The 121,896-nt window shown below is 38.9% G+C and overlaps 2 protein-coding genes and 1 long non-coding RNA gene across 4 annotated transcripts; 1 reads left to right on the top strand and 2 right to left on the bottom strand.

Moving 5' to 3' along the window:
• Positions 1-3,377: 3,377 nt before the first annotated feature.
• Positions 3,378-43,114, bottom strand: Atg14 (autophagy related 14). The gene is made up of 10 exons (XM_027929714.2): positions 42,864-43,114; positions 29,576-29,638; positions 27,148-27,190; positions 21,901-21,982; positions 18,154-18,391; positions 14,596-14,825; positions 13,327-13,444; positions 11,885-11,975; positions 11,717-11,802; positions 3,378-6,114 (listed from the first exon to the last, which is right to left on the bottom strand). The coding sequence occupies exons 1-10, from the start codon at positions 43,082-43,084 to the stop codon at positions 5,808-5,810; spliced, it is 1,479 nt and encodes a 492-aa protein (XP_027785515.2). The 5' UTR covers positions 43,085-43,114; the 3' UTR covers positions 3,378-5,807.
• Positions 43,115-43,155: 41 nt separating this feature from the next.
• LOC114088029 (uncharacterized) lies at positions 43,156-65,552 on the top strand. Of its 2 annotated transcripts, none has more exons than XR_011706650.1 (5): positions 43,156-43,341; positions 48,640-48,686; positions 52,379-52,446; positions 64,093-64,193; positions 65,238-65,552. It is a non-coding gene; the product is annotated as an uncharacterized lncRNA (long non-coding RNA). The 2 variants fall into 2 exon arrangements; XR_011706651.1 differs by having other exon boundaries at positions 52,375-52,446.
• On the bottom strand, positions 45,106-66,086 carry Tbpl2 (TATA-box binding protein like 2). Its single transcript, XM_027929582.2, has 7 exons — positions 66,012-66,086; positions 63,812-64,257; positions 63,167-63,254; positions 61,107-61,198; positions 57,716-57,883; positions 54,511-54,605; positions 45,106-45,182 (listed from the first exon to the last, which is right to left on the bottom strand). The coding sequence occupies exons 1-7, from the start codon at positions 66,060-66,062 to the stop codon at positions 45,106-45,108; spliced, it is 1,017 nt and encodes a 338-aa protein (XP_027785383.1). The 5' UTR covers positions 66,063-66,086.
• Positions 66,087-121,896: the final 55,810 nt, after the last annotated feature.

Below are 121,896 nucleotides of genomic sequence, written 5' to 3'. Positions count from 1 at the left end.
CCCCTGTCCAGCAGATGAGAGCAGAGACACAAGGAATGTGTGAATTAGAAAGGAACAAAAGCTTAAGATTAAAGTTTGCTTTTTCAGGCTTTTGTCAAAGTAATCCTTACAGTTACTGCCTAAGCCTGGAGCCCCTGTGTTTAGGAGGTACCTTGTTGAGAGCCACAGCTGAAGCGGCCCCAGCAAACTTCCAGCTGATTGGCTCCTCTGCGGTGTCATTGGGCTGTTTCCCCGCCCTTTCAGACCATGGAGCTGCTCATTGGGGGATTCTTTGGCTCTGCCCACTCGACCCAGCCAATCGGCCTCAAGGGCGGGAAGAGCCGGTGGTGGCAGTTGGGCTCTGAGGGAATTCCTGAAGAGCTAGCATGGTGCAGCCTGTGCATTCTAAAAATAAAGTTCTTTCCTGCTTGATAAGTGGCTCCTGAATTGTGCCCAGCCAGACCTCCTTCTGAGATCCACCCCATACGTCCACTCACCATGGTGGACCAGTTGTCTTCCAGAACTCTGTGCATATAGACCATCACATGCCCCTCCTATATATCACTGCATATGAACCTCTGACCACTGCACTGACGAAACCACTAGTTTGTACCACTACCCTCAGCGCCTCATGTGGTACACCCTCTGTAAAATGTCTGCATGCCTTGTTAGTGACGCTCTTAATGTGAGGGGTATTGGCAGGTTTGTGCTGTTCAGAGCAAAACTATTAATTTTCAATCTAGGATGAGAAGCCTGAGGTGAGGGACAGAGGGGGTCTTGGGTGATCTTCCTCTGTTCATCGCTGGTCACATGGGAGCATTTTGTATATAGGGAAGCTCCCATAACACCCATGGGTGAGGGGAGGAGTGGTTCTTTAACAGTCATTGTCAAGCATTTGGTATAATCTAGGCTCTGTTATTGCCAAAAGCTGCAGGCTGATGGTTATGGCATGACCTCAGGGGTCTATCCTAAGCTTTTCCCAGCCACCATTGTAACGGACTTGTCACCACCTTGTACCAAATCTCTTCTTTCTGTACACTGCAGTTGGCAACAATAAGAGCTAGTTATTTAAGCCAAATATCAGTTACTATGTTGTGTTTAAATGTATTTTCTACTGCACAGTGTCAGGCACCGGTGGAATCAGATCCTTTCTAGCCCCATCTTTCCTTTGGATTCATTGTTAAGCTAGTGTTGCAATCTCTTCTGAGTTGGTGGAAGTACCTGTGCTGGAAAGGTGCAGTCCCTTTTGACATGCTCACTATGAAGTTTGTGGTCATAGCTGATGTTTGCACAAGTTCATGGGAAGAGCAAACATTGTGGTTATGCACCCTGGGTGATGTCCAGAGTGTTTATATCAAATTGGCTTAAGCAAAACCACAGCAAGGCGTCATCCTTCCTCTCCATGGGAGTGACATGGTAGCAGTGCCTCAATTCTAGATGGTGGTTTTGACCCTGTGCTATTTAAGGGGAGCAGAGCCACTAGAGTTGCAGCTGGGAAGGGAGAAAGAACTGAAATGCCAACAGAGAGAACCTGTTTCCTAAACTTGATGAACTTTGGGAGGCCCTTAATGCATAATTGAGAAGGTGCTCACTAAGCTCTAGCAAAAGCTGTGCCATCCTGTGGAGGCCACTAGCCACAGGTAGCTATTCAACACTTGAAACTGGCTAGTCCCATTTGAGATGTACTATAAAATATTTAACCAGGTATCCATTTTTTTTTTCAATATGAGAATGTTGAATAACACTTTATAAATTTCATGTTTCTCAACTTTTAAATGAGAGCCACACATAGGGGTTACATTATTTCCATCTGACAGTTGTAGCTCTATATCTGTGTTCTTTATACATTAATGCACAGGTGAATTGCTGGAGATTCTGACAGTGGGTCTAAGATGGTACCCCAAAACCTGTATTTCTAACAAGCTCTCAGGTGATGTTGATTCTTCAGTTCAAAGGATGACAGGGTAGCTAGGATCTGGAGAGATGGAAGCACAAAAGGGCTCTGGGCATGGTGAACTCTAAATGCTCAGGCTGTAGTGGGTGGAATGGCACTCAAAGGCCATCAAGAAGGGTAGCAGAATTCCCTTAAGATAGTACCAGTGGCCCCTGCACCAGAATATAGGTGTTTCTCCCCATGGTCACTAGACATAATCCTCCCTATTTGGAAGGCAACTATTAAATTGCTGATCACAGGTGCTCTGCTCCTATCATTCTTTAATCAACCTTATGCTGGAGATGCCTCTTCCCATCTAATAATCACAAATCACAGCACTTATATTCCAGAAAATAAGCTGCTAGGAAGGGCAGGAAAGCACTTTCCTCAAATTAAAGTCCTCATCTTAAAGTCATACAGAAAATTCTAAAATGGCATACACAAGGATGTGGGGATAAGGGACAATGATAAAGAGAGATCAATGCCTCAGCCACAGGACTTTTACAACCCCTGAGGATTTTTCACTCACCCGACTCTAGCCTGTTCATTGCTTACCTGGTGTCCTTAAATAGCTCCTGCCAATTTCCCCCTGATGGGCTAAAGTCTCCATCACATTTCCACTCTCCCTATGACTCCTTCCTACAAAAGCTCATGAAAAAAAAAAAAAAATCACTGATTTGACTCTTATTATTTTACATCTTTGAGTTTTCCCCACTGGTTGCTCCTTTAAAAAAAATTCACTTATGTAACTTTCCAGTTTTTTTTTCTCACCAGATCTCAGAATGGGGGGAGATGATGGTTTTCCTTATTGAGAGTTTCACAACTAAGGTGCAGATGGCTTGTTCGAGTCCACTTGCAAATTTCCTGTGCTTCCTGCATCAACCATTATATAACTCTAGGGATGGGGAATTTCTCACAGCCTGTTGGAGAAGCCTTTCACTTCCTTGCCTATTCCTCCTGTTCCTGGATGGCCTACTCCAATTAAAGGGTTGGGAGTGACATGGTAGCAGTGCCTCTGTTTCTCCTGGCAGGCCAGGCTCTTCTAAAGCAGCCACTTGTTATCCTCTCTCCACGATAACCTGAAAAGTACCATGAGTGGGTGGGGAGCGGAATCCTTCAAAACTACTCAGTCTCTTCTAACATTTTTTTCTTGCTGGTTGCATGTGGGTACCTTGGAGGCCCACTCTTGTCTGTTGTAAAAAACCAAATTATTATTATAAGTCACACACATACTATGGCTGCCAAAGAAACTGGTAAGCAATCAATTTTCTCAGTTTGCCAAGGATGAATTGTTATTAATACCACCATGATATATAATTAATGAATGTATTAACAGAACACTTTTTCTTACCTGCCCCCCCAAAAAAGTATGTGTGTGTGTGTGTGTGTGTATCCCCCACTAGCGTTCATTCTTGCTACCCTCAATGTAGTAGTTGAAGTAAGTTTGAAAAAGACATTAGCAAAGTACTGTTAAAAGATTTATTGCAGTAATACAATAAAAGTTTAGAAAACATTTGTATGACTCAAACTGGTTTGGAAGTTGCAGAGCAACGGGAAATTCCTGCAACATGACACTGAGAGAAGATTCTTAGACACTAGTTCTTTGAACAACATGCCACCGAATGTTTTCCCAAATTACACACAAGTACTTAAGTGAGTCCTGTCTACCATACCCAGTGGTGACATACTGTTTCCCCCTTAATTTACAGAAGTGCAAAACTTTAAGTTTTATTCCATTACCTAAACATGTCTTTTGCAAGACCATTTAAAGCAGCCTATTTGGTGCCTGTGGGTTTTTAGTAGTATTACCTTGTTTCAATAAATCATTTTAAAATGGAAACATGACCAAATTCTATGGCTTTTTGTTTAAAAAAAAAATACCAGCTTTTTAATAAAGTTGTTTATATATATGATTCTGGCACCTACATGAAAGACTTTAATGAGCAGCAAAAAGAGTAGAAAAAAGTGGTTGAAATGTGTATTTAAGAATATTTACAGGATGGATCCAGTGCAAAATAATGTAACCCCAAATATTTCAGCAGTGTAAGCCAGTTTGTTGGTGTTCAAAACCTTTAAAGGGTTTGATCATTTCACCCAACATAAAGTGCCTCTAGTTGATACTAACAAAATATATCTTATCAATCAATCCCCAGATTTCTCACATCCTTGTTTTGTTCAATTACTCTAGACATGAATTTGTAATCTCTGAATTCTATTCTTTAGCTTCATCTCATTCATGGTTTGTAAATTCATTTGGTATTTGTTCATTCTACCATATCCACTCTATGAATACCAGAACTGGATGGTAAAATACAAGCCCAAGAATCACAAAACTGAGTACTTAAAACAAAGAGACCAGCTGTATAAGAACCCACAAGATGAAAAAAACTGTTTCCTCACAAGTGGAAAATTCTTAGAGCCAGGGAACTTGGGACTCCTAAACAGGAGTAAACTCCCTTCTGCAATTCTACCCAAAACTCCACCAAACACCAAATATACCAATAGCCAAGGCTAGAAGTAGCACCTCGGATTTGGAGTATCAACTATAATAATTATAATGAGAAGCCAGGGCATGGCGAACCCCCCAATGATTTATGTGAGGTACTATCATGCTAATCACACTAAGATATGGTATGGTAATAATGTCTAGTAGAAATTTGATAAGGATTCTTTTGTAGTTACATAAGATTATTTTTTGCAGTTATTAAAAATAAACTACTTACATATTTGTACATAATGCCTCTTTCATTATAGTTTTCTGTAAGATTGTCACTAGGAGAATGACAAAACACATTAGCTGGAAATGATCTCTTGGTGAGGGTAAGTTCTTTATTGAGCTTTCCCCAGGGTAGAGAAGAGCAGCACCAGCTACAAGGATGTGCTCTGCATTCTGGGCAAAGGCAGCACTTTCGGAGCCACACACACCTTGGAAACAAGCAGAATGGTTTTCCCTGGAAACCTGTGGTGCCATCTACTAAATCCCTCCGAAACAAACTGCGAGAATAACAAAAGACCTCTTAACTAAGCGGCTTTTAACCTGTGCCTAGATAGGCAGTAAGCTCACACGCAGGAATGAATGGCCTTAATGACTTATTTTCGATCACAGAAAATAAGTTCCATGTAAGAATGAACATAGCGTGGATGGCAGGAATTCAATAACCTAGGTAAGAATGAGCTTAATTCCACTCAGACTACAAGAAAATAGTTTAAACTTGTTCTAAGACATTATTGCAGCTAGGATTTCTTCTGTTCATGAATGTGGGTCCTACAGAACAAAAAGACCTTAGTTTCTTTGGTATGGAGGGAAAGGAAAGCAGGAATGTGAAAAGCTACAATGGAGCAGCACAAATTAAATAAACTACTCCTTTCCCTCAAAAAACCACCCCCTCCCAAACAAGAACCAAAATCCTTGATCTAAAAGCCAAAGATGACCAAGTTACAAAGAAAATATTTCTAATTGCCTACAGATTCTCCGCACAAAAATTGATGGCAGAAAAACTCAGTTTTTCTTTCAAGTCCTCGTGAGGAACCAATTCCTTATGGTTCGACCTACCTTTAGAAAGTAGTGTCAGGCAAAGTCTTAGCATCACTAGGACCAGCTCACTGACCAGGCCTGCGAGGCCTGGGACCAGATGGTACCCAGAAAAACGACTTCAACAAACACCACCAACCACGTGCACAGGTCTGCACAGAAGAACCTTTGTGCCCTCTTCTACATCATAAGCATGTCAGTCACCATCACAGCTACCTCACAAGCAGAAATGCTCCTCTCCCTGCTTAAAACAATGGTTTAACTTACTTTTGTTCCAGGCACTATCTTAACTAAACAGGATTCCCTAGAGTGCAGTGGGAGAGCTTTTGTGGTACAAATCTGGCATGTTTGAGTCCATACTTATTAACGGTGTCCGGTATAAGCTTTGAACCAGGAAGTCACAGAGGCCGCAGCAGAGGAGATCATCCCGCCAGCACTGCTGCTTGCAATGGGTGGGGACACCTGGGTACTCTGGCTCTGGGAGACTTCCACAGGCTGGGAAGGGATATCACAGAACCGGGGGCTTGGCAAGTTCTCCCAGTCTGTGCCCAGATCAGTTTCCTCGTCACTTATGTGCTCATCTCCACTCTCATCTGATTCTCCAGCGACTCCAGGATCCACAAATTCCATGGACTCCTCAAGGTCTGCTCGCACTTCAAAAGGTCCCGACCTATGTGCACACAGTAAGGGACTACTTTTAGACAATCACCATTTCCAGGAGATTAGATGCGGTCTTCCCTAAGACCCTACCCAACAGGACCAAGGGACCCAGAGCCCATCACCACACAGTTTCTTAAGTTGACACAGCACTCACAGCTGATCTATAACTGTTTTTTGTTTTATTGGTACCAGGAATTGAACCCAGGTGTGCTTAACCACTGAGCCACATCCCCAGCCCTTTTTTATACTTTATTTAGGGACAGGGTTTCAATAAGTTGCTGAGGCTATACAACTGTTTTCTTTACCCAAATGCCGACTGCCGTTATTATTTTATTATAATAAAATCATAATACCCCACTTTTTTTATGTATTTATGTATTTCCTGGTTAGAAAGAAAACCCATCCATAGACACAGCCCATGCTGGGGGTCCAAACTATGGCTTCCAATTTTTAATAAGTGCACTATGCATGGATGATACAATTCCGACAAAAATGGTCACTTGATGCATACTCTGGTATATTATTTAGTGGTATACAAAGGAAACTATACAGATAGTCCCTGCCTTATGGAAGCCCCAAATTATAAAATCTCTTAAGACTCAAAAAAGCTAAGTGGTGTAGTTGTCTACAGGTCAGCAGCTTCTCTGGATTATGGTCACGCTCCTGCACACACATGAAAATATTGATTCATGATTTTCCAAAGACATGTTTGTTACACAGAACGACAAAAACTATCTAGAACATATTCATCTGCAGTGAGGCCTGCTTCTATACGGCATTTCAGGAGAAAACTATTTCCCAAAGGACCCTACCTTTCCTTAGGGCTCATCCTGCCCAGCTCCTTGGTGCCACACAGTGGGATGGACCTTTCTGCTTTTTGCCTCCCTTCAAATGTCTGTCAGTTTGTGCTTTGGGGGCACTGGGCAGCCACCCCGTCCCATGATCCCTGGAGTCCACGGAAGAGCAGAACTGAGTCCCTCCAGTATCCCCTATCTTCCTACTATTGCCAATAAGCACAGGAGGCCTCAGTTCACTTAAGAGTTTTACTGATAATTACTTAGGGGGAAAATAATAGATTAACAAAAACAACCAATGAGAAATATCCAGCCATATTTTGTCTGTGGTCCAAAATTCTTTCCAGTCTGGAATGAAAAAAGGGCTAGAGGTCTGTCTCCTGTGTATTGCACTAAAGCTACACCTTCTGGCTTACTTTCTCCAGGGTCCACACCTCTTATTCTTCTAAGACAACTTTGCTTCCCAGCTGGAATAGAGCAGCAACAGCTAACATTGATATTTCAGGTAATGTTTTTAGGACAACTATTCATTAAATAGATATACCTGTAGGGTTTTTCTTCTTGGTCTCCTGTGAGCAACCTATAAAGAGCTCTTCAACGCAAGCTTTCTAGGTTTTCACCTGCCTGGAAGTCATTTTGCAAGGGCTGGAGGGGGTGACCAGAGGGAGGTTTCTTAAAACTTTCCCTGGCTGGGCATGGTGGTGCATACCTATAAACCCAGCAACTTGGGAGGCTGGGGAAGGAGGATCACAACTTTGGGGCCAGACCCAGCAACTCATTGAGACTCTGTCTCTGAATAAAATACAAAAGAGGGCTGAGGATATGGCTCAGTGGACAAGTGTCCCTGAGTTCAATCACCCACCCCCCGCCGCCAAATAAAAAAATAAATGAATGAATGAAAAAAGCCATGGTGGGGATGTGGTTAAATGCCAGAGTTCAATCCCTGGTATTAAAAAAAACATCTTTCCCTCACTAAATGAGCACTGACGCTGGTACTTTAGCTCTGCAGATCTGTTTCCTTAAGGTTCTCCTTACACTCAAAACTCTTCTCCCTTCCCTTTTTCTTTGGTAAGCTATTCTCCTAAGCTCTACTCCCAAATATGCCATTGCTTGCCCAATCTCTCAGTCGGAGGGTAACTAATGACTCAGACTCATCTTCTTAGGTATCTGAGCCAGTCAACCTATCTCAAAGCAGGTCAGTTAGGACTTCTCCCCTCCTCTACATTCTCGAAGGTCCACTCTAGCTCAGGGCCCTACCCAATGACCTCCTATCTGCCTCATTCTGGAGAGCTACCTCCTCATGGCATCTGCCTACTAAAAATGTTCACATTTTGAACACCTTCTTGGGCTCCCCTACCCCCCTAGACACTAGACCTTGCCATCCCTAGGCAGGAGCCAAAATTAACACTCTCCCATATCCTCTTCCTTCTAACTTTGGAGGCTCAGCCTGTTCTCTCTTCTTCCTTGATGCTACTTTATCTACTCCTGAAGTCCTCTCAGCCTAGGATTGCCACTGTCCCTAGATACCCTTTCACGGGTCCCAGGAGCCAGGCAAAAGTGACACAGGAGGAAAGGGCCCTTCTTCCAGGCAGAGTCTTTCCTGGGGGAGTCTAACTAGACTCCAGTTCTCTGCCTGGAATCCCCCAGGGCAGAGTCTTCTTGGCTTGGAGCAAGTGCTCCAAGAAGTACTTAAAATGATAAACAAATGGAAGATCCCTAAAGCAGCCAGTTTGGAATAATTTTGGTTCTCAGGAACCTATGTTCCTGAGAAGCCACAGGAGGAGGACAGAGCCCTTGCCTGCTTCTCTGCATTATTTCTATGGCCTGACATCCCCTGAGCTGGAGGAGAACCAAGCAGTGAAAGAATGCATTCTTCTTTCCTTAATGTCTTATGAAATAAAGATTATAGAATTGTTTAATTTGTAGTTTAGCCGAATAATTACTATGATTTTATTCAAGACCCTGAAGCCAGACTATTCATTTTATTATGATGCTGTTGTAGGGAGTTTTTCTATCAAGTAAGGTAACAAACTGACCTTTTTGGCTTTCTAAAAGTCTCCTAAGCAAAACATCTTATTTGAAAATGATGTGTTAATGTAAGCACCACCATAATAAAGATGAGATCAGGGAAGATCCATTAACTGACACTTAAGTCCAGGGGGAAATTCTGGCAAGAAGTGTTTCCCCCACAGAATGCTTATTAGCTGCAAGGAAGGAAAAACATAGAAGTACACAGTGGGGAACTGGAAAGCATCTTGACTGGGCATCGAGTGAGTATCCCCTGCCAGGAGCAGGTGGATGCTGCCTCCTGATGCGATGTCCTGAAGGAGACACCCACTCAGGCAGAATGGCAGCCTGAAAGTTCTATTAAAAAGGGGTGGGGGACTCTGTTTAACTATAGGTGAATCTGGGTAAACAGCATATGAGTCTTTGCTATTTTTGTTTTTGCAAATTTTGCAAGTTTGAATTCATTCTAAGACAACTATAATTCTTGATTCAGAAGAGGATCCTTGGTTCTGCCAAGTGCATGGAAACAGGAAGTCCCAACCAGGCTCTGTCCACATTCCTGTAGGTCTTCATTCCGACTGGGAACTTCAGTAGCTCTATCCTGACCATGGGTTCAGACTGTGAACTCAGATGCGACCGTCAGCCAGATGTGTGTCCTTTTGCAGGGCATAGCCCTCTAAATGGAAGAGGTGACTGAAAGGTAAGCCTATAGGAAACTTTGGACCCTCCAAAGTAACCATGGGTGGGAGTATGCCTGCCTGCTTCCTAACAGTTCCCATGTTGAATATCATTAGTTCTTTCCATCTTCTCAAATGATGGTTGAAATATGGAAACATATTTTGAATTTGCATTTATTTTTTGCAGTACTGGTTATTGAACTTAGAGTTGTTCTATACACTGAGTTACAGCCCCAGCCCTTTTTAAAATTTTGAGATAGGGTCTTGTAAATTGCCCAGGCTGGCTTCCAACCTGTGATTTTCCTTGCTCAGCCTCCTAAATTACAGAGTTTACAGGCATGCGCCACCGTGCATCACTAGCATTTCTTTATTCTTGATTAAGGCTGAAAATTTTTTTTGTTACATCTCTCTTGTGTAACCCTTTGAATTCTTTGTCTATTTTTCCTATTTGGTTGTTTATCTTTCTTTCATTGGTCTGTAATCTAGATTTAATCTGCTGCCTATTACACAGGTTGCAAGTGTAAAAGACACTGGTCTTTTAACTTTGTTAATGATATCTCTTTTACTAAACCTTTACTTTTTATATATATATATATATATATATATATATATATATATATATATATATATATTTTTTTTTTTTTTTTTAAACCTTTACTTTTTAGTGAACATTTAGTCAAACTCCTTTCCTTTACATTTTGGGTTTTGTGGCTTGCTTGTGAATTCTCTCCCCACCCTATGATTATGGAACATTGTCCTTTCTAGTTTTTTTTTTTTTTTTTAAATAACATCTTTTATATCATCTGGAATTTATTTCTGTATATGGAATGTGGTATGAATCCAATTTCTTCCCCAGTTGAATACCAACTGACCCAATACTATATCTGATTCAACTTGCCACCCCTATTTTATATATATTACACATATATAAAGATCTGTTTGGAGACTCTTCATTCTAACTGCTATACCCTTTTGCATGCTAACACCACCTTGTTTTGATTAGCTTTATATTATGTTTTCAAAGGGGCCAAGCCCATCCCTTTGAATTTTTTTCCCCAAATTTCCTTGCAGAGTATGATTCCAGCTGAACTTTAGAATGAGCTTGTCAAACTCCATGAAATATCTGTTGAAATGCTGATCAGTTTTCCTTTTGGGAAGAAGTGGCATTTCTGCAATTCTGAGCCTTTCTATCCCAGAAAAAAAATCATAAGGGATATCACTACCTCAGCCCTTCTTTTGTTCAGTCCCACTCCTCATACTGCCTAGCGGGCAGTCAGGAAACACACTGAGTAAAAAGTTATTCATTTTCTTTAAACACATGCTCAAGGGCTGGGGATGTGGCTCAAGCCACATGCTTGCATGTGGCCTGGGTTCAATCCTCAGCACCACATACAAAGGTGTTGTGTCTGCCGAAATCTAAAAAATAAATATTAAAAAAATTCTATCTCTCTCCCTCCCTCTCTCTCTCTTTCTAAAATAAATAAATAAATAAAAAATAAACACATGCTCAACTTACAATGGAGCCATACCCCAATAAACCAATAAGTTAAAAATCCTGAGTTAAAAATGCATTTAATATACCTAATCTACTAAACATCATAGCTTAGTCTAGCCTATATTAAACACTCAGAGCACTTATATTAGCCTACAATTGTGCAAAATCATCTACCACAAATCCTATTTTTCTTTGAGCTGTCTTTCAAAAGTGTGAATACATTAGCCATAGCCCATCTCAGCAGAAATGTATACTGCTAGAGCAAGGAAAAAAGGGTATGAACCTAGAGCAGGGGTAGCAAAGATGAGCCTCATCTAATTCAAGCTTTTCCAGGCTGAGAGACTTGGTCCTTGGAAAGCACAAGGTGGGCCTATCCCAGGAATATTTGGGTTCTTCTACTGCATTTTAGGTGATACATATGTTTGATGCTAATTTTCTCTGAATAACGAGTGCAAGAGGACCATAAAAGTTCAAAGATGATAGCTATTGTTTCATTCAGTGAAGAACTATACACTTTTTGTCTTTTTTGGAAGATTGGGAACTGGAGAACAGGGAGTACTCTGCCAGTTCACATGATACCTCTACTTCAATGTAGTCACAAAAACATACCTGAAGAAAAGCAACACACACTCTTCTTACCTGCCCAGGTGTTCCGAGTTTGAACTGACCAGGTACATTAAATTCCTGAGGGTATGCAGTGGTTGTAACTGATCTAAATTTACATGCTAGAAAAAGCAAAGAGTTGGTTAATATTTTCAACTATGCAACAAATTTTTAAAAATTTAATTTATAGCATATTTTCCATACCTGAGAAAAACAAAGGTAAAGGATATTTGTATTGAGTTTCTTCACTGCTCGAGTAAATTTCTGTTTGCTGAGATTTTCTCCACAAAACTCACTGTTAAAAAAAAAATTTGTAAATTATTTTTCTGAGGAAATTCTATGTTCAAGTGTTCATTTTGAAGAGTTCAATATAACACATACTGTGTCCTTTGCCTCTTTAGTAAATTGCCATTAACAGAAACTTTCTAAGAATAAAGTACTGTCCTCGTAGATAGCAATTTCTCTACATCCACACAAAATTACAAATGTGTGGACCCTTTGATCAAGTAATTCTATTTCAGGAATTCATTCTATGCAAATACTTGCACACTCAGGAAATGGCAAAAGTACGAGATTATTCCTTGAAGCATTATTTAACAGGGGACTGGTAGGACCTTGGTATATGCAGAGAAGGGAAAACTTGGCAACTGCCAACTTATGCAGAACGACAGCCCAAAGCTTACAATAGCTCCCTGCTGCCCTCTGCTTCCATTGCTCTTAACACTCGTGCCTCCCAGGGCTTTGCACCTGCCATCTCTACCTCAGCATTTTTCCTTAGGGGTCCCCATGGCATGTTCCTTTCCTCCCTTACACTCACATGTGCCAACATCCCTGCCCACTCGAATGCAGAAAGCCCTTCCCTGCGGCCACATCCCCTCTCTCATCCTGTTTCATTGTTCTCCACAGCATGTATCACCACCTCACACAATGTTTTTTATTGATGCCATTCATTAAAATGTAAGCTCCAAGAGGGTAGGGACTGTTTTTGTCTTCAAGGTACTCCAGTGCCCAGTGTCTGCACACAATAGGTGTTCAATAATTATGTGTTACATAAATAAAAACATATAAATGCAAAACACTTTGGCATGCTATCTTTGTGTTTATGGAGAGATAGTAATAAGAAGTTTACATCTGCTTGAAATGAAATATGAGGGCAATTACCTGGAGGATGGGAGGAAGATGTTAAAGGGAACTGGGTAAACTGTATCTTAAAATACTTAAAATTTTAAATTTTTTCTTTTCTTAAAAAGAAATACAAAATCAAAAACTCCCAACTTTTACAATTTATCCATCTCTTATATATACATATATATGAGGATCTCAGCATATCTTGTGAATATCCTGATTTTTCCTTTTGTTATTTTTTCAAGTGGAACAATTCTCTGTGGTCTTCTCAGACTTCATGTGCCGTTGTCAAACAAATTTGTATACAGATTTTTTTTTTTTTAATATTTATTTTTTAGTTTTTGGCGGACATAACATCTTTGTTTGTATGTGGTGCTGAGGATCGAACCCGGGCCGCACGCATGCCAGGCAAGCGCGCTACCGCTTGAGCCACATCCCCAGCCCTGAATACAGATTTTTAAATTAATCAGAAACTCTAGAGAGCCACAGTAAGGATAAGATCACCACCTTCAATTACTTGCCTGTTGCACAGCTTCTTAGGAAGATTGACATCAAGTATATGAGACAAAATGTTGACCAGCTGTGTGGCGTAACACAAGGCAGCACTAATGGTGTGTGCAGGGTTATTATGCTCCATGTCTAAAGGACAAAAGCAAGACTTATTTATACAACAACTTTAACCTCAATAAAAATATTCAATGGTCGAGATTTTATGATCTGTAATTTTACCATCACATCACTGTTAACTTTTTACTTCCTACTCCATGGCCAGACATAAATGGTTCATTTTTATTGTTTGTTTGCTGAATGAAATGCAACATAAGCAAATGAGTATAACAGGCCAGACATAAATAAAATTAAAGTCTAATTTGCTTGGACATGATAATTTTGTTATCACCCAAACAATTCCAACTTAAATGTCACCCCAGAGAGGCCTTTCCTTTATATGTACCCCCATGCTGTTGGCTCCTGATGGCACCCTCTCAGTGTACGGTGCCACTGACCATTCATGTATGCTTGAGTACCTAAATGAATTCTAGCTGGTGAAAAAAACCATTTCCTGTCTCCCCAGAGAAAGGCAAAGGGCAGCCACCTTTTATCACTAGTAATTGGCACCGTGCATGACATAGCCCTTCCTCACTAAATGAGCTGAATGAATAAATGAACAATTCTCCACCAGATATAAGGTGCAGGAATTTTCTAACTATTAGGAATATTTCAATTTCCATTTAGGACTACTAAAACAAACATGGTACAAAGTGATAAACTAAAAATGAAACTTAATAGACTAAATACACTTCTTAAAAATAAGGTTTTTTATATAAATCAAGCAACATTAACCCCCAAAAGTGAAATATTTAAAAACAGACACGCTTTCAAACTAAATAAACAAAATGTGGTTTAGCCATACAATGGATTATTTTGCCATAAAAAAGCAGTGGAGTACTGATATATACCTTAATGTGAACCTTAAGACAGGGAAGGTAAGAGAAAGCAGTGGACACAAAGGCCATACATTCTGATTCTGTTTATGAGCTGTCCTGCACAGGCTGTCTATAGGTAGAAAGTAAATTAGTGGTGGCCTAGAGTTGGGGGGAGGAGGAGGGGGAGTGATACCTTCATGCCATGGAGTGAGTTTGGGGTAACGGAAATGTTTTAAGATCTAAACAGAGATGCTAGTGCCACAATGGTGTGTGTACTAAATGCCACTGAATTGTTCACTTTAAAATTATGTAAATTTTACACCAATTAAGATACACACAAATTTTCAAAGATATTTCGTTTCTCACCGGGCCCCTGTGTTGTTTTCTTCTCTTCCACCCAATTATAGTAGGCAGAGTAGTCCCCATTGTTAGGAAGGCTAATCCATGGCCCTGTAATGCTAATGCTGGTGTCGCCATTGTGGTCATCACAGACCCATCTTCCAGAGAGGTAAGTTGTCCTCCGGGCTTCGGCAAGTTTGCTGACAGTGCTGGAGGTCATGGCACTGTCGCTCTCGGAAGACACATCTGCAGGATCTCTGAAAATCAGGAGACATATGGATTTCAAGAGATAGGGTTTCTGAGGGCAGGCAATACACTTGCCACACAAAGCAGAATACTGAAGAGTTGCCTGTAAGCACAGGACTTCAACTGAAATACAGGCAAGTATTTACCATCAGAGAAGATGATCAAAGTGGCACAGAAGGTCACACAATGTGAGGAAGATGGCACTGTGAGCTAGGGTCCGACATTCAGTTCTCAAAGTATGTGGCTCCAACACCCCTTCCCATGCTTACAAACTTTTAGGATCTCAAATAAATTTTGCTTATCTGGGTTGGAATACAGATACTTAATTGTATTTGACATTAAAAATGAGTAAAGTTCTAAGTTAGTTCATTAAAAAGTAGTAAACCCAGTGACAACAAAGCTGACACACACACTGGGAAATACTAAATGCTCAATAAATACTTGCTGGATTAATGTTTGCTTGAGCACCTAAATGAATTATAGCTGGGGAAAAAAACCATTAGATGTTAGCAGTTTTATGTAAAAAAAATCTTTTTCAAAACAAAAAATTAGTAAAGTTATATTGTTTCTTTTTTCTTTGTGTGGTGCTAGGGATTGAATCCATGGCCTTGTGCATGCAAGGCAAACACTCTACCAATGGAGCTATATCCGCAGTCCTATCTCACCCTTTTGAAAAATCTCTTTTAATATTCAAGACTTTCTGTTGTTCTTTCAAGTAAAAATAGTATCCCAAGAAAGAAGCAACTCACTCAAGTGCTTTCCCCTGAGCCAACTCTTAGTTCCTCAGTATGCAGCTAGAGTGCTTTATGCACACTTCCCATTTCATCCTACTGGACTTAAAAAGATGTGCACTAAAAGGTCAAGATATGATAACATTAATAATTTTCACTGTTGCACTGAAAACATTAGGTAAAACTACCTGTTTTTAATAACTGCAAGTATACAGTAGACTATAATGACTATTACTACAGTTTAGTGTTCCTGCCAGAGGTTTCAACTCCCACCATGGCTTTTGAGCCACCAGTGCAAATGCCAACACGGTGAAAAAGGAAAACTTATTAGTATTACTATAAAGGCAGTTTTGACATAGCACAGACTCCCTTCAGCATCTTAGATCTGCAGAGATGCACGTACCATCTTTTAAGAACTGCTAGCTTAAAGTGTGGAACAGAAATCAACCATGAGAAGGACAGCAGGTACAAATGCAAAGAGGGCAAAGAAACAGTGTGCTTTGGGAACAGAGCTGTTTGGACTGGTTGGTGTGTAAGATGCAAAAAGAAAGTGCTAAAAGATAGTGTAGGAAAAGCAATTAGCAGCCTGAGAAGGGCCTCCAGAGCTAACATTCTGTCCTTGTGGCCAGTGGTTCTCAATCTCTTTTCCTTCGGTGTAACATACCACCACCAGGTTAACTCCTGCTGCTATCACAGATGAGACTAGGGGCTGGGATACTGTGGCCAGTTCTAAACTATACTTCTAACTCTTTCTACTCCATTCAAAGAAGTATAGAGAAATACAAATGAATGAAAATCGTATTTTATGGATGGATAACTTCAAAATAACCAGCTTAAATATTATAGGTACATTAAATATAATAAACAGTAAAAATATTATACCTACAAAATACACAGTTTAAAAATGATTATAAACCAGCACAGGCACAGAAGAAGAGAAAATTCTTCACCATGTTTTCTCTTCTAGTACACAACACAGTCATGTGTCACTCAGCAAAGGGGATATGTTTTGAGAAATCTATCACTAGGCAATTTCATTACTGTGCAAACATCAAAGAATGTACTTCACAAATTAAGACAGCACAACATCAATAGGTGACATAATCTTATGGGACCACTGTTGGATATGTAATCTGTTGACTGAAGAGTCATTATGTAACATATGACATGTTTTCTTCTTGAGAAAATTTCTATTTTATGGGAAAGTTGCAAGAATTTTAAAGTTTTTCTGTATACACTTTACTCAACTTCCCCAAATTATCAACCCAGGAAAATACAATAATCAAAACTAGGTAATTAACACTGCTACTATACTATGAACTCATCTAACAGATTACTCAACTCTGTAGCTCTGATTAGCCTTTTGATAGCATTTTGTGGGCCCAGGATCCAATACAGGATCACACACTGCATTCAGTTGTTGGTCTCCTAAAATCTGGAACAGGGCCTTAGTCTTTTTTCTATTGTGACATGTTTTAACGTTAATATTGTTGACCCATCAGAACTTCATTTGGCATAAGGTTCTAGTTAGCCAGCTTCTACCTCTCAAAGGCTTAGCCAGCTGTCCTTGTCTCAATTTTTGGACAATCCAACTTCTCCCCACTGATCTAAGTTGCCCTGGTAGAGTTTGCTTCTGAACTTCCTATTCTGCTCTATTTAAAATCTGTGCTTTTATTTTTCTATTTGTTAACTCTTACTAATAACAAATTACCTGGAAGCAAATATCAGACCTCTGGGTTTTTAGGAAGCCAATTATGGCAACAGACCAAAGGCCAGGCTGCAGTACAGGCAAGAAAGGTTGCTTTCACTGCCTGATTCCTCGATGCTGGAGACCGAGGAACCAAAACAGACAGAATATCCTCAACTGGAAATAGCCTGGTGGTCGGCCAGAGCACACAAGAGCCTTCAGTGGTTGTTTCCAAAGCTGCTGATCATCAGCAGCATCTACAGATGTATTCTGAGATGGATTGGGAGGCTGGTGGCGTGCCCTCTGGAACTTTAGTTTTCAAAAGCCCATGGGTGATTCGGATGAAGAACCAGGTGGGGGACCACTGTATTTGTGCATCCCTAATTTCTGAGGATCCCCATGCATTTGTGCCTGAGACTAAAATCACAGCATTCAACTGACAACAGCTAATATAATAAAAGCCAGTTACCAGGAAAAGGTGAAGTCAACATGTGTACCCACCATCTAAGAGAACCAGCACTAGGTGTTTTCCTACATATCAGGTCATGATTTCTCTGCAAAGTAGGGATTTTTCCATCCCTACTTAAATATGTAGGGAAATCAGACTTGGATGATGTTCAAGAACACGCCCCAGAGCGAACATCTAATGGTCTGGCTGGGAATGCAACTGACATGACCCAGCAGGTAGGTCTTAACCAGGAGGGTGAGTCACATATAACCTCTGTGAGAGCACATATGTGGACCATGCCCCTCACCCTGGCTGTCTCCCCAACTTTGCACAGATAAGACTTAAAATTCATTATCAGGAAAACCAATGACCCTAGAATGACACTTAATATATGCTTGAAAAATAATATTTGGAACTTGAAAAACAACATTTGGAGTACCTATTCCTAGAATCAAAAGCCTTGCTTATTGTACCTCATACCAGTCTTTACTTCATCAATTGGAAAAATGACAGAGGTGAGCTCTAATATATGGGATCGCCGAAGACTTGCCAGACGCTCATAATGACTTCTTAAGTCATTGGTTTTTTTTTCCACCAGGTCACCAAGTTTGCGATTATGCCTCTGAATCTTCTCCTTTTTCTCTTGGTGCCGTTGTGCTCGACTATACAGCTTCTGGTTCTTTTCCTTGGTTTTCAGAAGGCCTTCAGAATCTAAAATGTATAAACACCACACAATTATCTCTGCAAACAGTTCCTGTGTGCTGCAGTATCTGTGTGTGCATTAAGTATCTTTCTGAGGACCTCTCAGCCTACCTGTTCAGTTGCAGGTATGAGATTTCCTTCTAATGGTTTTACTCTTCCTTAGATGCATCTCTTTACCATTTCTACTCAATGAGAACGTCTTAAAGATTCAGTCTCATGCAGCAAGTTTATCCCTTTTCATGATCTCTACTGAGCTTTTACAGGTGTTCAAAGGAGTATGTTCAGCCACGGTGCTAAGTCAAGACTTTTGGGGACAGTTTCAAATCTAATATTATAAACCTTCACAGGTGGCAAGAAATCACCATGGTCACCACATATGCAACCAGTGCAGATCCAGAACATAGAGCTGTCCTTTTCATCTCCCTCAAAATGGCAAAACTTTTTTTTTTCCTTTTAGGTATTAGAGATTAAACACAGGAGTGTTTTACCAATGAGCTATATCCTTTTTTATTTTGAGACTGGGACTTATTACATAAGTCTAACTTGTCCAAGCTGGCCTTGAACCTCCTATCTTCTTGTCTTAGACTCCTGAGTCACTGGATTACAAGCATATGCCACTAAACCCAGAAAAATGTGAAAACATTCTATCATCTAATCTTGCATCTTCAAATAAGTAACTGATTGCAGCACAGATAAACTCAACCCTGCAACTGTTATATAATTTAACTTCCTTATCTATGCCAGATATCTGTATTTAACTATATTGTGAAACTCTAAAACTGAAAAATTGTGAAGTGAGTCATCAGGCTTTGAAGTTTATCATCTGTGCCCTTTCTTTCATACCTGTGATAGTCCAACATCACAGGTTAAAAACAAACAGACTATTGGGTGGCATGGTCTTAATTCATGAGCTGAGGCCAAGATCACTTCTGGAATCAACTCCTTCAAAATTTTTCACAAAATTGTGAGAGTATGGCCTAGAAGGTGGGAATAAGACCTCATTTACAGAGCAACAGTTCCCTACCCTGGCAGGCAGCCATACTACTCAAAATGAGGCCCATGGATCTGGGATGGCCTGCAAACTGTTGCCAATCATAGCAAGAGAACAGGCCTTGCTGGTGTACAAGGCCCTGGGTTCCATCCCTAATACCCATGGCAGGCGAGGGAAGTACATAAATTCAGAATAATCATGTAGAATCATTTTTCTTCAACAGGGCAACACAATATTGCCACAACGTTCAAATGTGTGATCATTTTTCTAAGTCTAGGGGGATCCCAGGATTTTCTCTCTATAGTTTAACATAGTCACCAGGTGACTGACAATTTGCTAGAAACATTAACCATTGTCACAGACTGCACTGCTTTAGAACTATGTTTTTTATTTTCCGTGGCGGGTGTTTTTGTTTTGGGGTTTAGGAACCTTCTAAAAAGAGCTGACCAAAGCTTTCAACTTGCTTATCAGAGAAATGTGCATGCTCAGTACATTCTACACTTCACAAATAACTTCACAAACAGATGGCTGGTGGCAAACCCTAGTCTGAACACCATGGGAGGATGGGGTAAAAAGGCGAAATAATGTTAAGTAATGAGTGCCTATGCTGCTATGGAACCCAAAACTTGGAGGAATGCAAGCCAAATGCAGTGGATCACTGGCTGGCTGTAGCTCTGAGCACCACTCGCTCCATGCTGCCCCGCTTCTCTAGCTTGCAACTCCACACAAGTTCTTTATTAGAACGTTTTCAAAGGAAGCTTTTACTCCATGACATGCCACTATAAAATACTTTGATGCTTCTGAAAGCAACAAAGACAAAGGGATTCACGAGGTAGAAGGTGACTCATTCTAAACTTTAAAACATTCATCTTCAAAAATACATGTTTCTTAATGTTTTGAACAACCAATAAAATAAAAAAAAATACATGTTTCTAAGGATGTAGGATTGCTAAAAGTACTCAAATTTTGACAACCACTTAAGAATGAAGTATTCAAATGTAATGTAAAATCTGTAAAGATTAAAATATGTAGGAGATTCACTAAGAGGAAAAAGTCAGTATACTGTGCTTCTGGCATGAGCTAATGATTATTATAAGTGAATACCAAGTTAGACCGAGTTTCCTATTAATTAAGGAATTAAGAAGTATTTGCTCCCATTTGCCTTTTCATTTTGTGATGCTGGGGGTCAAACCAAGAGCAAAGCATGTGCTCTACCACTGAACTACATGCTTGGCCCTTCCTTTTTGTTCTCCTTTCCTTTTTGTGGTACTAGGTATTGAACCCAGGAGCCACTACCACTAAGTTACTAGTAAGCTCCCTAGTTGTTGTTGTTGTTCTTCTTCTTCTTCTTCATTGTTGTCGTTGTCATCATCGTCATCGTCGTCATCATCATCATCATATTATTATTATTATTATATTGGGGATTGAATTCAGAGGTGCTTTTAAAAAAATTGTTTTTTTAGTTGTAGATGGACACGATATCTTTATTTATTTGTATGTGGTGCTGAGGATCGAACCAAGTGCCTCACATGTGCTAGGCAAGAACTCTTATCACTGAGCCACAACCTCAGCCCCAGAGGTGCTTTAACAACTACATCCCTGGCCCTTTTTGTTTATTTTGAGACAGGGTCTCACTAAGTTGCCTAGGGCCTAATTTTCTGAGGCTGGCCTCAAACTTGCAATCCTCCCATCTCCGCCTCCCTAGTCACTGGGATTACAGACATGCCACTCACTGCACACAGATTATTTTTTATTTTATTTTAATTAATGTATTTAATTTATTTTTTGGTAATAAGAATTGAAATTCAGAGCACTTAACCACTGAGCCACATCCTCAGCCCTTTTTATTTTGAGACAGGGCCTTGCTAATTTGCTGAGGTCAGTTTTGAACTTGCAATCCTCCTGCCTTGGCCTATGGAGTTGCTGGGATTATGGCATATGCCATCATGCCCAGGTGAGCACTTCCTTACTTTAACTGGGAAGAATAGCAGGTTCCTGAAGGGCTCTAAATGGTATGTTTATATAATTCCTTATACGAATGTCTTTTAAGAAGAAGGGAATGCAAGTACAGGTTGAGCATACCTGATAAGAAAATTTGAAATTAAAAAATACACTACAAATCCAAGACTTTTTGAGAATCAATATCATGCCACAAAAAGAAAATTCCACACCTGACATAATGAGACAAATCACAGCCAAAAGACATACGCACTAAAAATAATGCATAAAATTATCTCTACACTATGTGTACAAGGTATATATGCAACAAAGAAATTTTTTGTTTAGACATGGGATGCAGTCCCAAGATATCTCATTAATGTAAATGCAAAAATTAAAAAAAAAATCGGAAATCTGAAACATTTCTAGTCCTGAGCATTACAGGTATGAGATGCTCAACTTGTAAATTTTTCCAAGTGGATATTGCTGTTATCCTGCCTCTCTTTTGCCATCCCTTTAGTTTATTAATCCCATAAAATTCCACATAAGCCCTTTACTAGGACTGGATAGAAGGGGGGAAATTACTTACTTTTCTTCATTTCTTCATTTCCTTTACATATGGTTTGTTTTAGCTGTTCAATCCTCATCTTACAAGACATTATTTTCCATCTCTGGAAAAAAGCATATATCAAACATTAATCTCTTATGATTAATATGATTATCTAGGATCACTACTTATTTTCATGCATACATTAGAAAACATAATAAAATGAGCAACATAATCATATCTAGTATAGGTATCGTAACTATGGTAGATTACAAAAAAGAAAACATTTTTCTGGTTCAATGCAAAAGCTGCTAGGAAATTGAGAAAGAAATTCACATAGTTCTTTTCCATGTGTCAATGAGCAAAGAGAAAAATGTTGAAAATTCTTCACTTGCTCTGTCCAGTATACAGCTAGCTCCTAGTCACATGCGGCTATTTAAAACTCAATTAAAATTACATCAAAGAAAAATACATCAGTTTCTTACTTAGTCTACCCACGTGTCAAAAGGTCAACACCACACATAGCTAGTGCTATCATTTTGGAGGGTGGAGACAAAGGATATTTGCATCATTACAAAAAGTCTTATTGATGCACTGATCTACACTTTGAGTGATGGTTACTAAGACACTATTAACATTACTGTATGATCTCACACAGTAAGTAAATTATTCCTATGCAGGGCATAGAAATAAAAACTGCACTGAAACCAGTTTTATTTTTAAAGTGTATAACAAGTAACAATTTTCTGAAATGCTCAGAAAATTATGTGAAACATGAAATTGACTATTTATTTATTTTTTTGGCACCAGGGATTGAATCCAAGGGCATTTTACCAATGAGCCACATCCCAGCATTTTTTAAAATTCTGAACTGGGTCTTGCTAAGTTGCTGAAGCTAGCCTTGAACTTGCGACCCTCCTGCCTCAACCTTTCAAATTACTGGGATTACAGGTATGTGCCACTGTGCCCAGTGAAATTACCTTCTTATATCACCAGGAATGGCACAGCCGGGTAATAGCTACCGCTAACATGAATAAAAGATCAAAAAAAAAAAAAAAATGGGACCATACTTTAAGTTAAACAGTATGATTATTTTCTAATACCTCCATAAATATGGACACTTAAAAACTTACAACAATGTTCCAATGTGTATAGCATTAACACTTATCTAAGTAGTCTATGGCAAAAGACACAAAACAGGCTGTAGGGAAGTGACAGAAGGGGAACTTTTATTCTCTCCAATGAACCCAAAGAGACATTCAAGAACAGATTCAGCTGGGTGCAGTGGCTCACAACTGTAAGCCCAGCAGTTTAGGAAGCTGAGACAAGAGGATCAAAGTTTGAGGCAATCTCCAGCAACTTAGAAAGGCTCTATGTAACTTAGCGAGACCCTGTCTCAAAGCAAAAAAAAGGGGGTGGGGGGTGGGGAATGTGTCAGGGTAGTTAAGCAACTCCAAAAAAAAAAAAAAAAAAAGAATGGACTCAGAGGGACTGACAACTTCAGAAATAAATTGGAAAAGAGTTATCTTCACTGCTGCTGCTGTGTGTGTGTGGGGGGGGGGGGGGTGGGGGGGTGCTGGGGATCAAACCCAGGTGCACATGCTAGGCAAGTATTCTACCACTGAGCTACACCCCTAGACCTGAGAGATTTTCATTCTAAAAGGTAGTGGTTTTTAAGAATCAATACTGACTAGAAATTCTAGCCAGAGCAATTAGGCAAGAGAAGGAAAATACAAGGGATAAAAATAGGCAAGGAAGAAATCAAATTATCACTGTTTACAGATGATCTGAAACTAGAAGATCCAAAACACTCCACCCAAGACTGCTATAGCTAACAAACAAATCTGGCAAAGTAGCAGGTTACAAAATCAACAGCTTTCCTATACACCAATCATGACTCTGCTGAGAAAGAAATAAGGAAAACAACTCTATTCACAATAGCCTCAAAAGAAAAAAAAAAATCTCAGGAATAAATCTAACCAAGGAGATGAAAGACCTCTATCTACAATGAAACTACTCTACAGAACATTGAAGAAAAATATTGAAGACCTCAGAAAATGAAAAGACTTCCCATATTCATGGATGGGCATAATTAATATTGTTAAAAATGTCCATACTATCAAAAGCAACATTCAGATTCAATGCAATCTCCCTTAAAATATCAATGACATTCTTCACAGTACTAGAAAAAACAGTCCTAAAATTCATTTTGAAGAATAAAAGACCCAGAATAGCCAAAGCAATTATAACCAAAACAGCATTGCTGGAGGTATCACAATATCTGACTTCAAATTATACTCAGAGCTATAGTAACAAAAACTGCATGGTACTGGCATGAAAACAGAAACATAGATCAATGGTACAGAATAGAAGACACAGAGACAAACCCACACATCTACAGTCATTTGTTCTTTGACAAAAGTGCCAAAAATAAATTGAAGAAAAGATAGCCTTTTCAAAAATGGTGCTGAGAAAACTGGTTATCCATATGTACAAGAACGAAGCTAGACCCTTGTATTTTACCCTCCAAAAAAATCAACTCAAAATGGATCAAAGACCTCAAAATTAGACCAAAAACAATGCAACTTCTAGAAAAAAACATAACTCCAGCATATAGATACAAGCAATGACCTTCTCAATAGGACCCCTAAAGCTCAGGAAATAATGCCAAGAGTTAATAAATGGGACGACATCAAATTAAAAAGCTTCTGCACAGCAAAACAAACAAACAAATAATTGAAATGCAAAGAGAGAAACTACAAAACGGGAGAAAAATCTTTGCTAGTCCTTCTTCTGAGAGGATTAATATCTAGAATATACAAACCCACACACACACACACAGGGCAAGTAACCCAATTAATAAATGGACAATGAACTAAACAAACACTTCTCAAAAGAAATACAGTCAACAAGTATATGGAAAAATGTTCAATATTATCAGCAATTAGGAAAATGCAAACCAAAACTACATACTAATATTAGGAAAATGCAAACCAAAACTACATACTAATAATATTTCACATACTAATAGCAATCAAGAATACAAACAATAAATGCTGTGTGGAGAAAAAGAAACATTTTTACACTGTTAGTGGAACTGTAAATTAGTACAACTGGTATGAAAATCAGTACGGAGGTTCCTCAAAGGACTAGGCATGGAACCACCATGTGACCCAGCTACCCCACTTCTGTATTTATCCTAAAGAATTCAAGTCATCATACTACAGTGACACATGCACACCCATGTTTATAGCAGTACAATTCACAATAGCCAAACTACGGAACCAGCCTAGGTGTCCATCAATGGATGAATAAAGAAAATGTGGTTTTATATACACAATGGAGTTTTATTACTGGTCAAATTATATTGTTATATTGTGTGCATGTACAAACATGTACAACAAATCCCATCATGTACAACTAGAATGCAAATATTTTTTTAAAATGTAAAAAATGGCAACATTGAAGTTTTTGACAGGAAAAATAGAGAATTTAGAAAAATTTCCCACAGATTTTGTTTACTCATTTCATTCACAGCATAAGCAATATTCACCTTTATTGTAAATATTCTTTGTAAAAAAACTATGCATGTGTAAAAAAGTATGCATCATAAAAAATTATGATTATTGTGTGTGGTGTGGGAGAATCAAACATTGCAGAAGGAAAAAAAGAAATGTGACTGTTAGCCTGTTTCCTCTTCCGTAGTGGAATCTCTGTGTTCATGTATGTGTATGCTGTGCTCGGACCTAGGGCCTCTTGAATGCTAAGCACGCACTCCTCCGCTAAGCTCAGCTCCCAACCCCAAGAGGCCATCTCCAAAATTTAAGTTTGATAAGTATTTTTGATTTTTAGAGAATATTTACATCTAAAATACACTCGCAACAACAACAAAATAAAATACACACAACAAATGGAATCATACTTTAGCTTCACCTTCCATTTTCATTAAAAAAATGTGTCTTGGGCTGGGGATGTGGCTCAACCGGTAGCGTGCTCGCCTGGCATGTGTGTGACTCGGGTTCGATCCTCAGCACCACATACAAAGATGTCGTGTCCGCCGAAAACTAAAAAATAAATATTAAAAAAATTCTCTCTCTCTCTCTCTAAAAAAAAAAAAAATGTGTCTTGGGGGCTGGGGTTGTGGCTCAGTGGTAGAGTGCTTGCCTAGTACATGTAAGACACTGGGTTCGCGTCTCAGCACCACAGAAAAATAAATAAATAAAATAAAGGTGGAAAAAAAAGATGCTGTAAAAAAAATGTCTTGGACATACTTCTATACTGACACATGTAAATCAATCACTTTTTAAAAAAAAAATCTTAAAAATTTAATTGACATGGTAATTGTATATATTTATGGGGTTCAGTGAAAGTGACCTTTCAATACAGAAATACAAAGACCACTTTTTTTTTTTTTCCCCAAAACCTTCATACTGTGATAGCTTTTTATCTCCTACTGATGGATGAACATTTAGAGTATTCACACACTAACTTTACCACCAGGGATGCGGATAGCCTGCTTCTTTATCCATAAATCTATGCCTTTAGGTGCATTTCCTTAGGAGGAAAATGGCTGGATATGTGATATGTGCTCTTTAAAAACCGCCACAAAACTGTCCCCAAATCAAATGTGCTCATGGATACTCCCACCAACATGGGATGGAAGTGTTAAGAGTTGTCACTTTTATCAAACTCCTTATTTCCTATGTTGTTTTTCTCAGTCTGTTAATTTTGTTTAGTGTTTTTAACACAGAACCTTCTAACTTGTATATATAATCTGTCCAATTACTTTACCCTATGGCTTATAAAGATCCCACACTCCCCCAGGTTACAAAAAATACTCTTGCATGCTTTAATATTTTTATGGGTTTACATATTTCATTGAATCATTGATCCACCTGGAGTGTGTTTACTATGAATGATTTTTGCAAAAAGAATAGGCCATTGTTTTGTGTTTCTATATCTACACCAAACTTCAATTACTCTTTGATGGCTCCACAATTATATGCCCATATTCTGTTTTGGGAATGTAGGTGAAACGTCGGAGAGGGCTACATAAACATATTTAAGAACAGGACTGCCAGGCTTGAGCCTCTGTTTCTCACTCCACTTTTTAATAAATCTGTACTTTGCCTGTTTTTAAAAAATAAAAATAAAAAAAAAGACTTCCAAAAGTAATAAAAAATAATTTAAATTCAAAATTATTTTGAAGCTTCACCAACTTAAAAATATGTAGCCTCAGGTATAAAGAATATTAATAGAATATTAATATAAATTCTTCTTAGAACTTACCAATTGATCTGTCATCCATTTTCCTTCCATTGCTTTTAATACCCTGAAGGAAGAAAAAACAGAAAACAAATTCTTAATAGAATTTTGTGAAACTTGGAAGTGTAAAATCAACTTTTTAGAATAAGCTGGGTGCAGTGGCACATGACTATAATTCAGTGACTCAGGAGGCTGATGTGGGAGCATCACAACTTCAAGGTCAGCCTCAGAACTTAGCAAGACCCTGTCTCAAAACAAAAAATAAAACGTACTGGGGATGTAGCTCCATGGTAAATTGCCCCTGGATTTAAGCCCTAGTACCACAAAAATACATAAGGACTTAGAAATGGCTAGAAATACTAAAGTGGGACTTGGCATTTCAAGTGTTTCCCAAATTCCTTGTTCTCCATAGTTCTCCTTTGCTCTTTTCTTTTTGTACTTCTAACACTGCCAAGAGCCTTACTATAGACGTCCACAATAAAGTTCCATGAAGTTCCTGTTGTCTTCAGTCATAATCAATAATTCCCAGTCATAATTAATGATGCTGTGCACGGTGGCACATGCCTGTAATCCTAGCAGCTGGAGAGATGTAGGGAAGAGGATCGAGAGTACAAAGCCAGCCTCAGCAAAAGAGAGGCACTAAGCAACTCAGTAAGACCCTGTCTCTAAATAAAATACAAAATAGGGCTGGGGATGTGGCTCAGAGGCCGAGTACCACTAAGTTCACTACTCCCCTGCTGCCACAAAAAATAATGATGACAGCTGTAAGAGAATTCATAATCTAAAATATGATGATTACTTCCCAAATGGCACAAACCAGCAACTCTAAAATTTTGTCCTATGGAATAAAGTATTCTATGGAAAAAAAAATATAGTTCCTGTGATCCAGTAATAAAGAAAATGTGTTGAGTTAAATAAATTCAAGCAGGTTTCTCTAATGAAGAATATTTTATTTGTTCACCAATGTGTTTATTCAAATCACAGCAAACTCTCTTTAGAGGATCAGACCCCACTTTGGAATTCACTGGCAAAAATGTCAATTATTTTTATCTGCAGAATTAGACCTCCATGTTGGCCTACTTTAGGAAGCCTTTGGAGAAAACCCCTATAAGGGGCAGTCACATTCTGAGATACTGAGCATAGGCTTTCAACATCCAAAATGGGTAAGAAAATAATTCAGCCCATAGTAGTGAAGTAAATGTGAGACTTCACAGGAGAAAATTTAATGTTTTAAGATCTCTTCAAAGAAGCTGGGAATGTGATGGTGCACATCTGTAATCCCAACAACTCAAGAGGCCGAGGCAGGAGGATCAAAAGTTCAGGGCCAGCATAGTCAATTTAATGAGATCCTGTCTCAAAAGAAAATATTTAGAAAGGACCAGGGATATAGCTCAGTGATGGAGTGTCCCTGGGCTCAATCCCTAGTATTGCCCCCCAAAAAAACAAAAACAAAAACAAAAATTCTATTGAAAAGTGGAATAAAATACCTGAAATTGAGGTTGTCTTGAAAAATGTGGGGCATGTGGAACCATGTTTAGATAATAGCTACTTCCCCAAAGTACTAGAAGTAGCTAATCGTCAACCTAGTAACATCAGAATAAATTTCAACTCTACTATCTGAGATTAAAGATGGAGAGAGAGGAAAGAGATTATTTCAAAAAATCTAAACTAGGCTGGATACAGTGGTACATGCCTGCGATCCCAGCTACTTGGGAAACTGAGTCAAGGAAGATCACAAGTTCAAGGCCAACCTGGGCAACTTAGACCCTTTCTCAAAATAAAAAGGACTGAGAATGTAGTTCATTGATAGAGTGACCCTGGGTCCAATCCCTAGTTCAACAAGAACAACAAAGAAAAAGAAAGAAAAATTCTACAGGACAATTCTTAAACCTAGGAGGTGAGAGATTCATTAGAATACTAACATCTCAGATTCTCAGGCCTTGCCCCAGACCTACAAAATCAGAATGGCTCAGGATATGATTCTAAGAATCTGCATTTTTAAAAACTGTTATCTCAAATGACTGAATTCTGACAAAGATGTTCTGCAGACCACAGTTGGCCCAACACTGAACGGAAGAGGAGAGGTCAATGAAAGCACCAAGATCTTATGGGAGCAACCAGTACCAATTTAAGTCTAAGCAAGCCTACTATTGTGAGCCCACATGCCACACGTCAATAAGAAAGGCCTGGGGTTTGATTCATCCATCCAAACATTTGCCAAACACCTGGGAAACCTACTGTATGCCAGGCACCAGGTCTGGGGCTGATGTTTTCTAGAAGCCTGATATTCCCTGCTTTACCTTTCTCAGATATACTCCTTTCCCAAACTTTAAAAGACTATGCACTAAACTCAGTAAGTTAACAAACATTATATCTGCATACCTTAGCAATGAATTAAACCAAGTGGTGACAGATAACCTCCACAAATAAAAAATCAAATTAAAAAACTCACTCTTTTTGAAATTCTTCTTGCTTGCTCTTAAGTTGACTTAACCTTTCCTTCTTGTCAATAAACCTGTAAGAAAAAAATTCAATGTTTTATTTAATGTTCATTTTTTTCTCAGTTCATTAACATTATACAGGTCCCAGAGAGTTGATCATTTCTGTGAAAATGACACAGTTCTTAACGTAACAGAGATCTTCAATGGGATGCACACAGCTGCTTGCTGGGTTTATAAAATGTTTACAAATTCTTTCTCCCAACAGGTTAAATTATTTTTCAAAGGATTCACATGAGAATATTAAAATAAATTTGAATTCAAGAAAATTGAGACTGTCATTTTTTTTTTTAAACAGTACTGGAGATTGAACCCAGCACTTACCTCTGAGGTAATCCCCAGCCCTTTTTAAATTTTCTATTTTGAGACAGAGTTTTGCTAAGCTGCCCAGGCTGTCCTTGAACTTTTTTTTTGGTAATGGTAATTGAAGCTAGGGGCACTTAACTACTGAGCCATATCCCCAGTCCTTTTTCATATTTAGAGATAGGGCCTCGCTAAGTTGTTGAGGCTGGCTTTGAACTCATGATCCTCCTGTCTCAGCCTCCTAAATTGCTGGGATTACAGGTGTTTGCTACCATGCCCAGCTGACCTTGAACTTTGATACCCCTGCCTCAGTCTCCTAAATTGCTGGTATTACAAGTGTGTGCCTCCATGCCTGGCTTGATGCTTCCATTACAAAAATAATTTTAATTATATAATTATCTATAGTCCCCCTATAGTGCAATAGCACATCAGAACTTCTTACTCCTATTTAGTATCCACTGACCACCCTCCCTCGATACCTCCCTCCCCACTACTTTCTCTGACTCTTGTAATCACCATTCTACTCAATTTCTATGAAACTAACCTTTTTAGATTATACACATAAGATCATGTGGCACTTTTCTTTTTGTGCCTAGCTTATTTCACTTAACACAATGATCTCCAGTTCCATCCATGTTGTTGTTAATGCTTTCTTCCATTTTAATATAGTTTAAAAAACTTCCCTCTGCTTGTTTAGCTACAGCCTAAAATTTTTGATGTGGTATATTTTCATTATCATTTAGTTTAAAACTTCTAATTTTCCAGAAGATTCCTTCTTTGCCCCATAAGTTATTTAGAAGTGTACTGCTTAGCTTCCAGATATATAGGTTTTTTAGGTAATTTATTGTTACTGTCTTCAAATGTAACTCAGATGTAGGCACAGTATACTCTGAGACTTTAATGTTTGATTAGTGTGTCTAATGGCCTTGCATATGGTCTGCCTCTGTGAAAGTTCCATTTGCACTGGAAACAATGAGTGTTTCACAGCTATCAGGTACAATGTCTAAACTGTGGGCTACTTGACAGTGTAAAAAAAAAATCATTCAGATTTTTCACATCTGTGCTGGTCAGTATGGTGGCCACCAGCCACACGTGACTACTAAGCACCTAAAATGTGTTCTGCTACTTAATTAAGACTTGAGGGATAGAAAGTATGACTAAAAGCATGCAACTGATTATGAATTGAGCAAACAGTGGGTCACTATTTTCAAGGGGACTGGGTAATGACACATGCCACAGTAATATGGTATTGAGTCCAAGAATAGGCTTTTGGCCATCTCCTGAATTCCTAGCATGAATGAAAACAATTTAGCAGAACCATCACATCCCTAAAAATAATCTGGACAAAGAAATCTCTCTAAAATATTATTTCTATAACCCTTACTTTGAAACATACCAAAGACATCAACTTCTAAATGTAAAGGATAAAATGATATAACTGTGACCCTACTGTTTAATAGTCACTGAAAATGTATGACATATTAATCAAAAAAGCAAATCAAGTAATATTATATGGAACAAGATTATAAATTTATAATGTGACAATTTAAATTAAATCTTTAGTTCCTCAGCTGCACTACCACACTGCAATAGGCACCCTGACTAATTGGGACAGTATGGACACAGAACAGTTCCTTCACCACATAAAGTTCTACTGGATAGCACTGCAAAGTCCATAAGGTGGCAGCTGCATGAAACAGTATGAGGTCATTCAGAAAACAAAATGTAAGCAAGCCCACAGACTATCAATTGACTTATCAGGTATTTTCTATGTGCCTAACAAAGCATACTCCAGAATATTAAGAAATCTAATTATATATTCTTCTGTTCACTGTGCATTCTCAAATGTATCATTTGTTACATGCTTCCACTTCCTTGTATCAAAAATGGCAAACTAACGTGATATTTTACTATCTCACTAAGACAACATGGTGATTTATGTTCTGATACTCTGAAGGAAATTACAAACTCAAGACTGTCCAACCAAGCAAGAGACACACACAAAAGATAAAATCTTGCTCTCTGGGTCTATAAAAGTTCTTTGGGGTCTGTTGGAAAAATGCCACTGTGCACTAAAACCATGTGGGATGAAAGACAACTATGTCCGGCTTCACCCTGAGCTGGCTCATTCTCATGGGCTTTGTTAGAAACACACCCCCTTTAAAAACAAACATACTGATAGCAGTAGGAATAACAACAGATAACGATTTCTACTGGATCAAATACTTTGTGAGTCATGTTAACCCTCATGAAGGAAATTAAAAAGAGGTGGCACTAACAAAGCTAGCCAGCAGATGCTATCATGAACGTAGCTGGATCCACATGCCATGTCAATTGCTCACTTGTTACACTCATCCATTCTTCGCATTCTCCAACCCACCACTCATGGAAATGGACTCATCCCACCATCCTGTGTGTTTTCAATATGGTTTACAAGAAAGAACTAAGAAGACAGTCACTACATTCAAACATATTTTATCTTAAAAGGTGGGTAGAGAGAGGTGGATTTATGTTTTACATACTGTTTTGCAAGTTGGGTTTGTTTTCATTGAATAGATATCACTAAAGTTACATAAACCCTTACCCTTTTGTTTGTTTAATAATTCTAGTTTTTGTGATGTCTTCTGAAAGAAATCTGCCAGTGAACCTGTTCCATACAAGGCATTTACAACACTATTTCCTGTAGTTTCTCTTCCAATTAAAAAATACCTTCCCGATGGGTATGGTGGTGCACACTTGCAATCCCAGCAAACTGGGAGGCTAAGGAAGGAATTGTGCAAGTTTGAGGCCAGCCTCAGCAACTTAGCAAGATCCTGTCTCAAAATAAACAATTAAAAGGTCTGGGGGGCTGAGGTTGTGGCTCAGAGGTAGAGTGTTCACCTAGTATGTGCGAGGCCCTGGGTTTGATCCTTAGCACCACATAAAATAAAATAAAGTTACTGTGTCCAACTACAACTAAAAAATAAATTTTAAAAAAAGGTCTGGAGATGTAGTTCAGTGGTAAAGTACCCCTGAGTTCAATCCCCAGTAACAACAACAACAAAAAAAAAAACCCTTCCATATCATGTACTAAATTCCTCCATACTTGTAAGATTTAAGGTTTTTGCTCCCTAAAAAATTACTCCCTAAATTGACTTTGTTGTTTCCTAAATTCTCCCATATTTTCATGATTTATTTTTTCCTCATTAAAAAAAAATTACTCCCTTAGGCTGGGGTGTAGTTCAAAGATAGAGCACTTGCTTACCAAGTACGAGGCCCTAAGATTGATCTCAGCACCACCCATGCAAAACCTACTCAAAATTGACTTTCATAGTCCCCCTGCAGTAGGGACTGATGAAAATTAGGAGAGGGTTTGGTCACAGAGCCCAGTGGTATGAGAGAGCACACAACCCAGCTCAGGTCTCAAGAGGGAGCTTTCTGGGAGTGATACCTTTCCAAGCTGAACTGTGAGGATGAGTTATGGTTGGCCCTGTTAAGGGAAGGAAGGCATTACAGGCAGAGGGAATTGGGCTTTGCAAAAAATTACTGTCTTGAACACCAAAACATTTCAATACACCAAGCAGGTAACAGGGATACAATATGCTGCTAATGAGGCAATGATGGGACCCTGATTCCACTCTGCTCCCTAGCTATAATCATGGTAGCTGAGTGGATCTATCCACAGTTTAGACAACTCACATCAATCTATCCTATACTACCAGAACAACAGCACTAGGCATGCACTCTATTAGCATTCCATATTATTAATTCTGTACTAGGGATAATTAGCACCATAACACCTGCAACTTATTGAGCACCTACTATGTTACATGCCAAGCAAAACACCTTTCATAAGATAATTATAATCCCTCTACCTGCCTGCTCAGTCCTTTCACTCATCTTAGAGCCACATGTGTACCCTATGCCTAAGGTTATGGTAATACTTCAGTCTGAGAGACACTACTAATGTATTTTAAGAAAGACAAAAATGACACATTATATACATGTACTGAAATGTCACACTCCATAAATATGTACAATTATATGTCAAATGGACAAAAATGCATTAAAAGAAATTCTTCTGAGGTAGGCCTGGAGGTGCATGCCTATAATCCAGGGACTCAGGAGGCTGAGGTAGGATCCCAAGTTTAAGGTCAGCCTAGGTAACTAAATTAGACTTTGTCTCAAGATAAAAAATAAAAAGGTCTAGGGATGCAGCTCAGTAGTACAGTGCCTCTGGGTTCAATCTGCAGTATTGGTGGTGGGGGGGAATGGCAAATGAAGGCCTGAAAAAAATACACAAAATCTTTGGAACTATAATGCATTTGAAGGAATCAAGGAAACAGATCAGAGATAAAAAGAGATTTGTTTGAAGGTGTCAGTCAGTCATAATAGCAAAATATTGGAAACAATTTTAATGTTCACTATGACAATTATGATGGCTATGAAGGAGACTAAAATATTTTATGGGAAAAGATGTGAGTATGTTTTTATGACATGCTTTGTTTCAAGAAGCAGAAATATATACATGTGATATGATTCTAAATATATATGAATACCCACAATACTGAAAGGAAGTATAAAAAATATTAACAGCTATGAAAATCTGAATAATATCTATTTCTTTCTGTATGTGCTTATGTACAAGTTTTTTATATTAATCATATATATCTTTATAAAAAGGTTAAAAAAAAGAAAAAGGCATCAATCAATTAAAAAGTACTCATGCTCTCCTTCTGAGGATCAACCCCACTATAAAAATATATATATATAATTCCCCCACTGCATCTAAAGTTCTTGAGACAGATCATACCCTTTCTGGTTTCTTAAATATGGAGGTGGAGGGGGGCAAGTGATGAGAATTAACTTTCAGCTCAGTGGGAGAGAATTTCCCAGTCCCTGATTTTGGCACAGGTTGCTGTAGAGTGTTAAATGACACTTTCTCTGCTTCCTGGATGTGACCTCCTGAGCAGTTTTCCTCTGCCACTTCCTTCTGCCATGATGTTATGTCTCACCTCCAGCCCAGAAGTAGAGTTGACCAACCATAGACTGAACTTCTGAAATCAAGGTATTAAGACTCATTTAAGAGATGCTCTCCCCACACCAGGAGGAAAGGAACAACCTTATCTCTGAAGACATAAAGACACAGAGAAGAATCTGAACAACAGGTCTTGCAATTTCCCCCAGTTTCTTTCTGTTTAAATTTCTTACAAAAATTTTTTTGTAGTTGTGGATGGACAGAATGCCTTTATTTTATTTGTTAATTTTTATGCAGTGCTGAGGATCGAACCCAGTGCCTCACATATGCTAGGCAAGTGCTTTGCCACTGAGCTACAGCCCCAGCCCTCCCCCCAGTTTATTTCCAATAGATCATACTCTTTTGTCTTAAATCATATTTCTGACTGACCATTCTTGCTCAAGACTAAGCATAAAAATACACAGGTTGAAAAAGAATAAAAATCAGACAGTAAGAGCTGGGTGCAGTAGTGCACACCTATAATCCCAGCAACTTTGGCAGCAGAGGCAAGAAAATCACAAGTTTGAGGCCAGCCTCAGCAACTAGTAAGAGACCCTCTCTCTTTAAAAAAAAATAATAATAATTGGGGATGTAGCTCAGTGGTGGAATGCCCCTCCTCCCCAAAAAAGGAAAAAATTAGTTAGCAGAGCCGTCTCTACCATGTTATGTGCCAAAGCTACTGAATAAATAAATAAATAAGTTTAAATAAAGATGGCTGAAGAATTAAATATTTATTGAAATGGAATACTAACATGGTAAGAATTACTTGTCATCAAATTTTCATTTATTTTTGGTGCTGGAGATTCTCAAATGTTAAGCACAAACCCTGCCACTGAGCTACACCCAAATTCCTTCATCCTTAAATTCGTAAGGCATTCAAAAATATTAAAACATACTCCAGTGGTAGGAAAAGAGGTTAATAAAATAGAAATAAACCATTTTCCAGTTTCCTCACTTGTAAGATGGGAATTACGCTTATGTTTTACTTGGCTATAGGGATTAAATAAAAGAAATGTGAAAGTATCAGGTTCAGACACTTGGCACATAACATATGCTAGTCTCCCATTTGTTCACTGCAATGAGTGATTTTACATCTTACTAGTATTAAACTGAACTACAGAATCAGACCATGTGAAGAGACTAAAGAATTGTGAAACTAGGGATAAGAGGGTCCTATTACCTGCGGTGTCTGCACATGTAAAAACAATGTGCTTTAAATGTCACTATTCATCTTACTCTAAAGCATCCTTTAGAAATGAAAATAGAAAAATTCATTTTTGTTTACAAAATAGTAAACAGAAAAATAAAAAGGAACATTCTGTATAACTTATTTTTCATGGAGTGGCTGAATGATTGTAACTCTAGATTTTTAAAAGAGGAATTTTACAGTTGTAAAAGAGTAAAATAGATGAGAAAAGACAGATGTAAAAGATGTTTATGTATAATAGATGCAAAATAAAAACTACCCTTGCAAAATAGTATGTATCTATATATCACATTTCAGCATAGATATGTAAGAAAATATTGAGACTACTCCTCATCTAAAATAGAGGTACTGCTACATGGTAGGATTGAGAGACTTTGTATCTAAGATGTTTGGATATTTTAAAATCCCATATTTATAAAATTGTGTTTTCTAAAACACGTGCATTTTACATGTTTCATCAATATAAAAATTCAAACTAACCAAATTCAACCATATTTTGAAGAAAAATAGACACCCCCCCCCCATAAAAAAAAGTTTCTGAAATTTTAAAGGAAAGCAAGTTGTCACAAAGTTACTGTTTCCCAAGTGGAGGACCCACCAAAGTGGCCTTCTGAGATTCAGGGTTACAATGTTTATTTGAGGAAGGTCAACTCTGGAAGAATTCAGGAAAAACAAATTTATCTGAAACATATTTTAAAGGGCTAAATTTGGAAACACTCAATAAAATCTCACATTAATACCTTTCCTACAACCCAGATCTCTAAAGCATCTTGCTCCTTGATTGGCAATTTTTAAAAGAAAACCCAGACCTCTGAGATATGTCACTGGCTGCTCTGCCACACTCGGGTAAGCACCAGGCTTTCAGCAAGTGTCGATTTTATCAAGACATCAATTCAGTACTTTCCCTACCAACAGCAAATTGCAAATCCCAGGATTATTTTTATAATCATACTTTATGTTTTATTTTCCATAAGTGCTATATGGCTTTGGTTTGAAGAAGACTTTAGATTATGAAAACTCTTTTTGGTTATGACAGGTTTTGAAAACACAGTGTAGATATGATGAGCACTGGAGAGAATCTTCTGAACGTTGGGTCTGGGGATAATTAGAACCTGGCAAAATAACAGATGGAGCTACCTGGAGGTGAGCGAACCCTGCCCCAGGAATCTTCCCACCCTGGTAGGGTTCACAGGCTCAGGGCACTGGCTTTCTGGATTCAGCCCCAGGCCTTGGCTTACTTGAGCTTATGTAACCCTCTGAGATACAGCTCAATCTGTGTAACAACATGATATTGTTAAACTCAATTTTAAAATACAGTTCAGATTTAGAATTTAAGAATTAGCACAGACCATGAGTAAATCAGCCCCCAAAATGCTGAGCCTTGGATTTCTATCTTTAAAATGGGTTCATAACTCATGAGGGTGTAGTAAGGCACAAATGAGCCAGTAAATGTGAAACCTTTTATAAATTCTAAAAGATACCCAGTGATACTGATTAAAAACAAAAACTGTATTTTTCCTGCAATCCCAGCAGCTTGGGAGGCTGAGGCAGGAGGATCATGAGTTCAAAGCCAGGCTCAGCAATTTAACAAGGCCCTAAGCAATTCAATGAGACCCCATTTCTAAATAAAACATAAAAAAGGGCTGGAGATGTGGCTCAGTGGTTAAGCATCCCTGGGTTTAATCCCTAGTACCAAAAGAAAAAATGATATCCCTCCTAAAAAAAAAAAAAAAAGACCCTGTTATTTTCTTAGCAAATTCACATTTTGTGGGGGAAACACTAGTGATATGCTGCATGGGATGTGATGACAACTTTCCTAAAATACATAATCAGACAACAGTGAGTTAATAACCTCTTTCTAAAGATGAGGAGCCTAGCCACCCTGCAGGGTTTTTCTGCTGAAGCAGCACACAGAATTGAATTCTTAAGACAATAGATTTTTATAGGTCACCATGAGTGACAACCAAAAAGATACAGGAAAGGGAACGGCAATATCTAAAGGATACTTTCTGGATATTGGCTGAGACCTCTCCTACAGAAACATCAGCGTCAGCACAGAAATTTACAGTAACATCCAAATTTCTTCCCATCTTTTATCCTATCTATCAGTTTGCTTAGTGCCTGCATTTCTGTTTCCTGGAAAAAGTATAATCATAATACCCACATAGTTCTAAAATGTGTCTTTTTAATCCATACTTGAAAAATTGCTGGTTTCTAAACCAGCAGACAGGCCGAGCTTGGTGGCATATGTCTGTAATCCCAGTGGTTCAGTGGCCAAGGCAGAAGAATCACAGATTTGAAGCCAGCCTCAGCAATCTACCAAGGATCTAGGCAACCCAGTTAGTACCTATCTCAAAATAAAAAACAAAAGGATGTGGCTCAGTGATCAAGCACACTTAGGTTCAATCCCTGGTAACAACAACAACAACAACACACCTGCTGACAGATTTCTCAGATCTCATTCCTGGCCCCATTCCTCCACCTATCATGAACTGATAACCAATTTCTTGGTTTGGGGTGGAAAGATTACTCAACCTACAAGTTATCTATGCTGATAATATCTATGCTTAGAATGCTCTTTTGAGTCAGATAAATGTATAATCCAGAAAATTACACTCCTGTAAAAAGGCCTGTAATTTTAAACTGTTCAGAAGTTACTATACCCAAAGATTATACTGCTTGTTATCATTCCTCTCCTAAGGGAATCTAAGTTAAAATGTGGACAAAAAAGCAGAAAAGAACATGTTGTTTTAAGACTGGGGGCAAGAAAGACGATAAGGAAGGATCATGTGGGTGAGGATACAAAAGTTATGAGGTTATCCCACAAAACAAAGAAAGATTAAGTTTGGATATTTTTCCAACAAACCTATATGCCACATTCATATGGTTATATGACATAGACTCCCTTCTTGGGAATTAAAGGAACTATTGTGAGGTAGATTTATTCAATACCTAATTTCCCTTGAACCGCTAAGCCATTAAAACTAGCAGTCAGTGTAAATCCTGAGAGCAGAGACCCATCTTTCTCTGTAACTTGCCAAAATGTTTTATGCATATAATGGTACCCAATGAGAAACCATTAAAAATTAGTTGGCTATTAGGACAGTGGTCCTGGATCTCAAAAGATTCTTTCACCCTACTAGACACTGAGCAACGTCCGGAAACAAAGAAAAACAAAACCCTCTTTTAAAGGCACATGGAGTTCAGAGATGGGAGAAAGAAGGGAAGCTGGTTGAACAGACCTCTGTGGTAGTCCTGTTACCCCTGAACCTCAAACTCTCTTTTGTAGCTCCAAATTATGAATCGTTGGGGAATTTGCTCTCCATTTTTTCTGTTTGGTCAGGAAAATAAATCCAATATAATAAATTATTTTTCTGAATATTCACTGTAATGCTAAAATTTGGCAAAGAATCTATATGTAAGGGTTTTTTTGTTTTTTCAATGCTGGGGATTAAACCCAGGGCCTCACACATGCTAGGGAAGCACAATCTTCTACAGAGGTCCACCCCCCCACACCTGCCTAAAGTTTTAAAAGTAGTTTTGCCTTTTCCCTTTCTTTGATCATGGTCTATGTGCCATCTCCTGCTGCTAAGTCATGCTTTCATGGAACTACATTCTGGATGCAGATATTTTTCTCAAATAGCATTACACATCATGCCTACCACCAAACAAGAAATAAACTGAATGTTATTATGACAAATAATGGTGAGAGATGGAGGTGGAAATCTACCTCATTGAGGAAGGTCAGGGAAGCCCTCATTGAGGAAGTGACATTTAAGTTTGGAGATTAAAGTTAAGGTAACAGACAAAAAGAAAAGTGATGTAAGCAGAAGGGACAGCATGTGCTTAAGGATTTTAGAGAAGGTCATGACTATGGAGCAGTGAATAAGGGGGGGGAGCATGGCACACATTTTTTTTTAAGTGCCTAATATTTGTAAACATCCTGCTAGGCCCTTTGTATGCATGCTTTTATAAAATCATTACTAGACACTTGACACCCAATCTTTTTCAAAATGAAAAAGGCATAAGAGGTTAAGAAACTTGGTCCAAATCACATAGTAAGTTGTGGGATTTGGATTTAATTAGATGTAGCATGAATGCAAAGCTCACATTTTTAACTCAACCTTATAGCCAAAGTTAGAGAAGCAAGCAGCTGCCAAATCACATGGGGCTTCATATGCCTTTGCAAGGAGATTGGATTTTATTTTAAATGAAGTGGAATGCCATTGAAAGATTTAAGCAACAGTGGCATTATCTGCTTTACATTTCTAATGAAGCTGCTGTGAGGAGAGAAGTGGGAGGGGGAGTCTTGAGTAAAAGATCATTAAGTAGTAACAATGGAAAAAACAGTGGCCTGGATCAGAAGTGGACACATTCAAGATGTATTCTAGTGTCAGATTGCATTAGGCCAATGACTTAGATGTAGGGAATACAAGAAAGGAGAAGGCTAACCTAACTCCTGGGCTTCTAGCTTTGGATCAGGAATAGTCCAGGAATAGATTACTTGCAAAGGAGGGGTAGATTCATTCAATCATTTCATAAACCTTTATTGAGTTATGTGAAGATAGAACAGTGTACATAAAGTCTTGCCTGCATATAGTTTTACATCACTGGAGTGGGGGGCACAGTTAGACAAATTAACCTGTGAACCATCCGATGATGATAAGTGATACGGAATAAAGCAGGTTAAGCAGTAAAGAGGTTACTATTTTAATTGAAGGATCCTAAAGAGTCTTTCTAATGTATAAGCAGGATTTAAACAAAACAAACTGTCCTGAATATTTTGGAAGAAAAGATTTTGGCAATCTGAATGTGACTGCGAAGGCCCTAAGAGAGTGTTCTTGGACTGACAAAGAGGCCAAGGTGGTAAAAGAAAGTAGGTAAAGAATATAATGAGATTAGATCAGAGGAGGAACAGATGATACAGAACTTTGGTTGAGGATTTGGCTTTTACTTGGGGCAAAATGGAAAAGTGCTGACAATTTGAACAAAAGAATGAAGGAGTAGCATTACTCTGACTACAAGAAGGAAATTGCAATAACAGGGCAGGCAAGGGTGGAAGCAGAGACACAAGAGGCAGTAATCCTCTAGTGGATCATACCAGGTGATGGTGAGAGGATAAGATTCAGTACAGGTTTTGAAGAGTAGATAGGATTTGTTGATGAAATTAAATATAGCTGCTTAACACTGGAGTCAAAGAGGACTGGAAGATTTTCTTTTTTGGCCTACATAAAGGAAAAATGACATTGCCATTTACTGAGTTGGTATGAGGTATGAGGAATAGATTTATAAATTTAAAATCAAGAGTTCAGTTTGCCATATTAAGATGGGATACTTAAGTTTAAGGCTTATGGCTCTTAAACACAGATGTTGAATAAGCAGCTGTTTTCTGGATTTCAGAGAGGTCCAAGTTGAAGATATATGACTGATAGACTTCAGCATCTAGAAGGCATAAATCATGGGAATATTTCTAAGAAACAGTATAGATGGAGAAAAGATCCAGAATTAAACCCTTGATAAACTAAATCAATTAGACATTTCCATCTCACACCAGTATTCTTATAATAAAACTGTTTTTAATTTTTAACACTATCACTTATGATATGGGTGGTTGGTAAAGTCATCTAATGCATCAATGTGGCAGGTGCCAAATTTTTTTTAAAAAATGTACATATCTCCTTAAAAGAGAAAAGAACTCCCATCTATGATCACAAGGATACTAGGAATGTAAACAATTCCAAAATCTAGAGGTTGTAGAGTCCAGTAATTAAATGCATGGGTATATGAATCCACATTGTCTGGGTTTTAATTCTGATCCTTACCCTTATTATCGGTATGAGGTAGGGCAAGGCACTTACTGTGCCTTGGTTTTCTCAGTAATAAATTGGGGATTACTGGGTTATTGTAAAAGAATACACTGCTAACTCTTTGAACATGAAAGTTCAGATATCTTACCATCATTGGAACTAAACTAGTGAAACAAAGTATGGGAATGGAAGACCCTACTGCTAATCATGCTTTTTCAAGGCCTTTAGCAGGGCTTGTGGCTCTATTTAGATTTCAAATTGAAGCCACAACACATTGCTAAATGCAATTTTCTTAACTAAAGGCCTGCAGCTCCGGATGTGAATTTTAAAACAAAGCCAAAACACGACTCTCAAACCCTAGGCAGCCAAAATAATCTTCAGAGATAGGGAGGAGGGAAAGGGAGCAACCAGCTAGTCCTAGTTCACACACTGGAGTAAGATCATTTGATAAAAAGGCTTATCTGTGACTCGGACTAACAGGGCCCAAGTGTCTCTCAGTTATTTGATTCTCTCTTCATCTCTCCTCTTGAGACAAATGATAATGACTGTGCTTCCGAAGACAGAAAAAGGTTAAACCAAGCTTTATGAATGGGACTATAGCAAAGAAATAGGACTCCCACTCTATGGCAGCAACAGGGGAGGACTTCTCCCGAGAACCACCATCTATGCCTCTTTCCCTAGTATCCAGTAGCACAGTGGGGTCAAACTCCTCTCAGGTGGGTGATGGAGAAACAGCGACCTTCTCTCACCTGACACCCCCAACCCCGACTCTGTTCACTGGCAAGCAAGCGCTGGCGTACAGCCACTACCCCTCCCCCGATGCCTGGCATCCGGACCAATACTAGGGGCCCCGGGCCCTAATCTCCAGTGTTTGATCGCCGGGCAAGAGAGACAGAGTAGAAACAATAGGGCCGTGGCGGCCGCCGTACCTCTCCCGGTCCCGGCCATCGAAGTAGACGAAATCGCCGCTCTGGACACACTTGGCGCAGGTCAGCCGCCGGCGGGTGGTGTTGCAGAGCGGACACCGCTCGACCGCCACGTACAGCCCCTCAGCGTCATCCACGGAGTCCACCAGGTCCCGGGCGAGCGTCTGGGGCCCGCAGCCAGGAGTCTCGGGCGCCCGGGCTCCCTTCCCACTGGGAGACGCCATGATGGCCTGAGCGCAGGGCCGGTCACGTGGGATTTTGTTTTCAACCAGGTGCATCCTGGGCGCGGAGGAGGGGCCTAGGAAGCGCGCTGGGGGCGGGCGTGGGTCTTGGAGGACCCCGGCCCCGCCTCGGCTGCCGCTTTGCCAGCCCTCCAAGCCGCAGCGAGTTCTACCCACGGCGAATCCGCCAAACAAAGCATCGACTGCTGGACGAGGTCAAGGTTGCGAGTTACCGCCTCAAATTTATGCAAAAAATAGCTGTACGTTGCCCTAAGGATCCTGGGGGAAAGGAATGGGAAACAGAACAAGGGAATTCGATTTTCTAAGGATGCTTTTCAGTTTGGCTAAAACCACATGAAAAAGTTGGGTGAGGGGTTGGGTCTTGGAGCCAGGTAAAAGTTTGACTCACCCACCTACTTAATAGCTGCGTGATTTGGAGCAAATTCTTTAACCTGTGTTTTTTCCTCCTCGTAAATGGATATAATTACAGTACCTGCCTAGTGCCATAAGAATTAAGTAGATCCATTTAATAATCTCATACTTTGCCTATATCAACCAGTGAAACCAACCAAACTGAATGTGTAGATCAAAGTTCTGTGTTTTTGAAAGCAATTCTAATAACTAATGGCCAACCTTCCTTCCCGACCCTATGTTCTAAAAGAATTTGAACTAGGTAGGTTAGGGTTTCGCTTCGAGTAAGTTTCTGGGGGTTAAGTAAGGTGGTGGGTGAGAAGGTTCGACTGTCTCTAAACTACAGGATAAAAAAGAAAAGTAGGTTTGTGGGTCAAATCATTTAGACTGATTCTCAAGGATTATTTCGGTAGAATTGCCACTGACTACTGCCCTGAACTCTCTAGTTGGGAATTCTCTCCAAGTTCCACACGCAGAGACTCAGAACTGCCTCCTAGGTATGAAAAGATGTTCTGAAGCCATCACATACAGTCTCTGCATTAGAGAGACTGAAGTGTCTCTTGAAGGACATAATCAATGCCACGTAGGTAATGTTAGTCCCATCCATGTTAACCCGACATCTCCGTAAATGCTGGTGATGCTACAACCTAGTTAGGTCTTCAGTCTGTACCCTTTGCACCTCCATCCTCAGTCTTATCTGGGTTGTTAAATACAGTTACTATGGAGTCTAAGAGTATGCAGAAAACAATTTGTATTGTTTCCAAAATGGCTTACTCTAAACCTGAATGGTTCCTGAAAGTGAGATTTTTTTAATATTTATTTTTTAGTTGTAGTTGGACACAGTACCTTTACTTATTTTTATGTGGTGCTGAGGACCGAACCCAGGGCCTCACACATGCTAGGCAAGCGCTCTATAGCTGAGCCACAGTCCCAGCCCAAAAGTGAGATCTTTAAGTGACAATTTTCTCTGGATATTTCAAACAAAAGATTCAGGTTTCAGATTTTTCATTTTTTTAATTTTTTAGTTGATAGACCTTTATTTTTATTTATATGTGGTCATGAGACTTGAATCCAGTGCCTCACACATGTTAGGCAAGTGCTCTGCCACTGAGCTCCAATCCTGGCCCTCAGACTTTTCATGTTTCACTTGCATTCCCACAGGATCCTTTATAGTACCTTTATCTAATGGTCAGGATAATCTTAATATTTAAAAAGAAAAAAAATCTATGCTGCTAAATGATATTACAGGTATTAGTTTATGCAGTTATTTGCAATTTTATACATTGCTACATATTCAGAGAACACATGCTACTGTATTACATATTTAACAAAAGCAGAAAATTGAATATTAATGATGCTAAAATATTCTAATAAGGCCATAAATCTTAAATTCTAAGAACAGTTTTCTTATTCAATTTTTAAAATAAGATGCAAGAGTCATTTTGAGCAAGAAATTTTCTTCATTTCTTAAGCATGGTTACTCACATAGAATCAACCACCCTATGAAAAGCCAAAATAAACTTGAACATCTACAATTAAAGTTGCAAGAATTCAGCTGTTGCTATGCTGGACTTATGTACATAATTCAATTAATATAATGTTGAATAACAGGCTCAGGCTTTTTTAAAACCTTTTAGAATAGGATAGATGTTTTCAAATGCTTCATAGATCTCAGAACGTTCTTTGGCACCTACAAAGAAAACCAAGTTCATATAATCTTTAATATAAAAATACCAAACTTTTCCTAACATTAAAATTTAATTGTGTAATCTCCAGTTACTTTGCATATGATGAAATCTCTTGGAAGTCTCTTGCACTATATGGGTGTCATCTTTGGCCCCACAGAGGTTAAATATAGAATGTTCTATAAGTGTTCCAGGAACACAACCCCAGAGTGACTTCTTCAGCATTGAGCACTTCCTTTGATCCATTCATCTCTAGTTATTGTCTTGATTCCCTAATTTGACTAATAGATTTAGACAGAGTGGAGCTGTTCTAGAGTGTAAATTTTCAGTGTATGGGAAGGAATTGGAAATTTTGCACCATTAGCATTAGTCTTAGCTTTTAAGGGATCTTTGATTATACTGCCTAGAAGTTAACAGGGATAAAAACATGAATTAGTCTTCACCCTTGAGAAGTTAACAGTTCCTACTTATCTCTCACCACCATCCCATCACCTTCAAAAGTATATGCACACATTGTACTGTCATGATGGCACTTCTGATGTCTATATAGCTAATCATGAAACTTCTGACATTTTTGTGGCCAGGAAGCCAGGAAGGTGGTTAATGAAAGGAACAAAAATTTAGCATAAGGAGAAATGGACAATAGCCAAAATTAGTACTATTCTTCCTTAAGAGCTATAAAGTTGGAGAGAAGAAGGCTTCATAAGAGAAAACCCGATAAGTTTTCTGGTTTTTGTACTAATGAGGGAATTCCAAAAAGGAGTGCCAATAGAGATGAGAAGCACAGCTGTCAGGATTCAGAATCAAGGATAAGACATTTTTCTTAAAAACAAAAACAAAACCCAAGTGATTGCAAGAGTGAATTAGTACTCTGGTAAGTTGCTGATGGAAGTACAAAATTGTTCAACTCCAGTGGTTCAAGAAATTAGGTGTGGTGGTACATTCCTGTAATCCCAGCACTTGGGAGGCTGAGGCAGGAGGATATCAATTTCCAGACTAGCCTCAACAACTTAGTGAAACTGTCTCAAAATTTAAAAACAAAAAGGCTGGGGATGTAGCTCAGTGGTGAAGCACCACTGGATTCAATCCCCATAATTAAAAAAAAAAAAAATTAAGGACTTAACACATGATTCAGCAGTTCTACTCTGGGGTAAATGCCCCCATAAAACTGAAGACAAGCTTTCATATCAACACTATTCACAATAATCAAAAGGTGGGAAACAACATAAATGCCTTTCAATACATGAATGGATAAAAATTTGTAGTACATACATAATAGAACATTAGCTATAAAAAGAAATGAAGTGTTGACATGTGGTAAGATATAGATGAGTCTCTAAATAAAGCCAGACAGAAAAGGTCATCTGATTATATCTATATGAAATTTCCAAAGTAGGTAAATCCATGGAGACAACTGAGACAGGTGGTGGTAGGGGGACTGACTCAGGAGAGGGGAATGGGGGGAAACTAATGACCCAGGATTTTGAAACAATGGAAATGTCTTCAAACTATATAGAAGTGGTGGTACATTCACAAAGTACAACTTTATGAAAGTATGAAATGCCACTGAACTGTTGACTTTAAAGTGGTTGCATTTGTTATATGAATTCCACCTCAGATTCTTTAAAGAAAGTTCATGTAATTTTAAGGTTTTTTTGGTTGTTGTTGTTTTTGTTTTTATTGGGAGAGGCAAGAGCAAACGGTTACTTATTTACTGCCAAGGAGTTTACTATTTGTGTCTCCACCCTGAAAGATGTGGGTAGGGAGGGCAGAGAGATAAGCTCTGTACCTCTGTAGCGAAAACTCAGATGATTTTGGTTTCAGTACTGAAGTTTGGTTTTTATAAAACCAGTGTCTTTAGAAACTAAGACAGTGAGTTGGGGAAGAAGTAAAAGATTACTGTAAAAGAACCCCTTGTCTCTGGCTTTATGTACATGTTTGACTGGAATAACCTTTTTAATGTAGAATGAAGAATGGTTACAGCAAACCTACCATGTGTCCCCCCCAACCCTCGCCCCTGCTCCCGATCCCCCCACCAAAAAGATCCACCTGAAACCAAGGCTCTCCTTTCTATATTTCACTGAGAAATGTGTTCAGGTGCAGCAATTTAAATAATGATGTACTTTTTCTCCATAACACTTTTTAAAACCATGCCCGAGAGCATAACATTCAAGCACAAAGAACATACCATCTAGAGTCTCCTGGGAACCAGAAAACACCCATTGCCAAAAGGGAATGGACACTGGAGAGGTCATTATTTTATAGCATAGGAAAGTGTCTTTAAACACAAGGGCTGTAGGAAAACTACCTTGTGCATTTTCTTCATTTTATAGATTGGAGAAAAGAGCAAGAAATCAAAGTTATCTAAATCATAAAATAGTTTCTGTAGGCTGGGGTTGTGGCTCGCATGCGTGAGGCACTGGGTTCAATCTTCAGTACCACATAAATAAGTAAAATAAAGATATTGTGGCCATCTATAACTTTAAAAAATTCTTTTAAAAAATAGCCGCTATGGTAGAAGAGGTCATGTATCAGTGTTTCTTCTTTTACACCAAAGGTCAAATAAGCATCTCTAATACTGGTAACTAGGTGTTAACTGAGAGAATTTAGTTAATTTAGTCAAGTTTTGGGGGGAGGGGTGTTAAGGATTAAATCCAGAGTCTTGGGCATGCTAAGCCACCATGTTCTGCCACAGAGGTATGACTCCAGCCCAGTTTAGCCAAAAAAAAAAAAAAAAAAATTGGCAGGGAGGAGGGGATGTTTCTGGGGATCAAATCCTGGGCCTGAAACATTCTAAGTAGGTGCTTCACCACTGAGCTACATCGCAAGCCCTAGTCAAACATTTTAGTCAAACATTTCCTCACTGAAATGCTGACATCAAAATTTAAGGGAGGGGCTGGATTGTGGCTCAGTGGTAGAGTACTTACCTAGCATGTGTGAAGCACTGGGTTCAATCCTCAGCACCACATAAAAATAAAGGTATTGTGTCCAACTACAAAAAAATATTTTAAAAAATTTAAGGGAACTTTAATTTGTTCCACAATCCTATTCAAATCAAATCAAAACCCCCAATTTGTAGCACCAGACTAATTATATGGCCCTTGACTTTTAAGCAAATCATACCATTGTTTTTCTGTAGGCAGTAATGCTGCTACCGTGGGGAACAAACACTATTCCTAACCTTAGTGACAGAGGTGGAAAGGAGATTCTATGGCCTGGTACACTGGAGAAAGGGCTGGCTTTGAAATCAAGTAAGGGCTCAAATGCCAACTCTACTTGTTTTAACATAACAGGCAATTATTTAACCTCCGAGTTTTAGTTTCCTTATCCATAAAATAGGTACAATAGGCTTTATCATAGAGTTGTGATAAGGGTTATATGATTATTGTTTATGGAAAGTCCTCTGAAAGCCAGAACATTTTGTAAACCTTATTTTTTTTTTGTCCTTGAATATACTTCAAGATAAGAGAAGCTGGGAAAGCTGGTCCAAGTACCTGACTTCTTACTTGGTAAGAGCCACTGTCACATAATTTGCATGTCTCCTTCGTCAGGGCTGGGTTCCTGCCAGATACTAAGTTGGATCCTCAGCACCTAACAGTACAAATACCTGGTATGCACCCCAAAATAAGCATATCATTTGTCAATAAGGGTTGCCAGCACATTTTCATGTCTTAGCCAGCCCATGTATCAATCTCCAATACTACTTGGACTTCCCAATGCTATTCTTACCAAGAGTAGAACTGTCCATTTTATTTTCCCTAAGTGATGCCACATTTGTGTGCACACAAGTTCAAATCTTACATTTTTTTTTAAAAGTAGCATTAAACCCCTGAGAGTTCTCATTTTATAGTACATACCAACTTGCTGTATGATTGACAGACATGCTGTGTTCCCTCTGGCCCACTCATTCATCAGCTCTGCCCTTTTCCTGCTGTTCCTGACCTATTTTCCAAGAATCACTGAGCTATTGAGGCTGACCCTCAGTAACAATGACTCAGCTTCTTAGTCCTTTATTTTGGAAAGAAATAAGTAAATGTGAAGCATTTTACTAAATCCTCTTTAGACATCCTGTTCCCATCAGAGCAAGGCATCATAACTAAATTCTAGTCTTTTTCAACTTTACGGAAACAACCAGGAGAGTAGGATTGTTTTGTATTTTTGTACTGGGGATTGAATGTAGGGACACTGAGCCACATTCCCAGAACTTTTTATTTTGAGACCCGGTCTTATTTTGAGACAGGATCTTGCTAAGTTGCTTAGGGCCTCACTAAGTAGCTGAGGCTGGCTTTGAGCTTGTGATGCTCCTGCCTTAGCCTCCCAAGCCATTGGGATCACAGGTGTGCACAACCACACCCTGCTAGGTTTATCAAAGATCCTAACAGCTAGTGTTTACACCATATATGGGCACTGTTTTCTGCTTCCTCTGAACACTTAGGGAGTTTCTATGGTTACCTGCATTACACATATGAAAACCAAAAAGTGGAAACTTAAATTCCTCTGAAGTCATGTGGCTGATAAATGGCAGAGCCTGGATGCAAACTGGATAGTCAGTCTCCAGTGTACATCTTGGCCATCACACCTGTTCCCCCTCACCACTAAGTATTTATCATTCCCTCAGCTGACAAGAATTAGAAAAGAAGCACACAGGAGACCATACAGGTGTTATCATACATAGATCTCTAAAGAACTGGTTGGCCTTGTTAAGGTTACTAAATTTCTCCATTGTCTCCATTTTATAGGAGAGGAAACAGGTGTAAAGTTCAATCTCAGAGACAAATAGACCCCATGTACAAGTTGCTAGCACAGTGCTGGCATGAGTGCCCAACAGCTGTTAATTATTACACCTGATTTCAGAAGTGAAAGTTGATTTATTTGCTGTTTCTTGTGTATTATTCCAGCAGAATAATGAGGCTATTAATTTTTTATTAATAGTGAGGCTATTAATTTTTCTGTGGTCTGAGGAGAAACCTGGGTCCTTAATGTCACATCAGTAACAGAAAATGAGGGAAAACAGTGTAATCTCATCCCAGGTACCACTGCTATCTGCAACAACATGAGATGATGATCAAGGAGCATAGCAGGGCCTTTTTGTACTTAGCTCACTTTTTATTAGAACATTCAGATGTAGCCCTAGGACATGGTGACTGCAGCTTTGGCACCTTGGGAGTGAGAATTTTACATGGGTTATTATTTTCTAAACCAGGAGCTGTAGCACAATCCTGTAATCCCAGCAACTCCCAAGGCTGAGAGGAGAATCACAAGTTTGAGGCCAGCCTCAGCAATTTAATGAAGCCCTAAACAACTTAATGAGACCCTATCGCCTTCCTCAATTAAAAAAATTTGAGGATATAGCTCAGTGGCAAAATGCCCCTGGGCTAAATAACCATAACAACGAAATCCTAAGGCCTTGCAACTGGCATGTGATACAGTGGTTTCAAGTAGCCACACATTTGTATTATGCACACTGGTGTTTTATAATTCTAGGGAAAGGCTGGGAATCATTTTCTGCAAACTCAGAGTGAATTTGTAACTTCAACACTTGAGAATTTTCTAGGCAAAATATTTGTTCTTGTTGAGACCATACTTTCAAAACATCTCTACTGAGACCTTATCTTGCCATGGTGTCTGAGGCCACATGTGAGCCTCTAGGACTCTGTTGAGCACCCTACCCAAGCACCCCAGCTTCTGCATACAGGCAAGGCTACAAAGAGGCTGCCTTGGTCCCTTTTCCTGGATGTTTACTTGCCCTAAATTGGGCTCTTCAGTTTTTAATTCTTTTACATTTGAGAGGAATGTAGGTAACTAAGGTTAATGAATAAGGAACATTCATCTCTAAAGTTGAGGGGAAAGTAGCCTAAATCTTGTAGCTCTAAGCAAAAGTAATTTAAGACAATATGGTATAAACAAAAGACAATATGGCATTAACAGGTAAAAACCCAATGAATGATAACTATCCATCAATTTAGTAGTAAGTCATGGATTGACTTTACTTCCCAATAGTACAATTTGAATTTCAGTTAAAATATTCATCCCCTCTTTCACAAAAGTGATGATTCACATTTGCAAGGATGAAGAAAGTGTGTTAGGAAAGCTGGGTATAATGGTGCAAAGAATGAGGAAATTTAGGGCTGTGAACTGGTAGAGCCCTTGCCTGGTATGCATGAGGCTCTGAATATGATCCCCAAGCCCTGAAAAGAAAAAAAAAATCGGAATTGCTTATTTTACTTGCTTAACACAAGATTATGTGTGTATTGGGGATCCAGCCCAAGGCCTGGAGCATGCTAAGCAAGTGCTCTACCATGTAGCTATATCACCACTCATTTTTATTTTTAATTTTGATAGAGTTTTGCTAAATACCAGAAGTTGGCCTTGAACTTATGATCCTCCTGCCTCAGCCTTGCGAAGAGTTAGGATTATAGGCATGTGCTAACTAACATACCCAGTTTACTTACACAAGTTTTAAGGATGTACATTTGTTTGCTCTTCAGGATTCTGTAGTAATGACATAACTTGTGATTTGAAACTTGCAGGAAATGTGTAAATGAGTTTTTTTTTTTAATTTAGGTTAAGTGGGAAAGCCATTTCTTTTCCTGCCTCAACCTCCCAAGTCACTGGGATTACAGGTGTGCATCTGGCCATGGAAAACTGATCTGAATTGAGAATATTTAAAGAAATCTATAATAGGAACTTTAGTCTGTATGTGGCAACGTGTACATTTAATGAGATTGATTCATAATGATACACACAATGTACGTGAAAGTATACTTCCAAAAGATCTTGAAAAGTTTCTTCCTATTAAGTAGGATCCATATATCAGTACTACTCAATTTACTTAGCAGGCTTTCCCCTTCCTCTAGGATATACATGCTAGTCACTGGGAAGTCCCAATACTCCCGAATCTAAATTTGTGACATCTGAGGAACTGTAGTTTTGCTCTAGTCAAAAGAATCAAATTTCCAAACAGGCTTTACCTGCTTTGAAGACAGTTATTTCTAAAAGAGCAAACTATATAACCTTATGAGAGTTATAAAAGACTTTTTAAAACAAACATTCCATTCTGCTGGATGCCAAGTTGACAACAATTTTTCTTAGTTCAGGTAATACAAAAATCTTGGGGTGAGTGAGTACTGGGAATTCAACCCAGGGGCACTTCACCACTAAGCTACATCCCTAGCTCTTTTTATTTTTTATTCTGAGACAGGGCCTTGCTAAGTTTCTGAGACTGGTCTTGAACTTGGGATCCTCCTGCCTCAACATCTGGAATTACAGGTATGTACTACTGTGCCTGGCACAAAAATCTTAATTTTTAAAGAGGAGATGAAGTTTTTTTTGGAAGAGTAACTGCAAGAGGTGATAAGAAAGATACAGAAACAAGGAGGGGAAATTGAATCTTTCTATCAGATATAAAGAACACAAGAATTAAAGATTCATGAGGATAAATGCAGTAGGATTGCAATAGGCAGAAACAGACCCACATGAAAAAATAAAAGTCAAAAATCACAAAGAGAATAAGAATGTGCAACATCGATTTGGGTGGTTATTTGGGAGTGGGATGTGAAACTCAAATTTGGCTCATGCTTTATAAACCTGACATTCATTTTGGGAGAAGAGTAAAATACAAAAAAAAGTCAGATAAAACTAGGCAAAAACAGCAAACTTTGGTGAAATTACATGGAAATTCAATCATTTACCTCAAGAATTTTTTAAAGCCTTCTTTATGTAAAAATTGGTAAAAAAAAAATCAATTAAGGGGAGCCTAGTGGCATGGTGGTACATGCCTGTAATCTAGCAATTCTGGAGGCTGAGGCAGGAGGTTCAAGGTCAACCTAAGCAATTTAGTGAGGCCCTGTCTCAAAAAATTAAAAGGGACTGGAGATGTTGCTCTGTGGTAAAGCACCCAAGTTCAATCCCCAGTATCAAAAAAATTAATTAATGGAAGAAATTCACAAATTTCTTTAAGATTATGGTGAATTAGTACAAATTCCAAGGGGGGGCAAATAACTAAAACTTGACAAAAGGGTATGTTATGTACACACTATTTACATGAAAAAAATGCTACTTATTGGCTATGTTGAAAAGCTATCAATTTCTATTTCTGATTACTAGTAATGTTAAAGTAGTAAGATCATTTCACTTACATAATTTAAAAAGTTTTCTACTCTTTTTGCGTTGCTGAGGGTTTGGCAAAAGATACTTAGATACATCGCTGGCAGGAATGTATGATACAAGAAAACCATTGTATACCTTTAAAAGAATTTGGCAATTTGTACTAAGAACCTTGAAAGCAGTCATATCCTCAGAAGTTCCATTTCTGAGTGTCCACACTAATAATTCTGCACAAATTAAAATAACCAAATGTTTGTGCCATTTATAGGTAGCAAACAAAAAATGAGCTCAAGTATCTGACACTGAGAATAATGTTGATTCAACTTGCTAGAATAGGGGTCAGAAAATGTAGGTCTGCTGGCCAAAGTCAGCCCTTTATTTTTGTTAGTCTATGAGCTAAGAAGGATGGTTATGTTTTTAAGGAGAAGCTGGGGGCAGTGATCCACACCTGTAATCCCAAATACTTGGGAGGCTGAGGCAGGAGGGTTGCAAGTTTGAGGCCAGCCTGGGAAACTTACCTGTCTCAACAAAGGACTAGAGATGTAGCTCAGTGGTATAGCACTTGCCTATCCATAAATTCTATGAAATTCACAAAAAAATATACGAGCCCATTCTCCGTGTGATTTACACAGCTGCTTTTGTACTACAGTGGCAGAGTTCAGTAATTCCAAGAGAGACCCCATGGCTCACAAAGCCTAAATACTTATTATTTGGTCCCTTATGAAAAAGGCTTGCTGACCTGTCTTAGAACATTGTTTAGCTATTAAAAGCCATCATAAGTATGCATCAAGCTATTTATTAGTAAGCAACAAGCTACTTATTAAGCTACTTATTAGTAAAATCAATAAAATGTACTGAATGTAAAGATGAAAATATATATAAATATATGTGTGTGTGTATGTGATAAAAGTGTTATCCTGAGGACACTTTTTTTTGGCATACAGCACTGGGGTTCAAACCCAGGACCTTGTGAATGCTAGGCAAATACTCACCTGCTGAGCTATGTGCATACACCGCCCCCGCAAAATGACACCCATGGAAAAAAAGCCATATTGTTTTAGGAATTGGGGCCAACAGGTGATGTTATATTACTTTATAAACTCATTTTACCAATATTCTATAGTAAGAAATTACCTTCTAGGGAACAAAGCTATTTAAAAAGGAAAAGCAAAGCATATACATAGCTATTGAATTTTGTGAACGTCAGAAAATAATTTTAGAACTTACCTGTCAACACAACTTTCCCAGATACAAAGATAAGCAACACAATTCGTGGTTTTACCATTCTATAAATAAGGCCAGGAAACAGTTCAGGTTCATAACTGTTAAGACAAAAAAGGAAAATGTTAAAAATAGCACTATTCAGCTACTTTCCACAAACATTCAAGACCCAGTATATTAAGCAGTTGTAAATAACTGCTATTTAAAAATCCAAAAAAAAAACCAAAAAGAAAAAAGTACTTTTAGTTATCTTGATTAAAGTAGTATCCTGAAGACACTTTTTTGGGGGAGCATACAGTACTGGGGATCAAACCCAGGGCATTGTGCATGCACTTACCCAATGAGCTATACTCCAACCCTGAGTATAGACACTTCTGGCAGTCAAGAACAGAATTTTTGGTTATATTTTTTCATTTTCAAGTCAGCCTAGGTTATTAGAAATTGAGGTAATTTAGGGCATCAGATTTAATGTATTATGACCTTGTTGATTAAAATTCTCCACCTTTCAACAAAAGCCTGCCAATAACAGTACATGAATACAATTTTCTGGATTTTCCAAGTTCCTAATAATCAAAAGCTTTAGTGTTTTTTAGCCCAGATAGGGCCTAAAAATTTCTAGACCAGTGATTTTTTCTTTGGACAATTACTATGTAAAGAAAGATAACTAAACTATCCTGAGTTTGTAAAATTCAGAATTTGTTCCTGTTCCTGTGAATAGTAACTCATTCATATTTACTACCAAATGTAATCTGGCTTCTATGGGACAAAAGATGATAGAACTTAAAAACCGCCTTTCTATACCCCAGTCCAAACAGGACAGAGTCCATAAAGAGGTTGAGAAGCTGCCCACATGGAAGTCAGGAGATAAGAGGAGGCTGATGAAATGTTTTCTCTGATAAGTGGATGCTGATCCATAATGGGAGGGGCGGGGGAGTGCACCTGGGAAGATTGGAAGAACTTTGAATTGGACAGAGGGGAGTGAGGGGAGGGGAGGGGAGGGGAGGGGGCATGGGGGTAGGAAAGATGGTGGAATGAGATGGGCATCATTACCCTAGATACATGTAAGATTGCACCAATGGTGTGACTCTACATTGTGTACAACCAGAGAAGTGAAAAGTTGGCTCCATTTGTGTACAATGAATTGAAATTCATTCTGCTGTCATGTACAACTAATTAGAAAAAAAAGGAGGCTGATGAAGTAAAACTATTCTCAAAACAATGGCTAATGAAGAATAGAAAAAAGAAATCTGATAATATAATGTACACGAATATTTGCATTTAAAGGGTAAACCCAGACCACACAGAGAAGCTCTGTTTAGTTCTACAATGAATAAAATCCATAACAGATGTGAAACCTCTTATTAGCACCAGAAAGATGCACTGCAGTTGTGATGAGAGCCTTGTGTAGGGCATGAAAGTCACCATGGTAGACCTTTCCTCTAGAACACCACTCTGCCTTACTGCAGAAAATCTATCAGGATTCCCATCCACTTTCTGCTTCCTGGTCTTCAAGAGACCATGATACTAGCTGAGTCCTGAAAACCCTTCCAGAGCTTTGATGTCCAGGCCAATAAGATGAAGGCTGGGGAGACAGAAGGAAAGTTTTCATCTCATCTTCCAACTGAATCTTAGGAATCTGAGGGGGGAAAAGTAAACAAGACCTTGGTGTGTAAATGGTGAACTGCAGTGGCAGAGTTCAGTAATTCCAAGAGAGATCATTTACCTTCAAAATCATGGTTGTAAGGTAACCAGCATAATGAACTCCTGATTAGATATTTATTTATTCTGTTTCATTCTATAAGAGAGGCTGGGAATATAGCCAAGTGGTCAAGGTCTCAGATTCAATTCTCTTCTCTGAAAATAAATAAGGGCTAAGGCAGAGAAAAGGAGTAGTTTTTGTTAAGAAAATATTCCATATAGACTGAGGATATTAAACTCCTGCCAATTTCTTGGCCATCCTGAGTCATTCTTTAAGTCTCATGTGAAAAACATTGACTAATGCATATCATAAAAGCTAAATCTCAGAATGAAAAACCTAGCAATTTTTAACTTCTGTTGAGATCATCTTTAAAAGAAAACTAATGAAGGTTAAGAAAAGCATGCCTTCCACTATCCCCATCCACTCTATTGTTCACTGGCAAAGAGAAGGTAAAATGTTTGAATGAAAGAACTTAATTTCAAGCTTGATCAAGAGAATTTAAAAGCATTTGTGATTCTAATTACAAGTTAGATGCGTTAGCCCAGGTGCATAGCCAAAGGAGTGGAGGGATTTGGCATTGCTCTGAGGGCCAAAGCAGGTAGGGTCAGAAGAAAAAAAATGGCGGTTCAAACAGAAAGTTAGGTGTGAAGAAGACATGAAGGGCTGGAGACTTCCTTGGGAGTAAAATACAGTAAAGACAACATTGTGATGGAGGATACAGCTATAGTCACCAAAAGAGCCACCCCCAACAAAACAAGTAGGTACGATTGCTTTTTTAGAATATGCTACAACAATTTTTTTCTTCATTTTTATCTCCAACCCTTTCTCTGCTCACCAGCTGTAACCCCCTCCTATTTGCCCAACCAGTATTGCACCCCTTCATTTCTTGCTGTTGCCATCAAAGTCATGTGTGCCTGTTTTTTAAGTCTGTCAATCAGTGGGTCTCAAACCAAAGGCCACTGACCAGGAACACTGGCATCACCTGTGAGCTTTTTAAGACTTAAAATCAAAGTCTTTGGTGATGTAGCCCAGCCAGGAATGTAGACTCTAATAAACTGTCCAGGTGATCACTATACAATTTAAGCATGAGAACCACTTTTTCAAAAGAATGGGCCCATATGTTGATCCATAAGGACTCAGACACAGCATCTGAACCATCTAACCTACTGTGCCTCCCCCTTTTTTGATAATTGCTTTCTCTAATACTTTATATGCTAAGAGTGCAGTGCCTATCTGTAATCCCAGGAGCTTCGGAGGCTGAGGCAGGAGGATTGCAGGCTCAAAGCCAGAATTAGCAATTTAGTGAGACCCTGAATCAAAATTAAAACAAACAAACAAAAAAAAAACATAAGGGCTGGAGATGTTGCCCAGTGGTTAAGCACCCCTGGGTTTAATCCCTGGTATCCAAAGCAAACAACGACAAAAAAAAAAAAAACATATATAAATAGCCCACAATGAAACCTCAAAATCTTGGTAAATGCAAAGTTAAGCTCTATAACCGTTTTGTCATACCTACTGAACTGCTGATGGGTTAGCACCAAACCCTCCAGCCTGATGGAAAATCTCACGTCGCAGCTTCCAACCATGTTCTGAATTTTAAAATCGAGAAATCTGGCAGGGAACCCAAGCTTCTGTACCACACGAGCATACTTTCTTGCTGCTAGTCGAGATTGCTCTTCACTGGGGAAAGACAAATATAATTAAAGACATCTTAACACATGTCCCCTTTAATATTTGTGCCATATTTACATCATTCTTATTTTTATTCTTTATACCATGTTTACCTTTCAGTGTGTGCTATGTAACTGTAGGTTTCAGAAGAACCTACCTCCCATAATTCTGTTCCTAGTATCTTGTCAAAGGTCTGATACAATGTACAGTTGTTCAACTGAACCATAAATTGTCTTAATTCTTCACCTGTCCCATATAAGGTACTTTTACTTGTGTTATTTGATAAATGAACTATTCCACTGGTTCTCAGTGTGTGTCTTCAGATCAGCAGCAGCACCTGAAAACTTGTTGGAAAGACCAAGCCCCTGGTTCCACCTTAGACATGCAGACACTGTGCGGGGGGGACCCGCGTACTGGTATTAATAAGCCCTTTAGTGCTTCTGATGCTCGAAGCTTGAGAACCACCTATCTGTTCTAAAATTTAGGGTGTGCAACATTTATGGTGGAACAAGGACAAAATTTAAAAAGAAAAAAAACCCAGAAGGAAGAAAGCTTATGTGCCAATTGAGTGGTACAGTCTTGAGTCTTTATGTAATAAAATGCTAAAAATGTCAATACATTTAAACCTGCCCAATTTTGCTCAGACTTTCTCATCCACCTCTAACTCCTGAAATGTCCTTAACAAGACCATGTCCCCCACCAGTGGTAAAGTTAACTTCCATTTTGAAAAACTACATTTTGCCATATGACCCATTACATTTCTCATAATGTTAATGAATTCAAATTATAAGAACTAACATAATTCTGTAGTTTGAGATACCATGTGTGACCATCACATATAAATTCCTCTTGAAGCCGGGCATGGTAGGATTTGCCTGTAATACCAGCAACTTGAGTGGCTGTGGCAGGAGGATTGTAAGTTTGAGACCAACTTCAGCAACTTATGTCTCAAAAAATTAAAAGGGACTGAGATTTGCTCAGTGGATAGTGCCGAGTTGGCCTCCCAGTACAAAAAACATTCCTATTCAAGTAACAGTTGAAAGTCTACATTGTACAAACATTAGAAAATGTGTTTAAAACCTTGAAATCTCACCAAAAATAATAACCACTTAAATTTTACCTTTTGCACTCTTCCCAAGCAAATACAGTGCTCTTCACTCTTGCTATTATAACTAAATAGGTTTAGATAATAAATCTCTCTAACTGATCTCACTATCCAAGCTTTTACCTCAGATTTTAGAAACCAAATTCAGAGGGGAAAGATTCATGAATGTGTGCATAATATGAGCATATCTCACAATGAAAGTTGGATAATGAACCTATAATTTAGTTGCCTGCTCCACAACCAGTCCAACATAACATGTGACCATCCTTCCAATTCAATATCCATGTATACAGCTAATGCAATTTACTTTGACTTTAAATCAAAACATCAGATTTTTAATTTGGTTTCCCCCATTTTAACAGTGCTGAAATGAACACCCTTACAAATATCTTGCTTAAATGTCCATCTAAATTTTTTAAGTGGAGATTTCTGGGACTAGGGATCCATAGATCAATTGAAGAGAGTCCAGAAGTTTATTCAGATACATGTAAAAAACTTAAAATATAAAAAAGGTGGAGGGAGAACAGAGTCAGAATGTATATGGGCACTGACTAATGATTTGAGAAGTCATTTTATATTGACAGAATTCTGGATCTGCTCCATCTGATGAATTTAAGTTAAAAATTCAGACCTACAGTTGCACTAGCTCTATTTCCAGTGCTCAACAGCCACATGTGATGAGTGGCTATTCCACTGGACAGCAGATGCATAATATTCCCATCATCTAAAGAAAGCTCTATGGGAATCAAAATGTCAGCTACCCTTTCCCTAGTAAAAAGCAGGACCTGAAAAAGACAAGAAAAATATGGAAATCTTTATATAATGTTGTGCAAGGGGAATGCCTTCCCAAGCATGAAACTAAACAAACCAGAAAAATTGGATAGACTATATATACACCCCAAAATTTTAATGGCACTTTAAAAAGTCACCATAAAACACAAAACTAATCTGAGATAAAAAATATATATATATAATGAAAACTTAACCATAAAAAGCTATTAACAAAAAGTTGGGCACAGTGGCACATATCAATAATCCCAGTGACTCAGGTAGCTGAGGCAGGAGGATCACAAATTCAAGGCCAGGCTTAGCAACTTAATACCCTGTCTCAAATTTTAAAGTAAATACTGGGGATATAGCTCAGTAGTAAAGCACCCCTTGGGTCAATCCCAAGTACAAAAACTAAGCTATAAACAAAAGACAAATATGGTAGAATATTGAACCAAATACATACTAAGCAATTTAACACGATTATGAAATGATATTTAATCTAGTAATCAAGTAAATGTACATTAAAACAACTTTGTCCATAAATTTAACAAACATATTTGAACATTTATAGCCAGCATTTATGGGAGAAAACTAATGTTTGGCACATCTGTAGGCAAGGAGAAATTGATAAAACCTTTCAGGAAGACAACTTCCTACACATCTTCCAGCACCTATAGGGAAAAGCATCCCTTCCACTAGCTTTATGGTGAAAGAATATATATTAGCCTAGGTCTTCTTCTGCAGGAGATCCAGAAAGAAGCCTTGTCAGTGATGCCTCCTGAGCTAATGCTCAAGAAATGTCCATTTAGAAAATTCTACCCATTTATCTGCAATGAGGAAAGTCCACAGTGATGACTTCTCTAGTCTTATAATAAATTTGCTTTGTCACTACTATAGTTTTTTTAATGCTTCTTAAAAATAAATTGTAAAGGGGCTGGGGATATAACTCAGTTGGTAGAGTGCTTTCCTCGCATGTGCAAGACCGTGGGTTCAATACCCAGGACCACAAACAAACAAATTGTAATAATACTTCCCCAGGTAAGTCTAGGGGACTTAATTTGGTTTAACTGGCAGACTGTATTGTGTGGGACATAACTCAATATTATTAGACTGAGTTCTTTTAACTCAGAATTTGGCATTTCATGGTGTGAACTATTCAGCAAATAAAAATATATTGCTCCCATTATGTGCTTCCCACATCCCCTTTACTGGGGATCAGATCTAGGGCCTTGTATATTCTAGGCTGCCACTCTATCAATGAGCTACATCCTGAGCCCAGGTTGCTATACTAATAGCTACACTTGTTTTACATAGTAAGTTGTTTGTCTTATAACAGTGGAGGGTGGTTCTTCATACCTTTTGGCTCCTGTGCAAACCATTTTCCCAGAGCTAAATATGAGGGCTGTTGTCCTGGGCTCTCGGATCCTCATTATGACTGCGGCAAACCTCTGTACACAGAACCAAGAGAAGAATTAGCCTGTTAGAAGTTAGCACTAGCTCAGTTGAAAACCTGGGATGGATAAGAAAACAGTCTTGAAGAAACAGATTGCATGGAAAAAACAAACAATGGTTTATTAATCATTTACAAAAATTATTGAGAATCTAAAAGAATCTAAAATACAAATAGTGACAGTTAAAATTGAGTGCCCATTACATTTCAGGTTCCGTGTTATGAACTTTACAGGTTATCTCTCATTAATCCTCATGACCCGACTGAGTCCATCATTATCCTCACTTAGTACAGAAGGAAACTAAGTGGTTACTTAACTTCCAATATTATATAGGAAATGGTATGTTTAGGATATAAAGTCACAACTAATCAGACTGTTACGCTGATGTACTCCCCTCCACAAAGGATTTTGAGAAAAGTTCAAGTATAGTATGTTATAGGTGTGCCAAAACTAGAGAGTACCCAGGTAACCAAAATACAGAACTGAATATATGTAATGACAGACATCCTGAAGATGAAGGAAAAGGCTGCTTTGTCAGGTTCCTGCCTTCCATAGTTCTTAAAGTTGGCAAACTCTCCAGGTGAGGCTGATGCTGTTGAGAATTGAGACCTATTGGTCCTCCACATTGACATGTCATTAAATGACCTGTCTCTCCTGCTGGCCCTCACAGACACTTTCCCAACTCTACTCTCCCCATTTAGCTGAAACCCGAGTCAACACTAACACAGAATTGATCAAGTCCTATTCATGTTTTTCAGGTATTTATTACTGAAAGGTAATAGCCTTACCATTCATTTTGCTAAATTTCTAAGGTAGTGTAAGTGCTAAGCAAGAATTTCTTTGGGAGTCAAGTATAAATTCTGAGAGCTGAAAATAGACTGAAAAATATTTTTGAATGTCAAAAGAGGCTACATGTCCTCCAAAAAGAAATGGGGGGGGAATGTAGGCAAGATGCTGATTTTTTCAATCATGTTATTAATCATTGCTGTAGCCATAGGAATTCTAGCCGTTTCCTTTTCATAGCCAGCAATATGAACTAAAAGGACAGCTATATTGTATTTGGGTAACACTTAGGTAACATTAAATTTAGATATCAGCAACAATACTACAACAGCAAAAGAAAGTTAATCCAGAAGTAGTTACAAGGACTCTGGGTTCGCACTAATGTGGTCTTTTTCATTTGACTAAATCTCCCACTACCTAAGCCAGTGAACTTTTTCTTGGTAGGAACCAGGTATTCCTTATCTTCATACACCTAAGTACAGAGCCTGGAAAAAAAAAATCAGTAAATGTTGATGGGCTTAACAAATCCAATTCCCACAAGGTCAACAGGTCATTGAAAAGAGCATGCCTGCCCTTGGCAAGGCACAAAGAATAGAGTTTAATAAACTTTGGCAAGTTTATTTCTTACATTAGCAAGTATAAGATTAAATTTTAATTTAGCTTTCTCAACTAAGAGAAACTGTAAATGGAAAAATAGAAGTGTCCATTAGATGAGACAACATTTAGAATGTATTTCCAGAAACATAATGGCATTTTAAGAAAGCTGAAAATAGACTGAAAAACATTTTTGAATGTCAAAGAAAAGATTAATTTTTAGGAACTACTCAATTACTACTTCATTCAGCACAGAGAATATGATGATGTTGATGATTTTATGGTACTAGGGATTGAACTCAGGGTGCTCTGCCACTGAGATGCATCCCCAGTCCTTTTTATTTTGAGACAGTCTCATTAAATTGCCCAGGCTGGCCTTGAACTTGTGATCCTCTTGCCTCAATCTCTAGAGTAGCTGGGATTACAGTCATGTACCACCAAAGATTATCTTTCATAACTTTTAGATAGTTAACGTTTTGAGTTGCAGAAGCTTTTCATTAGTTTTTTTTTTTTTAAGAGTTATATTCACATGAAGGAAAGTAAATCTAAAGAGAAGCTACTGGTTGAAAGAAAACTCAGAAATCTTACCTTTGGGTTGTATTCTGCATTTTTGGCTTGCAAAGCTATTTTCTTCAGATCCAGTCTACAGGCCAGGTTTACAGTGGAAACTATGTTCCTAAAGAAATAACTTAGAAAATTATATCAGCTATAAAGAATAAAAATGAAACAACTTATTACCTCCCTCATTTCATAGATTGTGCCATAGAAACTTCCTAGGGAGAGAATTCTTCTCAAAGTGAAGTATATAGTAACAAGGTCCCTAATAAAGTGTACAATCCCAAAGTGAAGTAGTAAATAGCTTTTTCTAAAATTCCATCAGTAAAGTTTTAAATTTTAGACCTATGCCTGAAAACAGAAACCACAATTCCAAAACTATTTGCAAATCAAATCCAATTTTACATCTTCATAGCCAACCCTTACCACAATTTAACAGCAGTGCTTTAGTGTAAACAACATAATCTTTCAAAAATGTCTTAACCCTTGACCCCCTCTTAATCAAGAATTGGCACTTCCTTTTACAGAAAACCAAACTGTCTAAAGCCATAATCCATTAGGAAATATTTAATAATGAAATCTGAAATTCTCTTCCATACATTATCTTTCAAAATTGTCATCACATTCAGGAATATAATATGCATACCCAGTAGCATCTATTTAAAAAGCAACACTTACTGTATTTGAGGCACAATTCCAGAACATTCTGAAAGAGGGGTCACTGGAGTCATGGGAGTTATGGATGACAGAGGCAAGGTGTCAGAGTTTGTTTTCTCAGAAGAGAGCCAGATTGAATCAGCACTACCAGGGTGCAGATGTGAATGGGAATTTGATAAACTGCTGCTTTTTACGCTCAGCTGTTCGCTGGGTAATGGCAAGCTATTTTGTCGAGTTTTACAATTTTCTTCAGTTTCACACTTGCTTTTAATGATAGTCTGGTCTTTATTTTCTTGGGTAAGTTCATCTGGCAGGAAGCTAAGATCCACAGATGAGAAATCACCGGACGTTTCTCTGACTTCAAGTTGTGAACTAAGTACAATCTCTGAATTGGATGGATTAGGTAAGTACCCCTCATAAGGTACAACTGGGCTGAACAGGGGAGACACTGGTAGGGCAAGGTCATCCTAGGCAGTTCCCAAAACAGACAAAACACAACAGACAAAACAGCACGTTAAACACCAAAGGGATAGCACTATGGCAGGCAGGCAATGTGTTAAGCTTGAGGTATTTCAAGATGGCTTCTACTCATACCCTGCATCTTTCTGTAAAGTATCATTGAGATTCTATTACAGTCAGCTCCTAGCAACTTCAGAGGCTGAGGCAAGAAGATTACAAATTCAAGGCCAGTCTTGAACTTAGACCCGGTCTCCAAAAAAAAAAAAAAAAAAAAGGCTAAGGATATAGCTCTGTGGATGATTTACTTGGATTACATTCCCACTACCAAAAAAAAAAAAAAAAGTATTACAGATTACAAAACAATAACAGGAAAGTATCTTAAAATACAGAAAGAATACTTATCACAAAATGTTTTTAAAACTTCAGTTAAAGACCTAGAAGTGTTTTTGGTGGTTGTCTTTCTGAGAGAGTACTGGAGATTGAACCCAGGGGTGCTTTACCACCAAGCTACATCTCCAGCCCTTTTTTATTTGAAACAGGCTCTCATTAATTTCTTCAAGCCTTGCTAAGCTACTGAGGCTGGCCTTGTATTTGTGATCCTCCTGCCTCACAGGCCACTGGAATTCCAGGTGTGCACCATCACACCCAAGTTGCCACTCTTTAAATCCAATTTTGTAATAGAGACAATTGAACAACCATGTTCAAAATAGTGTATACTTAATAGATTCACTGTACTACTTGTTAATTATAAACTTCAGTTGACTTAAATAACTGAATTTTAAATTCTTATTTTATAAAATAATATGAAAATATAGTCTTAACTATTAATCAAGACTCACCAAATAACACCAATAACCTAGTGATTTTTTTTTTTTTGGTCAAAGGACAGATAAGAGGACATTCTAGTTATGTAATTTACAATAGGAAAAGTTGCTGAAGTTGAAATGTTAAGAATAGTTTAAATCAATGTTTCCTGTTTCCAACCCAGGGAAGCTGTTCAATTACTATTACCCAGCACCTGAGGGCAGCAGCTGATGTAAAAACGTGTTCCATTGCTCCATGCATTACCACCTGCTTTACACAAGGCACAGACCTGGGATCTGGATTTTGAGCCCTGCTTACAGAACAACTGAATGATCACATGCATCATGTTGCATCCTCTGAGTGACCAAGCTCCCTCAACTAACACACAATATCTGGCTGGATCCTATCGGACTGCTCTATTATTACAAGACCAGCAGATGGCAGGGGTGACTTGTTCAAAGAACTTGCTTAGAAACATGAAGTTATTATCTTGAAACAAGATTTCTGACGGCTGTTTCATTTTGAATTATATAATTTTAGACCCCATCTCTCCCCATCCCCACCCTAAGAAAAGTGGGTACAAATGGGCCCTAATTCCTCTTCATGGTTTCTTCACTTAAGCCTAGGAATTCAGGACCGCCTTGGGCATCATAGCAAGACCCTGTCTGTTAGGGATGGAAGCCACAGGTGCCTACAGTTCACATTTCCGTAAACCCCATAACCAACAACTCCCCCAGGGAGACTTTCTTTAGCCTATCTTTGGCATCAAACGCTGCCATAGCTTCAAGTACAGCACCAGTGCTGAGCGGAATAGGAGTCTACCTTTGCCTCAGAGAGGCAGAGCCCCGTAGTAGCCAGAAAAGACTAGGGGAAGCAAAGGGAACTCCGTCGTGTTTCGCCTTGGCGCTCAGCAGTAGGGCGGGGGCCTTGACTCCGGGACAGTAGTTTCCAGGCTCACCTGGGCAGCGCATCGGTCCAGGTAGAGCTCCAGGTATGTGTTCACCTCCATGGGCGGAGGTCCCACTGTTGCGGACTGAGGACGTGAGCGAGGTGTGGGCACCGGGCGCACAAGCCATTTATCAAACCCTCAGTGGCACGCGGCGAGGCGGGGCCGTGCGGGGCCGGGCAGTGCTCCCCAGGCGCCGCGAATGAAGTGATGAGCGGGATGCAGAATTCACCTGGCCCGCGGCGCACTGGGAAGAGACTGCAGGCTGCAGGCGGGGAGGGGCGGGGAGGGCAGAGAGCCTGCAGGGAGCTGGCCCCACCGCGCGGGAGGAAGGGGCGCTTCCCGGGCTTGCCATCATCGCACCTGGCTCACAGCTGACAGCGCCTGGTCCGCCAATTTCATTTCCTTCAGTACTTGCAAATGCTGCCTTCGTCTCCATAAGTTTCCGCAAGTGGCACACAAAGTGAGTGCAGTGGACCGTGAAAAAAATGAAAGGTTTTCTAGGTTTTTCAGAACCTTTCCTTCCAGGGCTCTCCCCTGCTGTGTTTTTTGTATTAAATGCCCACCTGCCTGCCTTCTTTCCTTCCTTCCTTTTTCTTTTTCTCTCTTCCTCTCCTCTCTCTTTCTCCTCTTCCTCCTTTCTCTCCTTCCTTTCTTTTCCCCACCCCTTCTCCTTTTCTTTCCAGTGGAACTTGAAACACCTAACCTAATCAGCTGTAGTATTTTTATGTTACTACTTTTCATCTTCAAATCCCAGGTGGGTCTTCTCCAATCACAGAGAATTTACCAAAAGCCACATACAATTAGGGATCTTGCAGCTCAAGAAGGTAAAGGCAATATCAAATATTCAGAGAGGGGTTATTTTTCTGGAAATCATTATTTTAATTTTGACTGTCTCAGCTTTCATAATAACTTAATTGTGCAGATTCTATAAATATAATTAATGCTTATTATGTAAGAGTTTTCAAAATGAACATGGAGACATACATAAAATGTGTCTTTCTTACTTGATTAAACTCTCTGAGAGCAGGAATTTTGATTACTGATCTTAGTGTCTCTGTACCAAGCTCATCTGCTCAACCAAACTTGGTGGGTGAAAGATATTGTCCTAAAAATGGAGCATGGGGACACATTATAGTAGAGATAGATGGCTCTAGGAATCAGATCACAAAAGAAATCCTCTAGAATTCCTAATCAAGAATGAAGAAAACATTTTGAGAAATCTGAAATTTGATCTAATGGCATGTAATTTAATCTAGTGATTTATATAAGTGAGATAGTCTACAAAAAAAAAAAAAAAATGTTTAGCACAGGATCTGCCCAGTAGCTCATTAACTATTGGCTCTTAATTTTGTTTTTCCACTGTTTGGGCTGAATTTTGTTCCCTGAAAGTCATGACTGAAGACTTATTCAAGTATGACTGGTGTCTTTGCAAGAAAAGGCACATGCCTATAATCCCAGAGATTCAGGAGGCTGAGGATCACAAGTTTGAGGCCAGCCTTGGCAACTTAGGGAGACCCTGTCTCAAAAACAAACAAACAAACAGAAAAGCATAAAAGGGGCTGGAGGTTATAACTCAGAGGGAAAGTGTCCCTGGGTTTAATCCCATCCCACCCCCACAAAAGGAAAAAGAGCAAGTCTGGACACAAAGACAACAGGATTGTGAATGTACTGAGAGAAAGGTCATGTAAGGTTAACACAGCCAGAGGCAGCTATCTGCAAACCTAGGAGAGAGGCCTCAGATGACACCAAACCTGCTGATATTTTGTTCTTGGACTTTCAACCTCCAGAACTGTGAGGAAATCAATTTCTGTTGTTTAAACCACCCAGTCTCTGATATTTGTTATGCTAGCCCAAACAGACTAAAATACACAATGTGTCTCATCACACGTGGTGGGCCGAATGCTGAAATGGCCTACTCATATCCCTTAGAAGAAACTGGAGGAAGATTTGCTATGAGGCACATTCTTTACTGCTGGCTTTGAAGATGGATGGGGACATGTTGTGAGGAATGTGGGTGACCTCTAGGACTTTAGAGTGACCTACATTTGACAGTAAGGAGACAGGGACTTCAGTTGTATAACTGCAAGAAACTGAATTTGGCCATCAGTAGTGCATAAGCTTGGAAGTAGATTCTTCCCAGAGCTGCCGGAAAGACCAATCTTTGATTTTAGCCTTGTTAGGCTCTGAGCAGTGAATTTGGCTATGCTATCTCCAGACTTGGGACTGATATCACTGTGAACTTATAAACTGGTAATGTCTTCAGGTGCTATTTGTAGTAATTGGTTACTCAGAAATGTCAAATAAGTACATTATAAATTTTGAACATTAAGTTGAGACAAATTTGCAGTGATGTGTAGCACAAAGGACAAAGCAAAGGAAGGAGATGTTAACAGTAAGCAAACTTGGGTAAAAACTGGCCACATAAGGATTCCTTCGATTATTTTTATTTTTGTAACTTTTGCAAATTTGAGTATTTCTGAATAAAAACATTCAAAATAAAATAATAGTGATTGGCAGTTGTTGGGCAAGAGTTAATTTATCCAAAATATAAATTTGTTCTTTTTCTGGAAATCTAAGATTGATATGATTTGATTGGATAATAGCTAATTGCTAGCATTCATTAAATTCTAACTATGACCTAAATACTATTCTAAATACTTCATGTACATGAACTCACTTTAGTGTTGCAACAAACTGGAGAGGGAATTACTCTTTTATGCCCAACTTACAGCTTAGTATACTGAGAGGTTAAGTAAAACATCCCAAGTCATACAACTCCTAATCAGAATATCTGATTCTAGAGTCACATACTATGATCTTTCAAGTTAGTACTATGCTTGTTATCCTTTTTGACTCTGATTTATTTTTGCTTCAAAACTTAAAATATTTTGTACTTTGACAAAAGTCAAGAAAATAAAAATTTAAAAAATTATCCAAAAAAATTCTTCTTTAACTTATTATTGTAAAGATTTAAATAAATTGGGAGTATGTGTAAACTTTTACCAAGCAATTGCATGTCCTATTACTTTTTAAAGATTTTCTGTCATTTATTGCTTTTTGTCTGTGTATGGGGGTGGGTGAATGAACCCAGAGATGCTTAACCATTGAGCCATATCCCCAGTCCTTTTTCATTTTTTTAAATTAAATTTATTTATTTATTTTTGGTACCAGGGATTGAACTTGGAGATACTCTACCACTTAGCCACATCCTCAGCCCTATTTTGTATTTCATTTAGAGACAGGGTCTCTGTGAGTTGCTTAGCACCTCACTCTTGCTGAGGTTGGCTTTGAACTCATGATCCACCTACCTCAGCCTCCTGAGCTGCTGGGATTACAGGCGTGCATCACCATGCCCAGTCCTTTTTTATTTTTTATTTTGAGACAGGGTTTCCCTAAGTTGCTGAGGGCCTTGCTCAGTTGCTGAGGTTGTCTTTAAACTTGTGATCCTCCTGTCTCAGCCTCCTGAGCTGCTAGGATTACTGGCATGTAGCAATTGTTACATGGAAACAGAACAACTTCAATCAGCACTGATTCTGGGCAGGAGAGAGTTGCTTTACCATTTCCCATGCCCAGCTCATTTATTGTTGTTAATATGTTTAAGAGAATAATGTTAACTTAGGTTTACCATGTCTATGGTCATGAAGGGTCTTTAGAAGTCGACTCTATGGAAAATGTGCCTTTAACTCCTAAGAGGACCCATCTCTGAAGATAGAAAATAATAAAATGAGCCCACATCACACATTAAATATAATTTCCATGTAACTAAGAGTTAAATTGCTTGTGATGAGTTGTATTTTGTATCCATTTAAACGCATTTATTAATTTTAGCTTTGTAATCTAAAAAGCCTTTTTGGAGCCAATAGCTTTCTGCAGATCTCAAACAGTTAATTGTAAAAAGCTTCTGGGCCCTAGGCACTGGGCCTTGGCTTCTCGAACACAGTCACCACTGTTGGGGCCTGAGATTCTATGGCAAGCAAAATGGAGATGATTGGTCAACAGGTGCAAAGTTACAGGTAGGAGGAATACATTCTGTTGTTCTATTGCACAATAGGGTGAGTATAGCTAACAAATAAATGTAGTTTATATCTAGTATATATTTCAAAATCCTACAAGAAAGGATTTTTAATGTCATTTAAAAATTAAGAAAAGGAAAATGGGAGATGGAAATTTGGTGTTTACTGTTCAGAAACAGTTTCACTAGGGGGCGTTCTCTCCTTTCCATGCAGGCACTATCTTGTGGTTTAGGGAGCAAACAGCTTTTGGGGCCAGTTCACCAAGGAGTGCATGCATCCCCTAGATTTTTTCTTTTTCTTCTTTTTAAAAGATGGATATTTCTTTATGGAAGAAGACCAGAGGATATTTCCAAAAATAAGTAGGATTAGTTACTGTATCGGTCAATGCAAATATCTTTGTACATTTTATACAAGGAGGTTCAATTTATAGTGGCTAAATGAAAGTGCTTGCAGAGGGATCTGCATTCACACTATCTTGATGGGTGTTAAATGTGAGGGGCAATTTTGCTGCCTAGGATATAAGTGAAAAGCAAGAATTTGCATAAACGTGATTAGGATTCCAGAGGCCATGTTAGGAAAGAACATTTTTTAATCTGGTGGCAATTTTGTTCGCTGCAGCTTCTCTTTTTCCTGGGAGCCATGGACATGGTTGTGATTAATGTCTACATTGAGCTGTCAGTTTCCAGACAGGGATTTTATAACACAAGAATATGGAGGTGGATTTTAGCATTGCTCGAAGGTCTTTTCTAGATCAAAAATTGATGAATTCTTGTCCTTTCAGTAATCATTTGAAACCAAAATAGCCCCCAGTAATTCATCCTTCCCCTTTGTGGTGGATATGGAGCTTAAACTTCAGTATCTGGGGAGGGACCTGTGTAATGGCTTAGTCAAGGAAGTGCTGCACTCTGCACAAAGACCCTTCTTAGTCCCACATCACGGCCCCACCCAGTCCTTGAAAGTCCTGAATCATAACTGCATCACAGTTCCTCCCTAATAATGCCAAACTTTCTCACCCACTGTGCAGGTGCTACTGGACGCTGTCCCTAAAGACTTGCTGTGTTTGTCATTTTCCCAGGAAAATGGTTCGATTTCTTGTAACATTAAGGGTAAGAATTAAAATTTCACAAGTTCCTTTTTCTTCTTTGGCTAATCTTTATTTCTTTCTCTGTGACTATTTCCAGTAAGAGATTTCTACAATAAAGAATGCATGATTTTAAAAACATACTATAACTGAGAAGTGTTATTTATAAGCATGTTTTAGCAATTGTTACATGGAAACAGAACAACTTCAATCAGCACTGATTCTGGGCAGGAGAGAGTTGCTTTACCATTTCCCAAACTGACCACATCCAGGAAATTATGATTGATCCCAGACAGCAGGACCCACTTGCCTAGGCCATACCCAGCAGTACAAACAGATTAGGTCTTACAACATGTGCTTGGAAAAGTATAGATAACTATTTCAACTTCTGTCTTCTCATTGAACTTTATTTTCTATTACAACATCATGACAAAAATGAATATTTGGGGATGTAACTCAGTGGTGGAGCATTTGCCTAGAATGTGTGAGGCTCTGGGTTAGATCCCCAGCACCTTGAAACAAAAACAACAAAAAACAAAACAAAACAAAATGGGTATGGTGGTATATGCCTATAATCCCCAATACTGAGGAGGCTTAGGCAGGAGGATCACAAGTTAAAGGCCAGCTTCAGCAACTAAGTGAGCCCCGTCTCAAATAAATGATAAGAATGTAGTGGTAGGGCACCCCTGGATTCATGCCTCAGTACCTACGCCCAACCCCAACACAATAAAAAAGAAAAAAGAACCTTTATACATTTCTACCCTTGCATGCTATATAATTAGAATAAAGTTGGGGGCTACTCTCTAACATAGTCCCCCCACACCAAGAATTTACATTTAAAAATTTAATTCTGAGCTGGACGTGGTGATGTGCACTCATAATCCCAGACACTTGGGAGGCTGAGGCCAAAAAGATCACAAGTTCAAGGCCAGTCTTGCAACTTAGTACAGCCCTCAGCAATTTAGTAAGACCCTGTCTCAAAATAAATAAAAGGGCTAGGGTGTAGTTCAGTGGGAAAGAGCCCCTAAGTTCTATTCCCAGTACCAAAAAAGAAAAAAAAAAAGTTCTAAGAGACATTCTCTATAAACTTGACACACATTTATATTTATTATACCAAATTGAATAAACTTCTGAGATCGCAGCTATTTATCCATTTGTGAAGGGTCTACTCCAATGTTTCTACCCTGGGAAATGAAGGAAGTTTGTTCTTTGTACTTTTGGGGTTGTGGAGAGAGAAAAATCTGCATTTCCTGTGGTGTAGATTGGGAAGCAGAAGTACTGTGTTCAAGAGCTTGGACATGGAAGTTAGACCTCAGTTTGAATCCTTGCATAATAGCTTAAAGAATTGTGATTATCAGTAGGTTATTTGACATCTGTAAGCCTCAACATTATCCCCTGAGATGTGCTATTAATAATGGTCTCTCTCAGAGCTGTAGCAAGGAATAATCAGTGCAGCACTCAGGACAGGGCTGGTATGGAGTGAGGGCTCAGCCAATAGAGGTGGGCTTAGTAGGATTATCTGCAGTTAAGTGGGAGTAAATAGCCCTCAATTCTAACAGCAAAAGTCTTTTAGAAAACTTCAGAGTGAACCTCTATCTAGAGCTTTGTCCCTCTAGAAGGTAACTTCACAAAACAGCTCATGGGCTTATGTGGAGGAAGATGGTAGTGTGTGTGGAGGAGCAAGGCTACCATGAAAGGCTCCTGCCACTCCTGAGAGGCCCTTAAAAGGCAGCAACCTTTGGCAGGAGGCCCAAGGTAGAAGTGAGTCAGCACACCTACCCAGTTCCCGAACTGAGGCTCCTTCCTATAGCCACTGAGTCACTCTTCCCTTAAACCAGAAGCCTGCCCCTCCCGATGTCCTCTCTTCCCTTCAGTTTCAGAACCACATCAGTGTTAAAAGGTACAATGCAAATACAATATAATTACCAAGATGACAGACCAGCAAATGATGTTCTTTATGAAAAGGATTTCTGCTTTGTGTATGAGTGATCGATCTCCAAGTTGTGCTTCTTGTGAGTCAAAGGGAATGACTGTTGGTAAGAACCAATTTAAAAGTGACCAGAAAATAGGTACCAATGAATCCTACCATTATGTACAACTACAGTGTACCAATATCCCACCATTGTGTCTACCCTAAAAAATGGGGTCCTAATTAGAAAAAGATATACCCCATGCTTGTATAATTTTATCAAAATGGATTCTACTGTCATGTATAACTAAGAAGAATCAATTAAAAAGATTATCATATCCTAATGATGTGTGTGTGTGTGTGTGTGTGTGTGTGTGTGTGTGTGTGTATGAATAAAAACAGTAACCAGGACAGGACTGTGTATCTTTGGAGAAGATATGGATACTTTTCACTGCTGATGCGGCATTGGATGGAAGCATCACTTCCTTCATGATATTTCCAAATACATCTCTGTGCTGACGTATTTCAAGATGACTTACCTGTTTAGTCATCCATTATTCTATACCAGACACTTTTTTAGATCCACAGAGATGCCTATCTTTTTTTTTTCAGTTGCTGATGGGTCTTTATTTTATTTATTTATATGCAGTGCTGAGGATCAAACCCAGTGCCTCACACATGGTAGGCAAGCACTCTACTACTGAGCCACAACCCTGCTCTGAAATGCCTGTCTTTTTAAAATTAATTAATTAATTTGTTCTAATTAGTTATATATGACAACAGAATGCATTTCAATTCAAAGTACATAAATGGGGCACAATTTTTCATTTCTCTGATTGTACTCGAAGTAGAGCCACACCGTTTGTGTTCATTATATGTGTACCTAGGGTAATGATGTCCATCTCATTCCACCATCTTTCAGATCTCCATCCCCCTCCTTTGCCATCCCTCCACATTGCCCTATCCAAAGTTCCTCCATTCCTCTCATGCCCATTATGGATCAGCATCCACTTATCCGAGAAAACATTTGGCCTTTGGGTTTTTGGGATTGTCTTACTTCACTTAGCATAATTGCCGGGTTGCTCGTGAATAAAACACTCAGGGGTCACTCCAGGGGAACTGGGCTAATTGGGCTGTGCAAAATAACCACACAAGAGACAGAAATACTTTTTTCTTTGGGGTCACTGTGATGGCACCTCTGACCTTAAGGGTCTGAAGAAAGAGAGAGAACATGTGCGCTGACCCCTTTTATTGAGGAGAAGCTACTCAAATGAGGCAAGAGGTCAGGTTTCAGGGGGCTGAGTCTAGCTTCATGATGTCTGCTGTCAGCAGGTTGACTGACATCTAGGAAGGCCACACTCAAGGGCAGAGTAAGAGAAGGGGACACACAAAAGGTGTTTCCATGGAACATTCTATCCCAAACAGGGCAAGGGGTAATATTACAAAAGAACAGGTGAGCATAGCTCCACCCAAGGGGATGTAGGAAGGCACACCCATTCATGAAGACACAGTCACTTGAACCCTAGAAGACCCTGGTGGCTGCTGCAGGACACTACACCGCTCAGCAGGGGAGTGGACTCAGTCGGTCTCCTACACATAACATTCTCCAACTCCACAAGATGCCTGTCTTTAAGGAACTTGCAATATAGTAGGGTAGATGAATGAGAAGAAAGAATAATAGCATTAACTGGTGATTCACTACACTAAAGCACTATTCCAAGTTCCTTTAATTTTTATTACACCAAAATGATGCTATGAATAGATGCCATTATTATCTCAATTTCAAAGACCAGGAAACTGAGACCTATGGAAGTTAGTCAGTTCACCCAAAGATAAGCTTTGTATAAAAACACACAACACCACACAGTGAATTCAGTTAAGTGTGTTGGCAGGTTGTAGAAAGGAGAGATTACTTCGGGAGCTAGATGTCGGGGAATACCTCCCAATAAAGCAGGGTCTTCCAGGGTGTCCAAAAGACATGTCCACCCCAAACGGGAATGTGATATTATTTGGATTTTGTAGATGTAATTAAGATTCTCAAGATGAGATCACCCTTGGATTTGGGGTGGGCTCTAAATTCAATTTCAGGTGTGAGAAAGGCAGAGGGAGATTTAAGACACTGGAAAACAGAAGGAAAAGGACCACGTAAAGACAGAGACAGAGAATGGCAGCCCCAAGTCAAAGTGCTCAAGCCACCAAAACCTGGGAGAGAGGCAGAGAGCAGAAACTCTCTCAGAGCTTCCAGAGAGCATCAACCCCAGTGACACCTTGATTTTGTGGCCTCCAGAATTGTGAGCGAATATGCCTCTGTTGTTTTAAGCCACCCCGTGTGTGTGGTGAATGGTTGTGACAAATACAAAAAGTATGTGGGGGTGGCTGGGAAACCACAGTTAAAGCAGAGACACTGAAATGGGAAAATATGAGGGCCTACGTTTGTAGACATTGAATTGTCCAAAGCACATGGATTAGGACAGCAATGGGTTGTTTAAACTATGGGTTCTGCTAGGCAGGATTTTGAGTGTCAGGTTAGAAAATTAAGATTTTTTTTGATGAGCACTGAAGCACTTGATGAGTTGTATATTTAGAAAATTAAGGTGTCCCTGAGCTAGAAGCAGGTAATTTGAGCATGAATTAGGGCAGCGACAGTGGGAAATGAAGAGAAGGGAAGGAGAGAAAATATCTTGCAGGAATTCAAGAGACTTGGTGATCAATAGATTCTCAGTCTGACTTGTTAAGTAGTTTGATTCATATTTTACCTATTATTGTTTACGTGTTTTTGTCTCTGAGGCTGCATGGCACTCACACTTTAAATGAGCTACCCCAAGTCATTTGGCTGCATGTCAAGTTGGATTATTCACTTATTTGTCCTTCCTAGTAGTCCATCTGTGCTGTACACTGAGAATTTTCCCGAGTCTTAGGAGTGTTTCTTTTGCCTCCTCTGCCCCTGTTCCTCCTGCATGCAGTCAACCTATGCAAACTGTTTCATTTCCCACACTGACCTTACCTTGGCACCCATCCTGCCAGAGTTGGGAGCAGGAGGAAGGGTTTTAGGGCTGCTATGCTGGCCTCATTCCAGCATTTTATTATAGCTCCTATCTTAACAATTCATGCTAGATGCAGAGTAGAGGTGGTGACACCTTGAACAGTTGCAAGCCTTACAAGAGCTATGTAAGAGGCTGGATATCACCAATACCCTGGAGACCTTTACTGTGGTCTGTGGCTTTCAGCCTCATCAGCATCATGCTCTGTTGGTTCATTTCCCCAAATCACACTAACCCTCTTGATCTGACTTTCTAATATGAAGCTAACGGAAGGAAGTAAAGAGAAAGCAGTGTTTTTACCTAGGATTTAATGCCAGATATTGTATGAGATGCTTTGCATATATTATCTTGTTTAATCTTCATCTCAGAAGTATGAAGTGGGTGCTTTTATACTCATTTTACAAAAGAGGAAATGGACGCTCAAAGCAATCAAGTTAGTGCACAAGGTCACACAGAGGGCAGAGATGCCAATATCTAATCTCGGGGCTTTCCCAGATGTCCCCCTTGCCTCTTGGAAAAAGAGATTATTTGTTTCAGGGCTACTAAGGCAGAATTCAGTTTTTGACACATGTGCAGGATTTGCTTGGCATATGCTGGTTTTTCACTTTGTGCCACGATTTTGTTCAATCATGTCTCCTGTGGTCCTGACTCAGTACTTCCTAGACATCAGCTTCAAAGATGTTTGCGGACTTTCCAGGCTTATGAACTTGTGCCATTTCTCCAAGGCACAAAAGTGTATTTTAGAATCAGGTGATAGTTTCTTGGTTGCCTCTTAGGTTTGGTTGTATTGGAAAGAGCAGATTAAATGGATTCTTGTATGTAGCCTTGATCTCCACTTTGGTCTTGGGAAAGTTTATGGCTTTGATAACAGTGCACTGGGTACGGTTGCCTGAAAAACTTGTGCTATTGGGACCTCAATTCACACCCTCTAATCTCCAACCTATATCCTCAGGCACCCAAGCCATTGTCTTGCCAGCCATTGTCCAGGGCTGTTTTTGGCCCGCTTCCTTATGCTAGGTCCCAGAGTGCATTTCTCCCTCATTCTGTAACCCCAAATCTCAACCTGGGTCATGGCTCAGCTCCAGCTCACTTCCTCCTCTAAACCTCTTCTGACCAGCTTTCCTTTTCTAAATTCCTGCAGCTAGTTTGCTCATATGGCAGTTTACCCAGCTTTCTGATTCAGTATTTGTGCATTATCTCTTTGACTATAGCCTATTAGATCAAGGAATGTAGTCTTTCTCCAACACCATGCTGTCTGGAAGAATACTCAGCACACAATGAGGGCATTGATTATTGACTGAATTCCACCTTTTGGATCTGTGCTTTCAGAAAAGGGAGTGAAATTAAATGCTGTCATTCAGTAAACAATAAAACCACATAAACTCCTTGAGGGAAGTATTCCAACATTCATAGAAGGTATTTCTGGTAGTGAGAAATTGGTGGATTTCCTTTTCTTTGAATTTTTGTTATTTTCCCAATTTTATGCAATGAACACTTGCCTTATACTTTTTTTTTTGCCATTAGGTTAACATTTATCATTTTTAAAATCTCAGTATTTTATTTTTTATAATTTTTTAAAATTTTCTCATGTCTACCTAGAATTGAGCAATTTATATGACATAATGACCTAAATCCATGTACTTTAGGAGTAGTTAATCATCCCAACATCATCTGTTGGCTGATCCATTCTTTTTTTTTAATTTTTTACTTGTTTTAATTAGTTATACATGACAGTTGAATGCATTTATGCGCCTTGATATATCATACCTAGATGGGGATATAATTTCTCATTTTTCTGAGTGCATATGTTGCAGAATCATATTGGTCATGTAGTCACATATATACATACAGTTATAATGTCTGCTTCATTCTACTGTCTTTTCTATCCCCATGTCCCCTCTCCTCTTCTCCCTCACTGCCCTCTACCTAATCTAAGGTAACACTATTCTTCCCTAGTGCTCCCCACCTTATTGTGAATTAGCATCCTCATATTAGAGAAAACATTTGGCCTTTGGTTTTGTGGGATTGGCTTATTTCACTTAGCATGATATTTTCCAACTCCAACCTTTACTGTCAAATGCCGTAATTTCACTCTTCTTTAAAGTTGAGTAATATTCCATTGAGTATATATACCACATTTTCTTTATTCATTCATCTATTGAGGGATACCTAGGTTGGTTCCATAGTCTAGCTATTGTGAATTGAGCTATTATAAACATTGATGTGGCTGCATCACTATAGTATGCTGATTTTAAGTCCTTTGGGTATAAACCAAGGAATAGGATAACTGGGTCAAATGGTGGTTCCATTCCCAATTTTCTGAGCAATCTCCATACTGCTTTCCATAGTGGTTGCACCAATTTGCAGTCCTACCAGCAATGGATGGGTGTATCGCCAACATTTATTGTTGCCTATATTCTTGATGATTGCCATTCTGACAGGAGTGAGATAAAATCTAAGAATAGTTTTGATTTGCATTTCTTTAATTGATAGAGATGTTGAACACTTATAGACACTTCACAGAAGAAGAAATACAATTGTGCATTTTACTTTTTAACCAAAAGGGTATTTTTAAATAACACATATAGGAAAGGATAGTTGCCGTTTGTTTGTTTGCACCAGGGATTGAACTCAGGGGTGCTTAACCACTGAGCCTATCCCCATTCCTTTTTTACATTTTATTTAGTGATGGGGTCTTGCTGAGTTGCTTAGGGCCTTGCTCAGTTGCTTTACGTAGTTGCTAAGGCTGGCTTTGAACTCACGATCCTCTTGCCTCAGCCTTCCAAACCACTGGGATTACAGGCATGTGCCACCACAACCGGCAGGATAGTGCCTTTTCTCTATCCCCATTTCCATTTTTTTTTGATGTCCATAGAGATATGATTTTTTAATTTAACCCAGTGCTTCAAAATCAGAAATCTTGTGTGAGCTCTGCTACCAACTTTCTGGACAACTCTTAAAACTCATTGCTTTCCGGTCTCCGTCAGGCGAGTGATAAGGGAATTATCATCTGCCAGCTTCTAGAGCCACTGGGCATCTGATGAGGAAATGTTGCAAAATTACTTTGAATCCATCTGGTCAAAGATCATAGACCCAAGTTAGGCTGTGCATGTTCTGGATTTATGTGTAGCTCCAGACTCTGCAACTCAGTTTAGTAATGCACGTCTGCCTGAAGAGATAATGTCTAAAACTTTTAGCACAGTGACTAGCCATGACCAAAGGCTCAGTAAGTTACAGATATGTTTCTAGGCCACAGATTACCTTACTAAAATGTAATGTTTCCCTCACTCCATACTTTTAAAAAAATCTGCATTATTTTCCCCACTATGTTTAGAATAAAATACAAATTCCTGAGCACAGAATTCTCTCTCTCTCTCTCTCTTTTCCTCTCTCTCTCCCTCCCTCCCTCTTCAGTTTCTAAAGAACACCTCCAGGCTCTGAAAATGATGCATCGGTTGCTCCTACAGCTGAGAGTGTCCCTTCTCTACCTTTGGAAGTCCTCCCTCAGCCTCAGGTGTCCCCTTTTGTGTGGTGCTCTCCTTGACCTCCCAAGACACAGCCAATCTCAGCCTTTCTTACGAATGCCCACATCATGTCACTTTAGCCCAGTTCAGCCTGCATTTCATTTAACCTTGTTCTATATTTCATTGTTGACACTTCCTTCTGGATTGCACACTCCCTGAGTAGAAGGGGTTGATCCCAGTGAGTGCCTAACACGGGACAGTCAGCCTTTTGTAAAGTTGGCAGAGCTTAGTATAACGCCTATCTGATAGGAATCAGAACTTGCTTATACAGGAGCTAAAAGGGGAGGGATGAAAAGAGAATGTTCCTGCTCCTTCCTTCTCTCTCTCATCAAGTCAGCAGCAGAGACAGGGTGCCTAGGTCTCAGGATGCTGGCCTACTTTTTTTTTTTTTAAGTTGTAATGGACAAATACCTTTATTTTGTTTACTTAGTTTTAAGTGGTGCTGGGGATCAAACCCAGGGCCTCACACATGCTATGCAAGCGCTCTACCACTGAGCTACAACCCCAGCCCCTGGGCTAGCTTTCTGAGGAAATAGAAATCATTCCTGATTTAAGTGCAGACACTACATCAGAGGCAGGCTTGGGCCCCTTGCCTTATGAGTCAGCAGGCATTAAACCCAGCTCATCCCTTATCCTTTCCCCTTACCTTAAAAGCCCACAGAGCAGCAAACTCATTATTGATACACAAAGAATAAAGAGCATGAGGCCAAGGACAGAGCAGCTGGATTGTTGCAGGGGCTGCTTTATTCAGGGATGAGGCAGTGACCATTTTGCCTTCAATGGCTCAGTACTTACACTACTGCCCGATGGTGAACCCGAGACACCCACTTGACATTATTAGTAGTACGAGCCAGATGTTAGCCTCCAAGTGTTTCCAACTTTTCCAGCTTGATGTGCTCAACTGGTCCTTTATGATTTAGTAAAAATGGTCTCAAATCTCCATCCTATATGTGGTAGAAGCCCAGATACTTTTCCAAGGGACATGAGGAAGGAAGCTCTGTCCCCTCGTCTCTGCTTCAGCTGATTCTTGGTTTCCACTCTGCACTCTCCTCCTCCGGTTTGTCTTATTCTTTCTCCATAGCCTGCCTACCTACTGGGCTCCCCTACAAACCCCAGTCCTCACAGTGCCATTATTCAGGGCTGTGTGGGTGGTGTAGACTATAATGAAGATTTGGTCAATGGAGGTGTGTGTGTGTGTTTGTGTGTTATTTTCCTAGGGTTGCTGTAATGAAGTCATGCAAGCTGAGTAACTTAAACAATAAAAATGCATTGTCTCACAGTTCTAGAAGCCAAAAGTCTGAGGTTGAAGTGCCAGCAGGGTTGTGATCCCTCTGAGGTTACAAGGGGTCTGTTTCAGGCCTCTCTGTCTTCTGGTAGCTTGACTTCTGGTAGCATAATTCCCATATTCACATGGCACTCTCCATGTGTGTATCCAAATATCCTCTTTTTATAAGAACAGCAGCCATATTGGATTTGGGGTTCACCCTACCTCAGGATGACCTCATCTTAATTCACTACATCTGCAACAACCTTACTTCCAAGTAAGGATACATTCTGAGGTACTGGGAGCTGGGACTTTAACATATAGGTCTCAAGAGGACAAAATTCAACCCATAATTCTGTGTCTTTTTGTGTGTTTTAGGATTAGGAGTGTTACATTATAGACTAGAAGGTCAGAACACTTGGAACTGTATATTCTTAAAAATCTGCAGCCTTTCTGTCCCCTGGAAGAACTTCTATGGTTGTACCTTCCCCAAGGCCTCCTGCCATGTTGTTGGGCCCCTTCTGACCCTCTTCTTGAACCCTTTTCTCCTTCCTCCTGGTTCATTAAGCTCCAACTCCAAAATTACCGTGCATTTCTGATACAAAAAAGTCAAACTATTTTCTTCTTGCACACCATCCTGGCTTGGCCTAGAGGGACACCTTAATAACTAAAACATCCACTGGTGATTCTTCTAAGAAGACGGTCATCTGGCTTAGGAGAAATTCTATGATCAGATCTGATACTAACAATTTTCCCCTGTCCCTGTATCAGTAATAATTGAAATTACTTATTAATCTAAATATTTTGTGAACTAGTTTGTATTTGTTTATTTCTGGGTACATTTAAAAAATGCCTCCTGAGCAAATGCAGGGAAAAAAAACACTCAGAAACAACAGAATACAAGTTGTGCCTTACAGACCAAGGATGTGCTGCTTATCTCCTGTCCTTCTATCAGAAGACGTGCTAATAACTATGGCACTCTATCAGGCAAGGACATGGCTTCAGAACACTTCTCCATAGAGTCAACTCAAGCCATCATTATGAGCCCATTAGAGTTGACATGAGAGATGAAATCAATTTTGCTGCAACTGTTCTAGATGTTTTGTTAGAAGAGTTTTATGATTCTAGTGATTATGTTTATTTCAGTTCATTAATAGTTGCCAGTTTGGGGAAATGAATAGGATATGGAGAATGTGATTTCTGTATGAGTCAGAACAGGCTGGGTTATGCCGTGATAATAAATGATCCCCAAGTCTTGATAGTTAATATCAACAAGAATTTATTTCTTGCTTGTAATACGTATCCTTTCAGGATCAGCTGAACCTCTGATTACCTTTATTCAGGGACCTGGGTTGACAAAGCAGCCTTTTCCTGTGATATTGCTGGTTTTGTGGCAAAAGGAAATGACACAAGGGTGGGAATCATGAATTGGCTCTTAAAGTTTCTGCTCTTAGGTGACCCAACTCACTTCCACTCAAATTTCACTAGCCCAGGATAATATCAATGAGGTGAGTAAGATAATTCTCCTATAGGGAGGGACAGCAAAAGCATTAATTCATTGTACATAATGTACCAACTTTTAAATTATTGTTCTTAAATATCTGAGAAATGAAGTAAAAAAAGGACATCTTTTCTATTCATTTTAATGGTTATTATTTATTCTTTTTACTATATATGGTATAATTATGCCATTAAAAGAATAGAAATACATATTTGATGTAATTAATATCAGAACCTTTATTATTCAGCATCTTTTTCACAGAAGGAATGTAATTAGCTTTAACAGGAGGCTGCTTAATATTCAAAATGAAGTATATTAATGCTTAGTGGTTAAATCCTTCATAAGAAAGTAAGATAAACCTAACTGGATTAACCTAATGAAACATTCCTTTTGAGGTTTTTAAAGTGCATTGTACTCCTATACATACTTTTGGTAAGCAAATAACCTTTTTGTATTGAAATACATTATATCAGATATTTTAAAAAATGATCACAGGCTGTGATAATTACTTTGTTTCACTAATGTAAGAGTTTCAGCTTGTGATATACAATATGGAGTTGTTAAAGTGCATTTGGAAGAATGTAAGTCTAGCAGAATGTGAACAGATATTACACTAAAAAATATGTCAGGAATTAAAGGGTTCAGAGAACACTTAGTTAAATATGGTAAACAGATGCTTTGGTTGTAAGACATGTCCAAATCTTAATAATGCATCATTAGGGCACGAGCCTGCTGTTGGACAACGGTCTTCAGAACACACTGTGGGAAGTGCAGACTCAGCTTTCAATCTGTGTGTGGCACCCCCATTTTGCCTCAGCTTTACAAACCCATGGCCATCCCTTAGACTTTGTCATCACCAGCCATGCCTGAAGTCACCAATTCAAGAAGTGCCTTTCAGGCCACATCCCACTCCTATCAACCATCTTTCATTCAGTTCTGTGAGAGTTAATTTGTCCTCCTCATGGGAACTCCAATCCTTCAAGCTTTCTGTCCCCTTTTATCCACCAACCCTCTGCTTTTTTTTACTTCCCCATCTATCCACCTTAGTTTACATGACATGTCATTTTAGTAACTTTGGCCAATTATCCAAAGGCCCTTTCTAGTCTCTTTTAGTTGTACTCCTTTGTCAAGGCTCAGCTGTGGATGGTTCCATTTAGGCCTGTTAAAAAAAGTCACATGGTCAAATAGGCCCTTAATATCGGACAACCTTACTATGTTTCCCCACTCCACTTACTTCTTACTCACCTACTTCCCATGATGAGTATTTCAAATCATTTCCATTTGTGGGTTCTACCATCACTTCTGCTCTTCCTGTGTGCTGTCATTTTCTTGGTCCCTTTAGAGAATAAATTTGTGCCTGGTGCTCCCACACCTACAAGTCCCCTATAGCTGTCTCCATTCTAGCCTCCTGTCCCTGCTGAGATAGGGGAAATGTTTTATCCCCATCTAAGGACAACTGTACTTGGACGTTGACCTTCATACCCTTCCAACTTTCCAAGGACCTTGCACTATTGATGATACCTGCTTTTTCTTCATTCCTTTCTTCGTTTCCTTTTTTTGGAGGGTGAGGGTGTGGAACCAGGGGTGCTCTACCACTGAGCCACATCCCCAAACTTTTTTACTCTTTATTTCAAGACAGGGTCTCCCTAAGTTATTAAGACTGGTCTCCAACTTGTGATCGTCCTTCATCAGCCTCCTGGGTAGCTGGGATTACAAGTGTGCACCACTGTGCCTGGCCTATGTGCACTCAACCCAACCCTTCAACTACTCTTTCTCATCATCCATTGGCTTTTAGACATGCTTAAGACTTTCCCATTACAAAGGGGAAGAAGGAAGGTAGAGAAAAAGGGAAGAAGGATGAAAGGAGAGAAAACTCATCTATGTCATTCCATTCTGTTCTAGCTAGTCTTGTTGTTGTTATTGGGGATTGAACCCAGGGCACTGAGCTTCATTCACAGTCCTTTTTTGCTTATTTTAAAAATTTGAGACAGGATCTTGCTAAGTTACCCAGGCTGGTCTCAAAATCGCAATCCTCCTGCCTCATTCTCCTGAGTTGCTGGGATGACAGGCATGTGTCACTGCATTGGGTCAATCCATTCTTTTCATACGCAAATCCTTACTGTCTCCATTTCTTCTTCTTTCACTCATTCCTATCTAGTTAGGAAAATAATTGTTGAGAAGTAACAGATATATGGTAAAGTGTACTAATCTTAAATGTTCATATAGCTCAATGAAGGTATTTATATATGCATCATATGTAGCTATACCTAAATCAAGATGGAGCATTTTCAAGAATTAAAAAGTAATAATATTCCTAATGTGTCTATAACTTGATATTTTCACTTAAGAATACGTCCAGAAGATAACTTCATAGAAGTACATCAAGACCTTCATTTATTTTCAACTGTGTAGTGCTTTATTATACAGATGTACTATCATTTATCAATATTCTGCTAATGGACTCTTAAATGGATCTAGTCTTTTGCTGTTACAAATAGTGTTTCAATGAATAGTGTGGTGCAGATGTTGTTTTGTATTTCTGCCAATGTATATTGGATACATGTTCTTAAAAGTGGGATTACTGGCACATGCTTATAATCCAGTGGATGTAATTTTAGTGGTTCAGGAGGCTGCAGCAGGAGGATTCTGAGTTCAAAGCCAGCCTCAGCAACAGTGAGGCACTAAGCAACTCAGTGAGACTCTGTCTCTAAATAAAGCACAAAAGTAGGGCTTTGGATGTGGTCAGTGGTTGAGTGCCCCTGAGTTCAATCCCTGGCACCAAAAAAAAAAAAGGAAAAAAATGGACTTATTGGGCTAAAGACTAAACGCATTTGTAATTTGTCCAGATATTGTCTGATTCTTCTCCATAGAGGTTGTACAATTTTCCATTCCCACCAGCTCTCCAGAAGAGTATGTGTTGCCCACAGACTTGCTGATAACATTAGTTGATAAATTTAATTTTATATACATGCATTTTTCTTTTCCTGCAGCTTAATTGAAATATAATTTACATACAATCAGTAGTCATAATTTAATTTGCCATATGGATACAAAAATGAAACCACTTACAAATAAGATAATACATCCAAATGACCCTAAAGTAGATTTATGTTTCTTTGTAATCTATCATTCCCTCTACATTTCTGCCCCCAAACATGGGAGTTCTCAAAAATTTTACTTCTCATATATCCTTTCTCAAGGTCTCAAGGGATACCCCCCAACGTGACAGAGCATATTCAAAAGGAAGAAAACAGGATTGCAAACCTTGGAGGGAGAAGCAACTGCCATCAGGACAGTAAAGGGCATTCCCAGCCTTAAGACCTGGTCTTACAGTCTAGACTGCTGGCACCAGCTGCAAGGAGATATGATCCCAGAGACTCAGAAGACTGAGGCAGGCGGATCAGGAGAGGCCTGGACAATATATAAGACCCCCATCTCTAAAAAGAAAAAAAAAATCACAGTATATGAAAATTAAAATCAAATTACAGTGATCCTTTACCCTGCGTATTTTTATAGGGCATATTGATATTAGCTAACATTGAAATTTGTCTACATGTTAAAGATCATCAATAAGGGCTATGACAGAATACAGAAGAAACAGGCATTTCCCAAGTGTCTTGGATTTAAAGCTGGATGTAGTAACTGTTTAGACTTTGAGACTTCAGAGAAAGAGTGAGTATATTTTTGTTTGCACGAGGATAATTTAATTTTTTCAAATGAGAGTACTTTTGAAATTATAATTGTGCACAGAGAAGTTGACACTGGGCAGTGAAGGGGTGGTATAATATAATAATGTTTCATATCCAACAGTGAGCACTTACTATGTGCTGCTTTTAATCCTGACAACAGCACTGTAAGAATGGAACTGTTATTATCTCCATTTACAGAGGAAGCTCAGGTTTCTACAGTTTAAGTAACTTAGTCACAGTTACAGATCATTTGCACCTAGATATTCGGTGTACAGGGCCTGCTATTGCTGGGATGTGGTTTGTCTCCCAAGGTTCCATGTACAGGAAGCTTGGTCCCCAGTGTGGCCATGTGAGAGGTGGTGAAACCTTTAAGAAGTGGGTCTGGTGGGAGGTGATCAGGCCATGGTGCATCACCCCCTCAGAAAGGATTAATTATAGTTCTCATAGGACCCCGGTTAGTTACCTTCAGAGTGAGTTGTAAAAAGAGTGAGTCTGGCCCCTGAATCTCTTTGGCTTCCTTTCTTACCATCTGATCTCTTCCTCTATTTTTTTTTCTTTGATTTTGTACATGGGCTGAAACAACATAAATTCAAAACTTACAGATAAGTGTTAGCTGTATCTTTTTTTTTTTAAGTTTGTTTAAATGTCGGGTCAAAACTAACAACGTATCTCCTTTGAAATGTTGTCTACATGGATTTCCAAGTAGACCACAGGACTGTATACTGTCTTGGAATGTCCTTAGAAGACTATTTCACTGAATGACCTCTTTCTCTTGCACATACTTCTACCATCATGCTAATCTGCCATGTTGTGATGCAGCCAAGGGGATTGCCACTTGAACAGATGGAGTCCCTCTATATTGGACTTTCAAAAGTGAGCTATATAAGCCTCTTTTCTCTCTAAAGTACTCATCTTTGGGTATTTTGTTACAGTAATGAAAAACAGACTAATATAGGGTGTATGTTCTTGATTTTTCTACACTATATTGCCTTATTCTATAAAGGAGATGTGTCCTTCTTCTATGTTGCCTAGCAATTGAATCTTCTTCTTATTTGGGAAATTCTCTTTCATATGATCTGGGTAGGAGACAGAATTTACTGGCCTCTACAAAAACTGAAAATACAGATGCTCACTTCCTAGTTTCCCTGGAACTTTGGGTGTGGACACGTACTCTAAGTTCATCAATCAGGTTTACCCTCAGTTTCAGGATGATTAGGTGTAGCAATGACAGTGGTGGCCTCTAGGGTGTTGGGGTTATAAGCTGCAGCTTCCAGTACTTGGCAAGGATGATAGACCGGTCCTCACTAGACCAGTCTTATAGCATTATTTTGGATGTTCTTGACTAGGCAACCTTTAAGGTTCTATTTATCTAGCTGAGCACAGTGGCACATGTCTTTAATCCCAGACATTCAGACGACTGAGGAAGGAGGATTGCAAGTTCATAGGCCAACCTTGGAAACTTAGTGAGACCCTGTTTCAAAATAAAATGAAATGGGCTGGGGGTGTAGCTCAGTGATATATCACTCTGGGTTCAATGTCTAGTACCTAAAAAAAGGGGAGGGGGTGCTATATATACCTAGCTTTCCAAACAGTTCTGTGAGGTAACCAAATATTCTGATTTATAGCAACAGCTCTCATAGTTTGTTTATTTATTTTTTGGTAAAAATTATTTTAAATGGCCTCATAATATTTCACATATATACATACACTGTTCCTCTACTTTTAAAAAAGTTGTTCTTTTCAGATATACCTTCAAGTATAGTATATTTTGACATATTATACATACATGGAGTATAACTTACTTTAATTAGTATACCATTCTTGTGCTTAAACATGATGTGGAGTTTCACTAGTCTTGTATTTACATATGAACATAGGAAAGTTATGTCCAATTTGTTCCACTATCTTTCCTACTCCCAACCCCCTCCCTTCCCTTCATCTAACCCAACAAACTTCTATTCTTCTCTTCCCCCACCTTATTGTGAGTCAGCATCTCATATATCAGAGAGAACATTCTGCCTTTGGTTTTTTGGGATTGGCTTATTTCACTTAGCATGATCGTCTCCAGTTCCATCCATTTACCAACAAATGTTATAATTTTATTCTTCTTTATGGCTGAGTGATATTTCATTGTGTATATATGCCACATTTTCTTTATCAAGGGCATCTTGGTTGGTTCTGTAGCTTAGCTATTATGAATTGAGCTGCCACAAACATTGATGTGGCTGTGTCACTATAGTATGCTGATTTTAAATTCTTTGGGTATATACCAAGGAGTGGGATAACTGGGTCAAATGGTGGTTCCACTCCAAGTTTTCTGAGGAATCATCATACTGCTTTCCAGAGCGTTCACACCTATTTGCAGTCCCACTAGCAAATATGAGTGTACCTTTTTCTCTACGTCCTTGCCAACATTGATAATTGCCATTCTGACTGGAGTGAGATGAAATCTCAGTGTAGTTTTAATTTAATTGCTAGAGATGTTGAATATTTTAAAATATATTTATTGACCATTCATATTTCTTCTTTTGTGAAGTGCCTATTCATTTCCTTTGCTCACTTATTGATTGGGTTATTATTTATTTTTTCACATTAAGTTTTTCAAATTCTTTATATATTCAGGAGGTTAATACTCTATCTGAGGTGCAGATAGCAAAGATTTCTCCCATTCTGTAGGCTCTCTCTTCACATTTTTGATTGTTTCCTTTGCTGTGAAGAAGCTTTTTAGTTTGATGCTATCCCATTTATTGATTCTTGATTTTACTTCTTGCACTTTAGGAGTCTTATTGAGGAAGTCGGTTCCTAAGCTAAGTCGGTTCCTAAGTCATGATAGAATGCTAGCCCTAGTTTTTCTCCTAGTAGGTGCAGGGTCTCTGGTCTAATGCCTAGGTCCTTGATCCACTTTGAGTTGAGTTTTGTGCAGGGTTAGAGATGGAGTGAAATTTCATTCTGGTACATAAGAATTTCCAGTTTTTCCAACACCATTTGTTGAAGAGGCTATCTTTTCTCCAATGGATGTTTATGGTGCCTTTGTCTAGTATGAGATAACTGTATTTATGCGCATTTGTCTCTGTGTCTTCTATTCCGTTGGTCTTCATGTCTGTTTTGGTGCCAATACCTTGCCATTTTTGTTGCTATAGCTTATAGTTCTGTAGTATAGTTTAAGGTCTGTATTGTGATGCCTCCTGCTTTACTTTCCTCACTAAGGATTGCTTTGACTATTCTGGGCCTCTTATTTTTCCAAAAGAATTTCATGATTGCTTTTTCTATTTCTATGAAGAACATCATTGGTATTTTAGTAGAAATTACATTAAATCTATATAGTGCTTTTGGTAGTATGGCCATTTTGACAATATTAATTCTTCCTATCCAAGAACATGGGAGATCTTTCCATCCTCTAAGGTCTTCTTCAATTTCTTTCTTTAGTGTTTTGTAATTTTCATTGTAGAGGTCTTTCACCTCTTTTGTTAGATGATTCTCAAGTATTTTATATTTTTTGAGGCTATTGTGAATGGGATAGTTTTCCTAATATTTCTTTCAGTTGATTCAGCATTGGTGTATAGGAACGTAATTGATTTATGGGTGTTAATTTTTTGAATTAAATAATTTATTTATTCTAATTTGTTATACATGATGGCAGAATGCAATTCATTTCATATTACACATATAGAGCACAATGGGTGTTAATTTTATATCCTGCTACTTTGCTGGATTCATTTATGAGTTCTAGAAATCTTCTGGTGGAGTTTTTTTTTTTTTTTTTGGGGGGGGGTCTTCTACATATAGAATCATGTCATCAGCAAATAGGGACAGTTTGAACTCTTTTCCTTTTCATATCCCTTAATTTCCTTCTTTTGCCTAATTACCCTGGCTAGAGTTTCAAGGACTGTTGAATAGAAGTGGTAAGAGAGGACATCCTTGTCTTGTTCCAGTTTTTATTGGGAATGCTTTCAATTTTTTTCCATTTAGAATAATGTTGGATTTGGGTTCAACATATATACCTTTTACAATGTTGAGGTATGTTCCTACTGTCCATAGTTTTTCAAACATAAATGGATGAACAGCTCTCATGGTTGTTTAACATTTTTTTTTTTAAAAAAAAACAGCTTTATTAAGGTATAATGATAGACAAAGAACTGCACATATGTCATATGTTCAACCTGATAAGTTTGGACATTTGCAAACAACCACAATCAAGATCATAGATATCTCCAACATCTCTCAAAGTCTCCCCTGTGTCATTTCTGGGTGTGTGCCTGGTAAGAACACTAATGTAAGACCTAACCTCTTAACAAATTTTGAAGCACTTGATACTGTATTTTAATTTCCCTCCCAGTGCTAGGGATTGAACTCAGGGTCTCATGCATGCTAGGTAAGTGCTCTACTACTGATGTTTCCAGTCCTGTATCATTGATGTTTAGTCTTATTTCTAAAATAAAATATTTGCTTACCTATGTATAACTCATAGCTTTTTTTGTTCCTATACCAACTACATTTCACATAATAGAGGACAGATGGATATAAGTGGTAGGATGTGAAATTAAGGAAATAAAATGTGCCAACTGTGCTGACCCCCACATGCTTTCATGTTTTTTTTTTTCTTTTTTCTTTTTTTGTGCTAGGGATTAAACCCAGGGGCACTTAACCACTGAACTTTTTTTTTTTTTTCCTTTTGAGACAGAGTCTTGCTGAGTTGCTTAGGACCTCACTAAGTTGCTCCGGCTGGCCTCAAACTTGTGATCCTCCTGCCTGAGTCTCCCAAGTTGCTGGGACTATAGGCTACCTACAAGAGAAATGCAGGCCTTAAAATGCTGATAAGAAGAACACAAGTTTCCCTGTAGTGGGTAGAGGAGGCTTTTGTGACCTTTACATAGATCAGATTCTGGAACTCAGGGAGATAAGGATAATTCCCCCAAAACATTAAATCTTTAAGAACAGGAAGCTCATACCCTCTATAACCAGCATTTTTTTTTCTTTTTTGTTTTGTGTGAACCTTTTGCTTTTCTCTACCTGGATTTTTTTTTTTTCCTTCATTGGGATATGTCTTGGGTTTGGGGTCATTCTACCTCAGTTTTCCTGTAATATTATAATCTTTTGTCTTGAAGTTGAAGTCTTTATTTTGAAAGTTTTCTTCTATAATTCTTTTTTGAAAATTTTTCTTAAAAATTTTTTCTGCTTCTATTGTCTTTGGGTACTCTACAAATGAATATCAACCATGTATATATTAGATCTCTTTTACCTCTATCATTTTCTCTAATTTTTTTTTATATTATTTTCCTTTTTCAATCCTTTTTTGGGACTTTAAAAATTTCTGCCCTTTACTATATTTTAAATAGTATTTTCTACTTTTAGCTCCCTTTAATATTTTTATTTATTTATTTTTTTAGTTGAACATGGATACATTAACTTTGTTTTACTAATTTATTTATTTTATGTGGTGCTGAGGATTGAACCCAGTGCCTCACATGTGGGTTCACTTGTGCAAGGCAAGTGCTCTACCACTGAGCCACAACCCCAGCCTCAACCCTTCAGTATTTTTTCATAATGTTTTATATTTCCTTTCTACTTCATTTTCCCAATATCTGCTGGCTTGTATTTTATTGCCCACTGGTTTTCAACTTTTCTGTTTCCTTGGATTATTCCTCTTCTGTATGCATTCTTCTATCTGTATTTTCATTACATTTTTTTGTTACTTTTCTTTTTCTCCTCCTCCTCATCTTCCTCTTCCTTCTTTTTCTTCTTTCTCCTCCCCCAGCCCTCCTCTGGCATACATGGATAGGACCTGGACAGATTTTATTTCCGATGTCAACAGGGGGAGATGGGTAGAGGGAGTAGGTGAAGAGTGAAGTTGAACAGTCTCTAGCTTCCTACCACTTCTATATCCTCTTTCCTAAGGGTTCATATACTCTTTGTATTTGACATCCAAGAGGTTGGTGTGGTGTACAGTAAAACCCCTTAAATTCCTCAACTGTCTATCTCTCTCTCAGCTGTAAGACCAAGTTATAGGCAATACAGATTAGTCCTATTTGCCATCTCTTTTTCCCTCTCTCTTTATAGTGCAGAACTGGTTTCTCCTTAGGGGCACCCATGTCTAGACTCCACTCAGGTGTAGCCATTTTGAATTGTAACCACCATGAATAACCCAAGTGGTTTTCCCTTCATAGTTTCCCATCATAAATAGACACAATCATTGGACTAGTCTGTGGAGCTTTACAATTGGACCCTGATGCCAGGAATGTATCTGACTTTTTTTTTTTTTTTTGAGATAAGATGTTGTTAACTTGCCTAGGCAGAACTCAAACTTGGTGATCCTCCTACTTAAGCTTCCCAAGTAGCTGAAATTACACAAATGTGTCACCGCACCCCGTGAGCCTCTATTTGATATTAACTTGAGATAAACCAGGTACATTCCAACTTGAATGAAGTCATTTTTGTCCTGACCACTTCATATACACTATTTCTTTTAACCCTAATTGATTGAATCAACCTAGTCTTAATGCCACCCAGGATGATGTCAGTAAATTCCCAATAGATTTTACTCTGTGATCCTGGGTCTATCTGCCAGACAGATTTTATTCAATCTCAGAGCACAGTGGACTGGTCTTCATGCACTAGGATTGTATTGTTCTGGAACAAACCACTTCTCGCATGGTTTCCTTATGTTCCTGGATCTTGATACTTTAATCAGGCACTCTTTGGAATTGTCACTTCTTCTCAGAAATACACGTACCCTGCCTGAAATCCAAGGCTCTCCATGTTCTCCATCTTTTCTGTTCAAATATGAAAGTTCTTGGCAAGTATTCCTCATGGTGATTGTTTGCTACTGCAGCATCTCCCTGTTTCATTGAGAATGGCATTAGGAATCCAGGAGCAGCTTACCTGGGTGATTCTAAATCAGGGACTCTCATGAGCTGGCATAATAAGGCGTAAGTGGAGCTGACAATTCCTATCAAGCTCTCTCTCTCATGGTTGTTAACAGGTCTCATTTTTGCTCCATGTTGTCTGGGGTCTCAGTTCTCCACCATCTTCATAGATTTGCTCATACATGGAAGCTTTCCCCCCAGAATATGAGAGGGAGATGGAAAGGGAGGGAGGGAAAGAAGGAGGGAGGGAGGGAGGGAGAGAAAGAGAGAGATATGAGAGAAGATAAAAAGAAACAAGAGAGCATTCAAAGTAGAAATTGCATTTTTTATAACCTAATTTGGAAATGACATATTTTGGTTTAGATATGAGTTGTCCCCCAAAAGTTCACATGTGAAAAAATGTAAGAAAGTTTAGAGGTGAAATCATTAGGTTATGAAAGCCTTAACCTAATCAATGCATTAATTTCCTGCTAGGGAATTAGTAGGAATTCCCCTGATAGGAAATCACCTGATGTAGGCAGATAGGGTGTGGCTGGAGGAGGTGGGTCCCTGGGAGTGTGCCTTTTGTCTTTGTTGAGCAGAGTTTTCTCTCTGCTTCCTGGTAACCTGTCCCCATCTCCTTTCCTCTGCCACACACTTCTGCTATGATGTTCTGACTCATCTCAGGCTCCAAGAAATGGAGTCAGCCATCTATGGACTGAGACCTGTGAAACCATGAACCCCCAAAGAAACTTTTCTGAGGGGAGCCACTCTGAATGACCCATGCCTTCCCATTCTGAAGCAAGAGGCTCTGACCAATCACTACATTTCATAGTGATTTGGGTGGTATTGTCCTGGGAAGTAGAAGGCGTGTCTTCAGATATGGGTGTCACTCCTGAGGTTGAGTTATACTCACCTGTTCCTTGTAACCCTGCCCCTTCTGGCCTTTTTTGGATAGAACTTTCTAAAGAACAGGAGTCTCCCCAATAAAAGCCCACTTCTGAACCTGCTCACTCTCTCTTACCAGACTCTCTTTTGTTCTCCCTTTTGGGGAGCCTGAGGCTGAGAGCGGAGAAGCCATGCAGAAGCTTTTTAAAGGTAAAGTGTTTCTGCATTTTTTTTTTAGTGTCCCTGGAAATTTACACAAACTACCTTAAGTTCAGCTGCCTGCACAGGTTGGGGGCAGCACTTTTCCTCCTTAAAATTGTTGGCAGGCACTACTGTCCTGGATGTACTGGAGAACTTCAGAGAGCATGGTGCGTTTAAGGCGTTCTTCTTCTCTCGTCTTCTTTAGGTGATCATATGTTCTGGCACCTGGAGGTGTAGAAAACACCATGACCACAACGACAATGCAGCAGAAGGCAAGGGCCTCTTAACCAATCAGCAAACAGTTTGTCTTTTTTTGTTTTTTTTTTTTTCCTGCAGAACTGCATTCACTATTATTATTATTATTATTGAACTGGGGATTAAACACATGGTCATTTAAAAAAAAAATTGTTCTTGTCGGGTGTTTTGGTCACAGAGCTGAAAAAGCTGACTAAACCATGACAATACCATCACTTCTGATGTATTCCATTCATCCCCCTGGCCCACGAGGTACCACAACATATATTTGTGTGTGTATGTACATATAAATATAAATGTATAATATATATTATACTCATAAACACAAATTAACCAGGAGGATGTTTATGGTTCTAGACAATCTTTTTTTTTTTTTTTAGGAGAAAATGTATATAGATCTATTAACATGTGAAAAAGGAAAAAAAAATCACAGCAAGGGGAAAATCACAGGACTGAAAGACCCAGGAGCCCATCATAATTCCGAAATTTAAATATTTTTCTACAGGATAGAAGGGAATAGAGAATTTCAGGGGAAAGGCAAATGACTTTTAGGGGAACTCGGTGGGTTTGGAGAACAAGCAATGGCCTGGGACAAATTCTATTTGACTCACAGTAACCCAGGGGTGCTTACCACTGAGCTATGTCTCCAACCCTTTTTAAATTTTTTATTTTATTCATTAAGTTGCATAGGGCCTCACTAAATTGCCTAAGCTGGCCTCAAATTTGTAATTGTCCCATCTCAGCCTCCCAAGTCACAAGGATTAGAGGTGTGTACCACTCTGACTGACTATAAGCAAATGATTCTTTTTTTTTAATATTTATTTTTTTGTTTTAGGTGGACACAATATCTTTATTTATTTTTATGTGGTGCTGAGGATTGAACCCAGTGCCTTGCGCATGCCAGGCCAGTGCTCTACCATTTGAGCCACATCCCCAGCCCCAGCAAATGATTCTTTGGGACTAAATAGAGGACAACTAAGTGTGGCAAAGTCTGTCCAGGAGTGCTGATAGACTTCAGTCTTTTCTGCTGAGATATGAGTTTAGTTAATGAAAGCTCAGAAAATTAACTCTATGTCATTGTTTCTTTTTTGGCAGGTCTGAACTTTGGGCAGATAACGGAAATTTTCAGAAAGCTTCCCATTGCACTAGGAGAGGAAGAAACCAGGGAAGGCAGAGGGACCTTGGTTCTGAGGCAGGTTCTAATGCCTTTTAATTTCCTTTGGATCAAATTTCTCAGTATACCAAAGAATTCCACATTATGTGTGTATCATTATCTGATCTCCAACAATAGTCTCTCTCTTTTTTTAAAAGGATGTCTTTTTTAAAAAAAAATGTTCTAATTAGTTATACATGACAGCAGAATTCATTTCAATTCATCGTACACAAATGGAGCATAACTTTTCATTTCTATCATTGTACACCATGTAGCATCACACCATATGTGCAGTCATACATGTACCTAGGTTAATGATGTCCTTCTCATTCCACCATCTTTCCTGCTCCCATGCCCTCTCCCCATCTGGTGGTATCACTATGAAACATTGATGTGGCTGTGTCACTATTGTACGCTGATTTTAAGTCCTTTGTGTATAGACCAAGGAGTGGGATAGCTGGGTCAAATTGATACTGCCAGTTATTGGAGACAAGTTCTGCTCCCTCACATGTTGAAGTTTGAATATTAGAGAAGCACGCTAAAGCAAGCATATAAAGCAAGGTTTATTTAAAAATGGGTAACATAGACTTCTCTCAGGAGGGAGAAGAGGGCCATAGCTGGCCTCCTGCTATCCCAAGAAGCAAGGGTATTCTGCCTTTTTTTTTATATGTCCTAGGCTTCCTTTGTTCTCCTGCTCTCTTCCCTTTATCTCTCTCCTTCCTGCATTTGTTCGGGTCCAGGATGCTTGGTGGGATGGCCAAAAGGTGGGAAACAGGTGGGCTGAAGGGGGAAGGGCAGGATGGAGCAGTCCAGGACACTGGAGGAACAATTCCTGGGACAGGATATCTTAGCCACATGTTGGAGCAGGGCAAGTTCTTGATAAGGGTGGAGGTCCCAACTTCCCTAACTCACTTAAGCTTGGCCTCCTTGACCTGAGCTGACTTGATTTACGTATCTATACTGACTGCCTGTCTAATTCTAGCTTCAAAATGATGGTTCCATTCCAAGTTTTCCAAGGAATCTCCATACTGTTTTCCAAAGTGGTTGTACCAATTTGCAGTCCTACCAAAAATGTACATTCTTTTCGTGCCACACAGAACCTTATGAAATTTTACTACTTAGTAGTCCACAATTCAAATGTCAATATATTTTAAAGAATTGGAATCACAGTTTTTGACTATAATGCAATTAAAGTTCAAATCAATTTGTACTTTTCCCCCCACATCCTTACCAACATTTATTGTTGCTTGTATTCTTGATAATTGCCATTCTGACTGGAGTGAGATGAAATCTTAGTGTAGTTTTGATTTGCATTTCTCTAATTAATAGAGAAATTGAGCATTTTTTCATATGTTTGTTGATGGATTGTATATCTTCTTCTGAGAACTGTCTGTTCAGTTCCTTAGCCCATTTATTGATTGGGTTATTTTATTTTATTTTATGGTGCTAAGTTTTTAAACAGTAGTCTCTTGTGTATTTTTCTCTTTCACTCAATATAATGTTTTATAAATCCACCCATATTTTGTGTATATTGCTAATTTGTTCCTTACTGCTGCAAAGTGTCCTTTGGGAACCCATTACCAATCATTATATTATGTGTGACCTCTCATGTCTGACTTCTCTCTCACTTTTTGAAGTTTGAAGAATGAACTTGAGATTCTAAATAGGATAGAGGCAGTAAGATCTTGGCAGCATCCCAAATGGACTATTTTGTGGTCCATGGAGTGGTCTGTAGGGACCTTGAAGTTAGGACATATGCTGAGTTGGAATACAAGTGTCAAATGACCTATATGAACTAGGGCCACAGGACAGGAACCATCAGGGCCTCTGGCTGTATGTCCTTATGTCTCTGGAAAGGACTAGTCTTGACTCCACCTCAGGCTATTGCTGATATTGAGCTGAACACGATGACAGTTTGCTTTCTTTTTCTTTTTTATGTGCTTTCTGTTTTTGCAGTGCTAAGGATTGAACCCAGATCCTCACTGGGCAAGCACTCTGCCACTGAGCTATACTGTCTGTCAGCCTCTGCATTTCACGTTCTTGAGTTTGGATCTGTGTTTCTTGAACCAAACCTGGCCTCATGTTCGAGGCCATTTCTTTCTTAGGGCTAGAATGTGGGTACGAGAATTAATTTTACCCAGTAATTAATAGATCAAGTCAATGAAAAAAAAATCTAAAATATGTAAGTTTTGAACCAACACAATTAACAAACTTGATCTAATGAGCATATAAGATCCCATAAAACTCCTGGAGAATGTACATTCTTTTAATGCCACACAAACCTTATGAAATTTGATTACTTAGTAGTCCACAATTCAAATGTCAATATATTTTAAAAAATTGGAATCACTGTTTCTGACTACAATGCAATTAAAGTTCAAATCAATTTGTGAAAATTGACCATGAAAATCCTATACGCTAGAAAATTTAAAAGCATACTTTTAAATAATTCATAGATCAAAGAATAAATCATAATGAAAAAAATTTACATATGCAGGATAAAAAAATAAAAACAAATTCTACATACAAAAATTATGGTCATTTGGGTACAGCAATGCACACAAGCAGATATTATAGTTTTTTATTGACAAAAATTTTATGTTTATAGTGTGCAACATGGTGTTTTGAAATATGTATACACTATAGAATGACTAAATCCAGCTAATTAACATATGCACTATTTCACATACTAATCATTTTTTTTTTTTTTTTTGTGGTGAGAATACTTGAAATCTATTTCTCCAGCAAGTTTTGAAAATACTATATGTTGGGGGTTGGTGATGTAACTCAGTGGTAGAGGGTTTGCCTAGCTCTTTAGGAAAGTCCCCAAACAAAAATACATTATTACTAACTATAGTTCCACATTGTACAACAAAAGGAAACTTAAAGTTTTAAATGGAAAATAGAAAAGGTGAGAGCCCAAAAGTTAATGAGACAAGTAGTGAATTAAAAAGTTATAAAATAACTTTTATAATAAGTTATAATACACCCAAAAATAGTGGAATTGTGGAGATTATGGAGAACAGAGTAGAAACCAATGAAAAAGAAATAAAGGTAAAAAAGGTCAACAAAGCCAAAACATATTTCAACATTATATAGAGGATGATAATGGGATATAACCCAAGGAGGATCAGAGGTTATAAAGAGTTAAAGAGAAAATTTTCATGACACTAAATTTTAAAACATATAAAAATGAACAGATGTCCAGAGAAAAAATGTAATTTACCAAAAGTTAACTTGAAACAAACAAACTAACCCCTGAGTATTCCTTTAAACATGCGGAGTTAGTTATTTCATATGGTATTTTGTAGAGAGAAAAAAAGTCCAGATAATTTTGAAGACAATCTATGACAAACATTCAATGCAAATTCTTTTAGACAATTAAATAATACTAACAATTTATTTACTTTATGAAATCTGTTATGTTATTAAATTCAGAAGATTATTATGACAGAATTAATTAGCAAAAATATTTTGAGATTTCTTATATTAAATATTTAGCCAATGTAAAGTAACTCTTGGGTTTATTATAAGCTTTGTCTGATTTAGCTGATGTAACCGAATGTACCTCAACTGGTAAATATCCAACAGGATCCTGTTTTAAATTCTCTTATTCATCTCTATTAATAATACATTCTGCTGCAGTTTGGATTTTAAATGCCTGATGTGATAAAAGCTTGTTCCCCAGGGTGGTGCCATCAGGAGTTGGTGGAACCTTTAGGAGGTGAGGCCTAATGGGAGGTGTTTAGGTCATTGGTGGCATGTCCTTAAAGAGGCTTGTGGAATCCCAAACTCTCTTCCTCTCTTTGTTCCCTGGTCATGATGTGAGTGGTTTTGCTGTGTCAGATGCTCCCACCATGATGTGTTTCCTTGCCACAGGCCCCAAAGCAACAAGGCCAAGTGATCATAAACAGGAACCTCCAAAATCGTGAGCCAAAATAAATCTTTCCTCTTTAGAACTTGATTATCTTGAGTATTTGTTTTAATGACAGGAAGTTGATTAACATGTATCTTTTATGCTAAATTTTGAACTTTCCAACAATCTGTGTATGGTGTTGCAGAGGTCAGTAAGCAGAGTTCACTAAGTTTGCCTTAATTTTTCTACTTAATCTTATATAACATGGCTGAGTTGAAATAATCCCTCCTCTCCCAGCAATCCAAAGAATATCTGAATCTGGGAACACAATCTTAACCACAGAGTTTCAGAATAATGTGTTTAATTAATACAAAATGTAAATTCAACCCTTTTCTCTCACTGTTTTACATGCTTCCAAAGTTGGGATCTTGTGACAATTGGTCTGTTAGGGTATGATGCTTGACAAATCCTCTTACAAATCCTCACTGAGCCCTTCTGACATTCTTGCTGGGATCTCTGATTTGTCTTTTTCTTTTGTGATTAAGAAATGTTTTCTCCCTTGTCTAGGAATCACAATTGCAGAGCTCTTGTTGAATTGTCCATTTTCTTTCTTCTCTGAGTTCCATTTTACTTCTAGTGGAATCATCTTCCAGCCTTTTCCTGAGGCCTGTGTTTCCAGCAGCCCCCTCGTCTTTCCTGTGTGGCATCATGCTAAAGGTGAGGCTTTGGAGCTTGGCACACTCAACTGGGTCCTACAGAACTATCAAGCATCCTGAGTAGTTTCTTCAACATTTTCTGCTCAATTTTCTCATCTGTTTACTGGGAATGGTGATTTTTATCTTGCAGGTAATATGAGCTTACAAAGGAATTAAATGCTGAGCATAGTGCTTAGAACATAGAACTCAATACATGCTGACCAATATGATTTTCATGATCCCAATCCCCAAGGTCAGTTTTCTATGTATCATAGAAATAAATACATCTTTGAAGTTTTTATTGTAATCTCTACCAATTATCTATTGACATTATCCACTTGGGGAGAAGGTATGTTTTTAGGTTTTGATATTTAAATACCCTCTTGAGACCTCTGGGAGCATAAACTGTGCACATAATGGTGATGGCTTGCATCTCTAGTTGCTCTTAATGTACACACAGCCTCCCTCTGAACTCATATCGAGTCCTTGTAAAATTCTTAGCTATTACTATGGCAGTACTTCTGCTTCAAGAACCCTCAACAGTGAATTGATATTTAAATCCTATAACTCATAATTCCAGATGAGGACATTTTCTTTATGATCATTTCACAGAATTGCACGAGGCATCTTCTGCATACTTGAGGACTCATTGGATCCCTTCTCAGGGTTTGGCCCACTTGTCGACCAAATATTTTAGATAAAAAAATGTTAAAAGAGTGCTCACTGGTGAAAAATAATATTGAAAAAATATGATAATCATTTCAGATTGGTTAGAGAGCTGGTAATATAGTGATTTTTTGTCAAGCCAGTTTAATGATGAAAAACTTGAGCTGTATGTTACATTAGTTTCTTTTGTTTTTTTAAGATTTGTTCTTTTTAGGCATACATGACAGTAGAGTGTTTTGACATATTATATATACATGGAGTAGAACTTATTTTAATTAAAATAAGGACATTAGTTTCTTTTGTGATTAAGAAATGTTTTCTCCCTTGATCAAATTTATTTATTTATTTATTTTTATTTATTTATTTATTTATTTATTTTCCACAATTAGAAAACTCAAATTTATAATTATAGGTTGCTGAGAAAAGCCACAGATATTAGCTTTGCTTTAAGATAATTCTAGCTGATATTTGGACCAAATTGGATCCCATATTTTTGAACAATGACACCCATCCCTCATGCACACAGCCATTTTCAGTCAGCCTTTGCTGTTCCTCTTGGCAAGAGGCAAAATCTATTCCATCCTCTATCCTGTGTAGTAGTTTTCTATTGCTGCATAATGAATGATCACAGACTGAAGCTTAAAACAATACAAATCTATTTGCCCACAGGTTCCTTAAGACAACAGTACAGCAGGCTGTGGCTGGGTCTCTGCTCAAGGTCTCAAAAGGCTGAAATCAGGGTCATCCAGAAGCATCCTCATTTGAAGACTCAAGGACTGAACACTTTATTTCCAAACCCCCTTAGATTGTTGGCAGGATTTATTCCTTCCCGTTTTAGGACGGACTTGCTAGCTGTTGGCCAGGGACCACTCTACTGACTTTTTAGCTGTTAGCCAGGGACCACTCTTAGCTGCTAGAAGCCATGCTCAGGTCCTTGTTATGGGCCTCTCTTCCCATCTCAGCAAAGGAAAGCCTCTGTTTCACTGAGTCCTTCTCATACTTTAAATGTCTCTAATTTGCCCTCTGTTAACATCCAGAGAAGACTCTGCTTTTAAAGGGTTCTTAGACTGAGGAAAGATCCACCTGTATTATGTCTCTCTCTTCAGGTCATTGATTAGTAATCTTAATTACATCTACAAAGTCCCTTTTGCTGTGTAGCATAACCATGCGAATAACACCAGGCTGCATGGACTGAGGGAGTCACCTTAGTATGTGCTACTACACTAAATCTACTCTGGTTTAGGATTTGCTTTGTTCAGAGAAATGTGGCCCTTGGCCTTGAGAAGATTTCTGCTTAACTTTTTAAAATGCTTCATCATACTCTGAGAAATTTCAAGGTAGCTATGTAGAGGACAGCCAGATGTGCCAGTGCACCGCAGCTGGGCTGCTAGCCGATGGTTAGAACCAGCCACAAGTCTTGTGATTAATGTCATTCTCAGATGGTCCAGCCTTAGTTTTCAAGCCACCCTAATCAATACCGAGTGGCTAAGAGCCATGCTGTTTGAGCTGACCCCTGATTTAATTTTAGAATTGTGAGCAAACAAATAATTGTTGTTGTTTTAAGCCATTAAAGTTTGACGTTTTTATCATACGGATATGCATATGTAGTTTTAAGGTTCTAGTATATCCTAAGAATGTAGCATCTCCTACCTATACATTGAAGTTTGAACATATTGGGTTAAGAGAGAATGTAAATGTATTCTTCATTCATTCTTTGATCACAGTGGACTTTGGAAATAAATGTTTCACTGTTGCAGCTTTTGAATGTGATTTAAAATATTCTGAGTAATATATCAAAGATTTATATCCTAGATGTCTGGAGAATCATTAAGAGTTAATGAAAATTTAAGGTCTTAGTGATTGAATCAATTATATAAAATTTGGCTTTAATTTTTTTGTTTGTTTTTGTGTATGGTACCGGGGATTGAGCCCAGGGGTATATTATTACTGAGCTACATCCCCAGCCCTTTAACATGGTCTCAGACTGGCCTTGAACTTGTGATCCTCCTGCCTTAGTCTCCTGAGTCACTGGGCACCATGGTGCCCAGCTATAATTCAGTCTTCTAAAGATATATTGATATTTAACCCTTGATACTAAAAATATAGATAGTTGGGCATACAGTTTCACTTCAGGTGGGCTTCAGATATATCATAGGTTCCTCCTAAAATTTTTCTGGATGCCACTCAGCCCTTAGCTAAAGTCTACATTAGCCACAAAGTCATCCAATTCCATTGTGGCCCACGTGATCTAAGCAGCTTCTGGCTGGATTGTTCCCCTGCCTGCTATCCTGCATTCAGACCAACCATCCACCTGCCTGGGAGTTCTGGCTTCTCATGTCACTGCTGGACCTGGGACAAATGCCATAGCACTGGGCATAGGATCTGCCTTCCCAAGAGGTCACAAAGGGACTTGTATTAGTCAGGGTTCTGCAAAGAAACAGAACTTACATGGGATATCTTTATCCAGATGTATATCTGTATCTATCTTTATGTCTATCATCTGTCTATCTAGAGAAATTTATTTTAAGGAATTGGTTCACGCAATTATGGAATCTTGGTGGGTCCAAAATCCAATAGGGTAGGCCAGTTGAGTAGAGACTCAGGAAGAGCTGCAGATGAATACAAAGGTATCGCTGTAGAACTTCCTCACCCAGGCCTTCAACTGATTGGATGAGACTCACCATGTTATGGGGGGTAATATATTTTACTCAAAGTCCAATGACTTCCATGTTAATCTCATCCAAAAATCATGCTCACAGAATAATGTTTAACCAAATATCTGGGCACTGTGCCTCTCCACCACCAAGTTGACACATGAAATTAACCATTCCAGGGTTGAATAATGCAACCTGGAAGTGTAGAGGACAGAAATACCCACAGGAGGAACTTTGTCCAGCAGTGGGAAATAGGAGTCTAGAGAAAGAAGCCAGATAAACACTCTCTCCTTTCTTCCTCCCATGGACTATACTTTGAGGTCTTTCTGGAGACACCTGAATGCTTGAACAAGTGTTTTTTTTTTTTTTCAATATTTGGGATTGAACCAGGGCCTTGTGGATGCTAGGCAGCATTTCACCATTGAGCACCAGCCCCTAAGTATAAGCTCTTGATGAATGACCGACTAGATTTCTTTATAGCTCATTATGAAGCAGTAGTCAGCTTGGTCATGCATCTCCTTGCCCTGATCCTATTTCTCCCTGATTCACTTCCTCTGGGCTTTTACTTCCCAATAAAGCATCTGCACTTAATCCTTGTCTCAGGCTCTGTTTTCTACAGAATATGAGCTAAGAAAAGGGCTTTCAATATGCTAAAAAAATACTACTGAGCTATCCATTATGAGTAAGACAATTTCAATCTTAAAACTGGTCTTGTTGGCATTACCAATAGGATTTAATAAATACATGTAAATTAACACTTTATATATTGGAAATAGTTGAAATATTAAAAAGAAACTTCGTGTATCCTGTTAACAACTCATGCACTTCAGTATGGAGAAGTAGAGCCTTATAGTTACTGTTCATTTCTTTATACAAATGCTAAAAATTGCATAGCTGTTAAGTAGTAAGTAAATGAATGGTGACAGTGAGAGCCATGCTTCTCACTGTTGGAGTTTTCAGAGAAGGAAGGGGAAGAGGGTGGAATGATCCATGTAGTACTGGGATTAGAGTTGGATATGGCACTATAATTCATATTTAGCCTAATATAGACACAGGTAGTTACATATAGAAAGAGAGATATGGATACATGGGTTAGTATACACACATATATTTCCTTGTTCTGCAAATTGAGTAGACCTAGAGGCAATGACAACTCAGTAATAATGAGCACATCTAATTTCCAGATAATTTTATTTTTCCTTCCCTTAGGGGAGATTGAATCCAGCATCTCTTTACCACTAAACTACACCCCCTTTTCATTTTCATTTTTATTTTTAAGACAATTTCTTGCTAAGTTCCTAGACTGGCTGCAAACTTGAAATCCTCCTGCCACAGCCTACAAAGTCACTGGGTTTACAGGTGTGTGCCACCATGCCTAGCTCCAGATCTTTGTTTCAAATACCATTCTCCATTCAGCGGAACAGGGTCTCCTTGGAAAAATGGCTAATTCTAGCAGTGGGGCAAAAAATACACAAGATGAGGCTAGAACATATTATAGTATAGAAAGTTAGGATGAACTAAACACACACGTTGATGTTCAAAGTGTGACCATAGGGACCAACTGAAAGAGCTCCAATGGCCAAAGCTGGAACTATTTGAGCAACAAAATAAAGAAGCATTGCAATATAGCTCAAAGGGTAAAATAAATATCTAAATCTATACTGAGATAAATAAATAAGGGAACAGAGACAAATCTCCTTTGCAAAAGAGTTCCAAATCTGTATAGATGTTTTGTCCTCAAAAAGATGGAGCATAACCGATTCCTAAATATATGTGCTGACTTTCTTTGAAGGAGTACAATATAGAAAAAGGGAAAAATATAGTAGCTTGCCAGTAGAGAAATCTGAGAACACTACTTCAGCCAGGTGGTCAAATTCAACATCAATGGGGAAGTCATGGGAAATAGTATGACTCTTGTCTGATATGATAAAAGTGGTTCTTTGCTTCTGTGGTATTACTCCCCAAACCCATAATCTCAGAAGAAAAACATCAGGCAAATCCCAAGTGCTTTAGTCAGCTTTTTCACTGCTGTGACTAAAGGACCTGACCAGAACAATTTTAAAGGGGGAAAAGTTTATTTGAGTGCTGACAGTCTCAGTGGCCATAGAAGTCCACTCCATTTCCCCCGGGCTCCAGGTGAGGCAGAACATCTTGGAGGAAGAGTGTGGCAGAGGAAAGCAGCTCACATATCATCAGAAAGCAGAGAGAGAAACTCTACTCTCCAGATACAAATAAAGAGATGCCCCAATTCTCACCTCCTCCAGCCACACCCTACCACTTCAGTTATCACTCAGTTAATTCCTATCAGGGGATTAAATCACTGATTGGGTTAAGACTCTCACAACCCAATCATTTCTCCTTGGAACCTTTTTGCATGGTCTCACACGTGAGCTTTTGAGGGACACCTCACATCCAAACCATTACACCATGTGAGGAAAAATCTGTTCAGTACACCTCAAAACAGTCAAGGTTATCAAAAACAAGGAAGTCTGAAACAGTCACAGCCAAGAGGAACTTAAGGAGATGTAGCTGTTAAATGTAATGCAGTGTCCAGGATGGGATCCTGGAATATAAAAAAGACTCTAGGTAAAAACTAAGGAAATTTTAGTACAGACTTGATAATAATGCATCGATATTGGTTCATTACTAGTAATAAATATGCCATACTAATATAAGATGTTAATAATAGAGGAAATGAAAATTCTGTTAGGGTTTATGAGATCTCCCTGTGCTCTCATGATTTTTTTTCTGTAAACTTAATCTATTCTAAAAGTAAAATTTATTATAAAAACACGTGGCTGAAATTGCATTGGATTTATATATTTCACGATTTCCTTTCACACTGAACTGTTGACTGTCTATTCTGTGCGGTGTCCAGCGGCATTCAGGTGTGGCATCTGTTATTTGAATACCATTCTTGTGTCGTACTTACCCAGTGCTGTCAGTGTTGAGCTCAGCATAGTTTTTCCTGCTGAAAAACTATGGTTGACTAAGTGAGTGATTAGCATGGATTTTTAGGAATAAGGAGAACAAAGTCATCTAGCACTTCTCGCTTGCACTTGCCAAGAACTGATTTATGTCCTAGGAGCTTTCTCTGTGAATGTGATTCTTATTTGCTTTGCAACGACTGTGCAGCAACATCATGATATGTACCCGCTTTTAATAAGACTCATAAGAATGAGTGATAGTCATTGTTTCAGTCTAGCAGTAGATTTCATTGCTTTCATATCAAGGAACATTATTTTCTGTTTGTTTTGGAAGAGAATAGATGATTGGTTCATTCGAGTGGTCTCTGTGCTTTGGATCTTACACAAAGGATTCAGTGGTATCATGCTACTATTTGACAATATTTTGAGGCAGACAATACACTGAAAGCTAGAGAATAGACTGATGAATGAATACCATTCAGTTTCAAAGATTCATATTTCCTGTTCATACTCTTCATCTTTGATTACTTGTGGGAAAGTATAATACTCAAAGATTTATTTGTCTCAATATGAATAGACTCACATTCTTTGTTTTCGATTCCTGTTCACTTTTTTTTTTCCTTTAGTCCTAGGGATCAGACCCAGGACCTTGCACAAGCCAGGCAAGTGCTCTACCACTGGGCCACATCCCCAGCCTGCATCTGTTCACTTTTTGTTTTTGAGTTGTTCTCAATTATAGTGTTTATATTATAGCTTTTATTACTGCTTTTATACTTCAATGAACCACTTTTAAGCTTCTGTTTCATTTTTGTGATTTATACATAAAATGTGACAAAGAGTAATTTCAAAAAAATGCATACTCAACACGTCTACATAAGCACCACTTAAATGGTATTAAAATATGCTTTCTGAGATAAATTATACCACATTAATTGAATGTAAGCTGAGGCGAACTAAATTGAAGTAGTCCTTGTAACATATTTATAACCTTAAGAATGTAATGATTATTATGCATGAAATGGGATTCATAGGAATAACTTATTTAATTATATGAATACATCTCATTTGTAAATATTTGTATAACGGCTTATTAGGTTTTGCCTGAGGCTTTAAAGTCTGATAAATTTTAAGATACCAAAAGGTCTGAGACCATCATGTGAAATTTTAAAATAAGTGTTCAAGAATCAATAAAACCTTCTACAAATGATGAATTCTTTATCTGAAACATTCAAATACAGTAGCCACTACCATAAGTGGCTATTGCACTTGAAATATGGCTAGTGTGGCTGAATTACTTATTTTATTTAGTGTTGATTAATTTAAATTTAAGTAGGAAGGATAGCACAGAAATAGTGGGTCTTAAGCCTTTCACTATCAGCTGGCAGCTGGAAGTTTGCTGGGGCCACTGTGAGCCAATCATCAGCTGGCAGCTGGAAGTTTGCTGGGGCCCCTTCGGCTGTGGCTCTCAACAACATGGATTCTCCAAATCCAAAAAGCAGAGCTAGGGGGTGGATATCTGTCACTCAGGCCCAGTGGCATAAGCTCTGTTCAGAAATCTTGAGGGTGAAACAGCATCTGGCTAGGTGCTGACATGTAAATGAAAGAGTACTGGGACCAAGATAGCTTGAGTGTTTCCCCGGCCTAGGTGTGTGTGTGTGTGTGTGTGTGTGTGTGTGTGTGTGTATGAGAGGTGGGGGGTGTGGTACCTACCCCAGATACTGTCCAACAGAGAGTCCTAGAGGGGTGATCAGGGCCTAGCTGAAAAACTTGGAAGGTATCACCAGGTTTCCAGGGGCTATAAGAGTAAGGGACTAGATGGACTTGAGTGTAATTAATCAGAAAATTAAGCTATAAGCAAAAGATCTCTGGTTGGGAAGTCTCTAAAGAAATCATGAAAGTCACCTGCAAAAGAAAGAATCAGTTTTAAACATCTGCCAGGCCAGTCTTCAAGGCCATTCTAGGCCATTCAGGGAAAGTTTCCTGCCTTCCTGCTACCCACACCCTCCTACCTAAGGGATCCGACATGGTTAGCAAGGCAAGAAGGAGTGCATGAGTCCAGACAGCTTACTTTCCTGCTGAGAGCCATTGCCAAGTAGGAATGACACATGGCAATTTCTTTGTCAGCCTACCCAATGTTGCTTAGAGGAAGGACTCTCCATATTGGACCCAGGTCATTTACAGTGACATTGCATTAAGGTGACCTTGCTCAAGGACCAGGGCGGATCCGGGTTTAGGGCAGATCAGGGTTTAGGGCTCTCCTTGGGTTTAGGGCGGTTCCAGGTTTAAGGTGTACCCTGCTGGGAATAGGGCGTATCCTGCTGCCTCAGGCTCGCCCGCCCGCTCCTTGAGTTCCGTTGAGTTCTCATTCGGAGAGTATTTGGGATGCAGAACGTGGAATTTGGCCCAGAACATGGATTTCCCCAGAATGTGTGTGTGTAAGAGTGCCAGTGTGAGTTCGGGAATAAAGAATTGCTGTTTGAATCTACAAAGCTGTGAGTGGCTCGTGATTTTGTGCCCAGCCAGACTGCGGCACTTTCCATTAAGGCTATTCTCCTTCCTTCCTTCCTTCCTTCCTTCCTTCCTCCCTCCCTCCCTCCCTTCCTTCCTTCCTTCCTTCCTTCCCCAGTGTGCTAAATTATACATTAAACTAAACACTAAGCTACATCCCAGCCTGTTTGAATATTTCAAGTCATAGTAGTAATCTTTATTTCCTAAGAGCCATCAGAAAAGTCATGAAACTCCCTGAGTTTCATTCAAAGGCACAGGAAGAACCAGCCCCATCTAATAAATTTAAAGGGAGAGTGAAAAGCAAAGTTAAGTTGATTTGTGATTACAGCTCACAAGTCCCGCATTTTAGCTATATATACATATGTGAACAAACTGTTTCATCAATTTTTCCACTGAAATTGACTGCCAGAGAACCACTGGTTATGACAGGATATTAGACATTGCTAGGCCCCATCCAGATCTCCATAACTAGCCTATTGGATTCATCCACCTTATCTATGGATGCTAAAATTCTGGGAAAGGTTTATCTTCCTCTTAGAAAGGGAGACAAACCAGGCACAGTGGCTGGCGCATGCCTATATTTCCAGCTGCTCCAGAGGCTAATGTGGGAGAAACACTTGAGCCCACAATAGTGGGTGGGCTGCAAACCACTGCTTTTTGAATCTTTCTCTTAGAGAACCACTCTTGGTCAAGGAGAGCCACCTCCTCTACAGAAGTGAGGGAGGTTGTTAGTCACTCTCTCTGTCCAACCAGCAAATGAATGATGTGAGGAAGGAAGCTCAATCCTCATATCTCAAGGCGGGCCTGGCTCTGCTATGGAGAATCCTCCAGAGCTCCCGAGGGGGTCAGCCTGAAGTAGACTCCAGCTGAAACTCTAGCTTTGTCCAGCTTTTTTCCTGTCTGTCCTGTCCTTTGCTCTTCCCCATCACGTTTCTTCTGAGAGTGCTGCTCACGGGATTACTCACCCACCCCATCTCTGGCACTTTGGGTAATCAGACCTAGGACTGTCAGGGGCTAGAAGAAGTTCTCCTTCAAAGAATAGCCTGACATTTACAAGAAACAGCCCCCTGGGAGACATCCTGCCTGGGAGACACCCTGCAGCCATCTATCTCCCTGAGACATCCTGCGGCCACCTATCTTCCTGAAACATCCTGCAGTTATCTCACCTTGTGCAGACATCCAGCAACTGGAGAGCTTCCCCATCCCCAGCATATAAATACCCCTATGTGAACAATAAAAGTTTGCAGCTTGATCAGAATTCCTGTCTTGCTGTCATCCTTCGTGTCTCTTGTCCCTTCATTCCTCCCCATCTAGGTTCGCTGCCCTCGTTGATGTGTCCTGCTGGTCAGGACATAGGACTGTTGGTGATTACTGAGAGTGTGCTGTAAAATCTTCTTGAGTGTGCATTATGCTCCTTCTTTTCATTGATTTGCATAGAAGTTCCCAGGTTTTTTAATTTCATGGACCTGTGGAGTTCAAAGAGAATTAGAATTCCTATGTGTGGTCACCAAATTTTAGTTTTGCAACAAAATTAAGAAAAACAAAGGCAACAAACACATCCCTGTGACAGGCACCTTTGATAGCATATTAAAATCTTGTGCTCTTTTTCATTGCTTTCAAAATCTCAACTTTGTGTCAGGGGTCTTGTAGTCAGGTACTTCAGGTTGAACTGGGTTCTTCTCTTGCAGCAAGCTGGGGAAGTGGGGAATCCCACCCCATGGCCAATGATTTGGAATTTAGGGGTGAGTCTTGACTTAGCTTTAGCCAATGGAATATAATGCAGGAATTCTGGGAAAGTTTATGGGTTTATCTTACCCATAAAAAGAGACACAAGCCTGGCACAGCCGTGCCCACCTACAGTCCCAGCTCCTTGGGAGGCTGATCACTGGAGCCCACACATTTGAGACCAACCTGGGCAACATGATGAGACCCTGTCTCAAAACAACAACAAACAAAGAAGAAAAACCAAAAAGGGGGAGACACGCTGGGCATGGTGGCACATGTCTGTAATCCCAGGGCTCTGGAGGCTGAGACAGGAGGATTGCGAGTTCAAAGCCAGCCTCAGCAATGGTGAGGTGCTAAGCAACTCCGTGAGACCCTGTTTCTAGATAAAATACAAAATAGGGCTGGGGATGTGGCTTGGTGGTCCAGTGCCCCTGAGGTCAATCCCAGGTAAAAAAAAAAAAAAAAAAAAAGCTGGGGGCAGGCGGGAGGACACAGTGAAGAAAAAGTGCTCTTTAGGGGAAAGATCCGGTTTGAAGTTCTTCAGGGTATGAAGCTTATACAAATTTGGGGGGGGGGGGTCAGTGAAAGCTTCTGAAGCTTAAAATTCTTTAGTCTCCTGGTAAATCAATGTGGTCCATGGCAGTCTTTCTGCTTTTGAATGTTGTTACCTTCTTGTGACAACTGGAACTGTGGCAACCATCTTGAGAACATGAGGAAACGTTAGCTTAAGGGGACAAGACAACATGCTGATTGCAGAGTAATGATGATAGGAACCTTGTTGGAATCACTGAGCACCTGAAATTTTCAAACTTAATGCCGCTAAGTGCAGACTTCTTGTATGCGAAATGTTAGGGCTATCCTATGCCTAAGCCACTTTTTAATAACTTGTAGGCAAAGATAGCCAAACAAAAAATTACCATCTACTCCCTCCATTCATTCTCTCCCCAACACACACAGATAACCCTAAATATGTGGAATAGAGATAATCTCAGAATATAGGACATTAAATCAGTTTTATGAAAAACCCCATTTTGTTGACCTAGTTTTTCTTATTGTCTGCACATCCAAAGACAACTCTACCATGGTATTTGGGAAGTACTGGTCTAGGATAGTACTACTCAAAGTACAGTCCATAGGCCTGTGGATGTGGCTGAGAGGTAGAGTGCTTGCCTGGTATGTGTGACACTCTGGATTTGATCCCCAGTGCTGCAAGGGAAAAACAGCAAAGTGTGGTCCATGAACTAGTGCTACTTCATGAGTTATTCCTTAAAAATCTGTAATAAGTATGGAAATTGAGAGGAGAATTAAAAAACCTTATAACATTTAGAGATTTGATAGTAATTTTATATCTGTTGAATACAATAATTAAAAATGGGGGGCCTTATGCTTTGTATACTTTTAAGGGTTTTTCCTAATATTAAATCATTTCTTTAAGTTTTAAAGCAGTTTTAGGTTTACGGGTAAATTATGAAGTAGTATAGAGAATTTCCATATACCCCCACCCGGTTTCCCTTATTATTAACATTTTATATTACCACAGTACATTTGTTATAATTAATGAACCAATATTGATACATTATTTTTAATGGAGTCCATCCTTTATTCCGATTTTGTGTTTAGTCAGATTTTTTCTCTGTGACCGAAATACCTGACAAGAACAACTTAGAGTAGGAGAAGTTTGGGGGCTCACAGATTCCGAGGTTTCATCCATGGTCTGTAGAGTCCATTGCTCTGGGCCTGAGGTGGGGGCAGAACATCATGGCAGAAGGGACTGAAGGAGGAAAGGTGCTCAGTTCATGGCAGCCAGGAAGCAAAGCAGGGGGAGCAGCCAGGGGGATACGATATAATCCCCTAGGGCACACACCCAGCAATCCACCTCCTAGCCACACTCCACCTACCGACAGTTACCAACCAGTACAGTTCATCTTTCAAATTATTAATCCATGAGATGGATTAATCCACAGATTAGGTTATAGCCCTCATAATCTCACCACTCCACCCCTGACCATTCCTGCATGGACACAGGAGCTTTTGTGGGACACCTCTTATCCAAACCATAGCAGATATCCTTAGTGTTTATCCAATGCCATCCTTCTGTTCCAGAATCCCATTCAGAACTTCATATCACATTCGTTTTCATGCCTTAGTCTCCTCTTGGAAGTGGTGGTTTCTCAGGCTGTCCTCGTTTTCGAAGGTCTTGACAGTGTTGAGGAGTACTGTCAGGTATTTTGTAGAGTGCCCTTCAGTTGAGATTTGCCTGATGTTTTTCTCATGATTAATATGTCCTTTGTTCTGTTTTGTTTGGGTACTGGGGATTGAACCCAGGGTCTCTTTACCACAGAGCCACATCCCCAGCCCTTTTTATTTTATTTTGAGACAGGGTCTCTCTCTAAATTGCCCAGGCTAGTCTTGAACTTTCAATCCTCCTGCTTTAGCTTCCTGAGTTGCTGGGATTCCAGGTGTGTGCCACCGAACCTGTTTTTAAATTTCATCTTCTAGTATACAATTCATCTTTATTGTATTTTATAAACGCTATCAGTCTACAACAAATTAGGAAAAAAACTGTTCTCAGAGCACACATAGTTCGAAACCACTATTGTTCCAGCCGTGGCATGTTAAATTCTCAATGTCTCCTAATGAAACCACTCATTTGTCTTTGGATACAGTTCTTTTTTCTGAATTCAAGTATTAGGCATGGAGCTCTTAAATTTGAAACTTTGAGTAAATTATCTTCTAAAAATATTCTGTCTTTGACTACCCAAAGTATGTTAGTAAAGCCTTGATATCATATGATACATTTGAAAGAACACACAAACTCTCAACTCTGAAGCAAATCAAGGTCTTTGGCTTCAGAACATTTAAAACAGAAACACAAGGAGTATTATGTGCACCAGAACATAGACATCATGATTATTTACTACATTCTGGTTCGTTTTGCCTAATTGGTGTTTTTCTTTTTTCTTCTGTCTCTTTTTATTTTTACTTTTTGGTACTAGGGAGTGAGCCCAGGGGGACTTTACTATGAGCTACATCCCCAGCCCTTTTTATTTTTTATTTTGAGACTGGGTCTTGCTAAGTTGCTGAGGCTGGCTTAGGACTCACAATGCTCTTGCCTCAGCCTCCTGAGCCACTAGGATCACAGGTGTGGGCCACTGCATCCAGCTCTTTTTCTTCTCTCTCAATTCCACTATACAAACTATACAAACATCTTTTTTTTTTTTTTTGAGAGAGAGAATATTTTAATATTTATTTTCCAGTTTTCGATGGACACAACATCTTTATTTTATTTTTATGTGGTGCTGAGGATTGAACCCAGTGCCCGGCGCATGCCAGGCGAGCGCGCTACCGCTTGAGCCAGCCCACTATACAAACATCTTGACTATGGGTAGTCAAACTTTTTTCTTATATCGCATTCCTCAGTGGATATTCAGTGCATCTTCATCCTTTTTTTTTTTTTAATGTCTTCTTTGATTTACTCATTTTGATGATATAAGGAGTCCCCCGGACCTTGTTTCTTTGGGAATTCTCTCTTTGATCTGTGAGTCAGCAGCCTTCTGTAATGAGCCTGCTTTAGGCTTTGATGATAAAAGCTTCATTTGTTGTGTTTCCGCTCTGGAACTTGATTGTTCCAGCTGCAAGGTTTGTGTTAAAGGGTGCATACAAACCATTGTATGCCGCTTCCTTTTGTTTATTTTTGTAATTCCTTAAAGCATAGTCAATCTTTTCTTTGTTTAGTGTCATCACCTTTAATTTTTGGTTCAGAGCTCTGTTAACACTTTTGAAGCTTTGACTTTGTTTTGAAAAGCAAGTTTTCACTTCTTTTCTCACTCCTTACGGTAGATACACACGTGAACTTGAAGTCATTTTTGGTGGTCCTCCCATAAGTCAATTGAGTATCTATGCAGGTTTTTCAACAATAATATTCTTTAGCCTTTTAAATCCCATTTTAAAGTTGTGCTAAGACTGTCCTTGACCTCTCCTTGATCTCTGCATAACAGTTGTCACCACAGAAGGCGGAGGAGTGCACATGAGGCTGTCATTCATGCAGTGGTGTGCGGTGCAAGATTCTGCTGCCTTAACATGCCGCATGTGCTTGAAAGGAAACTGCCTCTGTTTCCGGAGGGAAATGCAGGTGTATTTCTAAATGCCATGCCAGAATTTTTTTTTTTTTTTGGCTTAGAACCATTTAATTTCCTTACTGCAATTTTGGTTATATTCATCCCTGACTCTGATTTCTAACGTTCAGATATTTATAGTGATTAATTTTTAAATTGTCTTCATTTTAAACAACTCAAATTCATATATTCTCCTGTCAGTGATATTTGCTGTGAGGTTCTTTGCTTCTTCATTTGTTTTGTAAGGGTAAAAGAAATTGAAGTTAAAGCGTAAAAGTTAAAGGGTAAAAGACCGGGTGTTGTAAAGTTTCTAAGCTACAAGGTCTGAGTTAAAATGTAAAGGATTAGGTATTGTTAGGTTTCTATGTTACCTGCAAAACCTGAAATCCCTGTAGCTGTTAGGACAATACTGGAATTGCCCAGTAAATATTCCCACTGATTCCCTGGTTGTCCAATAACTAGGGACTCTGTGTAACTGGTCACATAGTCCTCTAGGCCCTAAAACCAATCAGTTTGAATGTGTACCCCGTTTAGAAATGACCTATCACTCCAGCCTGACCTGTTCCCTCCAATGAATGAACTAATCATGTTTAGGAGTTGTTGTTTGATTTTCCCGCGGTGTATAATGATTTGTTAAAGGAGACTGTGATGTATGTAAAACCCCCGCCCTCCCAAAAAAAGTGTACTTAAGCAGTGCTCAGCCCCTGCTCAGGGCTCTGGGCTGTTTTCCCTTCTTGAGTGGGCACGGAGCCCCAGCATGCTGGTTCAATAAATCCCCTTCTGCCAATTACATGAGTGGTCACTTGGTGGTCTCTTTCTCCGACGTTTCGCGGGACCCTTACAGTTTGTTCTCTAGCTCATTTATTAATAATTCAATGAATCTTTATGGAGAAGCTACTAAGGAAAAATGTTAGTACAAGGTATTAGGATACAGAAGTAAAGGCAGATAGAATTACTGATCTTAAAAACTTTGATTTAAGCTGGGCATGGTGGTCATGCCTGTAATCCTAGCTACTGGGGGGACTGAGGCAGGAGGATCACAAGTTCCAGTGCAGCCTGGGCACCTTAGTGAGACCCTGTCTCAAAATAAAAATAAAAAGGACTGGGGATGCAGTTTAGTTGTAGAACATCCCTGGGTGCAATCTCTAGTACTAAAATAAATAAATAAATATCAACATTTTTAAAAAGAGAGAAATAAAGAAACTGGTTTAGTTTGGAAAAAAGACATTAAATGCAATCATGTGCTGCATAGGGATGTTTCAATCCATGTCAGACCACATATACAACAGTACATACAGTAACATGGGTGGTAGTGGGCTAGCCCATCTAGGCTCGTGTAAGTACACTTTATGGGGTTCTTACAAGGACAAAAATCACCTAGTGATGCATTTCTTGAAACATGTCTTCATTGTTAAGTGATGTATAACTGAACATATACAAGTACACAATTAAAAATGAATTGGATTGATACTGTGAAGAATAAGCACAACTATAATTACCTTAGTTTTGGGGACTGGTTGTTGGGGGTAGGCAAAGGACTCCTCTGTTAGACTGAGAACTGAAGGCTAAGGGGAATTGGCCAGATCAGATAAGGAGAACGAACTTTCTACAATGAGCCCATATGTTGGGTGGATTTGGCTCTTTTTAGGTTTTTTTCTTGAGCCTGGAGGATTTTCCTCATTCAAGTCATGTTGATAATCTGCTATGTACCAGGCAGAAATAAATACTTGTACGTGGAAAGAACTGTGTACTAAATATTCCTTAATAATTTAGGAAAATAATTTTATTTTTATGATTCTGGGACAATTCCTGCATGTAGAGTTTATTTCCCCTTTTATTTCAGTTGTTGATTAAGAAAATTCTTAAAAGCATTATGGATAGAGGGATAGATTATAAGAGTTGGCAAGAAAAATCTTAATCTTGGAATTATTGAAAACCGTTTTGGGGTTTCAGGTTCTTTGTCATTAATATGACAAGCTGGACTAGACATTCTTCAGAACTCCCCTCAGCTTCAAGTTTTAGTCAATACTAACTTCAGCATTTGCCTCTGAGAATTCATTCTGACAGCATTATTACTTGAAAGTTTTGCTTAAAATATACAAAAGAATTACTTCTGTGAATATAGTTTTAAATTATAGGAAGACATTTGTAAAAATCTCATTTTAATTTAGCTGTCAGTAATCGTTATTCATTCCTGCTTTAATTCACCAAATGTACCACTGCTTGGAAACTTGCGCTCAAGGAAGCCTAAACTCGTAAGTGTGTGTTCAGGCAGGTGTAATCAGTTGTGTAGTTAATTAGGTATATCAATTTCTTTTTGAATCCCTTGGTACTTAAGCCCTGAGATTTAAAACAGTTATTTGGAACTGGAAAGCAAAATTTAGTGCGAGGCATTAGATTATTTTTCCCCCTCTCCTGCTCAGTTGCAGAAAATTATAAAATACTAAAATCTCAGCCTAGTAATACAGTTATAAAATGCTATATATTTTGTGTAATATGTTGTGTATGTGTACACATATATTGTTAAATGTATTACAGTTCTGGCCACATATCATTGGCTGGCTGTTCCCTCATCAAATGAATTAATGAATATTTCAAATGAGCTGTACTTTTAATAATTTTGGCAGGAAGATGAACTTGGATGAACTCTCTTGTTTGTCTTTCTCCAAAGAGAATGTTAGTCTTAGAATCCTGCCACATTTCTGTAATGCATCCCTGTGGACCCCACCTGCCATTTAAATAGAGCAGGAAGTTTCCCTATTAACTGAGAACCAAATTTCTATTATTCTCATGATTCAAGGGAAAAACCTAATAACTGTTTAGGTGGGAAATGGGTTTGGGGTCTGATAAATCAGGATTGAAATACTGTTTTCATTAATTATTTATTCTTTAATCTTCAGTTTCCTTGTCTGGAAATGTGGCAATAATTCTGTAACCACATGTGGCAATAATTCTGTACCCACATGTAAGTGGGCTATGTTGAATTATCCCATACTTACTTAAGATCCAGCTCAGCAAATAGACATTTCTGGGGAAAAAAAAATAAGCCAAAATCTGAATTGAAAAGTAATGAAGACCTTGACTGGAGGTTACCCAGGGAAAAATAAGGGAATTGTATCACACCACACACAAGCAAGTTTCTCTCTCTTTTTCGTACTGTGGCCTTAAATATAGCCAGGCAGTACTCTATCACTGAGCCATATCTGCAGTCCACAAATAAGTCTCTAAAATGACTCTAAGTACTTTTACTTTACCTCAGATTTTAGAATCTATGTCAGTTTTCATATGTAATTAATTAGGGTAGTACCAAGGTATTATAACAAAGAGTCCCCAAATGCTGTACTTTAGAAGAAAAAAATCCCCCCACCCCATGCTATTAATGATCCTGGCCAATGGGACAGCTCTGCTCCCTGTTATTCAAGAACCCAGGTCCTTTCTAAAGTATTGCTCTGCGTTGACATCATTTGTATAGTAAAAGCAAATGGACTCCAGATGAAGCAAAAGGAAGGAAGAGAGTTCAAAGAGATGAAAATATCATTAAAGGCATGGCAATTTTGTTTAGAAACAAAACCCTGGTGACAAATTGAGAGTGCTGCAACGTTTTGCCAATTTTTGTTCCCATTCCTCTTTTGATTTCTGACTGAAGCATGACCACTTTTATCATACTGTACAGATAGATATGGGCTTCAGGATACACTATTCTGACATATGGCACCTGGGCATTTGGGGAGAAAATCCTAGATTGGACAGAAATGACTTGTAGAGGAGGCACAACTGGGTGTCTAAAGGCCCTGACTTCTAAATCCACATTTCACTTCTGCTGTCATTGGTGACAACTTACTCACATGACCGAATCTAATATTGGCTACTTGCAAATTGGCTACAATCCTTTACTCTGCCCTGTATCCAAGCAATGTGATTTTGTAGCTTCTCCTATTCTTCTCCTCCTCAAGTATCTGGCTTGGATCCATGTTTTGTTTTTGCCAGCAGGAGGTAGCAGAAGTGATGTTGTGTCAGGTCAGAGCCTAGACATTAAGAGGTCTTCTATTTTCTCTCTTGGAAGCCAGCTGTCATGTGAACAAGTGGACAAATCCAATTAGCCTATAAGAAGATGAGAGACCATATGGAGCAGAGCTGAGGGATCCAGCCCCAGTTGATGACCCATAAAGCTGTGAACTAAATAAGTGCTAGTTTGTTTCCTGGGAAGCAGATGCTGAGATGGAGTCAGGAAAGCAAAATAACCAAGAAAGAAAAAAGGAAGGAAGTAGGGTTTGGCCCTGGGGCCATCAGAGCAACAGGTTCCTGACAAGTCTCTGTCAGGTGGACTAGGAGTTTCAAAGCAATGATTGCCCATTAGAGAGTGTAGGAGGGAACAAGTAGTATCTTTCTTTCTCATTGCTAAGTTCATGGCTGAGGTATCTATAACAAAACACCAGTTAACAAGAATAAAAGCCTACAAATGTATTTAATATAAGTTTTACACAATACAGAAGCCTTTGGGAACAAAGACCCAAAGAAACAGAGAAACATGTATTTTTATGCTAAGTTTGATGAAGCAGCAGATAGTTACACAGATGTGTGATTAGACAAAGCAGATATGATCTAGTGTTAATAAGCTGGGGGCCTATTTGTTCAGATCCTTCTCTGGGGCCCTGAGTCTTCAGAGATTATGACATTCATTTCCTCCAGGCATAGTGAGGATATCTTTTCCATGAAGGTCTTACAACTTCAGAGGAAGCACAGAGAAATCTTTCATGATGGCTTTGGGGGAGAAGCTGAGAGAAGATTCAAGAAGTTTTCCTGTTTCTGCTGTTTTCCCAAATGCCCAGGTGTAATATCATCAGTGTGTGCTGAAGACCATTAAGGAATCCTGACCGAAATGGCTAGGCCTTTATACCCCTGCTAGTGGCTAGCAGCTGCTCTACATCAAGAATGACCTCAGTTTGAAACCTGTCAGTAGACTCTGCTTCTTGCTATCCAGCAATGAGTCTTCTCTGAAGAGGAACCTGAGTGGCTCCTCTCTGTGTTTAGCTTATTATTGTTTTAACTCACTGTTAGAGTTATTTGTTATGCAACAAAAAGCTGATTCCCATAATTGTAAGGGAGGCTATGAATTGAAATTAATGATCTGAAGAAGGAGCCCTGTAGAACATTGGTAGCTATCCGCAGGTACAAAGCAATGTCTTCAGCAGCATTATCCAAGATCCAGTGTCAGGGAGTGGAGGTACAAATTGGCTTTGCCCACTTAAATCACCAGTGCTATTTCCCTGCACCATTGGAGTATATATAGGTTTAGTATCCCTTATCTGAAATGCTTGGGACCAGAAGTGGTTAGGATTTGGAATTTTTTAAAATATTTTCTTGCATATAATGAGATAGCTTGGGGATCAGATGCAAGTCTAAGCATGAAATTCATTTAATATTTCACACATACTCATACACAGAACCTGAACACAATTGTGTGCAATATTTTTGGTATGCCTATTTTTTGACTGCAACTTGTCACAGCAGTACATGGGTAGAATTTTTCACTCACGGTCAATTTTTCACTCATGTCAGTGCTCAAAAAAATTCTGATTTTGGATTTCCAGATTAGGGATGCTTAACTTATATAGGTTCCTGGCCTGGTTTATGGCCTCTGGTAGATTCCATCAGATTCCTATATCTTTTGAATAGATTTTCTCTTCTGCTTTAATCAGCCAGAGTGGTTCTTCTCCTTATGGCTGAGACCCTCACATAAATACAATACTTGACTTTTTAATTTCAGCCCACACAAGTGGGAAGCGGGAAACATTCCTTTGTTCTTTGGATGAATTCTTACATCTGGGGAGGCTGTGAAAGGAAGAATGAGGTTGTGTGATAATCTTGATGGAAGGCATTTTCCTCCGTTGGGTCAGATTACTTGAGTTTGGCATCTCCTGCCATTTCTTTGCTGGATGACCTTGGACAATTTTCAGTTTCTAAGTCTCCAAAATATCACTTATAATACATGCACCTGTGGTTGTCATGAGGCTATGTGACAGAACACGTGAAAGGGGTCTTTAAATTGTTAAGTACTTAACAAGTGTAAGTTATTTTTAAATATCAAAAATCTAACAAGCTCTTGCTCCAAACCCGATACACTAATTCCCCCCTTGGGACAGTTTGAATAGTAATTAGAGTCAGTTTACGAGGTTGCATACATTCTTCACATAATTTGAGCTTGTTCCAACTTGTTTGTATAATTAATTGGTGGCATTTGCTGTGCCAAATGTACCTTTGATATTTTCTTCTTGCTGTTTAAGTAGTAGGAGTCACCCAGCTGAATAACTCGTAATTTTTAAAGTTTATTAAAAAAAGTCATTATTTGGGATCTAAAATACAAGGAAATAATTGTAATATGGACAAAAATCATAACTTTTATAATTATGTATGTAATCCACAGATTGATCTTAGCATTTTTCCATTTTTAGTCTGAAACTTTAGAGTGTGGTTAGAAAACTTAGATAAGGAGTAAGGAACCAATCTAAGAGAGAGTAGGCTGGGGGAATAATCACAGAAATATTCTTGATATTATTTGAAAAACATTGTTCAGCCTGTATGTCATACACATTTATTACCAACGAATTGAAAACAAATAAGAAAAAAAAAATCCAAATTCAATTATCACTACTTTGGTAACCTAGTGGTTATTTGTTTATTTTAAGTGTAATTGTCCATTGCTATGTAGCATAGCACCCCGAAATATATTTAATGATAGAGTTTAGGATGCATACAGATTCTGTGTGCAAGGGATTCATACAGGAGATTGTGCAATGACTTCTTCTGCTCCATGATGTTGGGGGCAACAGCTGGGGAGAGAACTGCTGGGAAACTACAAGCTGGGGACTTGCATTATCTGAGCTTTTCCATTCGAAGGTCTGCTGACTGAGCTGGGATGACCTGAAGGCTGGTCTCAACTGGCATTCTTGCCTGGAATCTGGATCATCTACATTTGGTCGCTCCTGAGTTTTGGGTTTCTTACAGTATGGTGGCTGATTCCCGAGAAGAATTGTTCCAGGGTGAAACCTTTGGAGAGAGCATTACAAGAAGACTACAAAGAAGCCACATGATTTTTTAATGAACTAAATTTAAGAATGCACACAGTGTTACTTCTCTTGTACTCTACTGGTCAAATGGTCAGAAGCTTGCCCACATTCAAAGGCAAGGGATATAGGCCCCATCATTCAGTGGAAGAAATATTAAAGAATTTGAGGGCTGTTTAAAACACACATCATATCAGACTTTTTTGTATGTCCTACAAAATATACACATACATATACATTTAGATATGCTTTGTAGACAAAAATGTCATGCTTTCTGTGTTGAACACAATTTTATATAATGAGGAAAGAAAGTTTTATTGATG

Source organism: Marmota flaviventris, chromosome 2 (assembly GCF_047511675.1).
Source record: "Marmota flaviventris isolate mMarFla1 chromosome 2, mMarFla1.hap1, whole genome shotgun sequence".
NCBI lineage: Eukaryota > Metazoa > Chordata > Mammalia > Rodentia > Sciuridae > Marmota > Marmota flaviventris.
Note: the sequence above shows the minus strand (reverse complement) of the source record. Positions and strands in the feature narration are given on the sequence as shown.

Excerpts from the sequence above, each read along its gene's own strand:
- Atg14 (XM_027929714.2), bottom strand. The coding sequence starts at position 43,084 with ATGGCGTCTCCCAGTGGGAAGGGAGCCCGGGCGCCCGAGACTCCTGGC. Across the intron at positions 27,191-29,575 it reads CAAGAAGAATTTCAAAAAGA|GGTATTAAAAGCAATGGAAG; the intron begins GTGAGTTTTTTA and ends TTCTTCCTTCAG. Across the intron at positions 11,976-13,326 it reads CCTAAGAAGCTGTGCAACAG|TGAGTTTTGTGGAGAAAATC; the intron begins GCAAGTAATTGA and ends TTTTTTTAACAG.
- Tbpl2 (XM_027929582.2), bottom strand. The coding sequence starts at position 66,062 with ATGGAGGTGAACACATACCTGGAGCTCTACCTGGACCGATGCGCTGCC. Across the intron at positions 63,255-63,811 it reads GGAATTGTGCCTCAAATACA|GAACATAGTTTCCACTGTAA; the intron begins GTAAGTGTTGCT and ends TTATTTCTTTAG. Across the intron at positions 45,183-54,510 it reads TGGGAAAGTTGTGTTGACAG|GTGCCAAAGAACGTTCTGAG; the intron begins GTAAGTTCTAAA and ends TTTTCTTTGTAG.